The 144179-nt window shown below is 38.5% G+C and overlaps 1 protein-coding gene and 1 long non-coding RNA gene across 2 annotated transcripts; both read right to left on the bottom strand.

Annotated features, from left to right (window-relative positions):
- Window positions 1-366: 366 nt before the first annotated feature.
- SLCO4A1 (solute carrier organic anion transporter family member 4A1) lies at window positions 367-71516 on the bottom strand. The gene is made up of 12 exons (XM_072633346.1): window positions 71429-71516; window positions 35378-36337; window positions 32085-32175; window positions 27760-27881; window positions 26506-26617; window positions 11641-11795; window positions 8612-8807; window positions 6570-6735; window positions 6292-6464; window positions 5697-5761; window positions 4410-4558; window positions 367-820 (listed from the first exon to the last, which is right to left on the bottom strand). Exons 2-12 carry the CDS (start codon window positions 36195-36197, stop codon window positions 656-658), a joined length of 2214 nt encoding a protein of 737 aa, XP_072489447.1. The 5' UTR covers window positions 36198-36337; window positions 71429-71516; the 3' UTR covers window positions 367-655.
- A 67614-nt stretch (window positions 71517-139130) lies between these two features.
- Window positions 139131-140511, bottom strand: LOC140519863 (uncharacterized). The gene is made up of 3 exons (XR_011972307.1): window positions 140256-140511; window positions 139641-139795; window positions 139131-139237 (listed from the first exon to the last, which is right to left on the bottom strand). It is a non-coding gene; the product is annotated as an uncharacterized lncRNA (long non-coding RNA).
- Window positions 140512-144179: the final 3668 nt, after the last annotated feature.

Below are 144179 nucleotides of genomic sequence, written 5' to 3' on the forward strand. Positions count from 1 at the left end.
GGCTTTGGCAGTGACAGAACATAAGGAAGACCAAGGTGAGGTCTGACATTCCTTGTGGTGACCTGGCTGAGCCTTCAGCTCCTAAGATCAATCTAAGTTAATAAGGTCTATCTGCAATAGACGTTGCCACAGCAACGCTTAAGTCATGCGTGGTGATAGTGGTTGTGGATTCAGACAGGCCCCTCCTTCCTTCCTGTGAAGTCCAAGCACTTGTTTCCTTCCTGTCTCCTCTCTATTTAGTCTCTTCTTTCTGTTACCACCTTTCCTTACGAGGAGGCAGAGTTAGAACAGAGAAACTTCATGCTTTCCTCCTATGTTCAGGCCTAGCCTCATTCTTCTCTTTTTTCTCCCTTCATGCTTACATGTGACTAAAATAAGTTTACTTTTCTTTACTGAGGAAATCAAAATTTAATCCATCGGTTTGTCTCAATAATAAGAAGTCTTTCAGTTACTCTCAAATACGAGAGTTCAATATGCTTTTTTAAGGGTAAAGATGGACTGGAGCACATCAGAGTGGTTTATAAGTTCTGTTAAGAAGAACAAGTAAGTGCTTAGTTAGCCCTTCTCAGGCAACTGAGTACAGACATAAGTGATAAAATTAAATGGGGCGTAATACATTGGGATACGGGGCTGAGATGGAGAGACAGTGTGACTTTTAAACGCTGTTCAGGCTTTGTAGGACAGAGCCATGTTCTTGGAGGTCAGTGGTGTTTTCAGAAGCACTTGAACTGCTGGGAGAAGATGCTGCTGGAGAGTCTGGTTTGTCTCTTGGTGGCTTATACAGCAAAAAGGCTGAGCCAAAGAAAACAATCCCAAGCACCTATGGAAAAAAAGAGTTAAGTTTTGGATTTTTTTTTTTACTGATATATCAAGAGATTAAAAGTCTAATAGGGTTTCTCAAAAGACATAGGATACCAGAAGCACAAGTTCAGAATTTACAACTAAAATTTCCATTTTCTCCTAAAGGTAATAATCCCTTTTTCAAATATCCTAGATTTAAATTTCAGTAGGCATAAGATCCCTGACACCTGTCAGTATGCCCAAATAACCTCCTAGAATACCTATACATAGTGTTCTACTGTAGGTCATTCTGGGATCAGGGCTAGAGAATACAGTATGGGGGTAGCCCCATGCTGGGAAATTTATATCTGTGGTGCTGAATATATATTCAGTGATGATGATGACAATCTGTCAATCATTTACCTATCAGCATTCAGATAACTCCGTAAGACTGTAAACTGTATAGTGGGTACCAACTTGCATTGCTAGAGATAGTTTCCTCACCTGTGAGTTCCCTACACCAATAAGATCACACATCTATCTCTCTTCCATATCTGAATGAATGAATTCAATATTTGTTGAATGATCAGTGAGTTCAAATTTAAATATCAATAAGGTCATTCAAAAACTGTTTAAGTTGCATGTGAAGGACTGTATCAGTTATGAAAAGTACAAGGATTAGTTCAGAAGCAAGAAAGCACTCCAAGTTTAGAGACAGGAAGACTTAGGTGTAAATCTGGCCTCATATACATACTATCTGTGTGACTCTAGGCAAGTCACTTAATATCTGTTTGCTTTGGTTTCCTCATCTGTAAAATGGGGATAGTAAGAGTACCTACTTCCCAGAGTTATTGTGAAGGTCAAAAAAGATAATATTGATAAGGTGGTTAGCAAGCTGTCTGGCACATAGCAGGCATAATGTAAACATTAACAATTACTGTTCAGAAGCAATGTCAATGGGTTTACTTCAACGTGCTAATGAACATTAAAACAACCCTGTAAATTGAAGGGTTCTAAAAATAAGCAACCCCAAACTCCAATGAATACTTGAATATTTGCTTAGATTCTGGATAATTTGGAATTGTTATATTTACTTTAAATAGAGGGGGCAATAAGAAGCAGTGTGGTATAGTGGATAGTGCTGGCCTCAAAGCTAGGAAGACCCACTCATATGGGTGGTGTGAGTAAGCACAGTTCTCTATGACAATGAAATGGCACTCTAGAGTCTCTCCTATGAGGGTAAAGTAGCATAATGACTTTTTAAACATTAAGCCAACATGTTGTGTTCTTCTATCCTTCATCTTGTCTTCTTGTGAACATTTATAATAGTGTCGGAAGGCTTCAGTTAATGTAAAAGTCACTGTTCTTCACATCCAATATGGCATGAGGCATAGCTTACCCTACCCATGAAAACTGAAAGGAGCCTTAGCAGCTAGTTCTTGACTTGTTGTAAAACTCTGCAGTTTTACATTTAAAAGTTCATCCCTATTGAACACTACCAGGTTAGGCTAGATTAGGTGTTCTTAACCTTGAAGCTGTGAACTTATTTTTAAAGATATTTTATTTGCTATATTTTAGTATAATTGATTTTCTTTGCAAGTCCCAGGAGTGTAAGTATTGAAGTCAGCTCATACCAGCCCCAGGAGCCAATTGGGAATCTTCAGCACGAGTATTTACACCTCAAAAATGAGCAAATGCTACAAAATCAGGACTTGATTTACCATTTTTTTAAAGTATCTAGACTTAACAAGAGTGGAAAAATGTTAATATGCAGATTAAACTTAAAAGAGGTGGATAAATTTTTCTTCTAGATAGTTGTTAAATATTTGCCAGAATAGCTCTGTTTATAACATTATGCATTTTATTTTGCATATTTAAAAATGTTTTCCTGAGAAGAGGTCCACGGGCTTTACCAGCCTGCAAAATGCCATTAAAAAAAGGCTAAGATATTTAAAAAGGGCTAAGATATTTCCTTCCAGTTTTCATTGTGATCCTAAAATATTGTAATACGCATGTCTAATCTTATGTTAAATAAGCATAGGAATGAAAGAAAACCAAATGATATCACTGGCTAAGTATGAAAATTAAACATTTTCCTATTTGTAGATAAGGATATTATGACCTAAGTAAGGACCGCTGTACTAGGTTAATTCTATGTCAATTGACTTCATGACAAACCTTTCCAGAGATAAGAATGAAATCCAAGTATTTCATATTTTTAATTCCAATTGCTCCTCTTCCTTCTTTCCCAATGAAAAAATATGAGCTGCAATTATCATGGAATCATAGACTTAGCACTGGAAGCTAATCAAGTCTACCTTCCTCAAATGAGGAAGCGGGAAGTGAGAGATTCAATGGTTTTCCCCATCATCACACAGCTACTAAGTGTCTGAGGGAGGATATGAAATCAGGTCTTCTTGCCTCCAAGACCAGTATTCTATCCACTATGCACCCTAGCTATCTTTTTGACATTCTGAGTAAGCAGACCTTTTGGTACCCTTCTAATTCTGCCATAAGGGGCAGCTAGGTGGTGCAATGGATAGAGCACCATTGCAGAAGTCAGGAGGACCTGAGTTCAAATCTCACCTCAGACACTTGACACTCACTAGCTGTGTGACCTTGGGCAAGTTACTTAACCCCAATTGCATCATCCTGGGTCATCTCCAGTCATCCTGATGAATATCTGGTCACTGGATTCAGATGGCTCTGGAGAAGAAGTGAGGCTGGTGACCTGCACAGCCCTCCCTCACTCAAAACAAAGTCAAAGGCAAGTCATGACATTATTTTTCTGATGGCATGGTCTTCTTTGGCAAAGAAGGACAAACACACAATTCTGCCATATGGGATTACAGGGAAGGGGACCTCAGAGGCCATAGTACTCAGCCCCCTAATTATACAGATGAGAAAACTAAGAGCCAGGGAAGTTAAGTGATATATATGCCTAAGGTCACACAGGTGCAGGTCAGGGGCAGGTTTTTGAACCCAGTTTGCATGACTCCAAGTCAGTATTTTTTCCTTTCTTTTTTGAGTTGTACCAAGTATTGAGAAAGTCAATATTCTAAGGAATTCGAATTCATATTTTTCAAGTGTTGTAATTAAAGAGGATCATGATGAAGACTGTCTTGGAATTTAAGAACAAAGGATACCTGACTGATTATCATAGAAAAGACACTAACATCAGCACATCAATCAAAATATTAATACATAGAATTAAATATGCAACTTAGAGATTCCCAGTCTTTTGGTGAGGAAGCACTACTTCTCATTTTCTTGATGCCTTAAGATCACTGAAGAAAAATGATTGTGAAGATTAACAGCTAAACAAAGAACCTAGGTAGACTAAAAAGGGATGTTACTATTGTCTAGGTTCTTTTCCCTGGGAAGAGGGAAGTAGTGAGGTAGAGAATAGGGCATGGCTGCACCAATGAGAATACAGAATCTACCAGTAGAAGACCCTAGTTCCAATTTAAGAGTATATATGATCTGCTGATTTTTGGCAAACCCTCCTATAAGTAAAGTGCAAAAAACATTTTTCAAACTCAAACAGACTCTTGAAATGTTCCCTGCAGGGCTTCTCATTTCTACTAACATGACATGAACTAAGGAAATAAGATATGGTACTAACTCACCTTGTAAACAATTCCAGCAATAAGGATGTAGTGGCTCATGGCAGAGTTCTGATAAATGTAGCAAGATCCCTGTTCTCCACATTGGTCCTGCCAGAGTAAGCAAGCTTTATCAATCACCCAACCAAAGGCAATTGGGCCTGGAATTCCACCTGTAGGGAAAGAAATAGCATTTTACATTTGCAGAGCTCCTATAAGTTGGGTCTTGATGTTAGTCCTATGGTCAGTCAACAAACATTTATGAAGCACTTTCTGTGATACAGGCACTGTTCTAAGTAGTAGAGATACAAAGGAAGGCTAAGAGAAAAGGCCCTGCCCTCAAGGAGCTCCCATTCTAATGGAGGAGACAAGTAATTCACTAGGTATACATAAGATACACAGAATTGGTTAGAGATAATCTCAGGGCAAGGCACAAGCACCTGAGAGGACAGAGAAAGGCTTCTTGTAGAAGGTGAAATATAAACCAAATCTTGAAGGAAGCCAAGGAAGCTAAGAGGGGGAGATGAAGAGAAATCCAGACATAAGGGACAGACAAGGCAAAAGCATAGAGGTGGGTGATGGATTGTGCTGTGCCAGAAATTGCAAGTAGGCCAGTGTAGTTTCATTGCAGAGTGTGCAGAGGAGTGCAAAGTTTAATAAGACTGGAAAAGGAAGAAGGATCAGTGGTAGAAAAGGTTTTAAACACCAAAGAAAGGATTTAAAAAAAGAATTGATTCTGGAGGTAATAAAGAGTTCAATAAGTAGAAGGCTGACATGATCAGATCTGTGCTTTAGGAAAAGCTGTTTGGAAATTGAGTGGAGGATCTGTTGGAGTGGGAAGAGTCTTGAGGTTTGAAGGTAATTGTTCCAGGCAAGAAATGAGAGCCTGCACCAGGGTCAAGGCTGGGTGAATGGAGAAAAGGGGACGTATACAAGGGATGCTATGAAAGTAGAAATGACAAGATTTGGCAATGGACTGGATATGTGGGATGAGAGAGGGCAGGAAGGATAAAACCAAGGTTGCTAGCCTTGGATGACTGGAAGGATGGAAGTGCCTTTGATAGTAACAGGGAAATCTGGAAGAGGGGAAGATTTTGAGAGAAAGACGTTTTGGTATATGAACCAATGTCTTTATGATATGGCACATTAAAACACAGAGGTAGGTTTTTGGAAAAAGTTAAATTTGTCACTTAGAGTTAGTCAAATAACATTCTTGAATTGCACATGGGTCTTTTGACTCCCCCTGATGTTATGAGAAGAAAGCACATGGAAGCTCTCAGATTGCACCTCCTTTAATATACTATACTGTACCTAGAGTGCGTACTACAATCCATTGAATTCCTAGTGCAAAGGATCTCTGCCGGTCAGAGACACACCTACAAGACAAAGTTATCAGAGTTAAAAGTGTATACAAAAATGATATTCTTTAAATACTACAGCCTCAGTTAGACAGTGCCTATTTCAGAACACATCTCAGCAGTGGCAGGTATACTATATTAACATCTTTTTGGCAGGGTTCATGGTATGAATAGCATTCTTAGGGCCATTTGATTCATTCAGTGGTAGTATGGCCCAATGATGAGGACAATGGATTTCAAGTCAGTAGGTCTGGGTTTGAATCATGGCTCTGCTCCATAACAGTATCTAAGTCATTTCCTTTCTTGGAAATGATTTCTGTAAAATGAGGGGTTTGTATTGAGTAATCTCTGAAGTTCCTTCCAGCTTTAAATCTATGATGCTACAACCCACTGAACTGTAACACAAATTTAGACCCTTTAAAGAAAATGATTCAAGAAATCATGGTCAGAATCTGAGCTATCGGTTTGCTGGGCTCATGATGCTCCAGAGCTTAACTTGCTGAAAGCGAGGCTTTAGTACAGATCAAAAACCCGACCCAGTTTCTTACCGTAAAGTTGCAGTTAAAGCAGGAATGCTGCTTAGGAATGTAAATAAAATTACAACGAATACGAAAACCAGAAGAAGGGACTTCCTCTGACAAGATGAAGTGCATTTCCCTGCTGTAGCATGACCCAAACGAGAAGGGAAATGCTGAGGAATACAGCTACAGTCACGGTAAACCTGGGAAGCCCAATAACATTACACCAGTTACCAATTACCCAGTGGAAGGAATGGATCATGTTAAAGTTTCTCATAGAACAAACCAGTGCAGACAGTGTCACCTACCTTCTTGCCCCCTTCTGGGAGTGTGGACACTGTGGAGCACCCAGCATGGCAGGGAGAATAGTACATCACATTATCTGTACCGCACACTGGACTGTAGCTCTCCCTCAGACATCCACATTTCTCATTGCAGGAAGCCAACAGCTGTAGACTGCCTTCTGGCAACATGCTAGAGAAAACAGGAGATCCAATTCAGCAAACATTTATTAAGTAGCTATTATGTGACAGGCACATAAAAATGACATATTCCCTGTCCTCAAGGAATTTATTGCCAACTGGGAGTAGGGAGGAGTATATGACATATAGAGTCATAACTAAAGACTTCTGGCACCTGGAGTGGATTTGGTTGGGGTGAAGAACCTAGAAGAAGAAACCTAGACCTCAAAGCAGCTGCTGGAGAGACTGGCATCACTGCCATTGCCACGGATCCCAAGAATCTCACATGGCACAGATCTCCAGGCCTGGCATCACAATGCAAGCAGTCTACCTGAGGTGGACACATGACTGGTGCTGGGGGGAAGGCAGGAAGACAAGCAGGCTCTGGGAGAGTATATAAGAGCAAAAGCATCATTAGGGGTGGCTGGTCTAGGAAAAGAAGCAAGAAAAGATCCCACTGGGTAATGCAAAGCTATGGAAGAACCATAAAGCATGAAAGCCAACTGTACACCACCTGATTGTTAGCATTCTGGGACAAAGCACTGGTTGTCATGTGCTAATTACAGCTTTGACCTCATTTGTACAGAGAAATACTACCTTATAACAGCAGGCGGTGTGTGTTGGGGGTAAAAGAGAGATTCAGTCAAAATGCATTTAGAAAGAATATTTTCAAAGGAATTCAAAGAAATAAGGGAAGGCTTCAAAGGAAGGTGGCACTTGAGCCAAGCCTTGAGAAAAGAAAAGAATTCTTCAGAGGAGGTTGAGGGATGGATTTGATCCAAGCATGTGGGATGGCTGCACAAGGCAGAAACCAGGAATCGGCATCATAAGGTCAAAGAATAGCTTTGGTTGGGACATAGAAACTATAATGGAGATAGACACTGTAAAATAAGCCTGGTAAGGTAGGTTGGAGCCAAATCATGGGGAGGTAGAGTTAAATACGTGACTAAGGAATTAAAAAAGCCACTGAGAAGAAGATTGGTGGGAAATATTGGGGAAAAAACCCCAAAAATTTCTTTTAAAAGACAGTTATGCTTTAAATTCTCCCAAGTAAAAGAAGTAATCAATTAATCTGCTGTTTCTCTTGTAGAGTACCATCACTTATAATTTTAGAGGAATGGAGACATTCATTTTAAAAATTTTAGGTCTAAGAAAGTCACAGAATCATAAGATTTAGAGCCTAGAGACATATTAGAAATCATATACTCTGATCTAGTTCTTCATAGGAGACAAAGGAGACTTCTCAAGAATAATAGACAAAATGCACATTTACAAAACACTAAAGTCTGCAAAGCACTTTATGTACATTACCTCATTTGAGCCACACAATATCCCTGGTAAGGTAGGTATTACCTGAATTACTATCCCCATTTTAGCATAAGGAAACTGAGGCTCTCAGAATTTAAGTGGCTCGTGCATTGTTACACAGTGTCAGAGGCAGGCATTGAATTCAGTTTTTCCTTCTCCCATGTCTACAAATCCAGTCATTAGACCACTTGTCTCCCTATCCAAGAAGGGAAGCAACTTGCTGCAGTTCACAAAAATAGTAAGGGGCATAGGCAGGGGGTCAATCCTTGGTCTCTGTCTCTAAGTTCAGTGATCTAGCCATTATAATTGACTGTCTTCTCAGCCAACAGTCTGTTCCAAGTACCTATACAACCTGGTATTCCAAGTACCTGTACAACCTGGTAATCCATTTTCCATTTTATGGGAACATTAAAGATCTATTAAAGGCTAGACATTCTAAGTCCACCTGAAGTCCCATCTGCAGCCAGAGCTCTCCTGAAATGCACCACCCCAGTAACCACTTTTGTTTCTCACAGATGTTCTCTCCAATTACCATGTGCCATTCCAACCAAAACATAGGCTCTTGGCTTATGGGTTCTTACCTCTCATTATACTTAAGAGTCACACCAGCCACAGGCATGTTTGGACAGTGCACAAAAAATATGCAGATGGATAACAGGCTTATCAACGTACAAAGAAGGCAGAACTTGATAATCCCTGAGCACCGGAGCTTAAATTTGTTCACGAAGAATCCACCAAGGAATGTACCTCCTCCCCCTGCTGGCACCACTAGGTATCCTACAAGAAAGAGAATTTCATTGATATGAAATTTGAATTTACCCTTCATCACTAGATTGGGGAAGCTTCAGGGTAAAATGAAATAATGCATGTAGAGGGTTCTGAAAAACCTGGAGTGCCTACTCTGAGCCAGTTACCGTGACAAAAGTAAAAAAAAATTTCTGCCCTCCAGATTTCAGAAAAACCTAGAAAGGCTTACATGAACTAATATGAAGTGAAGTAAGCAGAACCAAGAAAGCATTCTATACAGTATTGGCAACACTGTGTGATGAAGAAATGTGAATGACTTGGCTCTTCTCAGTAATACAATGACCCAAGACAACTCCAAAGGACTCATGATGGAAAATGCTATCCATATCCACGGAAAGTCTGATGGAGTCTGAATGGAGATCAAAATATTATTTTTACTTTTTTTGTGTGTGTGTTCATTTTCTTTTGTACTGTTTTTTCTTTTACAATATGACTAATATGAAAATATATTTTATATGATAGCATATACACAAGTTACATCAAATTGCTTAATATCTTAAGGAGGGAAAGGGACAATTTGGAACTCAAAATTTTAAAAAATTAGTGTTAAAAATTCTTTACATGTAATTGGAGAATTAAAATACTATAAAAGAGGATTCCTACCCTCAAGAAGCTTATGTTCTAATTCAAGTGGTAAAATATGAATAATTGTTATTCATATTTCAAGGACTAGAACTTTTCTGGAGCTTAGTGGATATTTCTATACCAAGGGACAGTTAGAAAATATTACTCAGATGAAACGAGGTGTTTAGTCTGTTTCATTCTGAGGGTATTATTTATGAAGGCGCAAAGGCTTATAGATTTAGAACTGGAAGTGATTTTAGAAATAGAAATGTTTAAGTTCCTTGAGGGCAAGCCCTATTTCATTTTTGCTTTTGTAACCCCAGTATACAGCATAGTGCCTGGCACAGAGTAAATACTTAATGAATGTTTGTTGATTGCTCAGGCAGAATGCAGAATTTCAGAAGGAATAAGGCACTTTGCTAATTTGAATGACTAATCTGAATTTGATCCAAGAAAGGTGATTGCAGAACACAAGAAAAATATGAATACTGGGAAAAGGACCCTAAATTTCTGTCTCTTGACTTGAAATCTAACCTATTATTTGAGTCTCGGTGGGATAAGATCTATATGATAAGGTCCCACATAAAACAGCTCAAGCTTCACAGGTATGTATGTGTATGTGTGTATACAGGAAAGCATGGTGCCATGTAGGGAGTGGTGACTTCCAGCCACATGGAATAATCACACAGTTTAATATGGCCCAAATAATAATAATGACAATAATGAAAATCCTTGCATTTATATGTCACTTCAAGTTTGAAAAATGCTTTACGTAACTCATCTGTTCCTCATTACACTCCTGTGAGGTAGGTACTATTATTGTTCCAGTTTTACAGATGAGGAAACTGGGACTGAGACTTGCCCAAGTCAGACAGTTAAGAGTCTGAGGAAGGATTTGAACACAAATCTTTCTAATACTAAGTTCAGAATTACACCAATTTTTCCAACTAGCTGCCAATCAGTCAGTAAGTGTCCTAGGCAGGATTTGAACACAGGTCTAACACTAAGTCCAGTATTCCACCAATTGTGCTCCTAGCTGCCAATCAACTATGGGTCCTGGAGATGAAAGGAAGACACTGTGTGTTTGGTAGAGAAGGAACTTTCACAATGCTCTTGAGAAAATATGCCTGCTGCCAGCAAGACAGACCAAGTGATGCTGTATTTGAAAATTATAGGTTGCCTATTATCTTGTGTCTGTTCTGGCAATAGTGACACACATTTAAGCATCTGGTAACTGAAACAATCAAAGTTGTTGCTACTTAACTTTGAGAACGTGATAGTTTGGAAGAATCATTTTGCCATTACGATTGGGTCCACTCTTATTTTTCTGGAGTTTCTTTTTTGTTTACGTTTTCTTTTACAACATGATGATTACAGACATGTTTTGCAATGATTACACATACATAACCTATATGGAATTGCCTGTCTTCTTAATGAGGGGGAATGGGGAGGATGAGAATTAGAAATTCAAAGTTTTAAAAACAAATGTTAAAAAAATTGTTTTTACATGTAACTGGGGAAAAAAATTAAATACTGAACAAATAAATAAAAAGATTGGCTCCACTCTCCCATTTTAAGGATGCTTAATGCCAAAAAGGAATAGAAAACTTTCTATTTCACCACATGGTGACATAGGGCATGGTAGATGGTGCAGTGAATAGAGTGCTGGGTCTGGAGTCAGGAAGACTCCTCTTCCTGAGTTCAAATCCGGCCTCAGCTATTTCTTAGCTGTGTTACTCTAGGCAAGTCACTTAATCCTGTTTGCCTCAGTTTCCTCATCTATAAAATGAGCTGAAGATAGAAATGGCAAGCCCCTCCAGTATCTGCCAAGAAAACCCCAAATGGCATCATGAAGAGTAGGAAATGACTTGAAAAATGATTAAACAAAAACAATAAGACAAGCAACATGAAAACTTAGGTAGTTTTCCCAAATGGGGGCTAGGATATGTCACATCTGGTGGGGGGAAGGGGAAAGGAGTTAGAGAATTGGGAAAAGGTGAGCATTTGTGTACTAGGGAGATTAGTTAACTGTGATTTTAAACTCAAATCTCCCCAGAGCCTTCAAATTCCTACTGATTAGTGATTATATTCACATTGAGTGAGCCAATCACAGGAGTCACAGTGCACTATGAAAAGAGCTTCCTAAACACTCCTAGAGGCTCATTAGACATCTGGCTGAATTATTCAAAGGCTCTCCCTACAGAGAGATCCCAAGAAAAACTCACACATTGTTTCTTACCGAATAAGGTAGCAGCTTCAGAAGCACTTAAACTGAACTGTGATTCCAGGAACTTGGGTCCAAAAGTTGACATGCCAGCAATAAGGGTGGCCTCCGTTGCCCCAGCTAAGCAGAGGAGGATGAATGTAGGATTCCGCAGCAGCAGCCAGATTGAGCTGGAGAGCAGGAGGTCAGAGTGGACCGGAAATGAAAAATGCAGATCAGAATCAAATTACTAGTCCTGAGCTGTGTTCTTTTTTCCCCAAAAGTCTTACTTGGTTGAAATCATAAGTGACTAAAAATTATGTAATAAAGTGATTGCATCAGATTTCAGCTAAATCCAGGAAGAATTTATTAGGGCCTGCATATTCCAGACACCACTGTACTAGACACCGGTGACACAAAGAAAAAAACTATAGTCCCAGGCCTTAAGGGATCTAATTTACTGAAACAGCGTGTTACAGATAATTAAATACAGAATGGTTTTGTGAGCTGAGGCTTTTGGAGGAAGGTAGGGATTCTAAGAGACAGAAGTTAGGAGAGATAGCATTCAGGCATGAAGAAGAACTGGTGCAAAGACAGAAATGGGACACAGAATATCATATACAGGGCACCAATACATATGCTAATTTGAGTGGAACAGGTAGAACTCTAGGGAGAAAAATTTATAATCAATCTAGAAATTCAACTCAAAGTCAAACAGGGAAAGGCTTTAAATGGCTAAGGGAAGAGTCTGCATTTTATCCTAAAGTCAATAGGGAACAACTGAGATTTCTTGAAAGAGAGTAATGCGATTGAACCTCAACTTTAGAAGTACTAAATTGGCAGCTATGTGGAGGATGGCTTGGAGAAGATAGGGGGTGGGGGTGAGGAATGGGGAATCACAGAGCATTAAAGCCAGAAGGCACTTAAACATCTTTCTAATCCATCTCCCCCCCCCCTTTTTTTTTTTGGTATGGACAGAAAAATCTATCCTGCCCCTGCCCCCACTCTTTTTTGTATAGACAGAGACTGAGGTTCAGAAAGTAATTATTTGCCCAAAGTTGCACAGCAAAGAAGGGTAGATTCCAGGGTCCAATCCAAATCTTTTGATTCCCAAGTCCAGTGCCTCAACTAGGTTTTTGATTCCTGAGATGCTCTACTTTAAGAACGGAGAGAAAGATTCATAAAAAAGCTTTGTTTCCATATTTTCTCCTTGAGATTTGTGATCTGTGGCTTCTCACCTGAGCAAAAGGGAGACTCCTAGAAAGTCAAAGAGACCCCCTCCTTTTCTTATGATTACATAACAAGATCTAGTAAATATATTCCAGGAAAGTCAAAATACTGGCAGAGATAAGGCAAGCTTCTTCCAAGGTTTGCTTTTAATTCCTGATTCGGAGATGATGGCATGTCTGGCTCAGCTGTGCTATACTAACCTATTGCAAAGAGTGATTTGCATTGTCCTGATGTTTCTTTGCCATTTTGAAGATGGAATCAAAGGAAAAATAATTTATTGTTGCTTCACTTGAGACTCAGCAATGGAGCTAGGGTTTACTCTCAAGTCTGTTAATTCCCAGGCCAGCCATTATAATTTCTATCAGCCGATCCCACATATACAGACATTAAGAGAGAACAGAATTAATACTCTTCAGTTTCACAGGCTTGAAAACTGAGGAACTAATTTCTCTTCTGCTGACAAAAGAGAGAACAAAGAAAGAGGCGTACGAGGCAGGAAGACAAGAAAATTTGCTGGTGCTGTGGCTTATCTGGGGGTGCTGAGCAGTGAATTTAGACTCTGGGGAGCATTTGCAAGGTCTAAAGGCAGAAGACCCTGAAGAAGAGTTTCTGGGTCACAGAAGGAGAAAAAAGGTCACATTCCCAAGGCACTCTGTCACAGAGATGACTAGAAAGGGAGCTTGTGAAAGTCATTGACTCGGAAGGAAAGGCGGGCATTTAGCTGGTGGGTCAACAGGCACCGGCTTCCAACAGAGCCCTCTTTGACTAATGCTCCATCACTCATCTTGGATGACACTGCAGGGGGTATAGTTGTAAAGCTGAAAAATGCATTGAGGAGGATGCTACTTCCTCATAATGAGGCAGATCGGGGCAGCCCTGGGAAATAGCCTTCTCAGAGATAAACCACAAGTCAACATGAAAAGCCACTCTCCTTTATTCATTTGAAGCAGTGCCCTGTCTAACCTTAGTGAATGGAACTCTGCTCGCCACTTATGCTGCAGACTCAAAACCTTTTGTTAGATTTTCAAGGGACTGGTTGCTAGGTGGAGGGAAACTGAATGAAGGCATGGCATATGCAAATGTGTGAGGGAAGGAAGTCAATTTTAATAGGGCTCCACCTTACTGAGGAAATAAATATATATTTTTAAATCAGACTATGATTTCATCCCTGTAGGGAATTCCTGGTGAAAACCCCCTCTACCAAGGCAGATCAGTGCCAGTCCTTCAACTTGTAGTTTTAGAGACTCTATACTCTAACATGATGTCTCTCAAATAATTTATATTAAAGTTAAATTATAGAAAGCCAAGTGGTATAAGTGATAGAATGTTAGCCTTTGAGTCAGGAAGCCCTGAGCTCAAATCCTATCTCAAACATTTACTAAACGTATTACCCTAGGCAAATTACTTAACTTCTCTCAGCCTCAGTTTCCTCATCTGTAAGATGGAGTCAATAATAATACCTACTCCAAAAGTGTTGTTGAAAAATAAGATAATTTATGTAAAGTAATTTGCAAACCTTAAAATACTATATCAGTGCTAACTATTATAAAAATAATGTCACTTTTTTGTGGGGGAAGGGGTTTTTCAGGGCTACAACCAGGCAGGGTGACCACAACTTTGTCTCAGGTGCTGAAATTTAGATAGTGACCATTTTTGAACTCCTTCTACAGCTTAGAAACAACTGAGATTAGGACCAAATAAGCAAGAATAATTAAAAAAAGGAAGCTATCATATGGTCACCTTCCTCTATAGACACATCCTTCATAGACACTGAGATCATCCATGGCCCAGCCCTTGCTGATATTTTCCCAGAAACAGTCTTGTGATAGCCAGATTCAGCATTTCCTTACTTCCTCCTCCTCCTCATCAACCAAATTAGTTCAGGTGTCAAAAATGACTAGTTATTGCTATGGGAAGAGAAGGATTCCTATAAACTCCAGAAATAGAAGTCATCCCTGACCCCCGACCCCCACCCCCACCTCACTGCAGTGACGGTGATTTCTCCTCCCTTGAATTTCTCATGGCATTTTGATTGGTTCTCTCCTTTGGATGTATAACAAACTCCTTTGTAACATAGGTACTTAATGTGATTTTCCTTTTACCTTCCCCCATCTACTACTTATGATACAACCTCCTTGAGAAAAGGGCCTGTTTCATATCACTGCATGTATCTCAAACTTGGCATGACACCTTGTTTAACCAGTGATGGATGGTGAAGCAATCAAAATTTGACAACTTGACACAAAGGTTGAAAAGGAAAAGATTTTCAAGTCATAAAGTCTAATTAAGGGATGGTGTAATGCTCAACATAATGACCAGAGTACCAGCCAAGAGTCAGGGTGACCTGGGGGAAGTACTGCCTCTGACATAGGATTGGTTGAGTAACACTGGGCAACGTGCTTAACCTCTTTGTATCCCAAAACAACACTCTAAGACAAAGAATAGTTACTATAGTGAGCTTCTTCCCTACCCAGATAAAGTTACCTCAAAATTAAAGAAGCTCATTCTAGATAAGGCTATATAACTTCTCCTCTGTATCAGGTGATAAGGCACGATTTCCTGTATGCACAATGACATGTTTATATTATATCATTCAATGATAGATGTAGTTTCAAAGACTGAGTCATATTGGTTGAGGAAGAAAAAGAAAATGGGTAGACTGAGAAGCTGGTGGGGAGGGGAGGCAAACTACAATGCCATCACAGAACGTACGCTTGGATAAAGTAATTACAGAACTCATTGGGAGTAACCCCAATAAATAACTAAAGCCTAGACCCAAAGAGTAAGCAAAAGCAAAGATGCCCTTATTAGGAAGCTACATGGGAAGAGTGCTGTGTAATACTGTATCCCCACTCCCAAACTTGACTGAAAAAGGTGGAAATCACCCAGAAATTTTTAATTGCTTAAAATCATAGAATACTAGTTTCCAAACAGGCTTTCTAGATAAAACAGCACAACTCCATGATTATACAGATGGGAAGCTAAAAATAATAATGTTCTAAAATGAACTTAAGTCACTAGGCCGAGATGAAGGAATGACACTCTCAGGTACCAAAAGGACTGGCAAGAGGTGGAGAGTTTTTAGACTGTGGAAATAGCAATGTCCTTATTTCGTAAGAATGGAAAAGGACAGAGTCTGCCAACTATAGGCCAATAAGCTTGACTTAGGACTGGCAAAAATTCTAGAATGTGTTTATGGGATAATTTACAAACATCTAGAAAAGGGAAAATTGTTCATGAAGTGCCAGCCAACCTCATTTCCCTTTTTTCATTTCCTTTTTGCCAGTTTACTGGCAGTCAACCTGGGGAATTAAGGCTATAGGCATAAATTTTCCTAGATTTCAACAAAGAACTTGGCAAAATTTTTCATGGTATTTGACAGACATAAGCTAGGTAAGATCACAGTGAGGTGGCTTTAGAACTATTTTGATGACTGTACCTAAAGAGTAGAAATTAATATGTTAACGTTGACTTAGAATAGTGCCCAATCAATCTGGTTAACACTGTATCAGTACTTCAGACAAAGTCATAGAAAGTATGTCAAATTTGCAAAGGAAATTCAGTTAGTATGGCAAACTAACATGTTGAGTAGCTAAAAGGACACAAAAAGATGGACGTACTCTCATGATGAGATTAACTGAAGATGGACTTCAAAGGAGAGAAATATAAAAATCTTCTCCTTTGGTCAAAAACACCAACTGCACTAGGACAAGATGGGTGAGGCAGGGCTAGAGAACAGTTGGTATGAAAATAGATTTAGTGGTTTCAGTGGATTGCAAATCAGTCAGCTAAAAGTATGACATAGCAGCCAAAAAAAGTTTATGCAATCTTGGGCTATGATGGGAGAAATTTCTTGTGTAGAGCACAGGAAATGAGAGTTCTGTTGTGCTATTCCTTGGCTACACCATACCTGAAATACTGTGGTTAATTCAGGTACCACTTTTTTTTTTTTTAATTTGTTGACCTACTATAGACTACATCAACTGAAGACTGAGCAAACTAGCTTTGCTGTTCCTTACATTCCACATTATCTGATTCCCTTCAGGCTGTCTAGTAGGCAGGCTGTCCATCTCCTTTCCTCTTACAGTCCAGGCTTAGTAAAGGTGCCACCTCTTATAGGAAATATTTCTTAATTCCTGTAGTTGTTGAAGCTCTCTCTATTCTAAAATAAACTTAGGCCAAGTCAATTATAATAAAAATGACAATTCTGCTTAAACTAATTTACTTATTCAGTGCCATAATAATAAACTACCAAACATTGTTTTATAGAGCTAGAAAAAATAACCACAAATTTTTTCTGGAAGAACAAAAGGTCAATAATATAAAGGGATTAATGAAAAAAAAATACAAAGGAAGGAGGCCTAGAAATACTAGATATCAAACTATATAAGCAGTAATCATCAGAACTATCTGGTACTGGCTAAAAAATCGAGTGGTAGACCAGTGGAATACATTAGGTACATAAGACACAGTAGTCAATAACTATAGTAATCCAGTGTTTGATAAATAAAAAGACCACAGCTTTTGGAATAAGAACTCACTATTTGAGAAAAACTGCTGGGAAAATTAGAAAACAATAGGACATAAAGTAAATATAGACTAACATCTCATACTATATAGCAAGAAATGGTCAAAATGGGAGCATGATTTAGACACAAAGAATGACACCATAAGCAAACTAGAAGAGTGAAGAATAGGCTACCTGTCAGATCTATTGGAAGAAGAAGAATTCATGACCAAACAAGAGATAGAGAACATTACAAAATGTAAAATAGATCATTTTGATTATTTTAAATTAAAAAGCTTTTGCACAAACAAAACCAATGCAACCAAGATTAGAAGGAAAGTAGAAAGCTAGGAAATTATCTTTACAGCAAGTGTCTCTGTCAAATGGCATCATTTCTCAAATATATATAGAGCACTGAGTCAAATTTATAAGAATAAAAGTCATTTCACAATTGAAGAATGGCCAAAGGATATAAACAGGCAGTTTTCAGATGGAGAAATCAAAGCTATATATAGGCAGATGAAGAAGTACTCTAAATCACTTTTGATTAGAGAAGTGACAAAACAACTCTGAGATACCACCTGAACCTATCAGACTGGCTAATATGAAAAAAAGGAAAATGATAAATGTTGGACAGGATGTGGGAAAATTGGGACACCCATGCAGTGTTAGTGGAGCTGTTAATTGATCCAACCATGATGGAGAGCAATTTGAAACTATCCCCCAAAGGCAACCAAACTGTGTATACCTTTTGATGCAGCAATACCCCTACTAGCTTTATATCCTGAAGAGATCATAAAAAAGGGAAAAGGATCCACATGTGAAAAAGTATTTATAGCAACCCTTTTCCTGGTGGTAAAATATTGGAAATTGAGGGAATGCCCATCAATTGGGGAATAGCTGAACAAGCTGTGGTGTATGAATGTAATGGAATACTATTGTGCTATAAGAAATGATGAGCAGATGGGTTTCAGAAAAAATCTGAAATTGATGCTGAGAGAAGCAGAACTGGGAATAGAATGTACACAGTATCAACAGCATTGTGTGATGAACAACTATGAATGACCCAGTTCTTCTCAGCAATCCAGTTAGCCAAGGGAAGTACAAAGAACTCATGAAGGAAAATGCAATCCATACCCAGATAAAGAACCAATGGACTCTGGATGTAGATTGAAACATATTATTTCACTTCTTACTCATATTTTTTCCTTTTGTTCTGTTTCTTTTTTCACAATAACTAATACGGAAATTTTTTTTACAAGATAGTACATATATAACCTACATCAAACTGCCTACCATTTTCAGAAGAAGGGAAGGAAGTGAGAAAAATTTGGAATTTAAAATCTTATAAAAATTTCTCTTGACATGTAATTGGGAAAAATGAAATACTTTTAAACTTAAAGTAATCTTTGTGTTTACTTTTTTTGTGTATCATATAATCCAATAGAATGCAAGTTCCTTGAAAACAAGAACTGGTTTTATTTTGTCTTGTGTTTTTGGTTCTGTAGTCCCAGTGCCTACTATAGTGCTTTATACACGCTAGGTGCTTGGGAAACATTTGTTGTACTTAGCTGAAGATTAGTGGACATGAGTGGAGGTGGTTTAGCCTAAAGAGGAAGAGACTTGGTAGGGGGATGAATATGATCACTATCTTCAAATATCTGAAGTGTTTCCATGGAGGATAGGGATGAGATTTGCAGAAGATACATGCTCTCAGAAATTATTCTTGGTTTTCTTCCTAACCACGGGTGACGCTTTTGTTCTGTCATTGAAATGTTTCCATACATAAAATACAAGCATTCCTAGTAATACCATAATTGAGAATGATTGAATCATGGTTAGAAATAAACCTGAACTTCATTCTTAGGTTTGGCCTTGAAGAGTGGGTGGGGGGAAAATGGGGTGAGAGAGAAGAAAGAGAGGGAGGGGAAGAAGAAGAGGTAGAGGAGAGAGAGGGAGAAGAGGTAGAGGAAGAAGAGGGAAAGGGGGAGGGAAGAGCAGATGGAGAGAGAGAAGAAAGAGGAAGGAGAGTGAGAGGAGGGAGAAGAAGGAAGAAAGAGATAGGGAAGAGAGAGAGAGGGAGAGACAGAAGAGAGAGAGACAGAAGAGAGAGAGACAGAAGAGGAAGAGACAGAAGAGGGAGAGATAGGGAGAGAGGGAGAGAAGGAGAGGGAGAGGAAGGAAAGGGAAGAGAGGGACAGGGAGGAGAGGCAAGAGAGGGAGAAGAGAGGAAGGAGAAAGGGGAAAGGAAGGAGAACAAGAGGGAGAGGGAGGAAAGAGAGAGGGAGAGAGAGAGGGTGAGGGAAATGAGGGAGAGAGAGAACCAAAGCTGAGAGATCAAGTAGAGAAATAGAGAGTGTGAGACTGTTCCCTGGAGGGGAAGGCTGTGCATATGTGAGGTTCCTCTAGGGAAATAAAGTGGCCCCAGAGATGGCTACTGCTGGAAGTAGTGACAGAAGAGCATGAAGAGTTCTGGTACCAAGTGGGAGCTTCAAGAACTCCTTGGGGTTAGTGAGGTGTCCCTGACAGAGAAATGGAAGGCCACATCTCCCAGAAAGGAGTTCTTGGACAGCAAAGAGGGCAGAGTGTTATGGCTATGGGCCGAGCACTAGGCCTGTGTCAGGCATCAAGAAGACCTGGGTTGAAACCCACCCTCAGACACTTACTAGCTATGTGACCCTGAGCAAGTCACTTAACCTCTATCCGCCTCAGTTTCCTCAACTGTAAAATAGGGATAATAATACCTACACTTCCCAGGTTTGTTGGTAAGGATTAAAGCACAGTGCCTGGATCACAGTGGATGCTTAATACTTTTTTCTCCTCCCCTATTATTATCTTCTTTCCCCTTGAAATCATCTTATCCAATCTCTCCATTTTACAAAGACACCAAAGCCTAGAGGTGAAAAGTGTCTTGCCCAAGGTCACCCAGCTATTAAGTAGCAGATCCAGGCCTTTGGATTCCAAGCCAAATAATTCTTTCCATTATAGCACACCCAATCTGGAAGTTTGAGCTCGTTTCCATGCCCTGGGCTTTATATCCAGGAGTTCTTGGGCACTAATATTTCTAGGTCTAATGAATTCACATTCCAAAGGAATGAAATAATTGTGTGCATACCAGAACTCTCTTCTTGTATTTGTAGTTTCACTTAGGAATACATGAATAAAGTCATTACTCGTTTGATTCTGAAAAAAAAATTCTCAAGTCCTGGGTCATAGACTAATATATTCATTCTCACGTCCTCAGATGGAAAAAAGCAGTTTTTCATGAGGAAGAAGAATTCTGAGTGCTTTGTGAAATTACAGTTTTCTGCAGCCACGTAATCATGGTCTTTCAAATGACAAATTAATAAACAAATCTGGTATCTGAATTGAGGAGAGGTTTTTTTATGAATCAGGCCAGAATAGGTGGTACATGTTATTGACTTTTACAACAAAAATGAGAGTTTAAGCATGTATGGTGAGTATGGATGGTCACACTATAGATCTCCTTCATCCGTCTACCAGAATTAGCACCTCAGCCTTCAAAGGAGGTTTATGGAATGACTCAGAAGGAGAACGCATGAAAAGGTTGCATGCTATATACTCATACTGGCAACATTCTGGATCCAAAAATACTGAGATATAATTCATAAAGCACTTCACTCACAATAAGCAAGGAGTGTGTGGCAGCTAGGTAACAGTACACAGAGTGCTGGGTTTTGTGTCAGGAAAACCTTAGTTCGAATCTTGCCTATTTACAGGTCATGTGACCCTGGGAAAGTCACCAAGCCTCTCTATGCCTCAGTTCATTCATCTGTAAAAGGAGAATAACAAAAGTAGGTACTTCCCAGGGTGCTTGTGAGGCTCAAATGGGATTAGGTGTGTATATGTGTTACATACATAAAATCACATATATAATCTTTTTTGTTGGTTATTATACATACATATAAAATAAATGAATAGACATAAATACATAATTGATATATACATATGTATATACATGTTATATGTGTATGTGTGTGTCTATATATATATGTATATATATTCCATTTTATTGATAAGGAAATTGAAGCCCAGATAGATAAGCCCAGATAGACATATGTCAAGGAGACACAGATACACAGATACACACACACACACACACACACACGAACAGACTAGAATGATGAGCTGAATTTAAAAGGATCAGAACTCTAGTGTTAAGGCTAACATTTCAACGTGGGTCTCTTATTTCGAGATCCAGGGTTTTGCTCATTGTACAATGCTGCTTTTTCAATTTATATCTCAACTGAGCCATTTGAAATGTCTTGGCCTTCTCTAGGCCTGATACTGGTATGTAAAAATCTCTTTAGCTACTAGATGAGTATCTTATCTCTAACATAATGTTATCACTCTCTCTCCCTCCCCCAAAACCAAACACCAAAACAAACAATCCCATTTAATTATCCTTCTGGAACATCATTTGTAAAACGTACTCGTCACTGAAATAAGAGTCCTAAGAACCAAGCCCTCTAGAGGTGGTATTAGTGGAAGAGCATCTTCTCACTTGGTGATCTAAATTAGCTCTTCAAGATAGTGAGCATCACAGACTTTTAGAGCAAGAAGGAAGTTGTGAGTTTGTCTATTTGGACCCTTTCCTTCTTTTATAGAGGAACAAACTAAGGCCAAAAGAAGGGGGAAAGGACTTGTCCAAGGTCACATGGCTGTTCTTATACATGGACTAAAACAAGAATTGAGGTGCCCTCTATTCTAGGCCAATGTTTTTAATTGCTGGAAACAACATAAGATCTCTTTGCTGCTCCCTATACACGTTAAAATGAACTAACCTAGTTCTTCAGAAGTTTATTTTTGAAATCTAGGATGTTTCCATTCTAGTTAACCACTTGATCTCTCCCTCAATGGAGGAAGGGGGTGGGGAAGTATCCTCTTTCAGTATCAGGAAATGACTTTAATGATCTGTAATTTTGTGAGTGTGCCTCCTCTGGTGTAGATTACAACTCCTCTATAATCTTAGTAGTGAGATAGTCTTTGAAAGTTGCTGTGGCAGAAAAAAATCATCCCAAGGTCTGATTTCAAAGCCCTTCCAACTTGGTAGGGCCAGGCTTGTGCTCTGATAGAACAATATTCAAGGCTTACCTCAGCACCACAAGAAAGCCTTAGAGCAAGACTTCAGGGAAAAGAGGGGTCAGTAACAAATAAATGTTTCATCTGGAGTCATTACTAAGGAAGGGTGATCAGAGCTTTGCCCAAGGGCATAAAAATCTGAAGGATGTGGATAGCACTTGTACTCCTTCAGCATGGGAAGGCAAAGTACCTAGTTAGCAGTAAAAGTTAGAAAAGAAAGATACTAGATGGCATGCATGCTTCCTGTCTCTCACTTCCTCTCCCAGCATCCTTTTGGTGTGCCGAGATCTGTCTCTTCCCTCTTCTCTCTCCCATATGACGTAATGCACAAGTTTTCCCTTCATGTTTCGAGGTCTAAAGTCCCTTCCCACTTAGTCCCCCCAAATGAAGTTTTTAAAATGGCAATATAAGGGTATATTTGAAATGCTTGTGTCAGGCATGTTTTGTGGAACTCTCCCCAGGCAGCCAAAGTTATTATTTGTATATTTTGTATTCCTCAATAGGTTAATAGCTTGTGTTCTGGTAAAAATAGTACCTTCTAGTTTCTATTCCAACGCAATAACAAGGCTCAGCTAATAGCTCTCAAGGTTATGGTCATCTGATAACAGAAAGTTCTTTGAATAAAATGGGCACAGGGCTACAGGAACTCAGGCAATGGGTTTGGAAAACTATACTTCCTTCCACATGACTTTACCTAAACTCTCATGGAAGGAAATAACAGGAGATCTTAGGGAGGGCTCACAAACAAATAACAAGAGATAAGGAGAATGTTTGCGGTGGCATTTAAAGTTTCCTAGGCTTTTATTATTATCTGCTTTTTCTCAGCTATAATTATCAGATTTAATTTCCCTAGAGGATAAGTTATGATCCTGAGAAATGGCATTTTTCTTCTGGAATTAATCTTATTGACAGCAGCTGGTTCAGTGAAGTATTCAGACATTTAACCTTTAATGAAACAAATAATTTATCTCAAGACCAACTAATTGGGAAGACCTGATTAAATTGTGGTTTCATTTTTTTTTTTTTGAGGGGGTGGGTGGAAAGAAAACCAATAAATAATTTCATTAATGTAGGGAGTTACCCAGAGACAAAAAAACAACTCAACAGCCCCCAAAACCTTTACTAAAGCAGATCAATGTATCCTCTGTCACTTAAGAGTCTTGCAGAGTTGTCTGAGGCACTGAGAACCTGAGTTACTTGCCCAGGGTCACACAGCCAGTATGTGACCAGGGTCTGTCCTGAACCTAGATCTTCCTGGCTCTGAGACCAGCTCCTTCTCTTTACTTTCATCCTTATTATTTTCCAAATGTCCAAATATGCTGAGAATTAATTTCATATTTTATCCTTAATTGTAGTAGAAATAATGATGGACTTAGAGCCAGAAGACTGCGATCTAGACTGAACATTTTCTCCAGTCAGGTCTCAGTTTCTTTCTCTCTAAAATGAGAGAGTTGAATATCAATCTCAGACAACTCAAACCTGGCTTTAACAATTGTGATAACAAGAAACTGTTCTTTACTGTCCCAGAGAGAGGACATGCTGACCTTAAGATTTATGAGAGCAACCGATCTTTGACAAGAGTTTGGCAAACTTCATAGAGTCTCAGAGTTAACAGCGACCTTAATGGATTGCTAGATCACCCACCCCATAACAGAACAGAAATTCACTTTCAAAAACCCTTCAAGTAGTCAACCACTCTCTGTATTCAACTTTTGGACAGCTAAACACCCCCAGTTTCTTCTGTTAATCTTTATATGGCAGGATTCTCTTATCATCTTGGCTGTTCTCCACTGCCATCCTCCACCTCTCTTTGGATACTCTTCAGCTTGCCAATATCCTTCCTATAGTGTAGCCCTCAACGAATTGAATAAGGCTCTTCTGTTGCTGTCTGATCTGGGCCAAGTATACAAAAGGGACAGTCACTTTCCTCATTCTGGAAATTTTATATCTATTAGTGCAATCTATGACAGCTTTAGCTTTTTGGCTACTACATCTTTTTTTGGTTCATATTAAACTTGTGGTTCACTAAAAACCTTTAGATTCCCGCACCGTGCCTCTGTCTCCCACCTCCTGCCCACCCCAATGGTTGTTTAGTCATGCTTGCCTTTCTCTAGCTTATACCTGTGTTTTGCTGTTCAGCTGTTTTTTAGTGACGTCTGACTCTTCGTGATCACATTTGAGGTTTTCTAGGCAAAGATACTGGAGTGGTTTGTCATTTTCTACTCCAGCTCATTTTACAAATGGGGAAACTGAAGCCAACAGGGTGAAGCAACTTTCCCAGGGTCACACAGGTAGTAAGTGTCTGAGGCCAAATTTAAACTCATAAAGATGAGAATTCCTGATTCTAAACTCAGCGCTCTATCCCCTGCATTGCCTATGTGTCTTATGTCCCATACTTCTGTGGTTTATAGTTTTAAAATTCAAGTGCAGGACCTTCCATGAGTCCTGTTAAGTCTCATCTCAAGGCAGAGGCCAAGTCAAGCTTTTGTGTTAGGGTGCTCAATGGAACAGTGCTACCAACATGTTCTCAATATTCTAAAATCATTTTTAAAGGTAAAAACAAAAATATGAGACAGGCAAAAAACAGTTAAAAAACTCAATTTTAACAAGAATTTGATGGTCTAAAGCTCTTATATGGCTCATTGGATTTTTTTTCTACTTCTCTTCTGCCTCTTGTCTCAGTCACAGGCAGAACTGAGAAGAAAGGGCATAGGGAGAAAATGAGTGACTTTGCAGAAATACATCACTCTGTACCTGTCACTTATTCTACTCCTCCCTAATAGTGAAAACAGGGCAGTACCCCTAACAACATCCTTTAGCCCCCTGCAGTGGTTGTAATCAATTCCCACAGTGAACAGTGAAAGCCCCCAGTCCTAATGTGGCCAATTAGATTTACTAATGGATTCAGAAAAAAAATGCTTCTCAGAGCTTCCAAACTGTTTCAAACTGAATTCTATCTCCAGAGTGTCTAAAAGGAGGTCAGGTCCACTGGAAATCCCATTCTGAACTACATTGTCATTGTATGAAAGACCAAAGACAATACATTAAGTAATTCTGAAGGAAAAGGACACAGTCAAATTAAACCAAAAGCTGGAGGGAGGGGGAGATGAAATCACTGTGACATGAAACAAAGAAATGAATATTTGGAAATAAAAAACGTAACAAGAAATGTACTTCCTGTCCAACAGATGGGGAGAAAAATGAGAAGGAAATGAGAGGCAGACAATGTTTTCTTGCTCAAATCCTTTAAATGCCCCATGAGATAATGGTATGAGCCTGACACCACCCTGCTGTGCATGGGAAATAGTCAGCATAGAATTCAGCTTGCTGGAATCACTTGAAACTCATAATCATCAGAAATTTTCTTTGTGGGTCAAATTGCATCATCCTGGTGCTGGCAAATCCTGCTGGCATTCCCTGCTTCTGATTTAGAGAAAGCTAATTTGGTAGCAAATTTCCCATGATTCCATATATGTGAGTGAGATCTGATTTGTGAAGATAAAAGACCACTGTGGGATGGGGTGAGGGCTGCCAGATGCCAAGCACATGGCGAGACTATTAACAGTGATAACATTAAGGTTGCTGAGCAGGGCAAGATGCATTTAACTAGCAGTTGGTGCCCAGACTGATTGTAACAAAGATAAGCTGCCCAGGGAGGACCACAGACCTTTCTTTAAGAGCAAAACCCATTTGTTAAGGCAGAGATTCAGAAAAGGGGTGGCTAGCTCTAAAGATCTGTGTATGTTGTTCTTCCACTTCCAAACCAGAGAATCAGTAGAAAGAGACATTTATGTGACATCTGAGCTTTAAGAAAAGGTTTAGAAATTAATCATTTGTTCATTACATAACTTAAAAAAAATTAACCTGTCTCTAATATATCTCTACAATGTAAAAATAAACCCTTTTGCAGGAAGGGAATTATGGGAAATATAATGAAAATTTCAATCCCTGAGGGGTTAGGGGAGTCATGATAGGAAAGACACAGTTTAAGAGAGGTTCATTACAAATATCAAAGTCATCAGCAGCAGTGTTTCCAGAAGGCTGATGAGACAGGTCCTTACAGAGGCAGATCTTTGACTGTTTTCCCAAAGTCTGGATCAGATGCAGTCTTATGGCTCCCATCCTTTAACTGATGAGTTTCAGACACCCTCATTACCACATATCGCTGAGATCCTGGAAGAAGATGAAAAGAAAATTTAAAGGCAAATAGCAAGAATGAGAAAGTATCCTGTAAGTCAGTTTATTGAGAATACCCATAATGATCAGACAGGCAAGCTGCATTTCTAACACCTCCATTTAAAAATTCCACTTGATCATCACCAATGGGCTCTACTCCCTTACGGTGACATTCAGGCCTGTGGTTATAAGATGGCTCAGACTGGGTAACTTGAAGGCACAAGGTCTTGCCAATATTTGTTGATTTAGATTTTTTCACACATCTCATTATGAAATAATGAGACAAGACCGTGGAAATCAAGTTTGCACGAGATTTTTGCAAATTCTAACTTTCCCTCAGTTCACCATCTTTGAAGGCCTACTCAGACTCTGCAGAGACAGCAGTTTTGAGCAATATGTTTTAGGGGCAAAAATGACAGAAAATGTGGAAGTTTTTGGAGGGGGGTGTGTGGGGAAGTAAGAAATTATTCTCATGTATGTCCAACAGCTCCAGAGGGCCTGTCTGATACCTGTCTGATGAATGAGAATAGGAAATGGGCAACTTAAGGATGAGGGCATGGAGGAAAGCAAAACTGTTTAACCAGACACTCGTTGCATGGTCACCACTGTATCTTCTTTCTTATTTGTGTGTACTCATAAATCAGTATACGGTAAATGGAAAGAGCAGAGAGGCAAGGTTTGCTAACTTGGAAAACAGAGACTAACCACAGGCCACAAAGGCTCAGGTTCCCCCACCCTGTGCACAATTAGCAACTGTTGGTCTGAAGTATTCAAGTCTGGTAGCTCAGCTCAGTGTCCTTCACACACTTGACTAATCCAGAACAATCATGTTAGAAATGAGGCTTGAAAGGCTTTCAGAGACCAATTGTTCCAATGTCAAAGGGAAAGGTAAGATGGGAGGTGTGGGCTCCCTGTCCCTGCACAGGATTCTCATTGTTGCCCCTCCAAGATGCCTTATAACAGGTGGTTGTTGTGTTTGTCCTTCATTCTCCAAGAGGACCATGACGTCAAGATGATGACATGACTTGCAGTTGACTTTGATTTGAGTGAGGGAGGGCTGTGCAGGGTCAGCAAGCTCACTTTCTTCTCCTCAGCCATCTGGGTCCACAGGAGAAGGACTGGGAAAAGGAAGTGCCTACCTGGCAGTTGACGAGGGTAGCCAAGGATGGGGATGGAAATGAGGAAGGCAGATGCTCCAGCCCCCAGGAACCCAATCCACCAGGCCCCAACCCACAAAGGATTTTCTGTAGTTAGTTCAGTCCTGAAGGAGGGGGAAAAAAGAAAGTGATGTCTCAAATCACTGTTTATCATAAATCCAGCCAGAAGTGTACACACCTTAGCTCTATGCCCCTTCTTCACATACTTTTCTAATGGGATCTGATTATTCTAAGCAAGTATGTAATATTGATAAATATATTCTTTATTCTGATGCAAAAAATAAAAGCTGCTCCTATTCCCATGATGCCTATGGATCTAGACTAACACTGGAAAGTTTCCCTAGGAGCCATCTAGTCCAACCCTGTCATTTTACTAATATAGAAACTGAGGCTCAGAGTGGTTAAATGACTTTTCTAAGGTCACACTGGTAGAAAGTGACTGAGGTGGAATATGAGCCCAGGTTCACTTACTCCAAATTCATTGCTCTTTCTGAGGCACCCCACTACCTCTTTGTTATAGTACAGTTTGTAAAACTCTTTTCACAATCCTGTGAGGTGGGTTGCATAAGTAATATCATCCCCATTTTATAAATGAGGGAATTCAGATGGGGGGAATATTGATTGGATCAATGTAGGTAAGTGGATAGGTAGGTTAAGTAGATAAATAGGTGGTAGACAAAGAGATAAAGCATCAATTAAGTGCTTCCTATGTTTCAGCCCGGTGCTAAGTGGTCAAAATATCAATACAAGCAAGCGAGATTATCTCTGCCCTCAAGAAGTTTATGTTCTAATGAGGAGAAGACTCTCCATAAAGGAGATGTGGAAAAGAGGGAGGCATGGGCAGTGGCATGGCATGGAGCAGTCCAGGCTTTGCCCAAGGTCACACAGCTATTAAGGGATCTAAGAGCTGTGTTTCAAACTCAATGCTCCAAGGCCTTCTCTCTTTCCACCACACCATGTGGCTTTCAAGCAATTCTAATGATGAATTTGGGCACCATGCTTTCCAGCTAATGTGCCTAGTTCTAAATATTAGTGTGAAGAACTACAGTAATCTGATCTCTCTCCAGAATAATCAAAATGGGGCCCACAGATACCAGGCTTCCTATTTTGAGGTCTAGGATCAGCAGGCGTTCCCTGGATGAGCAAGTGCAGTGTATTTCATCCCCCAGTCATTAAAACTAAAGCAGTTCAAATGAGATGAACAGATTGCATATCTGGGGCCTCATAAAATTTTCTAAGTGGGAGCAGAGAGGCTCAATGAAAACCAGCTGGAAGTTTGCAGCAAAAGACCTTTACAAGTTCAGTTGTAACTCACATGTAAAAATGTTTTGTTCTAACTGAAAATGTAAATAAGAAGAAAACGATTTGGGGGAATTTTACTCTAATTGCCAATTCAGCTCCACTGTGGAAACTGCTCATAATACGATAGAGTTGGGAGGAACTTTAGAAGTCATCTTGTCTAACTCCTTAATTTTACAGATGAAGAAACTGAGGCCCAGAGAGGTGAAACAATTTGCATAGATTTATTGTTGTTGTTTAGTTATTTCAGTCACGTCTGATTCTCTCTGACCCCATTTGGGGTTTTCTTGCCAGAGATGCTGGCATGGTTTTGTCACTTACTTCTCCAGCTCATTTTACTAATAGGTAAACTGAGACAAACAGTTAAGCAACTTGCTAGTTACACAGTTAGTGTCTGAAATAGATTTGAACTCAGGTCTCTCTGACTCTGAATCCAACACTGGATATACTTTACCACATTGCGTCTGTTTCTAGGTTCTGTGCTGGTAAGAATCCTACACCTCTGAGTCTGGTAAGAACCCTAAGAAACTCTGAGTTACCAAATAAGATAGTAGGAGAGCTTTGGGTCTGTTATAGAAGAGGAAAATGAGAGGAATGACTTGTGGCTAGGGAGTCAGATCTTTAGAGCTAGGAAAGACTTTAGAAGTCATTGGCTATGACCTCCTCAAATATCCTAGGCTGCTCACACACACCTTATCTATCTGCTGAATTCCCTAAAAGAGATTCAGGGCAATGGAGCAGACTAGAAAACTGTTGGGGAAGAAGGAAATAGTTCAACATGGACGGGATGAAGGCTTAGTTTTTGCAGGGCTTTTAAGGCCATCTGCAAGCTTTCTAGACCAGGAACATCATTGCAATGCCTCCTATTTTAATGTTTCCAGAAGAATGTGAAAAGGGTAACGGAGAAATGAAATTCCAGTTGTAGCAAGGGTTTTGTGAGGCATCCGCCATACATTTTTTGTGCATCTAACAGCAGCAACATTTGATACACCTCTTGTTCAATATGTAGCAAGATATTGGAATTTGTAACAGCTGTAAAGCTTTAGAAAGACCGAGGAGGGCAAGGAAGTCCCATCTGTGGAAAGATTTCAAGGTGTGGAAATGCCTGAAATGAGGCTCATAAATATAGAATAAATCCAACCAGACAGCTTGGAAAAGGAAGACTAGTAAATATAATGAGGGGAACTATTAGTAGCTCACTGAAAAGGAGTGGAGTGTGGTAATCACAAATAATAAGAAACAACAAAACAGGAAATTTCAATCATTATGAGAAAGGCTTCCTTCTCTCAGGGCCTTCCCCCTTCTCCCACTTTCTGGGTCTTACACTATGAAGAACTCTTGAAGAATTCAACTAATTCTTGTTGACTGACCGATGCTGTTATGTAATTGCCTGTAATCAATGGTCTTAAAAGAGTGGTTTAGGGAACTGAGATGTCAGCAGGTGTCAAAGGCAGGATTTGAATCCAGATCTTCCTGATTCTAAAACTGAGGCCATGCCATGATGCCTCTCATGTTTTCTTCTTCTTCTGGTTAGGATTTCCGAGGTCCTGCCCTTCCCTCCCACTCACCCACCTCTCCATACAGATAAAAACAAGTCAACTAGTCAACAAGAGAAGAATATAAAAGAAAATGAAATTTGAATTTCAAGTAAAATATTGGAATGTCAATTGCCTACTAAAAAAGTGGTTTTATTAGCTGAATCTCTCTTTTCAAAGAACTCAGATTATGTTCCAGTACCACCACTGGGAGGGCATTTAACCCTCTGGCACCCATTCATAATGTCCTACAACAAGTTTTTCTTCCCTGTGAGCACTGGAAAACAGCTTAGTCATCACATGTTTTGTTACTGATAAAAAAAAAGTCTGGCACTCCAGTGCCGCTAGGGGGCACTAGAGTGCTGGACTTGGAGTCAGTTAAGACCTGAGTTAGAACCCTGCTTCTGACACTCAAAACTGTGTCACCCTGGGCAAGTCAATTTACTTCTCTCAGACTCAGTTTCTTCATTTGCAAAATAGAGATCATAATAGGACTTACCACACAAGTTGTTGTAAGGATAAAATAAGAATATATATGTGCATACATACATATTATGCACACACACACATGTGCTATATAAATTCTTGCTATTTTATATTATTGTTTATAATTTTATTATCAATTATGTTAGCAATATGCCAATTGTTAAATTAAAAGAATAAGTAATATTGATAAAATATTAATAATAATATTAAGCATTTATATAAAGGAAAGGGTGGTTATGGCAGTTAGGAGAATTATTATTATTATTATGAATACTAATAATTACTATGACTAATTTTGCCTAAGGTCAAGGATATTAAGTGGCAGGGTAGGGATTAAAACTCAAATCTTAATTCTTCCCACTGTACCCTGCTTCCTCCCTTTGTATGAGGGGCCATGGGAAGAGGACTGGAGGGGCCTTTCTCATGTGCAAAATGTAGCCTTTTATCCCTAGTTCTAGAGAAGCCTTGGGACTCAGGTAGGAGTGGGACCTCTGAAGCCCCTTCTAACTCTGTGTCCTATGATTCCAAGGCTCCTGTGAAGTGTGTGGTCAGAGTTACTACAGATATACTCCTATAAAACCTAAAATTAGGGTTAGAAATCACCTTTAGCAAAGGATATGCAAATAAATCTGGTGCCACATAGAAAAAAACCCACCAGGTTTCTTTCCATTAGCATCAGCCATGGGATCGTGGATAAAGATCTGGTCTCAGAATCAAGGAGTACCTTGGTCCAAATCCTCCTTCTGGCACATACTGTCTGTGTAACCCAGGGCAAGTCACCTAACCTCAAAATGTCCTCATCCAATTTCTACAACTATAAATTACAAAGAAGATGCCACTTTACATTGGCAGAGGAAGTTTCCCCACTCTGGGTTCTTTATAGCAAAGAAGGAACAGGTATAATCCCTCCCAAAAGGCTTCTTCTACATAATTAAGAATCAAGTGTGTCTGAGTCTAAACAGAATAAACCAATTTATATTTACTTACTGTTGGCCAATTTCAGTGTAAATGTTCAGCATTGCTCCTCCAATCAGGTAACCTGCTGCAGGGCCAAGAATTGCAGCTGTATAGAAAATTGCTGTTAACAAACAAACAAAACAGATCAGTTAAATTGGGGGATGGCATACTTTCCTTAAAAAGGGGTTACCCAGTTTGCACTGGATTAGCGTGGCTTTGTTTCCACAACATGACTCCAACTGAGGCTCTCACATTTCTGACACGTCTGAGGTACAGTCTCTTTCTTCCTTTGGGACTAGGAAGGCTTTGGGAGGGGAAGGTGGGGAAAGAGCCTTGATCTACACATGACGTAGTAGAAAGAGAAGAGACCTGGGTTCAAGTTTTGTCTCTGCTGAGTAGGATCACAGAGATTTTTAGAAGAGGAAGGGATCTCAGATCATCCACTGGAGGCAGCTAGGTGGCTCAGTAGATACTGTACTGAGCCTAGACTCAGGAAGACCTGAGTTCAAATGTGACCTCAGACACTTACTAGCTATGTGACTATGGATAAATCACCTAACTTCTGCTTGCCTCAGTTTCCTTATCTATAAAATGGGTATAATAATATCACTTCCCTCCCTGTGTTGTTGTGAGGATCAAATGAGATAATATTTATTAAGTGTCTAGCATAGATGTTTCCTTCTTTCCCTCTTTCCTTCCTCCATTTTATGAATGACAAAAGGTATCTCAACAGTTAGTGGACTCCTTTACTCAAAGTCTTTGGATAAAGGCTGGATAACAATTTGCTGGGTATGAAGTAGAGGGGATTCTGATTTGGACACATTGTAGGCCAGATAGTCTCTGAGGTTTCAGGAAAGCTCTTTATGATACGTGGGTATATTTTCCAAAAATGTTTTTAGTATTGGCTATAATACAAAGAGATCAATTTTGAATTTCATCTGGGATATCCTCCCCATGAAAATACTGTCTTGGTAAGTATGGTTTGGGATTTGAAATTCGATGATGTAAGTTCAAATCTTTGCTTTACCCTATACTCCTTGTATGACCCTGGGCAAGTAACTTAATTTCTCTGGGCTTCTATTTCTTTAACTCAAAAATGAAGGGAGTTGGATTAGATGGCCTCTAAGGCCTCTTCTATCTCTAACTCTATGATCCTCTGAATGCAAAGCTGGGTCACATGTATCTCAACATTTTCCTCACCTGTATAGGTCCAGGAATGGTTTCATAGAGTCAGACTGATGGATGATGGATAGACAGACATATCCTCCAATCAAGTGGGACCATTAAATCACAGGAGACCAATTGAAGTACTTTGATCAGTGATGGGAAGGCATTAACACTTGTCTCTGGTCTTGTGAATTAAACTTACAACTTTTTCTGAATGGAATTATGAATTCTCTACTGGCTCAGCCCTGAAATAAATTTATCTAAGTTCCTCAGTTGAGCATTGTAACTAAAAATCTAACACAAAGGCTAGATTGGAATGACTCAAAACATCTGAAGTGTTTGAAAAATGCAATAATAACACCCCCAGTTTACTCTTGGGAAAGAAATAAAAGTTTCCAAGTTTTTTCAACATTAACAGCGTATGCTGTACTTTCTATGTAAAGTAAAATTACAAAGTTGCTCGGAACATGTGCTCTGTGTTATTTCATTAATGGCAATGGCTTTGTACTACGTTTAGTTCTAGTGACCATGATGTGCTCTCTTCAAATTACACGTTTATGGGGTCTAGAAGGGCAAGTGAGAGAACTGTATAGAGAACTTATTTCCTGGACACACTTCATGCATTTCCTCATGCACCAATTCAGAAAAACCTTTACACCATTGCCCCTGGCCCCCACAAACACACACCACACACACACATGTGCGAGCACATGCACATGCTGATAAACACTGAACTACTGCGTCTCCGTTAAAAAAAGTATGTATGCCACATATTAAAAGTTTAATTTGCATTATTAGCATTTTCTCCATCACTTTCTTAAGTCTAGACAATCAACAAAACAATCAAACCCTGATTTGAAGGTTTTTTGCTAATTTCTGAGACATAAATTAATGCTCACATTAAAAATTTAATAATTGCCTCTCAAGAAGCAGTATAAGCGTGCTCCAGCATATCCGTGTATATGTATCCATATGTTTATGAATATGTATGTCATGCTGTCTCTTCTGTATGTTATACACCAAAAATATACAATTTTATATATAGATAAGAGGCAAGCAAGACATAATGGATAGAGCCAGACTCAGTCAGGATAATGTGAATTCAAGTACTTCCTTTGATATATACATATAGGTTGGTGACCTTCGGCAAGTCTCAGTGCCCCAAGAGGAGAACTCTTTGATGGGAGTTACACCCATGAACTCACAAGTCAGGTCCAAATACATATAGTTCTGACTTGCCTGGGTAGAGAGAGTATCACATTGGAAGTTCCCTACATCAATTAAATCATGGGACTGGAAATAATGTTCTGAGGAAGTCCCAATGCAAAAATTCTCTATACCTATTTAGTTAAATAATTCATCTTGAATGTATGATCTTAAAAAGTTGCCTGGAGCACCAAGAGCATAAAAAGTGACTTGACCATGGTGTCTCAGCTATTATGTGGCAGAGAAAGGACTTGAACCCAGAGGCAGTGACTCTCAGGTTAGTGGTTCTTAACCTGAGGTTCATAGACCTTCAAAGAGTCTGTGCATAGATTTCAGGAGATCCACAAACTTGAATAAGAAAAATAATTATATCTTTACCTTCACTCACCTCTAACCAACATTGAGTGTTTCCTTTAATTATTTAAAAACATTATTCTGAAAAGGGGTCTAAAGTTTTCACCAGACTGTGTCCGGGGTCCCTGATATAAAAAGATTAAGAACCTCTGCACTTTGCAACCACAGACAGATCTTATAAAGGACACAACCCTCTTTTAAGCTGACTACATTTTTTCTATTATATAAGAAACTTAGATAATGAATCTCTTTTAGAATTTCATTCTTACCCATTCCCCTCAATACACACATACACCTTAAATTTTTTTTAAACACAATATGTCACTTGTTTATCTCTTTTTTCCTCTCATTGGTAAATTCCCTTGCTATAGGATCAACTTGATACTTAACTGAATCAAAATGATGACTTGTTAGCAGGCCTTGTCTCTGCAAAGCACAACATTTTGCTAGTTGCACACACACACACACACACATATTTTCATAGCACCCCATTTGGAGATAGATCATTTTTCATTCTAATACACACCATTAATTACACACCATGTGTATTTAATATCCAAAAAGAAAGATTTTCATGGATAGGCTATTCCACTTACCAATATAGACTGGAGAGTAGTTGGACTTGACATTTTCATCGAGATAGGTCACTCCCAGAGTGTACAGTGGTGTTGCACCAATCCCATGAAGGAATTGCCCAAGCATGAAGACAAACCTGTAGTTGGAGAGACTTGAGGTACTTTCTATACAGGATATATTTTGATTTGAGCCACATGTTCCAAACTCTTCTGAGAAGTTCACTTCATAATGACCAGTGGTAAACTGAGGCAAAGCAAACACAAGGGAGCCAAGCCCCATTACCAAGATACCCCACCCAAGCCACCGAGGTTTGTGTCCAGTGCCTCCAAAGTAGCTGACAAAGGTCAGACAGACACAAGCTGCTATGTCATATGAACTGGCAATAAGTCCACTCTGGTAACTGTGGAGATCATAGCGACGTTCAATGGAGGTGATGACAGTGTTGATGAATCCATTCACTGTCATCCCCTGCAGAAAGGAGGCCAGGCAGAGGAAAAAGAGTATTCCTTTGGGTGTATTAAAAAACTGTAAACAATCAGGGGTGAAAGCCCCCCAGCCACAGGCAATGTTTTCTCCCTCTGCAGACACATATTTGACTTCTTCACTACAGGGGCTGGATTTGCCAGATGTGGCATTGCAGAGGGGCTGCATGCAAGAGTCTAAAGGACCGTTAGCATTTGAAAGTACAGTGCCATTGCTCAAGGGTATGTGACACAGATCTTTGGTGCCCGGAGTGTTGATGTCAAATCCATTCTCAACTGGAGTGGGTACGCTGGAAAACACAAATGACTGGGTTGAAATGAAGGTGTTTTCTCCCCTTGGATTTTGTGGCATTTCCATCAACAAGGGGATCCAGCTTTCAGGGTTCACACAGTGCAAATGATTTGATTTCCAGAGGTTCAAGTAAAAAAAAAAGTGATGAGAATAGGAATGGTTAAGCTTTAAGTCTCTGTTCTGTGTCCTTCTGAATATGCTTCATCCTGTAATAAGAATATTAAATTAGTGGATTCCAAACTTATCTTTGTGTGGATCTGTATTTCAGTCATTCCCCATCCCCAGACTAAGGGAAGCCCAAATCCCTAACTAATGAGCCTTCTTGCTAAAGTGCTACAATTGGTGGCCAAGTTGAATGGCTTTCATCATGATGAAAGATGGATGATGATACTGAGATCTTAAAGGCTACATTCTCCAGCAAGTCCTATCAAACTAAAAGGTCTTTAGATGCAGGCCCAGTGACAGACTGTGCATATGTGTTATCCAAGGACCAACTAGCAAGTTGAAGAGAAACTGGCTACAGTCAGTCAATCGATCAACAAGCATTTATGAAGCATCTACTGTAAGCCAAGCTCTGTGCTAGGTCTGGGGATACAAAATTTAAAAAAATAAACACCTGTAGCATCAAGGGATCTACATTCTACTGAAGAGAGAGAGTGTACATATATGTCTATTAAAATATGCACAAAATAAATAGAAGATCACAGGTTTGTCACCGGCTGATGAGCCGGGGTATGTAGGAGGTAGTGAGACAATAGCAGCTGGAGGTCTCAGAAAAGCCTTCAGATAGGCCTCAAGCTTTAGAGAGAGTTAGGATTCAGGACAAGGGCAAGAGAGGAGAGCACTGGAGGTATGGGGCCAAGTGGTGAAGGGGGGCATGTGGGGATCATGCAAAAGAGGAAAGGATATGGGAGATGGAATGTTTCATGTGACGAATAGCAAGAATGTCAGTTTTACTACACAGCAGAATATAAGGGCGGAGGGTAAGTTATGATAAGCCAATTTTGCTTAGCAACTTTAAAACCTATCTATCTCCTTAGGTATGGAGACATAAAGATCTGAATAGATGAAAGGATTTCCCTTACGCATGAAAATCAGATCTCTGAAATATCAAAGCATCCAAGAGATCACAGAACCCAAGATCACAGAGGTAGAAAGTTTGGAATAGATTTCTCTATGTGTGGTCATCTTTTGACAAATTATGTCAATGAGCTAGACTGCCAGATCAGCTCATTCTACTCGGGTGCAGCAGAAGTTTACTAACAGACCCCAAATTATTCACTTAGTAATGAAAGTGACTTATCTGTGCTAAGGAAATCACTTCTGCTGATGCAGAATTGGCCTCAATATACGATGAATTTCCACACAGTTAAAAAGATCCAAACAACTTCTTCTAAAAACAACTTCATGAATAAATTCAAGAGTGGGGAGAGTCTAAAATACTCCATCATCCGGATAATTTTTCCATAACCCCACCTCTACTTACTAATTCCCCTTTTTGCCCCACCCCTGTGACTTCAGCCTTCATGAGACAATTGCTACACTCTTATGCTTATATTTTCCACTCAAAAACCAAAGATGACAAATGGGGAAAGCTTTATCTTAGGATGACGCACAGAATTAAAAAGCAGTGTGAGAGTGGCAGATTCCTTCCTGCCTTATGTACGTTTAACATTGGGAAAGTTCAACAACTATTGAGATATTTCTGATATTTCAGAGATCTGATTTTCATGCGTAAGGGAAATCCTTTCATCTATTCAGATCTTTATGTCTCCATACCTAAGGAGATAGATAGGTTTTAAAGTTGCTAAGCAAAATTGGCTTATCATAACTTACCCTCCGCCCTTATATTCTGCTGTGTAGTAAAACTGACATTCTTGCTATTCGTCACATGAAACATTCCATCTCCCATATCCTTTCCTCTTCTGCATGATCCCCACATGCCCCCCTTCACCACTTGGCCCCATACCTCCAGTGCTCTCCTCTCTTGCCCTTGTCCTGAATCCTAACTCTCTCTAAAGCTTGAGATATACTACAAAAATAATGTGTGTGTGTATATTGGTATATATAATATTAATGCATATGTAACTAGTGTATATTTATTATATACTATATCTGTATACACACACATATAGTATATACACATATATTCACATATTTACACAAATATACATATATACACACATATGTATATGTATATACATGACGAACCACTAGTTCATCTACATAGGCAATACCTGGTGTCAAATTCTCTCCACCAATGCAAATCAGAAACACTTTGTAATTTAGAAAATTGCTCAGACACTGAGAAGCATCTTGGAGGTGGGATTTAAACCCAGGTTTTCCTGAATCCCAAGTCAGTCCTTAGCTTGTTACACTGCCTTTCTCATTCATATGTATTATATGTGAATATATGTATATATGTGTGTATATGCATATATACACACATGTATGTACATATAGACACACATATATATGCTTCTGCACTCACACTCATATAGGTATGAAGATAAACATATGAGTAGTTAATCTGTCTGTGGGATAAGGAATTTCTATACTGGGAGGTCCCTGCACTAAAGACATTCATTTTGTACTACCCACCCCTCCAAACGTGTGTGTGTATTTTGTCTGATCTTAAAGAGAGATGCAACTTAAAACACTGATGTTTCAGGAAGCATGATGTCATGGAAAGAACATTCAAAAAGGAGGCAAAAAACAGGTTCAAATCTCAGCTCTTGTATTTAATGGCCTTACGACCTGGGGCCAGTGACAACCTTGCAGCATCTCAGTTACCTCATCCTTAAACAAGGGAAAGTACTTAACACTACCTACCTCACAGGGTTGTGTGGAAGGTCCATTGTAACCTTAACACATGTTTTAAAAATTTTGGATTGCCTTGTGAACTTAAAGTGCTGTTAAATGTTATTGTTAATGGTAATTATACAGAATGAATGACCAGCTAATTCTCTCATAATAGGATTGAAGAGTTTAGAGCTCAGTCATTGAGTCCAACTAGCTGTTAAAACTGAGGCCTAGACAGATGAAGTAACTTATACAAAGTTACACAAGGAACAAGTAGAATTGGGATTTTGACATAAATCTTCTGACCTTGAACCAATTCATCTGTTCTACTTTATCATAGAGAAATACATTGTCCAGTGATGTCTGGAGACTCACAATAGAAGCATTTTTAAAAAGCAGTAGCTGTTTAAGCAATTAATAAGGCATGAAATACTAAGAGGCAACTCTTTTGAAAACCTTTAAACACTTAATATAGGTGAAATAAATGAACAAATGTATATTGTGTGCAGAGCATTGTGCTGGGTATTCAGGGAGAGGCAAAGTTTAGATAAGGTCCTTGCCCTCATGGAGTTTCTAGTCTACCAGGGAAGATAAAACCCAAACATTTAGATTTGCAGTCAGAAACCCTGGCTTTGGATCCTGGTCTTCTTGCTTACTCTTATGACCCTAATGAAATCCCCCCTCCTCTCTCTCATTTTATTCAACTAGAAGATGAAGATTTTGAACTAGATAATCTCTAAGGTAATTTCTGGCCAAATTCCCTCATCCTAATATGCAAGATATTTTAAATAAATTAGAAAATTGTAAAAACAAAAGTGAAATTTGAGGGAAATCATGTTTGCTTTTGGAGGGGAAAAAGGAGACAATGCGTATTATATGTTTATTGGTTAAACATTTCAAGACTGGTTGAGTCTTTCCATAGTCCTTTAATATGGCTTCAGGGTTTTGAGAATGCATTTACTCTAACTCATTTCCTTATTCTCAAATGCCTTCTTTTTCATCAAGTCATTCCGCAGCTAAAGATGCTCCAAATGGCTCCTCTTAACCTCTACGATAAAATGCAAGCTCTTCTTCTCATCTATTTTCCTAGGCTTCCCAGAGCCCACCCACACTAGCCTTCTTGCTTTCCTTTCTGTATTATCAATATACCTCCCACCTCTGTAGTTTGCTCAGGTCATGGCTATTATGCAGGCCTGCAATGCCCTCCCTCCTCTATTCCATGTCTTAGAATCTCTAGGCTCTTTCAAAACCAAGCTTAAGTGCTGCCTTTTCTATGAGCACCCCTCTCATAGCCACTAGCCTCCCCCACAAAATTACCTTCTATTTTAAAAATATATTTATATGTTCACGTGATTTCCCCTGCTATTTCTGTCTTCTTAGGGGCTTACACAGCATCCATCTTTGTAGACCCCAGGACCAAGTACAGCAGCTGGTCCATTGTACCGACTTAATAAATGCTTATTAATTGACACAAGAGTCTAAATGTGCATGTACATGTACATTTTTTTAATCAGTTTAAAATTCTGATGTCTTTATTATAATATCTATTCTAAATGGTCCGTTCAACTCAAACACACATTTAATGACTATTATAGGCACTTAACCAGGTAGTGGGAATACAGAGATTAAAAAAAAACAAAACCAAAACACTGTTGTCATGGAATTTATGTTCTATAGGGGATTGAGACAAGCACAGAAAAAAAAAGATCACTGGTAACAGATATGACAACTAAGTACAAACAGAGTCACATACCTTTCAAATTTCTAGTGACCTCAGAGGTCATCCAGTCTAAGTTGTAATCAGTTACATCTTCCCTACAACATGGCCAAATGTGGTCGGCCACCTTTCCTTAATGAGATGCTCTTCCAATGAGTAAGAGCCTGTTATGCCCCAAAACAGCCCATTCCTCTTTGGGACAGCAAATTGTTAGGAAAGTTTTCTTCACCTCTTTAATAACTTTCTCCTGTTGCTCCTAGCTCTACCCACTGGTGCCAAACAACAAATCTAATCCTTTTTCTACACATTAGGCCTTCAGATATTTGAAGAGGGCTGTCCTGATCCCCACCTCTGCTCTTCTGGCTAAGCATTCATTTCCTTCAACCCAGTCTCCCTACTAACATGAATACCAGCTCTATCACCATCCTAAGTGCTTTCCTCTGGACACTTTACAGTTTAGCAGCATTGTTCCTAAAATGTTCTGGCCATAATAATAAGAATAATTCCCATTTATATAGCACTTTAAGATTTTCAAAGTGCATTACATCATATGTATTAATTGGCTTAGTTGATCCTCAAAACAACTATTCAAGGTAGATATTATTATCCCCATTTTATAGATGGAGCAACTGAAGTTCAGAGAAGTTAAATGACTTTTCCAAGGTCACACAACTAGTAAGCATGAGTCAGAATTAGAACCAATGTCTTTCCTAACTCTGAATTCAGTAGTCTGTAACGTAATGCTGCCTTCTCCAGATATAAAGTGTAGACACAGTTGGACCAAGATGGAGAACAGTGGAACTAGCAACTCCTTTCTCACTATCCCATACAAAGCCCACAAGTCCATCAGTCTTTCCCTAGATTACGTTGTGGTCCTCCAGTTGGTCAGTGTTTGACTCATATGAAGCTTGTGATTTGGATCCAGCCATTCAGTCAGCTTCATATCCATCTAAATTGTCCTATGATCTGGTCTACGTCTCCCAGTCTTTTATACAGGAATAGAAAGAAATTTGTCAAATGATTTGCAAAAAAACCCAAACCAAAACAAAAAACCCCAGCAAAATATAACTACACTATTCCCCTGATCTCTGAGTTTATTAATCCCATCAAAGAAGGAAAGAGAGTTAATCTAGCATCTCTGTATTGTTGATGGACTGGATTCATGTCATCATTGTTTCCTTTTCTAGATACTCACAATCCCTTTAATAATGCATTCTAGAATTTTTCTAGGAATCAAAGTTCAGCTCACTGGCCTACAGTTTCTCAATTCTACACTCTTTCCTTTTTTGAAGACTGGAAAACATTTGACCTTCTCTTAGTCTTGTGGTGCCTCTTGCGCTCTCCATAATGTTCCACTTAGAAAAGCATTTTATTGATATCTCTGGTTTTCATTTCGTCATCATTTCTGAATATATCTCTCCCTCACCTCACCTGATGAGCTTTCCCTTGTAAAAATAAAAAGAAAGATTGACAGATTGACAATCATTCAAAGATGCTGAATGGTGGCTCAGCAAACAGATCACAGCCTTAGAGAATTAAAGTAGGAAGGAATAAAACACTTTGGACAAGCTTCTTACTGAGTATTAATGGAGCACCTGGAGAAAAAAAAAGTACATTTATACCTAGAGCTAATTTATCTTGTGAAGTTTTACTTTCCAGCTTGTAAATAACTGTAACCAAACTATGAACTAGTATGCTAACCAAGGTGGATGAGACCTTGAAAAACCATATGGTTTAACAGAAAGGAGTGTCATTTCTTCGCAGTGTGGCAACCCTAATTTTAGCCCTTTAGGAAATTTGGCAGAACATTTTCTCTTCTGATAATGTCTGAGGTTCAAAAACAGATTCAAGTCCTCACAAGAAGTTTTCCCTTTTGAATTGATTAAATTGCAGAGTCTCAGAGCTATTCTCAGGTAGTCAGTAAAACCCCTTCATTCTAACTAATTAGGTTGATTGGGTGAGACCATTTCCCAGAGACAGCTGGAGGACAGAGACAGATGGGTCCAATTTTAATGGCGCTACTTGGCAAGGAATTCTCATTGGACCTTTGAGTTATCTATTTCTTCATCAGCTGTCTGCTCCTTTACCTGTGTATGGTAGCTGGCCTGGAGCCTACAGAAACCATACAGGCTACAGCAGCTGGCTACAGAGTAATGAAAAGAATATAGGGAGGAGAAGAGAGGAAACTGTCTTATCGCTTATTAAAGGGAATTTTTTAGCATCATGGTTTTACACAATATTTGTCGATAGGTAGGCTTAGCATTCTAAACATGCAGAATCATGTATAAGCCAATATATTTTTGTATCTCTGTGCTTCCAGACTTGGTGCTATAGAGTCGAAAGCCAAGAATAAAGACCCAGTCAATTAGGTTTATGTAATGTTCCATAAGTTCTTCTCTGAAAGACAAATCTCCCAAATTACCTTTGTTTCCAGAGTATTATGGAGATGGGCTTGTCACCAGGTTCTAAACTAATGCCAATTAACGGGTGTGGGGAAGCCCACCCATTCTTCACCTTCCCATTCTGATAGGAGATGGGATTCACGCTCAACCCCTAAAAAGAAAAGACCATGTCTTTGTGAGCTGAACCCCAAAGCCCCTGAATCCAGATCTCTGGCATTTGCCTGAGGTACCTGACACTTTCCAGTCCGTAATCCTTTTAACTGCCCTCTCTTTGTGGCCCTCGTTGTCTGCAACTGGCCCCACCCCAGGCGACTTGTCTTTCTTTAATATCATCCAGATCTTCCCACAGTCTTTCTGTATAAAATTGTCTATCTTGCCCCATTAAATTGCTCAAATGCTTAAAATCCCACCTGCTTCTACTGGCAACATAATAAACCTTGTCTGACTGAAAGAAGGCTTGAGTGGTTGAATTCCTTCCAGGCAGTCCCGTACCCTTTGCCCTGTCATTTCAGTGTTCTTAGCACCCCTAGACCACAACAATTCCACTTTATTAAACTTATTCCACTTATGGAGGAAGCCTTTTCCTCCCCCAACCAAATGGTCAAATGGAATAATCAATCAATAAATATTTATTAAGTCTCCACTGTATGTTAGGTACTAGGGATATAAACACAAAGAATGAAATCATTTCTAACATCAAGTACTTTATACACTATAAGGGAAACATCATACATGTAAATGGATACATGTGGAATAAGTAAGTTTAATATAAGATAGTAGTAGTTTAAGATAAGATAGGCATTACTAGCAGTTGGGAGAGATCAGAACAGGCTTCAAATTGGGAGTGTTTATGTGTTTGTCCTTCTTTGCCAAAGAAGACCATGCCATCAGAGAAATGATGACATGACTTGCACTTGACTTTGTTTTGAGTGAAGGAGGGCTGTGCAGGTCACCAGCCTCACTTCTTCTCCAGAACCATCTGAATCCAGTGACCAGATATTCATCAGGATGACTGGAGATGACCCAGGATGGGGTTAAGTGACTTGCCCAAGGTCACACAGCTGGTGAGTGTCAAGTATCTGAGGTGAGACTTGAACTCAGGTCCTCCTGACTCCTGCACTAGTGCTCTATCCACTGCACCACTGAGCTTCCCCTCACTGGTAGTGTTCTGAAGGACAAGAGGGATCCTATGAAGTACAGGTGAGAAGGCAAGGCATTACAGACATCAGGGACGGCCAATGCAAAGGCACAGAGATGCCTTTGGGAATGAGAAACAAAGAGAAAGCCCATTTGTCTGGACTACAGAGTTCAGGGTCAGGCAATGAACCAGCATTCCTAGGTGCTTACTATGTACCAGGTCCTGTGTTAAATGCTGGGACTACAAATATAAGTGGGATGGAGTGGCAGGGGGGTGGGGAGGGGAAGAGAAAGATGGTCCCTGGTCACAAGGAGAATACATTCTAATGGAGTAAGATAGCCCTCAAACAGAAGCTGAAAAGAGAGGCCTGGTTCTGAAGGGCTTTAAAAGGTACAGAAAGTGTTTTAAAGCAAGTAAATGTGGCCCATTATTCTATTCTTACATGATGAAATCCTTTCAGTTCCATTCATTATTTCTAGCTCTGTTTCTGGGACCAAGCACAGCAAAATTTCTCGTGTCCATGGGTGCCCTTCAGATATGTGAAGGCAGTTATCTCCCCACCCCTCAGTCTATATAATCCCTCTCTCTACTATGCTGAAGAGCCTCATTTTTTTCTTCTTAACAATCAACCTTAAGGAATGACTTTCAGTCCATTCATTCATCATCCTGATTGACAAACCAGAGCATACAGAATGAAGGCAAAGTCTTTTTGTGGACAATGGAACCCAGAACTAAACACACTAGGTTGGAGTACAGTGAGCCTGTCATCTCCACTCTAAATATTAAATCTCTACTAGTAGTAGCCTGCTACTGCATTAGCTTCTTTTGTCAGCCTTGTCACCCTGTTAACTCACATTGCAGTAATGGTCCACTAAATCCAACAAATATTTTCCACGTGAAATTTTCTAGCCACGCTTCTCTCATATTATTCTTGTACTGTTGATTACAAAAACAAACAATCCAGGTATAGGACTTCACATTTAGCCCACTTAAAATGTTAAAAATAAAAAATTTTTAGATTTCATTTTTAATCACTTACATCTCTCAGCATACTTCTCTACACTATCCCTTTCAGAAAACCATCCCTTCAAACAAATAATAAAGAGAGAGAAAACTCAAATAATTCATCAAAATTAGCCAATGTTAGAAAAAAGCATGATACTGTATGCGGTACTGCACGCCCACAGTTTGCCACACCTGCAAAGAAGGTGGGCGAAATTCCTTTTCATATCTCTTGTTTGGATCTAATCTTGGTTAACTTTATTAAACTTGATCTTTCTTCACAAAAAAAAAAAAATGTTCTAATACCTCATTATGGAATGGAGGGACCCAGTGGAGCACAGGCTTTAATAAATTCTACCAAATTAAGAAAAGCGGTTAGCAACCTATTCCTGTTCTCTAAGGATAAACTTGGTTCAGTTAGAAAGACTTATTACCAAATTAACCACAGGATAAGAGTTGCTGTTGCAAAAACAAAAAACAAAACCAAAAAACTAAGACTAAAAACCCACCAAAGATCATCTCCTAAATAATATAGGAGATGTGGTCTGTGTGATCCTTAAAAAAAATTACCCCTCCTCACCTTTTCTATTGCTTGCTTCAATCAATTGTCTATAACTTCATTTACCCTCCAGGCCACTTCTCAGACCAAAACCAAACCTTGGCTGACAACCATTTACATGAGACTACATAAGCACTCTCAAGGGCAAAAACTATCTTGTTCTTGTTTCTGTATCCACAGCACGTAGCAAACTCCTTGGCACATAGTAAGCCCTTAATAAATGCTTTTCATTCATTCAAGCAAATTTCAACTTATTAGATCAGGTACAGATCATATTATTCAAAGCGTTAATTATCCTGCCCAGTTTTTTTAAATCACTTGCAGATTTGACAGACATGCATCTGTGCCTTCATTTAATCATAACTTAGAGCTCTGTATTGCAAGCAGCCTATATTTTTAACCCAGTGCCCAGTTTAATGCCTTACACATCAAATCAAATATGTAATGAAGCTTTCTTGTCAAATCAAATATATAATGAAACATCAGAAAATATTTTTTTGAGGAAAGGTCCAATTTTTACATTCTGTGCTATTAGTAATAACCCAAGCTTTTTGGGGGGGAGGGGGAATAAGGTGAATATCCTAAAGTAAGCCCTAAGTTTATACAATTAGTTTTTCCATTAAATAGTAAAAATATTTTTTAAATGACATTATACAAGTTCTAAAATTGTCCTGAAAGAAAGCTGAAGCCTGTTTCATTCACACTATGAAGCTGGGTCCCTACATGTGAGTAAATTGGATAAAGAGCTCAGAGAGAATATGCTATTATTAGACGTAACCCTCCCATTGAAATATAAGCTTCTTTAGAGTTGGAATTGTTTCATCCTTTGTATTTGTAATGACCAGTGCCTACATAGTGCCTGGCACACAACAGGCATTTCGTAAATGCTTGGCAGATTAGTAACTACTTTATCTGCTGGCTAGAGAATCAGACTAGGTTCAAACCCTGCTTCTGATATACACTAAGTGGGTGAACCTGGGCAAATCACTTATCCTCCCTGGGCCAAAATGTTGTCATCTGTAAACTGATGGAATTGGAATAGATGCCCTTCTGTCTCTAAGTCTGTGCTCTGATTTATGCTTCATAGTGGTGAACATCATCTAAACATCACATGGGAAGAATATTTATATATTGCCTTTTTAAGAGCTTTTTTCCTAAAAAGTACTTATGGGAATAGAAAACCCCTTGAAAGTTAAAGATCATTCTATTTAAATGAGCAGGAGTTAAGGACTTTTGCTTCAATTATGTATAGATTCGCCACATACATAATTACACATGTAAGCTATCTTATTAGGCAAACCCTGGCCTTTAAGAATTAAGCTAGAGCGTTTTGAAAGAGTTCTTTAACTTGAAAATACGGTCATTCTAATAAGCACATTTATTTAACACTTAGACATTTAACATGGGAAGGCTTTTTTAGTTGATCATGTAATCAAAAACTACCGTCTATATCTAAATGGAGTCAGCACGGCTTTGTGATTTGGATCTCCTTCAATGTTATTTGATTCATATACCTTCTGAACATTTGCCAAACCATTGCAGCATGACATCAATTATATAAATGCTAGCCTTGGAAAATCAAACAGCTACCAATTTGACATTGTTTTGAGTGGTCAAGATTACTTCTAAAGTAAGTCCAATTATGATTAACCATCACTCTTCAGGAGAAACTTGCTTCTGTGATCTCTTCTAATGTAATTTATTGTTTTTTGCTTGGCATGAAATGAGATCACACATCATATGGGATATAATTCTTAAAAACATCCAAACACACAAAACAAGAACCTTTTAGGGGTTTATTTCAGTTGAATTTAAGGAAAAGCTTCATAATTAGAACTGTCCAGAAATGGAAGAGGCTGCTCACCAAAGTCATTGGGTTTCCTGTCACTGGAAGCTTTCAAAGTAGAGAGGGCTGCATTCATTTCAGGTTGGACTAGATGACCTCTGAAAATCCCTTTCAGCTCGGAGATTCTGTGAGTTTACTATTGTCTTACTGTGTTGAAAAAGCAAAGTTCTCTCTGTGTGTTTTCAATTTGTTTCAAACTCTCAAATGCCTACTTCATGCAAGGTCTTGGTTCTACAAAGGTGCTTACAAAGGTCAGCTCAGGGAGTTTACCGTCTGGTAGAGAAATAAAACAAGTATGCAAAATAGTATAGACTACTGTGTAAATTAACCTCTTATCTACCATAGAATAAATATCCCCATTTCATGGTACTTTTAGAATCTACGAGGTTGGCGTGTCAGACAGCAAACATGCCAAATGTGCAAACAATGCAAAAAGTATTAATTAGCTGGAGTCTGTAGTCCCATCAGCCTAGCTTCAGAAGCCACTACTTTGGTCACCAGAGTATTGTTTCATGTAGAAGACCCTGGAATGTTTTAAACATAATAGGATAGTTCTCTGGGTTTTTAAAATAATATGTTTCCTACTTTGTATCCAGATGCTAAAGTAGATTTTTCCCATGAACATTTAGATACATTTTGGTCTACATTTTACTGCAACAACAAACCAAAGAATAGTTTTTTAAAGATATATTTTAAGCTATAAACTAATGGAGCACAAACTATTAGATAGAAGACAATGGAAAAAAGGATCTAATCTCAACTCTTCATTTTACAGTTGAGGAAACCAAGGTCTAGAGAGCAAGGACCGGGCAGAATCAAATCTGGAACTCAGAACTTCTGCATCTTTGACCAATGCATTTACTAGTATCCTTATGCTGCCTGGTTAAAAGACTATGAAATGTAGTGACTTCAGAAGGTAGCAAGAAAATAACAAAAAGTCTAGCTACACAATAATAATAATAGCTCATATTTATAAAGCACTTGAAGACTTGCAAAACACCTTACATAAATTATCTCATTTCATACAGAAAGAGGAGTCTAATGACTATGATGCAAAAGTTACGTCCCAGGATAGGACAGTTTATAATTAATACTGACATTGCATTTACATGTAATTTACATAAACAAGCTACATTTTTAAAGTTGTATTTTTTTATTTTGAACTTATCAAACATTACCTCCCCGCCTCTAAACATTTCCACATATGAAACAGAAAAACAGATTGTATGAGAAACCATTAGTCTCTTGCATATGGATGCTTTAATATATACATATATAATATTTAATATTTTTATATTAATTTGTTTAAATATTTAAATTATTTTAAATTTAATAATAATTTAAGTATTTATATAAAATGAATTTGACAGGCTACTTTCAAAGCTCTTCTACCTGTGTTTCTTCTGAACTTTCTTTTGTTCTAACAAAACTTTTCACTGGCACTCTTTTTTGGGGAGGACAACACTATTGTTAGCTTCCCTCTTCAAGGTAATTTTTTGGGGGAAACAGTAACAGCTGCTGGGGGAGAGAGAGAAGTATCAGGAGAGGTTTCATGAGCTGAGCTTTGAAGGAAAATAAGAATTCTAAGAGGCAGAGGTAAGGGCCAACACTGCAGATATGGTAAAAGGCAGAGAAAAGGGGGCTGGAGTGTCTTCTGTGAGGAAAAGCGAGAAGGCCTATTTAGCTGGACTTGTCATTTGGGCAAAGGTATCTCAAAACACAGGTCTGCCTTACTACACCAACAATATAAAAACAGTCCAGCAAAGTCCACAACACTCAGATATAAACACCTGATATAAGACCAGGCAATAATAGATATCTTTTTCTTATTCTTTTAGCCCTTAATTCTCCTGAAGCTGATGGCCCACAGGAAACTGCACCAAAATACATCAGTTCAGTTATCAGTTCTCTCATACATAGTAATTTGATTATATGAAATGAGTCATTGCCTTCCTAATCATAACTGATATGTGTTAATGTTTGGAATAGCTAGGAGATTATTCATAAGTCGGTTAGCTATAGGGCAAGGTGTCTTTCACTTCTAGGTCACAGGACTAAATTCAGGCAAACTGGTATAGACTGGGACATGGCACATAGGAAGATCTGCCCCCCTCAGTGGGAGTTGATCACAGAATCACAGCATAATGGTGCTGGAAAGGACCTCAGGGGCTATTCTAACACAAGAATCACCTGTTGATTGATTGGGGCATTGGGAAGACTATGAGACCATGACTAATATTCCTTACTTGGAATACACCAGATGATCACTTTTTAGTCTTGCAAAACACCTTTCATAAATGATCTCATCAAAGAGGAGTCTAATGACTGTGATGCAAAAGTTATTTCTCAGGATATATATACACACACACATACATATATAATAAATTTGGCAGGCTACTTTCAAAACTCTCCTATTTGTGTTTCCTTTTGAATTTTCTTTTGTTTTATGTCTAACAATTGTTTCAGAGGTTCTCATTTTTGAGGGGACAGTACTATTGCTAACTCCCCTCTTCAAGGTAATTTTTTTGAGGGAGAAATAGTAGCAGTTTTGCATCAACTCTTATAATGTACTTAGAATCCCTGCTGGAAGGAATCCAGGGAGGAAAAACTCACTACTTCAGCTGAAGGCAATCTATTCTACTATTAGACAGTACTAATCATTAAGAATTTTCTTTTCTTTTTTCTTTTTCCCTTGCAAAGGAACAGAAATCTGCTTCTCTGTGATTTCAACCTACTGCTCTTAGTTCTGCCTTTTGGAGTCCAACAAAGCAAATCAAACTTTCTTCCACATGGGGGCTTTTGGTGTACTTTGGGACACCTATCAGGTCCCTAAGACTTTTCTTCTCCAGGCTAAACAACTCATCCCCTTAACTTCCCAGTTGCCCTCCTCTGGATCTACTTCAGCTTGTCAATATCCTTTCTAAAATTCACTGCCCAGAAATAAGCAAAATACTTCAGAAGGTATGTGGCCAGGATAGAAAGCAGTCAAAATATAATTTCCCTCCTTCTGGGAACTAAGTTTCAATCATTATCACATTGGCTTCTGTGGCTGACATGTCACATCATTGACTCATGTTGAATTTGCCTTAATATATCACATTTCCTCCTCCTCCTCCCTCTCCCCCAACCTCTGCGTTTTTTTCCACAGGAAATGTTGTATAGCCATAGCTTCTCCAACTTGTTGACTTTTAAATTCAAATGTAGAACTTTACATTAATCCCTTTAAATTCATTTACATTCTAACAGAATAATTTTTCTTTATCAAAGGTTCTCTATCCTCAGACATTCTCACAAGAGAAACTGAGGAAATGCTAGATAGCATGGTAGAGTCTGAAGTCTTTCCTTATCTACACATCTTAAAAAACCACTTTCTAAATTTAATTTAGCCACATGGCAGTTTCTCTCTAGTTCAGATCTGTTTTTAAGCAAGTTGATGCCTATAAACTCTTGTCCAAGCACAGAATCCATATTCTGATCATTTTGGCATTAAGTCTTTACCCTTATCTGCTTATTATGCCTGAATACAAGACTATTCTCTCCTCAGGAGATGAGTAAATGTGTTATAATTGCTATTAAAAGAGAGGATGCTTGTAAAGACTACATCTTGTTTCAGGAAGCACCTTATAAGAGTTGATGCTTTAAAGACTGAGAAGCAACTATCTCATTTATTCCAGATGACTAATACCAGTCAGGGATAGCTAAGAGGCACAGTGGATAGAGTGCTTGAACTCAGGAAGAATCATGTTCCTGAGTTCAAACCTAGCCTTGGACTTCCTAGTGGTGTGTGACCCGGGGCAGGTCACTTATCCCTGGTTGCCTCAGTTTCTCACATGAGAAATGAATGGGAGAGGGAATGGCAAACCACTCTAATATCTCTGCCAAGAAAACCCCAAATGGGGTCATGAAAAGTCAGACACAATTGAAAAGTGACTGAACGATAATATGAGTCATGGTCTCATAACCTTTTAATGTCCCAATCAATCATTTGACAGGGATTTATAAAATGAATATACTTAAAAGCATTCCTTTCCTACATTGCTATGCAAGGCTTATTTAGGAAAAATCTCTGATTGGTCTACCTCATCTGTGTCAGTGATGAAAGCTATGTGACTGAGCCCAATTATACACTAATCTATCTGGCTTTTCTTCCTCAGTCAAGCAGTCTTATTAAAAGCATTTACAATAAATACTTGGTTAATGCTCATAGAATCTCAGACTGTCAGACACAAAAAGGACCTTAGAACTCTGTTAAGTCTAACTGCCTCATTTTGCAGCTAAGGAAACGAAGTTAAACCTTGAGGTGAAGAATTTACCACTGCATCAAGTAAGGACAATATTGCCACACTTTCATTTATTCTAAATGTCTACAAATGAAAGTGAGGTCAGATATTTTATTTTAAACAACTATAATAAATGGACTAGTCTTTCATGCTAAGGTTAGATAAGAGCCATTTTCCTTTTATGTATGAATTGGACTAGCTGGCTACTGAGATCCCTCTTTCAATACTAGGACTCTCTGGTACTTTGTCATCATGGTCTTAGATTCTACCATAGCAGACACACTGAACTGTGTCTTCTCTAGTGACTTTGAAGCAACTTCTCATGAGTTAAAGTCACAGACAGTGGCAGCCTGCTCCACTGGAATCTTTAGTCACAAACAGTGGTAGCCCACTCCCCTGAAATCTTTAGCCACTAAACAGTAGTAGTCCACTCCACTAGAATCTTTAGCTTTTCTAGGTCACAGAGATGCCATGGAGAAAGGGAAACTGGTCGCATATCAGACACATGTTGAAATATGTCAAAAGCAACACCATTGGCATCAATGACATGACTTTATTCAGGGTTGTGTTTCTTCCTACAGGGCTTCATACATAGTGAATTCTTAATAAACGCTTCCACCTCCCCATTCATTAACTTTTGGCATCTAAAATAGCAAGAGCCTATTGGGTTCAAGAGGGACATACTTTGCTCCCCTAGATACAGCCAGTGTTGAAGGTACTTTGTGTACCCTGATAGAGCCTTTTAGGGGGCTACAGTAGACAATGAAAATGTGCCTCTCTTGTTTAATCTATTGGGAAGTCCTGTGGGTTATCCATAATAATGTTATTCTGTTTGAATAGATCACCTGAACACACTTTTGCTCTCCCATCTAAAGCTATGGTACTCTTTGATAAGGAAGAAAACTGGAGCCCCTGGAAGTAGATCCAAGCACCTATGAGAGAATAGTATCTGATATTAGTGTGAACAACAACAAAAAACCCTTCATATTCCCCTGACCACTATCTTGTGCTAAATAATGAGGAAAAAAATCAAATCATTCTGAGAGAAAAAAAAAGAACAGATTATTAGCTTTCATTTACAAGAAGTCTGCTTTCCTTTTCTCATCTTCCCTCTTCCTCTACGAATACATGGGTTTACTTATACAATTATAAAATACATAAAGATAGAAACCATTTTTAATTGTTAAATGACAACAAGTGGCCCAGTTCCCTAAGGGTCATACATTGTACTTGAGTTTTGTGACATTTTTTCCCATTCCCATTCTTGAGAAGATGCTTTCATTGACCTAATCCCCTCCTCCCTCCCTTCTCAACTTACCAAAATTCCACTGATTCAGTCGTTGTTAAATATCTCCTGTGTGTCAGGCTCTAAGTATACAAAGATAAAAATGAAAAAGTCCTTGCCTTCAAGAAGTTTAAATTCTGCCAAAGAGAAACAACACATATACAGAAAACAGATACAAAATATATACAAAGTAATGGGGGAGGGGAGGCACTGGCAAAAGTAATGATCCAGATGTTTACTTCAGCAGGAGGCATTTTAGCTGTTCTTTGAATAAAGTTAGGGATTCTAAGTGGTAGAGGTGAGGAAGGATTGTCCTCTAGGCATGGGAGACAGCCTATACTAAGGCACTAAGATGTAATGTACATGGGGAACAGGTAAAACAGTTTGGCTGGAATACAGAATGTGTAAAGGGAAAGCATTTGTGATAAGTCTAGAAAGGTAGTTTGGAGCCAGATAACAAAAGCCTTTAAGTATAAAGAGAATTCAGTTTTATATTTTGTCCTAGAGGCAAGAGAAAACTATTGAAATTTCATGTGCAGGGAAATGATACACTATTGCTTCTGCTTTAGGAATGTCTATTTGGTTATAGATATAGATAGATATACACATATATACATATTTGTGCATATATATATATACATACATGCTTTCCCCCCAACATAATTGGTTTCTTTTATAGTCTTGTGTATTTTATTTTGTGAATTTAAAAACATTATTCTGAAAAGGGGTCCATAGCCTTCACCAGAGTTGCAAAAGGGTCCATACACAAAGTTTTAAGAATCCCTGTCCTAGAAACAGAAAAGTCACTTGAGCATCTATTACAATCATTCAGGTGAGCTGGGATTTGGAAAAGGATGAATGGCAATGGGACAGTGGGTTAAAGGGCAATGTAAAGTTGGACTGATTAACTACAAGGTCAGAATTTTGGAGGAAATAAAGTGAAGTCAGAGCAAGGGTTATAGTCAGGAAAAGAAGGGAGGATGTAGTGACTGGACATTGTATATGAGGCCAAAAATAGGTTTAGGAGAATTGAAATATATAGGGTAAGAAGGAAGAAAAGGAGGCTTTAGAAAAGACAGAGTAACTTAAGAGTTAGGGTCATTGGAGGTGGAACTCTTATAAGCAATGATTAAATTGAAGATCTTGTCATCCCTGTGAGTTGCAGAGGTAGAATGAAGGTGCAGATCACTTAAATTGAGGAAATTTGATAAATTGGTAGACAAGTGTTCTTGAGGGGTCATATGCATGTAATTGAAGTTCTCAATTATAAGATTGAAGTTACAAAGAAGAGAACAACTGAATCAGGTACTGAAAGCCTTGAGAAAGGAGGAAGAATGCTCTGGCACTTGGTAGATAATAACCACCAGGGTCCAGATAGTGTGCTATATTATTAAGATGGAGTTTACCTCAAAGAAAGTGAGGTTGATGAATAAAAGTGAGGAGAGACTATGAAAGAGGAAGTGAGGAGTAAGAAGCATACTTACACCTCCTGGCTCAAAACACGTGTGTGTGCGTGCGCGTGCGTGGGTGGGGCAGGGAGAGGGGATGGAAGAATCTACATCTACAGTTAGGAAGATATCATGTCTTCTGGGAAGGTCCAGGTTTCTGTGACTGCAAAGAGATGAGTGGAACATGAGAGGAACAAGCTTAACATGAAGAAAATTGTTACCAGTAGAATGGGGGCTCCATAGGGGCCAATGGAAGGGAGTTGGTTAGGGCCACAGCAGGAACTGGACTGACATTGATGGGTATGAGAGAACAAGGAGTGGTACCCATGGAAAGAAGCTTCTATCCAGACAGCCTGCAACTGAGTCACAAGGATTCTGAATGGAGCCATAGGACAGTAGAATGCTATGACTTTTTTTAACTATTCATTTGATTATCACATCCCTGGGCAAGGTAGGGGGAGGAAGGAGGTGAATGGGTAGCAAGGCAGATGGGGAGTCTTCAGGATACTCAAAGACAGAGGTCAGTCAACAGCTGGGTCTTAAAAGACTCAGTTCATATATCATGATAGACCTTTGGACAAGTTCATTAACCTCTCTAGCCTCCAGTTTCCTCACCTCTAAAATGAAGGTGCACTAGATGACATTTAAGGTTTCTTCCAGATCAACCTATGACCTTCCGTGAGACTTCTTGATCTTGCCATTCAGAAATGACTTTCCCTCCTCAGACCTCATGCAACACTTTGACTGTACTTTCAAACACTTCTTGTTCTGCATTATGTCTATCAGTATATTAGTCTTGTCCTCCTACCTAAACTTCAAGGGCAGAAAGGGCAGGATCTTAATTATCTTTCTATTCCTCCTAGCACAGTGCTCTGCACACTGTAGATACTTTATATCTCTATTTTTTCTTTCATTCTCTAACTTAAAGACCTATTAGAAAATGTTATTTTGAGAGTCTGTGACTAGTAAAGTATAAGCCACAGGCCAGGCCTTGAAGCCCAGCTGTTTTTAGGACAGAACCACAATAATTTTTTTTTAAGACTTATCATACTATGCCTGTTATTAGAGTTTATTTTTGTCCTTGTCTTTATTTCCTCTATGAGATGGTTAGCCCCCTGCTATATCTTCCCCACTGCGTAGTCTAAACATGGACCCAGCAAATATTAGGCACTTAACTCTGAGAATCTTCAGTATTTCAAAAGAATCTCATGATGCAGACACAAGGTTCTCCACAACTTAGTAGACAGTTTCATGAATTACTGGGGCCAAAAATATTCATCACCTGAAAGCCAGAATGCACACTCTCCTTCATTTGGTCCATGTCTGAAGCCTTTTTAGCTTGGGAGGGTCAGCCAGAGCCTATATACTTTATTAGCACAGCCTTCAAGACCCCAAGGACACTCCTATACTATGATGAAGCACTGAAGTAAGGCCTTGGTAGAAGGGTAGAAGGTCTTCCAATAAAATCTTTCTTTTTGGGGACCCTATTTTATAAGCTCTGGGAGGCTTTCCCCAAGCTGGAAAGTATTCTATTCATCTAGTGTCATGGACCAGTAAATTCAACTGATGGTTACCTACTAAGTGATTACTTTTATTCTCCTCTCTCTCTCTCTCTCTCTCTCTCTCTCTCTCTCTCTCTCTCTCTCTCTCTCTCTCTCTCTGTTGTGTATGTGTGTGAGATAGAGAGATACAGACACACACACAGAGACAGAGACAGAAAGACAGACAGACACAGAAAGACAGCAACAGACAGAGAGAGAGGCAGGTAGCAGCAGCCCATGAAGCTTTTTATTAAGGCATAGAGAGGTTGTGATATGAAACAGGCAGAATCTCAAGAGTTGAAAGAGGGTTTGGAGATCTTATCCATATTTGAACAAGAATCCTTCATAATACTGGACAAGTGGTCATTCATCCTGAAGAAAAAGAGAGGGATCCCAATCTTTTGTCCTCTTTTGGACAGCTCTCATTGTTAGGATGGTTTCTGCCTCCCTACCCCTTACACTGAATCCTTTCTAGCTTGGTAAGGCCAACCAAAGTCTATAGTGATCCAATACAGATTTTATATAAGCTAGGACTGGGCATCACAAGGAATAAAGGCTAAGAGAAGATGAGATGCAAATAGGGAATATAAAAACATTAAATTTTTTAATGTCTTGAAAACCTATTCATTGTTTCTGAGAAAGGATTATAAATCAGACTCTAGAATAAGTTAAAACTATCTATAGTCATATGAAAAAATGCTCTAAATCACTATTGATTAGAGAAATGCAAATCAAAACAACTCTGAGGTTCCATATCACACCCATCAGATTGGCTAACATGACAAAATAGAAAAATGACAAATGTTGGAGAAGATGTGGGAAAACTGGAACACTAATGCACTGCTGGTGGAGTTCTGAACTGATCCATTCATTTTGGAGAGCAATTTGGAACTATGCCCAAAGGGTCATAAAATTGTGCATACCCTTTGACTTAGCATCAGGTCTGTATCCCAAAGAGATCACAAAAAACAGGAAAATGATTCACATGTACAACAATATTTATAGTAGCTCTTTTTGTGGTGGCAAAGAAATGGAAATTGAGGGGACGTCCATCTATTGGGGAATGGCTGAACAAACAGTGATATATAAATGTAATGGAATACTATTGTACTATAAGAAACAACGAGCAGGCAAACTTCAGAAAAACATGGAAAGATTTATATGAACTGATGCTGAGTGAAGTGAGCAGAACCAGGAGAACACTGTACACAGTAACAGTCACATTATGTGATGACTGACTTTGATAGACTTATCTCTTCTCAGCAATGCAAGGACCTAAGAGAACTCCAAAACACTCACGATGGAAAATGCTATCCACATCCAGAGAAAGAATTTTGGAGTCTGAATGCAGATGGAAGCAGATTTGTTCTCCTTTTCTTTTGTTGTTTTGTTTTGTTTCTTCTTTCCTGTGGTTCCTCCCATTAGTTCTGATGCTTCTTTACATCATGACTAATGTGAAAATATGTTTAATATGAATATGTAACTAGAGCCTATATCAGATTGCATGCTGTCTTGGGGAGTGGGGAAGGAAAGGGAGAAAATTAAAACTTCAAAATCTTATGGAAGTGAATGTTGAAAACCAAAATAAATTAATTATATTAAAAAGACAAAAAATAGTCTCTAAATCAAGCGTTCTTAACCTTTTTGTGTGTGTCATGGATTTGGTTCCTTAGGGAACTGTTCCTGAAACGTCCTCAAATGCACACAAAATAAAATAGACGAGATTACAAAGAAAACCAAATATATTGAAGTAAAAATGTATTTTTTCCCATCTAAGTTTACAGACCCCCTGAAATTTATCCACAGACCACTCAAGAGTCTGTAGACTCCAGATTAAGAACCCTTGTCTGGTAGTTTACCAGTTTAGGGCATAATATACTTGTACTTTAAGATTTTTGTGTTCACAGAGTTAACCTTGCAATGTTGCCACTTAGTATGAGGCCAAGATTATCACAGAATAACATTTTAATCCTTCAGCTACCCAGCTCATTCGTCCACATTCTCATTCAGCTGTGAGCTGGGACAGCCTAGGCATGACTGAGGCAAAATGTCCTCTCTTAGAAGCAAAGGCTAATTCCCCAGGGGAGAAACAGAGCTAGAACTGACCAGTAGCAGTCCAAATGCAATTTTTAGCAAGGCTGGGAGGAGATCCTCACTTAACTATAATATCAGGAAGTGGAAACTCAGAATTGTCAGTTGTATTTCTCCTATGTTTTTTAATCAAGATGTTTAGTCTATAAAACCCATTGGTCTTGCTTTTGTTCTGCCTTTTGGACCCGATTGCCATCAACATGTCTAAGATAAGCTGGCTCACTCATTCTCTCCCCATCACCTCTGGTTTCCTGGCACTCTCTTGAATTTTGTCCCTTCAGAATCTTATTTCACAATGAAGTCACTCAGGTACACTTCTGTTTTTTCTCCTCATGCTGCTACCAAATGCTCTCATTTGGGCTGTTTCTCTTCCCCCACTCTTTATAAATTTTGACTCATCTGTATTTCTATAGTGCTACTTTTTACTTCTTTTCCCCTTTACAAAAGCAATAAAACAGAAACCATGGGCTACCCAAAGTTTTGGGGATGAACACTTAGAAGGAAAGTCATGGGGGCTCCCAATTTGCATATATAGTTACCATGTGTAAGAGAGCATTTCTACAAGCAGGCTGAGTTAGTTTTCTATGGAGTGGCAATAATGCAAGTTTTGCTTGGAGGCTAACAATAAAAGATCAGGGAGAAAGACTTTTGAAGAGATAATGAGCAAAACTAAATAATTGCCTTTTTGGACAAAACGTCATATTTCACTTGATAATCTTCTTTGAGGAGGTAGTTGCCCAGAATTCTGTAGTCTATAAAGGGGGATCCATGCTGACACTTTTCTAACCTATAGGGGAAAGAGTACTAAGTGTGAATCACTCTCAGTTTCTATACTGTGATACTGATACAGATTTGCATTTGGGCAGAGAACTATTTGAAGATGACAGGGTAAGCCAGCATGACCCATTGCTGCCTTCCCTATTTTTTGACTCAGTACATTTGTGTGTGTATAATATGTGTGCACATATGTGCACATGTACACACGTACATATATGTATGTATATTTGAAATTTTGTATATTTGTTCATATATATATTTACTAGCTTTGTGGGTCTGGACAAGCCATTTACCCTCTTTTTATCTCAGTCTCCTTATATGTAAAATGTTGGAGTGGCATTCAACTATCTCTAAGGTCTCTTCCAGATCTAAATGATATATAATTCTACTTAAAAAAAAACTCTCATCACATTTCAAAGTTGGTATGAGAGCCAAGAACTCTTCTTCAAATATTTCTCAATAGTTCTAAATAATGATATAATCATTAATGTCACTAGCTGTCATTTATGAAGTGTTTTAAGACTGACAAAGCATTTTACAAACATTATTCTCATTTGACTCTCAAAACAACCCCATGAGGCAGTGCTCTAAATATTATCCCTATTTAACAAATGAGGAAACAAAGGCACATAAAGATTAAGTGACTTGTCCAAGGTCATAGGGCTATCTGACAGAAGGACCAAGACTCAAAGCCTGGTCTTCTGATTCCACTTGCTCATGCCACTATGTTTGTCTCAGCCAACAATAACAATGAGACTTAGCAAAGAAGAAGTTGTAAATCATTTTTGGTGGTAGGATTTTTTTCCCTGATGGAATGGATAGGACTGATAAAATTGACTCCACTTTGTTTTACCTTTTAGCAATTAAAGGGGAAGAAAAAGAGCACTGTTTCTGTCTCTTCTTCAAAGAGAATAAACAGAAAGGGCCAGCCAGACAACAGAGAACCAATATGAAGGAATACAATTAATCAAGGAAAGAAGAAAATGGGCATAAATGGGGATGACCCAGTGGTCCCCAGTCTCTTGGTCTGTGTAGATTGCTTTGTGTAGAACATGTGGTTACACATGCTATATTTTTACCCCATAGAAGGGTAAGCCTCTGAGCCTAAGGAGGAAGTGGGGGTGAGTCAGGCCTACTCTTTCATTTAACCATAGAGTGGGACTCCTGAGTGCTTGTGGTTGCAGTGGCAGATAACTGACAGGAGAGGTCCTGAATGGGAGCCTGGCAGTGACGTTTAAGCTCCTTCAAGGAACTATATGAGTGAGAGAGCCACGGAACAAAAAGCTCAGGGAAGATAACAGCAAGGTATATGTGGGGGAATGTCAAGCTCTATATGCTTTCCTATCATTATCCATCTGTTCCCAGACCAAAGTCTTGGTAAAACAGAGAGGGCACTTGCTGAAACCATGCCCCCAACCTCCGTAGAGTACAAATCTGGTAATGTCTCTTATTAAGCATTCAATGATGCTGCCTAGCTCCGTTAGGGCTTTGCCTTTGGAATCTAGCCAAACAACGGCAAATGTGAAACACTAGAGATCACTCTCAATGAGAACTCTGAAATGAGCCATTTGGCAAACTTTCCAATTGATGTTGTAACTTTAAAACTTCTGTCCTATGTGCCAAGTTCTCTGGCTTTAAATGGAGCTGCCACAATTCTCCAAGAAGCAAAAACTGATAAGATGACTACATTTGAGAATGTGGTTCTTTTAAAAATCATATTACCAGGGAAATCATGTTGAGAATTATCTATACCTAATGCACAATGCATAAAAGAAAACAAACTCAAGAAACAAAATGAGGGTCATCCTTGAAATTCCTTGTTTTTCCAAAATTTAGCTCACATTCCTCCTTATACACCAAACTCTTTCTGATTCTGCCCCTCTTCCCCCACTTAATTAGTTAGTACTTTCCCTTAACCACCTACCTTGTATCTACACATATAGTAGGAAGCTAGGTGAAGCAGTACTTAGAGCATTAGGCCTAGAGTCAGGAAGATCTGAGTTCAAATCCTGGCCCAAATACCTACTGTGTGACCCTAGGTAGGTTTGTCTTGATTTCAACTGTAAAACAAGGAGAATAAGAGCACCTGCCTCCCAATGTTATAAATTGCTTAGCATAGTATCTGGCATGTAGTAGGTACTTAATAAATGTTTCTTTTCTTGTATACGTACAATGCTATTTCCAACAAAAGAATGAACGTTCTTTGAGGGTTTTATCTGTCTTTGTCTCCCTAGAACAATGTTTAGAATGTGGGTTCAGTCAAGTCTGATGTTTCAGAGTTCTTTTAGGGTTTTCTTGGCAAAGATGCTGGAAGCGATTTGCCATTTCCTTCTTTAACTCATTTTTACAACTGAGGAAATGAAGCAAACAGGATAAGTAACTTGTTTAGGGTCACACAGCTTGTTGTGTCATCCTTCATTCTCAAAGAGGACCATGACATCTGGATGATGACATGACTTGCAGTTGATTTTGATCTGAGTGAGGGAGGGCTGTGCAAGGTCACCAGTCTCACTTTCTCCTCTAGAGCCATCTGGGTCCAGTGACCTGATATTCATCAGGATTACTGAAGATGGCCCAGGATGCAATGTGGGACCTTGGCCATTTTAGTCACATAGCTACTCAGTGTCTGAAGCCAGATTTGAACTCACAAAGAAGAGTTCTGGGGTTCTATCTACTGTGCCACCTTACTTCCTGAAGCTGAACATAGTCAGCACTTAATAGACATTGACCTAATCCCTTTCTGATTCTTCAAGTCTAAGACATTATGAATAATCAGTTGTCTCCTCAACTTCACCCTAAGGACAAATAGTGAATCAAAATGCCCGGAAACAAATGCAGTGATGGTAGAAGATAGAGACGTGAGGAAAAAGGTTTGTGTGGTCCAGGGATTCCTGAGGCCCTTTCAGGGAGTCTGCAAAGTCAAAAGTATTTTCATAATAATACTAAGACATTTTAATTTCTAATTTGGTAAAGATCAATAGATATAGCTTACACAAGCAAACATAAACAGGGAAGGGGAGTCAATATTCAAGAGTCAAAAGGGATCATGAGACCAAAAAGGTTGAGAACTTTCTGCTCTGAAGGTTCTATGCTTCTGCGGATATCGATAGGTGACCATCCCCTGAGTGTTCTGTAGGTTGATTGAGAATTTGGTGATCTACTTTTATTGCTGGATGGGCTTAGATACTGAGGGACTCTTACATCAAAGTGTCAGTATCTGCACAAAATGTTTCCACCTCATTGGAAAATATGGTTTGATCATTGCACTGGTATGCAGTCCATTTGCTGGGTAGTCTGGCCAATAAATGCCACGGGTTGTGGCCCACCAGGAAGAAATGAGTTTTAGGAAGAACTATACAGCTAGGTGGCACAACAGAGGAAGCACTGGGTCTAGTGTCAGGAGGACCTGAGTTCAAATTCGGCCTCAGACACTTGACTGACTGTGTGACTCTAGGCAAGTCATTAATCCTGATTGCCTTGAAAACACACACACACACACACACACACACACACACACACACACACACAAAGTAGATGAGAGAGAAAGCATTTTTGAGTTACTATGGGAGCCAAGTGAAATAGGAATCCAAAAAACCAATACCAAAGTATGACTATATGTTCTCCTTTCAAATCTCATTCTAGAAACTTGAATCTAAGTTCCCCAATGCAACTCACTCCCATTCTTATCCCCTCCTCAACTGATATTGTATATGTCAAGCTAGAAAGACTAAAATTTCTTTCAGATCCAAATGATAATTAGTCTACTCTATAAAGGTAACTAGATGGTACAATAGAGTTAGGAAGACCTGAATATAAATTTTGCCTCATTTACTGGCTGTGTCACTCTAGGCAAGTCACATAACCTCTGCTTGTCCCAGTTATATCATCAATAAAATGGGGACAAAAATCTCCCAGGGTTGTTGTGATGGCAAATGAGATAATGAAATTGGCACATGTGATATCCTGAGTCATAGCATCTAATAATCTTTGACAACTGATACTAGCTACAGAGTCCATGCTAATAACATTGTAAAGGGATTTTTTTCATATCTAGTTGGAAGAGTCATCATCTTTTCCAAAGAAATCCTGAAGCAACCAACTCACCAGAAATCTGGTCATCTGTAGAAGAAACTTCGCATGTGACTGATGCTTCCCCACAGTTTAATGTGAATGCAGAGAACCAGAAGGTAAAATGGTCCCGACCTCCAGAGAGATAAGGTTTTTCTAAAGAGCTTAAGGAATCCTGACTTCTTGATCTCCAAACTAAATATTGACAGAATAGCATTTTTTAAAAAATTATTTTGGAGTAGTACAGCCCAGAATAGAAACCTACACAAATAGATTTGGTCATAATTCCCCCCCGCCCTAAACAACAAAGGTTTCTGAAACCCATAAAACCAACTGATTCTCAACCTTTGCTTTTACATACTCTCTCAGTGAGAGAAGGCACTGACCAAGTCTATAACTTACACCAGTGCCAGACACTCATGTTCTAACTATCAGTTCTGGGGTTTCTGAGAGATGGAGGACTAAAGGGGCTATAGCATCTGCCCACTGCCCCTGAAATCAAACATCTGCCAGAATTTGAATATTTTGCCCAGATACACTCCCAGGCCCAGAGTTCTCTCTGCTCTGATCTCCCACATTCAGCAAGAATGACAACGCCTGCCCAGCAGCTGTTGAAAGATAGATTTACTTCTCAATCCTAAAGTCCGTCAAGCATCTCACTTGCTCTAAAACAATAGCATGCTTCTCATTTTTGATATTTTTTCCATTTCCCCTCCTTTGGAGAACAATATGTTCTTTTCCATGCTTGAGAATTTTCAGATCACATGGATCCAGATGGAATATTTTGGGGACCTCCCCATTCTGATTCTTGGCATAAGCACACAGGATAGGGCAAACAAGGAAAGAAGACAAGGTTATGATTTGCATAGCTTTCACACCCCCTCATTTTTTTCTGCCCCCCCACATGTGAAATGCCCCACAAAAATGATTTGTTTTTTTGTTTACTTTCCTACCAATAGGTCTTTAACAACAATAAAAGATTATCTTCAAAATGACCTTTATGTGCAAGGACAGGCTTGCTATGGAAGCCCTTTTAGTATCTGGCAATTTAATTTGGGAGAAGAGAGTTGAGCTCCTTTAGTGTATCAAGAATCAAAGAATCTCAGAGCTGTTAGAGAACTGAAAGCCCCAGAATCCAACCCACAGTTGAATAGGAATGCTCCTGTATGATATTCCAGTGGTCATCCAGTCTCTGCTCAAAAAGATAGTGAACCTACCACCTGCTGAAGAAGTTATACCTCTATTTATGAGGAGCAACAGCAGCTGGGTGGTTCAATAGATAGAAGTCAGAAAGACCTGAGTTCAAAATCAGCTAGCTGCGTGACCCTGGGCAAGTCACTTAATCCTGTTTCCCTCAGTTTCTCATATGTAAAAAAGAGCAGGAGAAGGAAATGGCAAACCATTCCAGTATCTTTTGCCAAGAAAACCCCAAATGGGGCCACGAAGAGTTGGAAACTGAACAGCGTCAACAATACCTGGACTATTTCCTCCTCATTGATCTCCCTGTCTTCAGTCTCTTCCCTCTCTGCTACAATCACCACATAGAAGTAATTTTCCTAAGCACAGATCAGGTCACTCCCCTACCCAATACACTCCAGTGACTCCCTATTAACTCTAGGAGAAAATATAATTCTGCTTGCATTTAAAGCCCTTATCAGACTAGCTATAATCCATTTTTCCCCAGCACTTAGCACAGTACCTAGCACAGAGTAGGAATTCAACAAATGTTCATTGAATTTTCCACTCTTAATGGACATTATTCTCCTTCAGTAACAAATGATGAAGTCAAACTGCCTTTCTTGCTATTGCACATGTAAGGTATTGCATCTCCCAGCTTTGTGCCTACTACCTATCAGACTTTTCCATCTCCTTTGCTAGGTCTTCATCTATATCATGCTCACTAACAGTGGGAGTTCCCCAGGGCTCTCTCCAAGGTCCTCTTTTCTTCTTCCTCTATCCTATGTGATCTTTGGTGATCTTATTAACTCTCAAAGATTCAATTATTATTTCTATGAAGATGACGCCCAAATCACTTTGTCCATCCCTAACCTCACTCCTAGTCTCCTATCTGGAAGATCCAATTGCCTAACATCTTAAATTAGATGTCTCACATTTTAAACTCAAATCCATAACCAAAATGGAACTCATTATCTTTCCCCACCAAACTTTACCCTCTTCTCAACTTCCCTATTATGGCCAAGAATACTACGATCCTCCTAGTTACCTAGGTTCACAACCTAGGTGTCATACTAGATTCCTCACTCTTTCTCATACCACATCCCCCATATCCAATCTGTTGCCATGTCCTGTTGATTTTACCTTCAAAACATTTCTCATATAGGTTTCTTTTTCTCTGACGCTGCAACTAGCATGTTATAGACTCATCACTTAAAGCCTGATCAGTTTCTGATTGGTCTCCCTGCATCAAGTCTCTCCTCATTCTAATCCATCCTCTGTGCAGCTATTAAATTGATTTCTTAAAACTCAGGTCTGATCATATCACTCCCCTTTTAAATAAAATCCGGTGGCTCCCTATGGCCTCCTAGATCAAATATAAAATCTGTTTTACTTTCAAAATCCTCTATAACCCCCATAACCTGGCCCCTTTCTCCTTTCCAGTCTTTCTACACCTTGTTCTCCTCCACTTACTTTGCAATTCAGTGCCCCTGTCCTTCCTGTCATTCATGACACTTCATCTCCTGACTCCAAGAATTTAACTGGCTGTCCCCCATTCCTGGCATTTTCTCCCTCATCATCAGTTGTTTTCAGTTGTGTCTGACTCTTCATGATCCCATCTGGGGTTTTTGTGACAAAGATACTGGAGTGGTTTTCCCATTTCCTTCTCCAGCTCATTTTACAGATGAGGAAACTGAGGCAAACAGAGTTAAGTGACTTGCCTAGGGTCACACAGCTAGTATGGGTCTGAGGCCAGATTTGAACTCCAGATGATGTATCTTCTTTACTCCAGGCACTGCCCTCTTATTAACTGTGCCACCTAGCTATCCCCCTCTTCATCTCTGCTTTCTGGCTTCCCTGGCCTCCATCAAGTCTCAGCTGAAGTCCCACTTTCTTCAAGAAGCCTTTCCAAGGATTTCTTAATTTTAGTGCTTTCCCTCTGATATTATCCTTAACTTATCTTTTGCAGTTGTTGATATGTCATCTTTCCCTTTAGACCACTGTTTTGTTTTACCTTTCCTTGCATCTACATTGCTTAGCATCATGTCTGACACAGAGGAGGTGGTGGTTCATAAATTCAATTAACTGACTGACACATTTTTAAAAAAATTAAATTTCAACTAAAAAATAATTGCCACCTATTGAGAAGTGTAGATATTTTCTATTTAGTGAGCTATAACACAACAAATCTTTCAAATCTGATTTCACGGTAACTAAGAAGGAAACCCAAAAGTTATGGTTATTTTTTCTGATATAGTTAGCGTTAAAGCTAAACTGATGAATGTCAATGGGTCTAGATCATTTGGGGACCTACTGGAAACTGGACATTTTACAAATGCCCTCTAGCCAGGGTATACACTCCAAGAGCCCTTTCTAAGGGCATGGAAGACAGTAGCACAGAAACAGCACCTCCCTCCCCAGGTCTGCATATGCCCTATTCTTTTTATCACTAGGACTTTTGTCTGTGAGGTTAGGGTGTGGGCAAACAAATGACTTCTGGACTGAGAAACTGGACTTCACCCTGAGCTGGGTGCTTTACTCTCATCAAATTACCAAACTCAACGTAAATCACCCGAGATAAACAATATGAACAATGCCAGTAAAAGCAAGCACTTCCAGGATAGCATCTATCAGTCTTAACTGTCAGGAAGGTACTAAGGTCACTTTCTTAGACATTATTGATGCCAATTAACATCCAAACTCTCTGGAGGACGGTCACTATTACCTAGAGGTAGATGGCTCGACAAAGAGCCTCTCTAGATTTTTCCTCGATTTTATCACTAATTTCCAACAGACTTAGAAAGTTAGGACTGCTTGATCCATCACTGAACAGAAAACAAAATGGGTATTGCAAGGTTGATTAATTAATTAGACAGAGAAATGAGTCATTGGAGTTTGTTTTTTTAACAACATGACCTTACAACAGCATCTTTGTTTATAAGAATTTTCCACATGTGTTTCTAAAACAAAGTAAAATACAAGATAGATCTGTGGTTTTGGTCATACAGAGCTCCCAGTGTAGAAATTCATTCTACTGAGGGACAATTAGAACCCATTATGACCTAATATAAATCTTAAGGAGTTCCTTAATCGACAGAGAATTCAAGTGACTAGCTCAGGGTCATACAACTGGTATCAGAGGCAAGATGTGAACCCAGGCCTTATTACCTAAGCTGAGTACACTCTCCATTGACCCACCTTTCCATTATTATTTTGCCTAAATATCCTATATTTAGGTATTCTCTGTAGCATAGAGTCAGAAAAACCTGGTTTCAAGTCATGCCTCTTACACATACAGACTGAGGGATTCTGCACAAATCACCCATGTAACCTCTCAATGTACCCAAATAACTCTAAATTATAGTGCTTGTGCTGACTTGCACTGGTAGAGGGAGCTCCCTCACCTCACCTCATTGGTACAGAATAGCGACCTATACCAATTAAATCACAATTTTCCCCCCCTCCCCCACCCAACCCACACAAACCAAGAAAAATCCTAAACAAAATTTTTCTGTATCCTATCAGTGAGCCAAAAAAATCTCAGAAATCGTTCTTGTTCTTATTTAATTGGGTATCTTTATTTTTGGAATACAGTTATGTAAGAAATGGTTTATTTAATAAAAATAGATGAATGAATTGTACTAGTTAAATGTGTTTGGACAATGGATTTTTATTTCTTTTCTTCTTAAACTATCTATTCCAATTTTAGTTATAACAAGTTTATTTGTATATTCTCACTAGTAACAGCTGGGCAATAACCCCTTTAAAAAAAAGAGCCAGATCCTGCATGTGGGTAAGCTACTCCCTGTGAATACCAGAACATTAAGCTCTCTGGGAAGGGTATTATGCCATTTGAGCTGCAGAATGGAAGGGGTAGAGTCCAAAGGGTAATTTATTGAGTTGTACCCTAGTGGCCTGAAAGAGGCAGTGCTGTTTTCAAAGATGCTTCCTGGAGCAATTTGGACACTGAAAAAATTAAGTACAATAACTGTGGAAAAATACTGCTATTCCTAGCCTCTCTTCAGATACAATGTTCACATCTGCTCATTAATTCAGATGTTTCAAAACCAGATAAAATTATTAATCATCTGCCTACCTATATGAAAGCATGTGAAAAATATCACTCCAAATGAGAGGATTAACAAATGAATGCTTAGATTGAGATTTTGACAGAGGGAATTAAGGTGCTACTGGAGATAATCATCATTTAGAAATCTGAGGCACCTGCTCAAAATGTTAGAACCAAATAGTCCAGCCTTTCTGAGGCCCTCAAATACATTAAGTATTTATTAATATACACGGTGTAGGGGAATGAGTGGATTTAAAAATACTATGCTTCTCTAACTTCATTATCATATTCTTCTATATAGGTCTATATAGGTCTTCTATAGGTCCTCCCCCTTTCCCCACACATACATAATGCATTTGTTCTTTGAACTTTTTGTTAACCCTGTCTTAAGTTCTTGTACCTCTTAATTGCCTGCAAGGGAAAAGCAAACAATTTTACTTGGTACCCCAGGATTCAAGGACAGCCAGATTTCTCCCTGCCCAACTTGAAAGAAACCCTCCTTATCTCATAATAGAGAAATCAATCATCAGTCCTTTATTAAGTGCTTACTATATGCCAGACACAGTGAACACTAAGGGAAAACATGGTTCTGGGCTTTGGGGACCATGGGGATTCCACAATCTATAGTTATCTTTTGTGAAGGAAAATGTTTTTGTCTTGTTTTTTTAAAGTACCAAGTGCAAACAGATGAATAATGAGGTTATAACTTAACTTCAAACTTGATAATTAGTTAAATGACACATTTTGATATGGGAACAATTCTAAAATAGGAGTTCCAAGCATTTTTGTCCTCTCCACACTACATACCCTTAAAAATGTCAGGGGGAGAGTGTGGTCTCTTTAAACAACACAATCCCATAGCTGTTTCGAGAGACAGATAAAGTAGGTTCCAGTTCCAATCAAACCAGGAAAGAGAGCTCAAAGTCACTTGGATTTTAACTACTGGCCATTTAACTACTGTTTAAGAGTGAAATAAGGACACCAAATTAGGGTCTTCAGAGTACAGTATGTAATTTATGGGATTGAAAGGAAGTGACCTCAGAAATACTTTTTGAACACAGGTATAAGGTTTGCAGTAGATTCATGTTGGATCACAGCACTGGAAAAGACTTCAGAGTTCATCTAGCCCCTTTATTTTACAGATGAGGAAACTGAGGCTCCAAAGGTTGTGACTTATCCAAGCTCACAAAATAGTTACCACCTGAGGTAAAATTTGAATTTTAGCCTCTGACTCAGTAACTGGCCCTCTTTCCACCAAGATGCCTCCTTCAATCATCTAGTCCAACAGCCTCATTGGACTCTGGGCACCAGGGCTCTGAGAAATGAAGAGGCTTGCCCAAGGTTACACAAGTAGTAAGTGGCAGCAGGTTCCCTGGTAGGCCATTCACCAAAACAAATCAGGGCCTCTAGTGAAGAGAGCATTAAGCCAGGGTCAAGGAGAGATAGAAAGTTGAGAAAATCACCTTCATTGTGGCATGATTGGAGTCCTACACAAAAGAGCCAAGTAATATTGTGAATTCTAGTTAAGCGGGCTGGGTATGTGTTGCTGAGAACCTTTCCCATTGGTCGGAAAAGGCAAAGGCCATCTCCATTAAGCTGAAAGCCCTGAGGGCCCGAAAAACCGAGGGGCGGGACTGGGCAGAGCAGCCAGCTGGCCAGGAAAGGTCTTTATGGGTCCTTTGCGTGGGGACGTGTAGTCTCTTTGCCTCCTCCCTCTGTTCTCCGACAAATGAGGGAGTGACTCATAGGGTCTTTCTTTAAGGAGAGGAGATTTCCAGTGTAAAACGATTGGACCATGAGATGGAAATCATGAAACTTTTTTTCTCTTTCTTTCCTTTGGTAAACGTTGATTTCCTGACTGAATCAGCAGCACCAGCCACTCAGCCTCTCCTGGCAGGTGGATGACCGAGAGTAACCTCAGCGTTGCTTCAGTCATCAGTAACCACCCTCCCGCCTCCTTAGCACAAAAGACAGCCAGCCGCTCAGCGCAGCCTGAAGCTCTGTAAAAGCAATGGCCCTGGTTCGTGACCCCAGACCCCTCAGTTCTCGCCAAGATCTGGAAAGGGAGCAGACGCAAGGAACTAGAGCTGCAATCAGGTTCGTGGTTCTTATAGCAACCCACTTCAGAAAGGCGGGGGATAAGAAAGTGAATAATCTAAATGACTGCAGTTCGGTCACAGCACACCCCTGGTTTAGCTCCTTTCAGTCGATGCCCCCCACTCCTTCCCGATGCCTGTTCAGATACACCAGAAATCTCTTGTACCAGAAACCTCAGCTGCCCCCAAGGAAGGGCGAGCTTCTTCTCTACTCTACCCCTCTGTCTCCAGCTCCCACGCAAGACTGTCAGGAAGCCTCCAGCCTTAGCAGCAAACCAATATCCTCCAGCTTCTCCCATCATTGGAAAGCTTCCTCCCTTCCCATCTCCTTATATATCGCTGATGTTTCCTGAGCTCAGCCTCATCTTCTAAGGCTGCTTCTCCCACGTAGCTTATTTCTAGGTCCACCTCCAAACCCAGCAAACCTACCCTTGGAAATGGGCAGTAAACTCAGGTCAGTTTCCAGCAATCCTTCTAGCTCCTCATTCCTCTCCGCAGTCCCCCCACCCCACCCCCAGCCTCCCTAAAGACAGAAGGATAGAATCGACACATAGAAAGCCTCCAGAGTTGAGGCATATGAAGGAAATAAGAGACACTGCACTTCACACTTTTTTGTGGACGGAGGTGAGAAAACTGTATGGTAAGAGTTGGGTATTTCCCCCTAGAAGTCCCTAGAGTTGAGACACCCTTCCCCTGAACCAGAAGGAAGATTTGCACATGTCCTGGTCTCAGATGCTCTCTTCATTTCACGTGGCACTCCAATCCCTGGCAGAAACGCTGTCCCTGTCTCTCCTTCCCTCACAATTAGGGCTGTTCTGTGCTCGGGATAATCTCGGATGGCGGTCGTGCCCCCTTTCTCAGTCTGCGACCTATTTCAGGTGGTTCACCTGCTCAAGTTCATTATAAGCGGGGGACTAGATTAGCCCAAATTAATCTGAAAGACCCTACCCTCTGGGCGTGATCCTCCCCAATCAGGATCCCCAGAGTCCTCCCCACTTACCGCATCTGTCGCCTGTTTCTTCAGCCACCGGCTGCCGGCTGATACTACACGTTCTGACCGCCTCCCCTTTCCCCACTTTGACTTCATTCATCCCCTTTCATAAAGACTCCGCCCCTATTTTCGAGTGGCTGGCGCAGCCTCCAATCGGACGAGGGCACAAGTCTATGGCCTTACTGACAGTAGCCAATTGCAGCGCTGGTTCAGGATCCTCTGTTTCTCTTCCCCCCCCCCACGCCAACCCCCCCCAAGTTGGCCCCGGTTTGAGCACCTGAAATTGACAGTTGTGTAGAGAGCTTGTAGTAGGGAGACTGGCGGATATGGGTGAAGGAAAGTCTGTGGGACAGAATGGGTCTTCGAGGAGGCGGGTAATAAGGGTGGCGAGGAGAAAAGGGAAACATTAATTAATTCTTCCGATAATCAGAACCAGCTGGGTGTAGATCGAAATAAAGCAGGAAAAGAAGTTATAAAGACAAAGGGGAGGTTCGTTCTGGATGTTGAAATAGCTTCATAAAATTGAGCAGGAAGGGATCTAAAAGATCATTCTAGGTCAACCTTCTCATTTTACTGATGAGGAAACAACGAGGGCTTGCCGGGTCATCATCCAGTAAATGGAGGGGCCGAAGTCGGATAGTTACCACATGAATATTTGTTTTGGGGGGAAAAATGAGGGGGAGAGAAAAACTGGGTGTGGAGGAAGTGAAATTAAACAACCATTTCCTGCCCTAACCCAAAAAATAACTGCCACAGGGTATCAACCATGTTGAGGGGTGAACCCTTCCAGGTTTTTCACTTCGTTATTGAAGGGGAAAGGAGGGTCACAAAAGAGAGAGAGGAAAGGTATTATCAGAATAATAGGGAAATGGGACAAACTGGAAGAAATGACAGTCAAAGGGAAGGAAGGTAAATTTGAGGACTACGCCCTGGTGCCAATGTCCCTAGAGCTCTGCTAACAGGTTCTCCCAAGTGGGACTGAACTGTTTTATTTTAATTGCAGGAACCCTTGCCAAATTAAAAGCTTACCACATCTATGTGGAGATCTCTTTTCATGAATATTTGCTTAAATCAATAAACTCCAAAAAAATTATAAGAAAATTTCAACACAGTCAGGCATTTTATGGCCCTTCATCATTTGCCTCCAGCCTACCTTTCCAGTCTTACTTTATACCACTCTCCTATATTCTGGGTTCTAATCCAATTTCACTCAGCTGCTCCCTAATGTGGTCTTTTCCTCTCCACTATCCCCCTTCTCCCTTCTAGTGACTGTTCTCAATTCTTGGAAGTACCTTAGCCTTTCAAAATCCATCTCTTCAAGTGAAAGGAGCAGAACCAGGAGAACTTTGTGCACAGAAACAACCATAGTGTGTGAGAAATTTTTCTGGTAGACTTAATCCTTCAGAGCAATGCAAGGACCTAAAAAATTCCCAATGGATTTTTGAGGCAAAACCAGAGAAAGAATTATGGAATTGGATTGCAGAATGAAGCAGACCATTTTGTTTTGTATTATGTTCTGTTTTATTTTGTTTCATGGTTTTTCCCATTCCTTTTAATTCTTATATTCAACATGACTAAGGTGAAAATGAATTTAATAGAAATGTATGTGTAGAACCTATATAATAAGACTGCACACCATCTCAGGGAGGGAGTAGGGAGGAAGTGAGGAAAGAGGGGGAAGGAGGGGAAACAAATCTAAGATATATGAAAATGATTGTAGAACACTGAAAACAAATAAAAACAAATAACCAACCCCCCCCCCCCCCACAAAATCCATCTCTTCCTTCAAGGTTCTACTTACTTTCTCTTTGCAACTTATTCTTGAAAACGATCTTCCCCTTTTCTGAGTTTTCTGGGAGCAACTTGTCCAGGTTTCACCTTTATCCTGTCACATTATATTATACTTAATTATGTCCTATCTCTCTCATTAAATTGCTGATTCCTTAAAGGCAGGGATTGTGTTGTTGTTTTCATCTCTGTGTATCTAGCACTTAGTACAATGCCTTGTATATAATTGTTTAAGGATTATCTATGTTTTATTCAAAAAAGGACAGACTTTGTCATAAAGTGCCAATGGCCTATCCAAGGAGGCAGAGCAACTGATTTCAATGTAATTTATAACAGACATTTATAAAATGCTTACTATGTACAAGACATCATACTGGGTAATGAAAATATGAAGACAAAAATGGAACTATTCATGCCCTCCAAGTAGCTTACATTTATACCTTGGCAGAAGGTATAAAGTACTCACAAAGTAATTTCAAGAAGGAAAAAACATTGATAACTGGAGGAGGAGCAGAAAAGGATCCATGACCTGTGATTTGAAGGATGCAAAGGAATCTAAGAGATGTAAGGAGAGAGGCAACACATTCAAGATATGGAGAACTCTTTCACTTAAGATAGAGAGGTGAGAGGTGGAAGGTCATCTCTGGCCAAAATCAGTAGGAGTGTGCAAGTATTAGAAGGCTGAAATTATCTTTTTCTCTGGTAGAAGCCCATCCTACTTCTTCAATCTAACATTTATCCTGATACCTGCTCCAGGTAAAGCATGCATGTATAATTGTATATGGGCTTCTTCATATGATTTCACTTGGCATGTGGTTTTGACCCTTTTACTGCATGGTGATATTCTGGAGAATGAAATTCCTACAGGAATTATAGGCTACAAGAAGACATTTTTAGTGGGTAATATGTCTCTATCAAAATCTGTCATGAACCACTGAAATCCAGTAAGGAAGTTCAGTAAAAGAAATGAAAAAAAAATGATAAGAAAAGAGTATGGTTATTGATGGGGAAGAGGAGAGTATGTACTCTGGTGTTAGGGCTCCATGGCAGGAAAAAGGAAGTGAGATTAAGGAAAACAAATCATGGGGAATGGGGACTCTAATCACTGTGTGATGAATGAAAAGTCTAAGAGACATAATTTCTGGTTAATTAATCATTTTTATTAATTATGACTAACAAATAATTACTAAAAAGACAGTCATTTGGCTTTCTCTCATAAACCAAAGATGAATCATGGAGGCTACTCACCCTTATGTATCCTGGAAAAGTGAGTGTTCCCAGCAGACAGAAATCAACTCTGATTGGGTAACAGTTAATGAGAGAATGAATACTATGTATTATAATGAGAGGTGGTCTTATTCTAATGAGGGGCTGGGAAATGTGACTTTGATTTATGTCACTCTTAAGTTAGACCACTCAACCTCAGGCAAGCCATACCAAAGGACCTATACTCCACCAAGTTAATGAACGATGAAAGATGCTAGAGCAATGAAAGAAAGATGAAAGAATTCCACGTAGATAAGATGGTCTGGGTGGGGTAGATTTGGGGGCACAGTCAGAAATGTCCTTGAGAGTGAGGGCTTTGAGTGAGGAAATAGAAAGGAAAAACCTTAATCCTAATTTAATAATTGATTATTAACATTAAGAGAGAAACAGTCCTTTTTCTCAACTGGGATGCATCTAAGTGAGTTTCCCAAAAGCGTTTGGTTCCCTGAAACAAGGAAATGGTTCAGATAGAGGAAAAGCATAGGATTATAGATATAGAAGGTACCTTGAAGATAATCTAGTCATCATTTTACAGATGAGGAAACTGAGACTAAGAGCAGTTGAACTCAGGCGTACTCATATGTTGTCCACTGTTTATTGATGTTGCTTCTTTGTCAGACCTGTGTGTTTCAAGAGTCAGGGAATAAAAGATATTGCAATTCTCTTGGCATCAAAGTTAATTCATATTTACTCATTGGCCTTGGTAAAAGTAAAACTGTGTCCAAGGCCCATAGTCGTAGTAACTCCACAATACCTGTGGAGTATGCCTCTCTGTGGTCACACTTCACCTGTATGACCTGAGCCAAGGGTGAGAATGCAAGCTTCAGCCAAAGGGCCAAACTTGAGGATCTAGAGGGCCCCATGTGGCCTCCAGGCCATGGGTTCCCCACCCATGAGTCCTGAGCAATCACTTCAATTCACCCATTACCTTTAGTGATCTAGACCTCATCCAGAGAGTTACCAGACTGTTTTAAAAACCTCATATAACAATCAAATGGGGAGCCCCTGAATAAATGTTTCAGTCATTCCAGCCATTTAATTTAATTTAATTTAATTTGAAAACTGCCCAAACTCAACCCTCAGTTTTATTCTTTGGAACTTGTACAATGCTGTTCACAAAAGTATTCTTTATGCCATGCTTTTGGTGGGCCTTCAGATCTCCCCTGAAACACCAAGTGGGAGGCAAACTCTGTCATTTCAGTACATTGTGTAATGCCATGGCATATTCTAAAGGCTAACTCTTCCACAGTGTCAAGCAAGTCATTCAGGCAATACAGAAATGCAGGTCAGAGGGAACATAGCACCACAATTGTGGTAAACCAGAGTCTGGTAGCATTATGGAACAAGGAGTTTGTTTGCCCTGTATTCTAAAACAGCATGTAGAAGAGAAAAATAATAGAGGAAGAGACGGAAGATCAAGGTTCAATTTGCCCCCAGTACAGCCATGAAGGGAAATTCTTTCATGTTCAGGCATTGAAACAGGACTTGCTACCTACTAGTAGTTTGACAGCTTAAGAACAATTTCATTTTTCCCTCTGCTGTCACATTTGGAGGAGCCTCAAGGAAAGAAGCAAGATTGTGTTTGGTAGTTCTCTCCTCTCAGTAGACTGTGTGGATTTTTATCTATTTGGGTGTAACAGTAAGCACCCCAACATACACAGGAAGCTTGCTATCACAGGCTTAGATCTGCATTCATGAAAGGAAAGGCAACTTTTCAGGGGTCAGCAATCACTTTAATCAAGCACTTAGTTCAGGGGGAAAAGTCATCATCCTGAACTTCAGAGAAAATAAAGAGAAATCAAAGGTCAACAGACATGCTTCCAAATGTCTAACATAAGCAATACACACATCCTAGATCAACAGACTGATCCAGCTGTCTGACCATAGTTACCAGAGAGAGCACCAACATTTGGATCTTCAAAGCCGGGGGGCCCCCATCCAGCTTCCCAGAGTCTCCTATAGCCAAACAGTTCTAGTCAGTGAGTCAGCCCAAAGTAAAGTTTCACCTTCAGAGTAGTTATACGTTTGTTTAGAGCCAGAGAGTATCATAACCCCTGAGAGCCCAGTGCCTCATTAGAAACTTCTTCTCAGGCCTATTAATGAGTGAGGGAGATCTTTAATCACATTAAAATAATTAACAATACAAATACATATACTGTTTCTAGTTAAAGAAACTCCTAGTTCTGTACTTTACTCCTAGTAAAGACTCTTGGTTAATAAAGGCAAGATTCAATCAGAGGCACTTGATTATACTAAAACAAAAGCAGCAAAAGATCTCACTTTGCTTGTCATAATACTGGGGAATTTTTATTTTCTTTTACAGCTAGGAAAAGAAACTTGGGCTAAGTAGCTTTCTCATAGTCATAAAACAAGCTAAGGTCAAAACCAGGAATGGGATACAATTCTTTGAAATCCCAATCTGCTGGCCTAGCTACAAAAAGATGAATGATAGTGCTTCTGAGGACTTAAGACAAAAAAGCAAGTTTCACAGGAGGGCGTATATGCCCTTGAGATCCATCCAGCCTGCCTTCCTCTAGGCTCTCCTCTCTAGCATGTTCACTTGTCACAAGGACCCAGGTGTTCTGTCTTCTTATCTGGGCCTTAGTTATTTCCTTCTGAACCCCTCTGAATTTCCCTCTGAATCTCATCCTCCTTCCCTAACTTCCAGGACTTAGAGGGACAAGTTCTCTGTGAATGTTTCATCCTGGTTAGAATAGGAGATAGTGAGTTCCTCATTGCTGGAAGTTAATTATTTTTAACATTATCTTTATTTTCTTTAAAAAAAAAAGGAACAGGTAAGATGCCTTCCCTCTTTCCCACCCCACCCCCGGGCAGTTGAGGGGTTGGGGATCATTTTGTCCACTTCCCATCCTTTCCTGGACTGGAAACAACCTCCTCAGGAGGATCAAAAAGCCATACTCATGAAGAATGTCTCTGAGGAAATGATCTAGTATCCAGGAGTCTACCTACATTGGGGTGTAAGTGCTGAATGTTTTCTATGGGATTGTGATAGCCCTTTATGTGCTGGATGAAGGGATGATTACACCAGAGCCCCCCATTGCTTGGGCTAAATCCCTCTATAGGTATAACCTTTTCAGTTCAGATTCACTCTTGGGAATGTTCTCAAAGTATCTTCGGTTATAGGTTGTTACCTACTTATGGTCAGGCTCTGAGAAACTTCAGACATAGTCACCATTGTTGTTATAAAATCCAGAGAGCTCCTTAGCCCCCACAGACTCCTGTCCCTGAATGCCTTTGTTGATCTGAAGTGTTCATTGTGTGCCCTAGAACTGACAGTGCTCATATGCTGGTTTCAGTGATTGGATGGGGAAAGGCAATCAGCTGGGTCTGAGAGGACAAATGCAAGCAAATGCATGAGAAAGATATCCTACTTAATAGTAGGAGGTGAGAGGCAGAGAGAAAAAAAAAGAGGCAGGAGAAAGGAGGGATGAGGCAGGAAAGGGACAAGGAGAGGGAATAGGAAAGATAGACTGGGGAGGAGAAACAGAGGAGGAAGTAGGTAGGTGAGGGACAAAAGGAAGGGAGAGAGGATGGGAAAGAGAATGACAGGGAAAGAGGTCAGAGAGATAGGTGAGGGGAGAGAAAAGCCTAGAGGTCTTTGGATGACTTTTGGATAACACTTTTCAGGTCTATTTCAAGAGGAGTATCCTACTCAAGTACTCGACATAGACCACATGTCCTATGTGATCCTTTCCAACTCCAAGATTCTACCTTTCTATGAAAATAAAGTGCAAGATCACCTTTGAAATAAAATTATTTCAGAGATTGATAGCCTTTACAAGTTTTCTTTAAAATAATGTAGATTATGTATTAAGGTGATATTTCATGGATATTACTGACTTAGTGGAATTGTACAAATATATCAATAACATCCATAGACTAGGAAATGCCTTTGCTGGTAAACATACCTGGAAGAAAATGACAGCCATTCTTATTTTCAGTGTGTGGTCATTTCAGACACTACAGGGGACAATTATTAAACGATCTCATTCTAGCTGTTATGAAATTGAAGGGGATTGGGACTAAACACTGAGTTCATTAATATAGGAAACTTCCACATGAGGAAACTCCCTTATTTAATGCAAATATACACATTCTATGCACCCTGTAGTCTTAGAAGGTTACCCAGAGCACTGAGAAGTTAAGTGACCTCCCAGGGTCACACAGCCAGTATGTTAGAGGTGGCACTTGAAGTTATATCTTTCTTGAACGCAGAAAAGAAAGTTCTCACTACCAAAGTCCTTGGCACTGTCAAATAGTTCAGTCAGAAAAGTTGAATAATGGTTTTTATTAATGTATGTAAAGTTAAAGAAAAAGCATTGCCATCTACTTTACTACTTCAACATAAGGACCATCATACCTTTCCTTCTGACTTGCAACAGAAACATACAGTTATCTACCCTTATTAGAACATGACAGGAGGGGCTTCTTGACAGGAGGGGCTTTTTGCTTCTCCAACTGTATCCTCACTGCTTATTACAATGCTTTGCATGTAGTGCATAATAAATAATTTTTTCGTTATTCATTTCTGGCTTTGAAGTTAGCTCTCTATCCACAATATCATATTGCTCTTTGCATAGACCATAAATGACTCAACAACATGAAATAAAGTGGAATTTGGACTGGATATAGTACAAAGGTAGAAGGCATATAAGATTAAGGTTGTAAATGCAATTAAAAAAGTGAAAGTCCATGTAGTTATTGATGAGTAAACAGTGCACAGGTGGCCAAATAAGAGAAATGTCGGTTGAGAATTAGCCCTTATGAATGATTGATTCAATCAGGAATCATTCAAATCTCTCAATCAACAGAGACCTGGTTGCTTGGTTGTTGTCCTTCATTCTTGAAGAGGACCAAAATGACTTCACCATGATAAAGTGAAATTTCAGTGTGTCTGACTGTGGCTGATCAGACTGATACGAGCTCAGAATGTTCTACCACAGGTTGGGCACAGATACTCCATGTGAATATTTGGGGTGGATACCCTGAATTTATGCATCTTACGATTACTTTGTGCTGTATCAATTCAGCTTTGCTCATAGAGAACAGCACCCTTTCTGATGTGGGCATACTATGCTGAGCAGTCCTGTGCCAGTGTCTGCCATGTTGCACAGTCAAATCCAAAGTTTTTGAGAGAGACCTTGAGAGTGTCCTTGTATTGCTTCCTCTGGCCATCATGTGATCACCTTTCCCCATGCGAGGTCTCCATAAAATAGTCTTTTTGGCAAACGTACATTTTGCATTTGAACAATGTGGCCAGCCCATCAGAGTAGCACTCTCTGAGGCATAGTTTGAATGCTTGGCAGTTCAGTTCAAGTAAAGACTTCAGTGTCCAGTACCTCATCCTGCCAGGTGATCCTCAGAGTCTTCCTAAGATGGTTCAAATGGAAGCGATTCAGTTTCCTGGCATGGTGCTGGTAGACTGACCATGTTTCACAGGCATACAGCAATGAAGTCAGCACAATGACTCTGTAGACCTTCACTTTGTTAGTCAGTCTACTACCTCTTCTCTCCCAAACTTTTCTTTGGAGCCTCCCAAACACTGAGCTAACTCTGGCAATGCGTGCGTCAACTTCATTGTCAACGTGTACATACCTGGAAAGTATACTACCAAGGTAAGTGAACTTATCCACAGCATTCAAAACTTCTCCATTTGTTGTAACTGATGATTCCACGTATGGATGGTATGGTGGTGGCTGATGGAGCACCTGTGTTTTCTTAGTGTTAATTATTAGGCCAAATTAGCACAGGCAGCAGAGAATTGATCCATGCTTTGTTGCATCTCAGTTTCAGAGGCTGCACTGAGTGCATCATCTCCAAACAGAAAATCATGCACCAACACTCTCTCCATTTTGATCTTGGCTTATAGCCTTTCCAAATTGAAGAACTTACCATCAGTATAGTAGTTGACCTTAATGCCATGTTCATTCTCATTGAAAGCATTTGACAACATGGCTGAAAACATTATACTAAAAAGCATGGCAGCAAGCACATAGCCCTGTTTCACTTCACCATTGGTGACTGGGAAGCCACGAGAGCATTGTAAACCATCCAGAACCCAGGCAAATATGCCATCCTGAAATTGACGTACAAAACTGTTGAACTTCTCCAGGCAACCAAATTTTGACATAATTTTCCAAAAACCCTCATGACTAACAGTGTCAAAGGCCTTGGTCAGATCTACAAACACTATGTACAGACCTCTGTTCTGCTCCTGGCATTTCTCCTGCAGTTGTCGGGCAGCAAACACCATATTGATTGTTCCTCAACCCTTTCTAAAAACAACACTGGCTCTCAGGTATATGACCATCTTCCAAGTGAAGGATCAGCCTATTAAGGAGCACTCTAGCAAGAATTTTGCCAGCAATGACTAAGTTTACCTCAGGTTAAAGTCAGTCCCTCCTTAGCTGAACTTCCAACTGAAGAAGAGGTTTTGAGGGCCATTAGGCTCCCCTGCTGTGGCAAAGCACCTGGTGCTGATTGTATTACAGCTGAGATTTACAAGGTAGGGGGACCATTGCTCATACAAAAGCTGACTGAAATTTTCCAGGTTATATTGCAAGAGGAGGTTATCCCCCAGGAGTTCAAGGATGCCCCATTGTCCATCTCTATAAAGGTAAAGGGAATAGATTGTCCTGCGACAATCACGGGTAGGGTGGTGGTGGGGGGGAGAAGAGAAGTAGGGAGGGGAATTTCTCAGTCAATTAGAGACCTAGCAGCTGTCAGATGTGTAAGAAATTAAGGCCTGGTGTTCTGGAACTGGCTCATACTGGCTCCCAAGAGCCAATTGTTAAATTTTCAGCATATTTACACCTTGGGAATTGTCAAATGCTACAAATTGGGCTTAATTTAATTTTTTTTGATTGGCCAGACTTAATAAAATGATGCAGAAAATTTGAATAGTATAGATTAAATGTAAAAGTGTGTCCAGGTCAGTATATATCCCCTCCTACCCTATGATCAAGTTGTTAAGCATTTACCAACTACCCTTGAATGAGATGATATTGAGTATCAAAAATTCAAGGGAAGACAAATAATATTTTCTTCCCATAATGCAGCATTTCCATTCTTAAGACAACAGCAACCATTCTCATCACTAAGTCCTTTAGCTGATATTTAAGGCCCTCTTTTGGATCCAATATACTTTCCCAACCTTATCTCATATTGCTATTTTTTTGCAGATGATTCTCTGATCCTATCTTTTATGAGTCAACTTTTGATCTAACCCTAGTCCCTAACCTGAGTTCCAGTCATGTAGTACGCAACTGCCTATTGGACATTTCAAACTGGATTCCTTATAGGCATCTCAAACTCAGCATGTCCAAAACTGAACTCATTATCTTTCCCTCCAAACCCATACCCTTTCTTCGTTCTTCCTTTACTTTTGAGAGCACTACCATTCTTCCAATGACTGTGGTTCTCATTCTTCACTCTGCACTCTGACTCAATCCACCTTTCCAGTTCTTTTTGAAGTCTTATCATTTGCTATAACATTTCTCACATGGTTCTCCTCTCTCCATTCACATTTTCTACCTTCATTCAGGCTCTTATCGCCTTCTACTTGGACTGTCATTAATATTTGGTCTTTCCATCTTAAATCTCTACACATTCCAATCATGCTCATTACAATCTTAAATACCAAAGTTATTTTCCTAAAGTGTAAACTGGCCCTGTGTGACAGAAGGGTGAAATTTCTGAAATTGGACTCAGAAAGACATGGATTTGAATTCCATCTGAGGCATTTATTAGCTTTGACCTCAAGCAAGTCATTTAACATCTCTGAGCCTCTGTTTCCTCATTTGTTAATCGCCAGGTTTAAACTCAATGACCTCACAAGTCCCTTATACCTTTAAATTTATAATCCCATGATCCCCACTCAACAAACACTACTGTATCTCTATTACTTCTAGAAACAAGTAAGATAACAAGCATTATTAAAAGCTTACTATATGCCAAGTACTGTCTGCTTGGAATCAACAATAAACTCCTCTGTTTGACATTTCAAACTCTTATCAACCTGCTTCCTTCCTACCTTTCCAGTCTTTTTTTACACTCTCTTCCATATATTCTTCATTCTGGTCTAATCATACTCTCCTTTTTGCTGTTCCTAAGATGTGACATGTTCCTAACACATTCTATCTCCTAACTCCATGCATTTGCATTGGCTGTGCTTAGATGCTTAGTTGGCTTAAGCTTAGATGCACCCCCTCCTCTCCTTTGCTTCCTGGAATACCTGGTTTCCTTCCAAATTTGTCTTAAGTGCCACTTTTTATGGGAAGTCTTTTCTGATTTCCTTCAGCTACTAGTGCCCTCCCTCCCAAAAGTACTTCATATTCCTTATGTAAGTAGTATTTACAAACCACCACACATATACATGCATGTATAAATATGCATATGCACACATTTATCACATATGTACATTGATGGCATGGTCTTCTTCGGCAATGAAGGACAAACACACACACGGTATACACAAGCATATATACATTTATGTGTTGTGTGTATATATATATGTATTATACACACATATATGTTAGTATCCCTTCATATATGTCTGTCTAAATATGTAAGAATATAAGGTCCTCAAAGGCAAGGACTGTTTCACTTTTGCCTTTGTTATCTCCAGTCCTTAGTGCCATGCTTGGCATGTAGTAGCTCTTAATAAATGCTTGTTGATTGATTACTAATACTCCCTTCCACAAACTCTGGTCTTTAGCTAAACTAGACTACTATGTCCCATAAATATACCTATGTTCATGGCTTCATTCAGTTGTCAGAGAAGCAACCTGACACAAGAGGTAGATGAATGAGTTTTGAATCAGAAATATCTCAGTTTGAATCCTTCCTCTTAAATCAACTAGCTGTGTGAACATGGGCAACTAATTAACTTCTCCAAATTCCAATTCTCCTGTCTATAAGATGGGGATAATAATCTCTGGAATACCTATCTCACAAGCTTTTTGTGAGACTCCAGTGAAAAACATGAATGTAAAAGTCATTTCAAAAGTTAAATTGCTATACAAATATTAGTTATTTTTGCTAGTCACTATATCTCTATTGCCCTCCCTCGATCTTTTCTTTGTCTGTTGAATTCTTACCTGTTTTTAAAAGCTTAGCTTAAAGGTCACCTACTCCACAAATCCTCCCTAACACCCTTTGGTAATATTCTTACCCCTAAATGTTACAAAATCATTATCCTGAACTTCTTTAATGTGATTGCCATATGGCATTATGTATTCTATTATCTACATTTGTGTCTTTTTGTCCCATTGGGCTGTCAGCTCTGTAAGAGCGGGTACTAGATCTTATCTGTGTGTTCGTCCTTTGTTGCTGAAGAAGACCATGCCATCAGAGAAATGATGACATGACTTGCACTTCACTTTGATTTGAGTGAGGGAGGGCTGTGCAGGTCACCAGCCTCACTTCTCCTCCAGAGCCATCTAAATCCAGTGATCAGATACTCATCAGGATGACTAGAGATGACCCAGGATGAGGCATTGGGATTAAGGGACTTACCCAAGGTCACACAGCTAGTGAGTGTCAAGTGTCTGAGGTGAGATCTGAACTCAGGTCGTCCTGACTTCTGCACTGGTGCTCTATCCACTACACCACCTAGCTGCCCAGGTCTTATCTAATAAATAACAAGAATAGGATATATATGTATATCTGAATCTCTATCTATCTATCTATCTATCTATCTATCTATCTATCTATCTATCTATCTATCTATCTATCTGTCTGTCTATCCATCTATCTATCTATCTATCTATCTATCTATCTATCTATCTATCTATCTATCTATCTATCTGTCTGTCTGTCTGTCTGTCTATCTATCTAATTGCCTTAAAAAAAACCAAAGTGTTTCCCCCCAATTACCCTGTAAGGAGTTGGTACAAGTATTATTTCTGTATTACACAAGAAAAAACCAAGGCCTAAGAAAGTGAAATAATTTACTCATAGTCACACAACAATAAAATGTTAAAGCCCAAATTTACTGAACTCAGATGTCCTATGTCAGGACACCAAGAACTCAGGTGTCCTAATTTAAAATCTAGCACCTTTTCCATTAAACAAGGTCACGATGATGAGTTGAGTTGTTCAAGGTCATACATACAGTGTCAGAGTGTAGATTTGAATCTAGTTCTCAATGCAAGTTCAGAACTCTTTGTAGATGACAGGCAAATAAACAATTCCCAAGCAAACAAACACAAACCTTATTCTCTCTACCTAATTCCTTGTATTCATGAAATAACCTATTGGCTTTCGGGGAAAAGAGTCCACCATTTGATGTTAATCAGAGTGTTTGTGTCCTTTTTAAATGAAATGGCCAGAGAATTTTGTTATAGGAAAGTGGGCCCTTTTTTTGATACAGCTGTGCAGGAGAAACTATCAATTGCTCAAGTTAAGGTTTTGAAAGTGATCATGTAAGTCTCACTATGGGCCAATAGTAACCAGAGAGGCAGTGAGTGAATACAAACCTCAATTCGCTGAAAATCCAGGCATGACAGATAAATCTGTGAGCCATTCCATGGAGGACATCTCAGAATTCAGTTAAGAAGGGAGCAGGATTGTCTTCCCTTTGGAATCGCTGTGAGACTAAATCCCCAATATCAAGAACCTGATGAGGGAGATAAGGCTTTTAAATAGAAAAAGAAAGCTTAATTATTCATATTTCCCCCTCTATTCACTTGTCTCTTGACACTATGCTGTGACTTAACCAGAAGCACATAGACTTTCCATAAGTTGGTAGCTGTGGTTTACTCAACAGGGTGTGACATATTTCACACTATTGTATATTTTACATTATTCTCTAACTGGCATATCCAGACATGCTGTTTTCCTCATCATATCACAAGTATATAATACTTATTTCTACTTAACTCTGTTTCTGGAAATGCCTTTCTCATTCCTGCTAGTCCCAAATTTACTTTAATTTTATGTAAGCTTTAAATAAGCTTTAAGACCCAGCTCATGTCCCATTCGTTCTTGAAGGCTTCTCTTTGAGAAAACCCTAGCTTATCCTGTTCTCTTCTGTACTTTTCTGGTATTTTCTGTATTATAATCAAATATGTACCCTGCACTACAGCTCTGGGATCTATGATTTAACCTGAAGCATGGTAGAATTTACTGTATAGCAGAAGGCTTTACATTGTGCAAGACCCTCACTATATTTGGAATTGAAATACTTAAAAAATACCATCTGGTCTCCTTTCCTCAAACCTTTTGCCACTCAAATCCATTTTTCACATAGCTGACAAAGTAATTTTCCTAAAGTCTAAGTCTAATCATATTGATCTCTCTTGTGAAAGAAACTCTAGTGGCTCCCCATTGTCTTGAGGGTTAAACATAAACTCCCATTTGTTATTTAAAGCTCTTCACAATCTGTCCTCTTTTTTTCCAGTTTTCTTATACATTAACTTCCTTCTGAAATGAAATGATCACATTTCATTTAAATTTCAGTTTTCGTTTGTCCATTTACTCTTTTTAATGTTCTCCTGCCTTTGTGGCAGCTACCTCAGAGCTTTGATTTTAGTAAGAGGGAAGTAACATCACTAGTGACAGGGTTTCCAACTTTGCCCAAATACCTGTTCTGCCTTCCTAGCAAATCTCTGAGTGCCACCAGGTTCCAGGACAGCTCTGTGTAACTTTTTTCTGGTCCCTGCCTCCGTACTCTCCTACTCCACAAGGTTTCTGCTCCAAAGATTAGCTTCTTATGCTGCAGTAAAGAAAACAAACACACAAAAGGAGTAAGAGGAACCTAGGAAGAGAAAGAAATACTGAAAAGATGAGATAATAACTGAGTGAGTGAACAATAGATATGAAGATTTTAACTGCAAAAAGAGCTTTTCAGGTTGGATCAGTGTTTGGGAGTGGGAAACGTTTCAAATATGGTTTCCTAAAGGTGTTGGAGAGTTCCCTCAAATCAACCCTGCCTGTTACCTGAAAGACTACTTCAGTATTTCAAAAGCCTTGTGATTTCATGAGTATAGGCACTCTGCCAATGCAGATCTAAATTGCTCCTAAACTTCATGGATACTTTAATGAATTACTGTAAACAAAATAGATAGAGAGATATAAATAGACAGATTTATAGATGTACAGATAAATATAGATATAGTCATCAGGTTTTTATAGTCACCAAGTCTCAGGTGATGGACCTCTCTGAATTTAGTTAAGCTTGTTCTCCCACAATAGATACACATTCTGTTGTTGATCCCATACTTGAAGACTTTCCAATTTGGTAGTACCTACCAGAGTCTGGATTCCACTAGCATAACCAGAATCAGTTCCACAAGATGGTGAGCTATGACAAGAAGAAATTAGTGACATCATAGAGTTAGAGCTGGAAGGGACTTTAAAAGCTATTGAGTTGAATCCCCTCCCATTAGAGATGAGGATGAGGCCTTGAGAGGCTCAGTGACTTGCCCAGAATCACACAGCTAATACATGGCTCAGGTGGGATTTAAACCTGGGTCTCTTGGACTCTAAGTCCAGTGCCTTATCAACTAGTAGGATAACTTTTATTTCCTAAAAGACTGCTTTTTATCATATCACTCTCCAACTAAAACCAAACCAAACCAAGTCAAAAAACCTTTGGTGTCTTCCCATTGTTTTTCAGATGTCTGAAACTGACATTTAATGCCTTCAACAATTTGTCTAAGTTTAATTCTATCAAAGTTCATTTCCTCATATTCCCTAACTTAAATCCTCACTACTGCCATGCTGGTTTTCTGCTGCACCACAGAAAATCTCAGTTTAACTAACTAACAAACTAATTAACTGACTGGATGATGAATAAATAAAATTTTGGTCACTTCTATGTCTTTGTTCATGTCATTTTCCATTTTTGAAATGTCCTCTCCTTCCCCACCCTCCACTCCCATTTCCTATCTAGTCAAAATCTGCCTATCCAAACCCTTCCTTAAGAGGCACAAATGTATGCTTTCTTTGGGAACTGAAACACCCAAGGATCTTGATAGGAAATGATGTCCAAAATGAACTCTCATTGAAAAGGTACATTTTTCATGCATCTGGTTAGAAACAAACAAACAAAATAAGCAAAAAGGATGGGACAGATAAAGAGACTGTGATAGCAGACCTGAATAAAGAGAAAAGAAAATGGAGCTGTATGTAGTTTATACTACCTATTAAAAACCAGTGACCAGGTACCCTGGTAGAAGGAACTACAAGAGGCTTCTCTTGCTGCATTTCCCAAGAAAACAAGGCTCTACCATTGAGCACTGAAATGCTCCACTATTCCATGATAATATACACATATCAAGGCATTGAGACTTCAACATTTCCATCCTAGGAAGTAGGGCCTTCCAGATACAGGGGCTTCAGAGCTTAGCCATTCATTAACCTGTAGCACTATGCTGAGAAGTCATTGCAAGAACAAAGGGAGAAATGCACTCCCCGATGCTCACTTAAAAAGGTAGATGTGAACGGAAGCGCTTGTGCCCCTCTCTCCTTGTGCCAAAGACATCAAGAAGTAGAGGGTGAATGGACTTTCACCTTCCAACCCCTGGAGTTGTGGGAGATAGGCAGCCTTCAGAAATGGGTAGTGAGAGTTCTTGAAGCTTAATTTAATTACTCATTATTTACCTTCTCTTCACTTTAAGTAAATATCCTTTGATTTAGTGAGGCATTTTTCCTTCTGGTTTTGCTGGAGAAATTCAATGGAAATAGAATTTTATGAGTTGTCTATTGATGCTGTCAGCTAGCATTTATCAATCACTACATACAAGGTACTGTGCTTAGCTCTGAGGATACAAGGAAAGGCAAAAGACAGTTCATACCCTAAAAAACCTCACAGTATAAGGGCAGCATACAAACAGAATACAGGGTAAGTTGCACATTATCTTAGAGGGAAGATATTAAGATTAAGGGGCATTGAGAAAGGCTTCTTAAAGAAGATAGAACTTTAGCTGAGACTTTAAGGAAAAGCTAGGAGGCAGAGATAAGGAGGAAGAGAGTTCCAAACATTAGAGAGAGTGAAAATTCCTAGAGTTGGGAGTATCATGTGTGAGGAACATCAAGGAGGTCGGTTCCCTGGGATAGTAGAGTATATGGAGGGGAGTAAGGTAGAAGAAGGCTTGAAAGGTAGGAGGGGGTTGGGTTATGGAGAGCTTTGGAAGTAAAACAGGGATTTAACATTTAATTTTAGAGGCAAAAGTGAAACACTGGGGTTTATTGAATGGAATGGGGTGAAGCAATATGGTCATATTTGTGATTTAAAAAAATCACAGCTGAGTGGAGGATGGATTGTAGTGGGAGATTTATGGCAAGGACATCACCCAGAAGACAATAGTAGACCTTATACCAGAGTGGTCAGGGGTTATATACAAGGGATGTTATGATGGTAGAAAAAACAGAACTTGGCAAACTGACTAGATTTGGAGGGGGAGCCACAGAGGGCAAGAGTGCCACAGATTTAGGAGTATTCATCAAGGGTTGATATTAGGCAGATCCCAAAGTGGTCGCATTTTGGGGAATCCCCAACTATACTTTTAATTGTCAGAGATTTTTTTTTTAATGAGGCTACATGGGGTATTTAGTCAGGCTGAGGTTATGTGTTCTAGTATTTCAAGGACTCATTATATCTTTTCCAAAGCGATTTTATAGAAACATGTTCCTGCAGAAATTCTGACCATGTCAATATTAGTTAATACAAAAAGGCTTTACAGACTAGGCCAAGTTACACTGACTTCTTTCCTTTCAGTTCCTATAGCACTCTGTATCACTCTTTGGGAAGTGAATAATAAATTATCCTTTATGAATATTTAGCCATTTTGGGCTTGTTAGACAATAAGCATTTATTATGTAGTCACTATGTATCAGAAAGTGGGATACAAAGAAAGGCAAAAACAATCCTTGTTTTTAAGTAACTCTTATTCTATAGGGAAGACAAGATGAAAAAAATGTACATGTAAGATATATACAATGTTAAGTGCAAAGTGATCTCAGAAGCAAGGTTATTAGCAGCATGGAGAATGGGGAAAAGCCTCTTGCAGCAGTGGGGACAGAGCAGTTCTGAAAGAGGCCAGTAAAGTCAGGAGGCTGAGGTGAAGAAGGAGAATCTGCTGGGGACGAGGAACAGCCATGGAGATAGTAGGTTGTATGTAGAACCTGTGAGGGGAACAACATAGAAGACTGGAAAGGTAGAAGGGATTCAGATTGTAAAGGACTTTAAAAGTGATCCTGAATTTAACAGAGAGTCATCAAAGTTAACTGAAAAGCAGTAACATAGTCAGATCCATGCTTTAGGAAGTTTACTTGGGCAGTTAATTGGAGGAAGAATTTAATGGGGAGATCCTTGAGGGATCCATGAGGGATCCTTGAGGGATAGAAGTCTATTTCATAGTCTTATTTTCTCAGCTACACTGTAAAACATCAGTGACTGAGTCTTATAAACTTAAGGGGAAGGGTCTTACAACTCCTCACCCAGAGTCCCCTACATCTTTGGCTCTCAATATGTGCTTTATTGACATAAATTGAGTTGATGAGGCCCACATTTCTGACTGGATCCCAGAAGGCACAGAAGCGGGTAGAACTTGTATCTGAACATCATTTAAAACAGAGTTTTAGCCTTTTATATCTTTCAGTCATAAAAAAGGCCTTGCCAAAAGCCCAGTCCTTTTTCTTTTTTGGAGCAATGTCCCATTTTTCTTCTTTGCTCTCTTGTAGAGTTGGCTTCCCGCAGTCGCAGAGGTTTATCTGCATTCCTGCCTGGGGAAGGTGCCAGTACCCACAAGCTAAACTAATGTGTTTTGGCAAGATACTTTTCTTTGGAAATCTAGATGAATTTTCTGTTGCTCTTGCATTTTTCTTCTGAGAAAAGTTATCGAGTTCCATTGTACCTTATTACTGCCTATGGAGAGCTGGCAAATTTCAAATGTTGTCCTCAAGTAAATTGTTTTCATTTAACAAATTTTAAAAACAAGTGGTAGACCCTATAAATGGTAATGCTTCTGTCAACACTACAGTCAAGAGAAGGTGTGTTACACAGATGTTTTTGTTTTGGTCCAAACTGGTTTCATTGCTGTGAGAATCTCCCATTGAGGAAACCCCCTCTACTAATGTAAAACTGCAACTTATAGTTGGGGGCACTGAGATATTGAATAGGTTAAATGACTTGCCTAGAGTCACAACAGTCAGTATGTCAAAGGCCAGACTTAAATACAGATCTTTTGGACTTTGAGATCAGTATTCCATCCACTACACACTACTTCCTTTTATATTACAGGGATCTGATGAGCAAATAAGAGGCCTGCTAGTTCGAGAGTCAGGAAGGCCTGGGTTCAGATCTTCCCTCTGCGGCTTACTGCCACTGTACTGTAACCTTGAATAAAGTCACTTAATTTTCTTGGGCCTCAGTCTTCTCACTTATAAAATGAAAAGGTTGCATTAGAGGGTTTCTGAGGACCTTTTCAGTTACATATATATATGAATCAAATGTTTATTATAATTCATACAAGACCTTGTGCCAAATATTTGGTGGGGAAAGAGGCATGTGTAATCTAGTAGAAGAGATAAGACACCCATAGAGGTAACTAATATAAGGCAGAATGGACTGGGTAACATATGAATGGTAGGGCTTCAAAGGAAGGAGAAATCCCTTCTAGAAAATTCACTTTCAAACAAAGCTGAAAGTTCACATGTAGCACTGGTTTATAATTAGTTGTTGTTATTGTTTTTAAAAACTATGTTTTAATCATGGAAATAACCAAACCCATATCATGAATAATGTTGAAATGAATCAGGAACTAACCCCAGACTCTAACTCAGAGCACAATATTTCATTCCCACTGGTATTCTCTCATGAGAAATCTCTAGCATTTCTACCTGCTTGAATGAGATATATTCATCCAGAACTTTACAGAATCATATACTTTAGAAATGGAAGGAACTTTAGAGCTAGGCCATCTAGTCCAACTCCCTCATTTTACAGATGAGAAAACAGGCCCATACACAACAAGTGGCAAAGCTGGGTCACAGGATCACAGGTTTAAGGAATCCTAGTTGTCATCAAATCCAATCCCCTTATTTTATATATAAGGAAACTGAGACTCAGAGAGGTTGTGACTTGCCCAGGTTCACCCATTAGCAAATGTCTGAGGTCTTCCTGATTTCAAGTCCAATACACTAGCAATTAAACCACATTGTCTCAATGCTCTCTTCTTGTTTAATTCCCATTTCCTCTCTTCTCTGTTTATCTCTTTTTCTTTTCTTTTCTTTTTTGGAAATTAGGTCTTCTTATTTCACCCAGGTCAGAGGTGCAATAACTAGTTGGGGTCCATGCCACTGCTGAGTGGTATGGAAGCTTTGATTTGTTCTTTCTTTGACTGGTCTGGTTTGCCCCACTTTCGGCAGCCTGATGGTGCCCTGCCCTGGGGAACTAACTATGTGAGTACTCTATTAGTGTGGACATGGATTGGTTTTAGCCCTGTTTTAGCTCAGAATTCTAGGGTTCAAAGGAACCACCTATCTCAGCCTCCTTTGTAGGTGGAATTACAGGTATGCACCAACACTCCTGGTTCATTCTGGTCTATTCTTGAAACATGTCTAAATATTTTTACTGATTCAACAGCTTCAAATAAGAATTATATTTTCTAGAAAATATAAATACATTCAACTAACTCTAGAGTTCCTTCTGATTCTGCAATTCTATGAGTTTGAATTTACTGGCTAGAAGCTACTAAATGAAAAGAAAATTGTAAAACATTTCTGTACAATTGGCCCATCTGAACTCAACTTTTCGCCCTTCAGTGTTATCAGGGATCTCTCTGTCCTGTAGAAGAACCAGGAGCCAGATACCCTCAAGCCTACAGATCTTTTTAAAATTCTTTCTAAGCTTCTCCCCCATAAACTTGATGCTCTTGCCTTAAGAAAAAGGTCATGGAAACTTCTATTTAAAAAACAGAAACACAGAGGCCTAAAAAAGGATTTGTGTAACAATTTTAATTTTCTGGTCATATGATTAACTTTTTAAAAAATCTGTAGAAAATATTAAAATTTTCTTCTTCTGTCCCTTCCCTTAGAAGAGGAAATGCTTGTCAGACCGTTTCCTTGTTCCTAAGCTTCATATGGACTAAAAGAAAGAGACCAGATCTCTAGCTGGATGTCCAAAGCCCTCCTCCATTGAAGAAGCACAGTGAATTGGATGCTGGGCATGGAGTCAAGAAGTCCCAACTTCAACAGTCCCAGACACTTTCTAGATGTGTGAACCTTGGGGCAAATCACTTAGCTTCTCCATGCCTCAATTTCCTCATCTGTAAAATTAGGCTATAATAGTACCTTCCTATCAGGGTTGTTGTGAAGATCAAATGAGATAGCATTTGTAAAGCACCTATCAGGGGGTCTACAGAGTATTGATGCAGCTTTAAGTCATTGAAGCTGTATAAATGCTGACTGTTATTGTTGCCCACACCCTCTGCATCCAGCTACATCTCTCAGTGCTTCCTCTCTTCAAGCAAGACTTTGTCCCCTCACACTCTTGCTTTTTCTCAACTCTATGCTTTTTTCTCATTCTGCTTCCTTTCCTGGTTAATGCAGTTCCCTATTCTGTCCACTTACTAGAACCTTCTATTTCCTTTCTTCTGGACTTCTGGTCAGATTAACTTTTGTCCAGGAAGCATGCTCTGACTCATCTTTCATCAGGCCAGTTTTCTTTTTAATTCAAAATCCCCTATCTCATACGTCATGTCATCTGCTCCACTTGCACACTCATTTACTACTTTGGGATTCTTCTGCAGCTGTTTTGGGTGTATGTCATGTCTCCCTACACTGTAAGATTTCATAGACTGGGACCATGTTATAAGGCCATAGGTTTGAAGCCAGCAGAAAGAGACTACAGAGATCATATAGTCCAGCCCTCTCCTTTATTGGATAATGACACTGGGGACCAGAGTGGTCAAGTGACTTCCCCTAAGATCATTTGGCATATCTGGGATTCAAATCTAGGCCCTTTATTTCTGAATCCAGAGCACCTACCACTTCTCCACACTGTTTCAGTGTCTTACACTTCTTTTGTATGACCCGTAGCATTCAATAGTGCTACAAACCCAGTAAAGTGCATGATTTGTTCCTGTTAAACGCATGGATGAATGCATGAATATATTTTGGCATTTATGGGCTTCCAAGATGTTAATCCACTTAACAATGAGAGATGCTAAATGTGATGTTTTGAACATTTTGTTTCTCTGTACTGTGTAAATACTACCCTGTCTGGAATATTATATCAGGAATAGTTTGTGTACTTAAGAAAGTTTAATACATGACTGAGCATAGTAGTGGACTCAAACTGGTGAGTATTGGTTAACACAACACAAAATGACTAATGAGTCACATCCGGCCTTATTAGGGCCAGGAAATGGAAAAACCCCTAAGAGCATTAATATATTTCATCATGAACTTCTTTAGTTATTTCCTAAATGCATCAGGAGGAGCTAATTCTCCTTTATACTGTATTTATCCCATTTGTCTCACAATCCTGTTTAGTCGTTTTGCTTACTGTCTTATGAAATAATCTTCTTCCTCTATTTCATATGTGCTAGTCATATTAAGTGGCCAGATCACAAATAATGGAATTATACTATTCAAATGGACCTTTAAGTTCAAAGGAGACCTGACTAAGAATCAGCTATGCTTTCAGCTGACCAAGAGTCAGTTCTGGCTCAACAGCAATTTAGTTATATGACCTCAAGCAAGGTTATTCTAACTCTCTTGGTCTCAGTTTCCTCAATCTGTAATATGAAAAGGTTGCACCAGATAAGTTGAGGACTCTTCATGTTCTAAAATTCTGATATTTTTGCCTTTATAAAATAATTCTCAAGCATTTATTTATTTTTTTTTTGTCCCTTTCACTTCTATCCCCACTGGTAGAGGTTGCGGGGAGAAAAGAAAACAACACTTCTCCACCAAAACCTCATAGCCAGATTACAGAGCTCATGGATCAAGGAGAAAGCATTGCAAGCAGTCAAAAAGAAACACTTCAAATACCATAGAGTCACAGTCAGGATTACACAGGATTATCCCATTTGTCTATTATTGTCTAATATTCCTCATTAAAGAACTATGACTTGGAAAGCAAAGGAATTAGGATTAAAACAAAGAATTACCTCCCCAGAAAAACTGAATAAAATATTTCAAGGGGAAAATGGGTATTTAACAAAATAGAGGACTTTCAGGTATTTCTATTTAAAAGATTAGGTCTCAGTGACAACATTTGACCTCCAAATACAAGACTCAATGGAAACATGAAAAGGTAAAAAAGAAACAAAGAAAACCTAAGAAATTCTGTAAGATTAAATTGTTTCTATTTCTATATGGCAAGAACATATTTGTAACTCTTAACAACTCTATTACTATAGGAATAGTGAGAAAGAGTATACGAAGACAGAGAGAGTGGATATAAGGTGGCTTTGATGGGATGATGCTGCAAAAAAAGGGATGAGAAAGAAAATTACATTGGAAAAAGATGGGGAGAGATTGAATGGAGTAAATGATCTCACATGAAAGAGTCAGGAAGGAGCTATTATAATGGTGGGGAAGATGGAGGTGGTGGTGTCAGGTAAAGCTTAAAGCTTATTCTCTTCAAAATTGGCTTCAAAAGGGAATAACTCACACACTCAATTGGATATAGATATCTATCTTATCCAATAAGGAAGTAATAAGGGAAGGGGATAATAGAAGGGGGATAAAAGGGAGGGTATATTGGAGGAGGCAGTGATCAGAAATAAAACACTTGTGAGGAGTGAAAGGGTGGGGGTAAAAGAGAGAGGGGGATAAACAAGCAAAAAAAAATACCATAGAGAGAAATACACAGTTATCATAACTATAAATGTGAATGGGATGAACTCACCCATAAAACAGAACTGAATAGCAGAGTGGATTAAAAACTAGAATCCTACAATATAGTGTTTACAAGAAACACATTTAAAGCAGAAAGTTACATACAGGGTAAAGGTAAGGGACTGGAGCAGAACCTATTATGCTTCAGCTGAAGCAAAAAAAGCAGAGGTAGCAATCCTGATATCAGACAAAGCAAAAGTAAAAATAGATCAAATTAAAATAAATAAAGAAGGAAACTGTATCTTGTTGGAAGGTACTATAGATAATGAAATCCCATCACTACTAAACATGTATGCACCAAACGGTAAAGCATCTAGATTTTTGAAGGAGAAGTTGAACGAATTTCAGGAGGAAATAGATAATAAAATGATATTAATGGGGGACCTCAACTTTCCTCTCTCAGAACCAGATAAATCTAACAAACCCCCCCCCCAAATAAGTTAAGGAAGTGAATAAAATTCTGAAAAGTTAGATATAATACATATCTGGAGAAAATTGAATGGGAATAGAAAGGAATATACCTTCTTCTCAGCAGTACAAGGCACATACACAAAAATTGACCATGTATTAGGACATTAAAACCTTACAACCAAGTGCAGAAAAGTAGAAATAGTAAACGCATCCTTTTCACATCATAATGCAATAATAATTACATTGGAAAGAGAGATTAAAAATTTATTGGAAATTGCACAATAGAATCCTGAAAAACAACTTAGTGGTCAAAAAACAAATAATAGAAACAACTGATAATTTCAATAAAGAAAATGACAATGAAATAACACACCAAAATTTAAGGGATGCAGTCAAAGTAATACTTACGGGAAATTTTATCTCTAATTGTTTATAGCAATAAAACAGAGAAAACACAAATCAATGAATTGGGCACGCAATTAAAAAACTACAAAAAGAACAAATTGAAAATCTCTAATTAAACAGCAAATAGGAAAATCAAAGGAGAGATTAATAAAATTGAAAGTAAGAAAACCATTGAACAAATAGATAAAACTAGAAGCTTTTTTTTGAGGAAAAAACAATAAAATAGATAAACCTTTGGTTAATTTGATTTTAAAAAGGAATGAAGAAAATCAAGTTACTAGTATCAAAAATTAAAGGGATGAATTCACCACCAGTGAAGAAGAAATTAAGATAATTGTTAAGAGACATTTTATCCAATTTTATATTAATAAATTTGACTAAATGAAAGAGTAAATGGAAACTAATGACTTTATGAGCCAACAACAAACAATATAACAAAAACAAAAGTATGAAAAAATAGGAGACAATGTGAAATATCTCTTTGGAAAAACAACTGACCTGGAAGACAGATCCAGGAGAGATAATTAAAAAATTATGGGACTACCTGAAAGCTATGCTCAATAAACTCCTGGGACTATTATAGCCAAATTCCAGGTCTTTATTCCCAGGTCAAGGAGAAAATATTGTAAGCAGCCAGAAAGAAACAATTCAAATATCATGGAGCTACACTCAGGATAGCACAAGATTTAGGAGCTTCTAAACTAAGGGACCAGAGGGCTTGGTCTATGATATTCTGGAGGGCAAAGGAGCTAGGATTACAACCAATAACCATCTACCTAGAAAAACTGAGTATAACCCTTCATAGGGAAAAATGGATATTCAATTAGATAGAAGACTTTCAAGCATTCTCAATGAAAAGACTAGAGGTGAATAGAAAATTTGACTTTCCAATACAAGAATCAAGAGAAGCATAAAAAAAGTAAATAGGAAAGGGAAATGATAAGGCACTAAATAAGGTTAAACCATTTACATTCCCATGTGGGAAGATGATATTTGTAACTCCTAAGACCTTTCTCACTATTAGGGTAGTTAGAAGGAGTACATGTAGACAGAGGGTACAGGTGTGAGTTGAATATGAATGCATGACATTTAGAAAATAAAATTAAGGGATGAGAGAGGAATGTACTTGGAGAAAGAGAAAAGGAGAAGTAGAATGGGGTAAATTATCTCACAGAAAAGAGGCAAGATAAGGCTTTTACAGTGGAGAGAAAGAGGGGAGAAGTGAGGAGGAGTGAGTAAACCCTACTCTCATCAGAATTGACTCAAAGAGGAAATAACATACTCACTTGATTGGATATGGAAATCTATCTTATAGGAAAGAAGGAGGGGAAGGGGATAAGAGAAGGGGGGCATTTTTACAAGAGAGGACTGGTTAAGGGAGGAGGTAGTCAGAAGGAAACAATTTTGAAGGACAGGGTGAAAGAAAAGAGAGAATAGACTTACCATGGGCAGGGGGGAATAGGATAGAGAGAAACACAGTTAGTAATAGTAACTGTGAAAAAAAATTGAAGCAAGTTTCTCTAATAAAGACCTCATTTCTCAAAGATATAGGGAAATGAGTCAAATTTATAAAAATAAGAACCATTCCCCAACTGATAAATGATCAAAAGATATGATCAGTTTTCAGATGAAGTAATGAAAGCTATCTATAGCCATATGAAAAATGCTCTCATTTACCCTTGTTATGAGAAATGCAAATTAAAACAATTCTGAGGTACTACCTCATACCTGATTAGCTAATCAGATGGAAAAGGCAAATGACAAGTGTTGGAAGGGATTTGGGGAAAATAAGACATTAATGCACTGTTGGTGGAGTTGTGAACTGATTCAACCAAGCAATTTGGAACTATTCCTAAAGGGCTATAAAACCATGCATACCCTTTGACCTAGCAATACCACTATAAGGTCTGTATCCCAAAAGAAATAAAAGCAAAAAAATTATCTATATGCAAAAATTATTTATAGTAGCTCATTTCTGGGGGCAAAGAATTAGAAATTGAGGGGATGCCCATCATTTGGGGAATGACTGGACAAGTGGTGGTATGTGATTATGATGGAATACTATTGTGTAAGCAGGATGCTTTCAGAAAAACCTGAAAAGACTTGCATGAGCTGATGCGAAATGATATGTACTATGTACAAAGTAACAGCAGTCTTGTAAGATAATCAGCTGTGAATGTCAGTTATTCTCAGCAATACAATGATCCAAGACAACTCTGAAGGACTTATGATGAAGCATACTATCCACCTCCAAAGAAAAACTGATATTGACTGAATACAGACTGAAGCATGCTGTTTTTCATTTTCTTTCTTTTTTCTCTTTTATTCTAGTCATCTGGTACAAAATGACTAATATGGAAATCTTTTACATAATTGCATATGTATAATCTAAATCTGATTGCTTATCATCTCAGGAAGGGAAAGAAGGGATAGAATTTGAAACTCGAAACTTTAAATCAAAATGTTTTAAAATTGGGAGAAAATTCTTTGTCTTTTACCATGTTGATTTTATAATGTAAATTATTTTCCTGGTTTAAGTTACTTCCCTCTGTATCAGTCCATAACAAGTCTTTCAAGGTTTCTCTTTGTTCTTAAGTTCTCATTGCACAATAATACTGTAAGTACAGTATCCTGATATATTTATAACATAATTTGTTAGCCATTCCCCATTGGATGGGGGAACCACCTTAAGTTCCCATTCTTCACCTCCACAAAAAGAGCTGCTCTAAGTATTTTTGGTATGCCTAGGACCTTTTACTCTTTCTTTGATCTCTTTGGGGTATAGGACTAGTCATTATATTGTGGGGTCAAAGGGTATGCTTGGTTTAGTAACTAGGGGCATTGTTCCAAATTGCTTTCCAGAATGACCATACCCATTTATAGCTCCACCAACAGTGCCTCAATGTGTCTGTTTTCCTGAAGCCCCTCCAACATTTCTTATTTTCTATTTTCATCAGCTTTGCCAGTCTGACAGGTATGAGGTGGAACCTTGGTATTGCTTTTTTTTTTTTTTTTTGGCATTTCCCCAATTATTAACGATGATGTAGGTCATTTCCTTCCCATGTGGCTGTAGAAAGCTTGTATTTCCTCTTTCCTTGAAAACTGCATGTACATATACTTTGAACATAACATCTATTGGGGAATGTCTCACCTATAGTTTTATTCCATCACCATGTCTCTGAAGCACTGCAACTGTTCCTGCATCTAAAAGGGATACCTTGAAGCTAATATCATCTGAAGGCCAAGCACTGAATTGCCTAGGTTCCTTTTGGTTTTTTTTTGTTGTTTTGATTTATCATTATGCAAAAAGAATCTTTGGTGGGAAAACAAGTGAGTAAATGGAATGCAGTGGAGGAAGAGGTTAAGACAGTTACAAATAACTGTACTGGGACTTAACTAGGAGAGCTGAGGCAAATAGGAATATCAGGTAAGGGAACTGGGCAATATAAAGACAGAGTTGGAAACTGCCAATAGTGACGAAATTTGCCTCTGTGTGTTGGCTTTGCGATCTCCAGTTAGAATTTTAGGTAAGCAGTGGCTACATATATGCATTGTGAAATAGACACTACTAGTGCACATTAAAATTATATTGATTGGACTTTGCCCTTTGGCAATGGCACAGTGGATCCATAATTAATTAGATCCATAGTGACTAAGATCAGGGCATGTTAAAAAATCCAACAATGCTGGAAAAGGCAGGGAGGGGTGCACTACTGGTGTAGTATAGGACTTGATTTGATGCAAAAGACTCTTGCCATAACTACGAGATGAGAACGGTTAGGAGCATGTGAACTTTGCCCTCAGCTATAGGTAGAATTGAATCATTCAAACCACAGCTCATGTATAGATACATGACTAATGGAGCATGATATTTACTGTTGATAGGATGATATTAAAAACCAAATGTTATAAAACTGTTGGGCCCTATAATGATTGACTTATTTTTCTTATCTTTTTTAAAATTCTTATGACTATCTAGTGTCTCAAAACCCAAACTGCTTCATTTAAAAATCAGCCTGTGAATATTTTTTCCTCCTTAGTTTTCTGGGACTAATACCAGGCTGTTACAACCACACCCCTGGCACAGGTTTGAACTATGATGATAATGATATTTCTGTGATTCCGAGGAGTGCAGCTTGTAACTGTTGGAAGCCTGCCAACCTCGGAATGTTCTCTGTCTTTGGTTTTGGTTGATATTAAACAGATCAAAGGAAAATATTCTTTGAGAATGCTGATTGTACACAGTGTAGATTCTTTCTCTATGGCTGCTGAGGAAATGTTTGCACCAACTACTTGTCCAAATTATTGACCATTCAACATAGAACTGAATTTCTCATGGAGCTGAAGATTGCAGTTATGTATATATAAGGAGAGTTAAGTTTTGTGATGTTTACAAAGTTCCAGAGATATAATTTCTGGGTAATTTAATCATTTTATTAATAATGCCAGTCAATTTATTAATAAAAAGATGGTCATTTTGCCATCTCTCTCAGACCAAAGACCCCTCATGGCAGTGGGAAGAAGAGAAGGTGTTCCTGAGGGTGTCAGTCAACTCTGATTGGTCAAAAATTAATGAGAGAATGAATATTACAATGAGAGGGTGGGTTATATTACAATGAAGATCTTAGGATATGAGACTTAGATCACCCAAATCTTTGTCAAAGAAACTTATCAATCTCTATATCACCTGTCTGACAAAAGGGAGGATCAATATTTCCCCAGATTTGAGAAACACAACGATCTGGAATCCTCTCATTGGCCCAAACTTACAATTTGTTTTACTGTCTAATTAGGTCTTGTCATGGGTAAATCTTTGAGAGTCCCCACATTGGTTGATATCTGAACGAGGAAGCAGAAAAGAGGGAAAGCCTTGATCTTAATTCAATAATTTGTTATTAACACAAGAGAGAAATAACCATTTCTCTCAGTTTATTTTCTAAAGTATTTATATTTTAAAAAAATTAAGGTTTACCCTTTTTTTTAGACAGCAAAGATCTTCCTTCTCTCTCACATATCTCAAACTTCCTGGTGGATCTGTTTACTGCATGTAAGTATCTTAAACTCAATATGTCTAAAACATAACTCATTACCCTCTGCCCTAAATCCATTCCTCCAAAATTTCCTCTTTGAGACCATTAACATCTATCAACACAGGTTCACAAATTTGGCATCATAGTCTATTCTTCCCTCTCACCTTCCTTATCCAATCCAAGTCCTTGCTATCACTTCTCAGTTCAATTCCACAATATCACTCATATCTGTCTATCCCCCTTCTTTCCACTTCCACAGCAACCAGCCTTACCTTTATCTCCTTTCTCTCAAACTGTTATAATAGTGTCATAACTGGTTTTCTTGCTTCTAGTTTCTTCCCTATCTTCCAAACAACTTTCAAAATAATCTTCTTAATGTACAGATCTGATCATGTCATTCTCCCTTCAGAATCTTTGGTGGCTTCTATCTCCTCTAAGATAAGGAATTCTGCTTTGCATTCAGAACTTTTTATAATCTAACTGCATTTTAAGGACCATGAGACCTTTCCATTTGACTTGAAGCAGAATCCTTGTGTATGTGGTGTGGTGTGTGTATGTGTGTGTATATGTGTATATGTGTGAGTGTGTGCACACGGGGAACTAGATGGCACGGTGAATAGAGTTCTGGGCCTGGAGTCAGAAGGACCCATCTTTCTGAGTTCAAATCTGGCCTCAGACACTTCTTAGATCTGTTTGCCTCAGTTTTCTTACATGTAAAATGAGCTGAAGAAAGAAATGACAAACCACTCTGGTATCTTTGCCAACAAAACCCTAAATGGGGTCATGAAGACATGATTAAATGAAACAACAACTACCCATATACATACATGAACATGTACATATGTGTGTATGTCATCTCTTGCATTAGAATGTGAATTCTTCAGGAGCAGTGATGATCTTGTTCATTTTGTGTGTCCTCCTCCATCAGAGTGCAAGCCTCCTGAGGCAGGGCTTGTCTTTCCTTTTATTTGTACTTGTATTCCCTTTAATGAGGCAAAAAAGGAAAGACATCATCAGGCTGGGAGGGAAACAAAGGAGCCATACCCTGACTATTTCTTAAACAGGCCTATTCAATGAATGGCTGTTGCCTTACCCTAAGTGAGTACCTGCATAGACCTTGGACTAAAGGGGCCAAGATCCCCCAGTGCATCCTGGGTCATCTCCAATCATCCTGATGAATATCTGGTCACTGGATTCAGATGGGTCTGGAGGAGAAGTAAGGCTGGTGACCTGCACAGCCCTCCCTCACTCAAAACCAAGTCAAGTGCAAGTCATGTCATCATTTCTTTGATGGCATGGTCTTCTTTGGCAATGAAGGATGAACACAACAATTTGTATTCCCACTATTTGGCCAGTGCCTGATAAATATTAAATGTTTAATAAATGCTTATTGACCAGCTTTTGACTGAGCCCCTGAAAGAGTTTTAGGAACTCCCAGGGATTCCTGGACCACTCTTTGAGAACTGCTGGCATAGGAAAATCCCAGATGGTGAAACTTCCCCTACTAATAAAAGTCAGTACTTTCTTTTCAACTTATAGTCTTAAAAAATGGCCCAGGGCAGTGAGAGGTAAAGTGACTTGTCCAGGATTGGCCAGTCATGTCAGAGGTTAGACTTCAAACCAGGTCTTTTTGTCTGGCTTCCTATTCACTGCGTAACACTGCCTCTGTGATTAAATAATACAAATGTCATTATTCCTATTTTACAGATGGGACGGAGGCTCAGAAAGGCTAACGTCATAGTAATGCAACTGGTAACATAATGAGACAGCAATTCAGGTCTTCTTAGTTCCTGTCTATTACTTTTTCTGCTGTGAAATGCTGCCTCTCAGTATTCAGTAGCAAATTACAATGGGTTGGTAGTGACTGTTGGCCCAACAGAAGGGCTTACGGTTGAGCTGGCACACCTAAGATATATTACTCATACCACTCAGAGAGGGAAATTCTGCTTTGGAAAATTACAAAATCAAGAAATAAATAAAATTTCTATCCTACCATGAAGCATATTCCTCATACCACTCAGAGAAGGAAGTTCTGCTTTGGAAAATTACAAAATCAAGAAGTAAATAAAATTTCTGTCCTTAGGTATAATAAACATGAAATTTCCTGGCCTATTGTAAGGCCTTGGGAGGGAATTTTGAGCTTACAAAGATGATTATTTAAATCATTCTCTTCTATCTCCCCTACTCTAAAATCCTGTGTACTGGGGTCTGTTCTAGTGTACGCACCATCATTGTGGAGGTGAACTTCATGCTGTTTTCTGGTCATCTATTCTTCTCCAAGAAAACTCTAAATGAAATGACTGAAATGACTCAACAAAAAAATCAATTTTCCTCCAAAAAACATTGCTACAACAACAACTAGGCAGCAAACATTAACAACAAATAAACAACAGAACACAATAACAAGACATTTATAAGACGGTTTAAGTTTTGCAAAGTGCGGTATGTACTCTAGGAGCAAACAATGGCTCTGGAGACAGAGGATCTGGGTCCTAATCCCTCCTTGGATGCCTACTGTGTGAGATTAAACAATTCACTTAACCCTGGACTTCAGTTTCCTCAACAATAAAGTGAAAGAGTTAGACTAACTTTGTGAGGTAGGTGCTATCATCATCACAATTTTACAGAGGAGAAAACTGAACTCTAAAAGGATAATGTGATGTGCAGGTGATACTGGACAAGACCATTTATGAATTAAGAATTCAGTTTTATTCAAACATTTTTAAATGCTGCTGGTATGGTGATGCAAAAAAGGATAATGGCATGGCTTTGGACCTCAAATTTACAATCTAAGAGAAAGGTAAGATGTATACTTGAATATCTGTAATGCAAGTTGAAAGTGATTAGGTGTAAGAGTGGTCAGGCTGAAGGATTGAAAGGAACAGATCTCACTTTTAGATGGCATATTCAGGAAAGATATCATTGAGGAGATTGCTCTTGTGTTGGGCCTTAAGGAGTGGGAAGAAAGCAAAATAGGCAGAGACTGGAAAGTCAGAGTGCATCCCAAATATGCAGGATATCCCCTAGAAACAAAATGAAGGATCATGACGTATTCCCCTTTATCTGGATGTTAGAATATCAGGTGAGTGGGCCCTGAAAAGTAAGTGGAAACCAGATTGTACAGAGGTTTGATTGCTAAGCTAAAGATTTGTACTTTTTCCTATAGGTAAGGGAGAGCCACTGAAGTTTTGTTTTGTTTTTGAATAGGTGGGTGATATGATTAAATGTGTGAAATAGGAAGACTGCTTTTGAAGCCCATGTCTGGTATGAGAGGCAAATGCACAGTAACCAAAACCACTTTAGAAAAAGACATTTTCATAATTAAGTAATTTTCATTAAGTACCCCCATTCAAGTTAAGCATTCTTTTAAGAAAGAAATCCAAGAAAGAAGAAAACCTCTTATATGCACAAAAATATTTATGCCAGTTCTCTTTGTAGTGACAAAGAACTGGAAATTAAGGGCATGCGCATAAATTGGGGAATGACTGAACGAATTGTAATGTTGATGTAATGGAATAATATTGTACTGTAAGAAATGCTGAAAGAGATGGGTTCAGAGAAACTTGGGAAGACTTGTTTGAATGGATGCAGAGTGAAATGAGCAGGACCAGGTGGATAATTTATATTCTAATATTGTGAAAATGAGCAATTTTTGAAGACTTAAGAACTCTGATCAACCTAGTGATCATCTAGGATTCTATGAGACCAATGATGAAAAATGCTACTTACCTCCTGACAGAGAGGTGGTAGAATAAATATGAATAAGACATCCTTTTTTTGAAATGCCTAATATGAGAATTTATTTGCTTGACTACGCATATTTGTTTTCTTGGGGAGGGGAAGGTAAATAGCAAATGTGGGCAGGAGAAAAATAAATGCTTGATAATTGAAAAATATAAAATTTAATTGAAAATTAGAAAAAAAATTCTACTAAGAAACATTGAAATCAAAGTGGTAAAATAGACAACAATGCAGCCTGAATCCAATTCTTTGTTTGACTACTTAATTTCCTTAATCTTGGCATCCTCATCCTGACTATGGAAAGTGGGTTCAAATACTACTGTATGTATTAACAAAATTGCTAGTTTGGAAACTCTCAATATTAACATTAACAAGCATACACAGAGATACTTTTACATATCATTAGTACCTGGAAAGGTCAGGCAATGTTTCAACAGAGAAATCATTCAGAAAATCACACACAGTTCTGTACTGTATAAAATGCCTAAAACTTAATTGGTGGAACAAAGAACAACCCAAACCAGCTTAACTGGCCTGCACTGGCAGAAGAGAGAAGTCCAAGGGTAAATGTTTACAAAATTGGAAGCCAGTAGATGTTCAGTTTTTCATGTTTGTGATTTAGAAAGAAAATACTTTTTTAAAAAAAATTCAGAAGTGCGTATAGAAGTTTTATTTTTAAATATTTTATAGGTTTAATGTCATGGGATAATAATAAACAGTAATAACAAAAAATACAATTGTGTAATGCTTTAAGGATTGCTAAGTGCTGTATATAGATGGCAGAGAGAACTAACTGGATTTTTTTGGATTTCAATACTGAGACTGCTTCCTACCTGTGTGAACTTGGAAAAATAACCTAACCAAAGTGGGCCTTCATTTTCTCATTTGTAAACAGATGGGAACTCTATGATATGCAGAGTCTTGTTTATTTCTAGATCTATGATCTTATGGAAAATACAAATGGCAATCCAATAACAATTTCTTGTGTCTATGGAAAACTTTATAGTTTATGAAATATTATATCTATTATTTTATTTGGTCCTCATACCAAATCTGAGAGGTGAAACAAATGTTATTATCCTTACTTTTCAGATGAAGAAACTGAAGCTAATAGAGGCTAATGTATGAATTGGATTGGATGATCTCTGGGAGCCCTTCCAACTTTGAGATCTGATGGTTCTCTGACTTGTCCAATGTTCCTAATGATTTATCCAATTTTACCTAATAATGCCAGTGTTTTCTTGATTAGTTTTTATTATATCTTTGTTTAAGGATAGAGTTTGTTATGTTAGCTGGTTATTGATCTGATAGCAGTCATTTATTAACCCAACTTGGCTATGAATACTATATAGGTGAAGGCAGCACCTTATCCAAAATTTTTATCTCTCCCTGGGCCTGATCACAGGTCTCCCTTAATAAATGTTTGTTAAATTAAAAAAAAAAATCAAGCATTTATGATGTGCCTACTATGTGCCGGGTAGTTAGGTACTAGGAATACAAAAACAAAGGTGAAAGAATCCTTGCCCTCAAAGTGCTTACATTCTCATCAACATGTGTAGATATACACAAAACATAAATACAAGGTGACCTCATGGGAAATTGTGGGAAATGTACTAACAGCTGGGGGAGTGGGGAGGGAGGAGAGATCAGAAAAAACTTCAAAGTGTCTACTATAGTGGTGACAACCAGCAATCAAAGTCAAATTTTCATGTCAGAGGTCTTTAAAACATAACATTTCTAAAGTTAAAAAGATATCTTAAATTTTTTTTGCTAATAATTTATAGAGTAGCATGTGACAAAAAATTCTATAATAATAATAACTGAAATAATAATTCATTTATATATTGCTTTAAGGCTTGCAAAGTGTTTTATATACATTAAGAAAGAGCTGGATTTGGTGGCAGCAGACCTGAATTTGAATTTTGCTTCTGCCCAAATCAGTAAACACTATTAAAGGCCTACTATGTGCCAGTCCTGAAGAAAGGTAAAAAACAAAACCAAACCAAACAAAAAACAGTCCTTGTTCTTGAGGACCTCATAGTCTAATGGGGGAGATAACATACAAACAATGATGTGACAAACAAGATAAATACGGAATAAATTAGAAAAAATCAACAAAGAAAGGACATTAGAATTAAGAAAGATTTGGCAAAGCTTATTGTAGAAGGTGGGACTGTAGCTCGGACTTGAAGGAAGACAGCAAGTAGAGGTGAGGGGAGAAAACATTCCTGGCACCAGGGACATCCAGAGAAAATACTCAAAGTCAGGAGATGGAGTGTTTTGTTTGATGAACATCAAAAGGGCCATTGTCACTGAATCAAAAAGTATATGGAGGGATATAAGAAATAAGAAGACTGGAAAGGTAGGTGGATGGGTATGCTACATTATTAAGGACTTTGAATGCTAGACAAAGAATTTTCTCTTTGATCCTGGAGGTGATAAGGATTCCTGGAATTAAGTAGGAAGGTGATATGGTCAGACTGTGCTTTAGACAGATCACTTTACAGTTGAGTGGAAGGCCAAGTGGAGTAGGGAGAGACTTGAAGCTATTACAATAGTCTAGGTATGAGGTGATGAGGGCCTGCACCAGGGTGGTGACTAAGATATCTAAGGAGAGAAAAGGATATATTTGAGAGATGTTACAAAGATAAAAATGTCAGGAGTTGACAACAAATTGGATGTGGAGGTGTGGGAAAGAGAGAGAGTAAGGCATTGAGGATACACTTACGTTGTGATCCTATAGGACTGGGAGGATGGTGGTGCACTCAACAGTAATGTTGTTTCTTTCATTCTCAAAGAGGACCATGACATCAGGAAGTTGATGCCATGACTTGGAAGTGAATTGGATTTAAGTGAGGCAGGGCTGTGCAAAGTCACCAGCCTGACTTTCTCCTCTGGAGCCATCTGGGTCCAATAGCAAGATATAGATCAGGATCACTGGAGATGCCTCCTCTGCCCCCAACTGTAATAAGGAAGTTTAGAAGGAAGGAGGATTTGGGAGGAGAGAATAATGAGTTTGGTTTTGGATATATTATGTTTAAAATATCTGTAGGGCATTGAGTTTGAGATGGCTAATAGGCAGTTGGAGATGAGAGGTTAGAGACTGATTGAGAGGTTATGTCTGGATAAATCATTCTGGAAATCATCAGCACAGAGATGAGAATTGAATCCATGGTTGCAGAAGAGATTACCAAGTGAAATAATAAAAAACGGAGAAGAGAAGAGGGCCCAGGACAGAGCCTCATGAGATAGCCATAGTTAAGGAGTGTAACCTGGTTGAAAATCTAGCCAGAGACCCTGAGAAATGGTCAGTTAGGTAGGAGGATAATTCAAAACCAGGAGAATTATAAAAACCTAGAGAGAATGAAACTAATTGTGGGAAATTAGAGCAATCACAGTAGTTAGGTTTTGTTTTTTTGTTTTTTTGGTTTTTTTACTGTTTTTATTGTTTGTTAGTTATAAAGCCAAGTCCTTATTTAATAACTGCAGAGTCTCCAGTTATTTGATTTATCATTTTGTAAGCATCATTCTCTCAAGTCTTAATAACAGTTACATGCAAATGAGCTAAGGAACCAAATGCTTTGTGGACAGCTCTTTCTCAATTCTTAAACAGGTCTTCTTAACAATATGGGCCTCTGAAAATTGGTTTTCTTCAGACTTGCATTTTATGCTGTTAGTATATAAAAAGTCTTTTTTTCTGCCCATTTTTAGCCTCCAAATTTTTCACATTCAAAGGGGACTTTACATTTTTTACAAGATGATTTAAGCCATCTTATTTATGCAAAAGCTCGTTTTCTGCCTCTTTTGGAACTGTTCATATCTTATCTGAAAACTATGTTTATACATGGATTTTAGCAGTGTTTATTAAAGTTTCTTTGCCCCTTTTAGCAACCAAACTACTCACATGTTAAAGGGCTAGAGAGAGTCAGTACTTTACAAAGTGACTAGAAAATTGCAACTTTCCACAGAATAAAAAATTGTGTTTGGACAAGAAAAAGTAAAATCATTGTGGACACAATGTCCTTAGCACTAATATCCTTAGCACACAGCAGAGTGTGTCGCTAGGTTAACATGTTTGTGGAATTGAATCAAGCATTATATGACCTTGCAACACAAACTTAACATGAAGTAACAATGCTTAAAAATTATAGCTATCCTGAAATAGTATGAGTTGTCTCAAGTGAATTTTTAGTTACAGAAGATCTTTGATCAAAGGTTGAAATATTATGTCAGGTGTGTTACAAAAGCATAACTCTAAAACTAAAAGGAACCTCAGAAGCCTTGGTTTTACAGAGGGGGTGATGAAAGCCTAGAGAAGTTGTGTGACTTGTCCAAGGTCATGTGGGTAGTGGAAGCAGTGGGAGTTGGCTCCAGAGCCATGACTTTTTCTATTGTACTCTGTTCAGGTTGGATTAGACAGTCTCTGAGCTCCCTTCTTGCTTTCTGCAGTGCTATGTTTCCATAGATTGTAAAGCTTTTATCTTCTCATTCTGATTTTGGTTAAACCAACATCCTCTTTCAGCTCTTACTGAAACAGGAGCAGCTGTTTACTTGGACAGTGTAGCTCACTGCATTGTCATAGTGAAAGATCCTCCAGCTTTTTGCCAGCAAATACATGGGTTCATTTAAACTCAACTGCTTTAGCACATTTCAAGCCAGAGGGCATCAAGTAGGGAAACTGTAGTGTAGATTTTCTCACTGAGTGAATAAACTGAATATATGAGAGGCGAACTTGACCTCAGAGGATGGATCTTTGATTTTAGAGTGCAGGCAGGACCTCAGGCACGGCTGCAGTCAAAGAATCACTTCTATTCAGCTACAGACCATTCAATTACGTAGCTTCCCCTTCCTCCCTCCCTCCCTCCCCCCATGACTCTGACTTTAATTTTCTTGCTGCAGCTGTCTTTGAGTCACCATACTTCCACTGATAAAAATCATTCTTCTAAAAGTTTTTGTCTATTCATACTAACCATAATGCCTGCAAAATGTGTACAGATTATCAAGAAAACTTGGGTCACTCAACTCTAGGAGTTGAGTGAATTCTTTCAGAACTCTTTGTTGCAACAGTGTATGACAATTACAGATAGAAAGAGCCTGGTTAGTCTGTCGGTTCTTATAAGTTAATCAAACTCATGTAGAGGAATAGCACAACTCTCCTGGAAAGTACGGGAAAGTGGAGAGAAGATTTTTGGAATGAATGACAGTACAATCATGGCATCTCCATTTTGTTTTCTGGATATATAGATCATTTTCCCTTCCTGCAATAGCTTTCCTATGTTGTCCTCTTATCTCTGTACAGCTACTTACACTGTTCTCTTAGAGTGGAATATCTTTCCCCATCCCTATCTCTACCTGTTGAAATCCTGCCCAACCTTCAAGATCCAGGTTAATGTAGACTTCCTTGATGCCCCTGGCACCATCTCCCTTTTTGGATCTCCTGTAGCACAATGTTCTCTTCTTATGGCACTTTTCCTAGTTTACCTTGTACTAGAGTTATTTGTGTATCTTCTTCCTATACAACAAACTCCATGGGGGTAGAGACCATATCTTTTTATTTGATCATAGGATTGAAAGCACCTTAAAATTCCATCCCTCTCATTTTATAAATGAAGGAACAGAAACTCACAGAAGTCAACTGGTTTTGACCAAGGTAAAACAGGGTCAAGATCCAAACTAGTTTTTCTACCAATCAATTCAATGATATTCTCAGTATGCCACATGGCCTCAGTTTTCCTGAAAGATATCGCAAATAGTAGCAAACCAGTTTGTTTTTAAAAAAGGATTAGACTTTTTCTTCTTGGCCTCAAAAAGCAGAATTAGAAACAATGGGTAGATTTTGGGACAAAGGTAGATTTTGGCTAAATATATATTTTTAAAAAATTCCTAGTGAGTAGAGTTATTCAAGGATAGAATAGGTATTTGAAAAGGTAGTGATTACTCCATTACTAAAAATCTTCAAGTGGAAGCTTGCTTCTCATTGATTATGGATGTTATAGAGAAGACACATGTTGACACACAAGATGGAATAAGTTGACCTCTGAGGGCCTTTTCTTGTACTGTTTGAAGACTTTCAGTGTCAGGGCAACTAATTGCTTCTTGAGGCATTCTCCTTTCAGATAGCTCTAATTATAAGAAATCCGTTCCTTATATAAAGCCAAAAAATGCTAATCTGCAATTTCCACCAAGGATTCCTGGTCCTCCTTTCTGTGGAGGACCAAATCTTATTCATCTTGGACAGTGATAGCCCTTCAGATGTTTGAAGATGAGAGCTGGCATGTCTCCCTTGACTCCTCTTTTCCCAGATAAAACGTTGCCAAAGTTCTTTAAACAAGTCTTCATTTGGTTTGAACTCCAAGCCATTTACAAAGTTGGTTATCCTCCTCTGACAACTCTAGAGTTTGCTAAAGGAGTCCTTCCTAAAATACGGTTCCTAGATCTGAATGCAAGGCTTCAGACACAACATAAGTACGGTAGAACAATCTGAAGTCATGTGGATAGTATAGGTGTAGGGAGGAAGATGGGACACACCAGAAAAGAATGTTCCTGATGACTTCTAGAAAAAAGAGGAGAATTTTGTTGAAGGCCTAAGGACTTGCATATGAACCCACTCCACATTCTTTGGCAGGTTCAATGAAAGTCTATCCTATACTCATTCTCTTTTTATCCTGAGCAAGGTAGCTAATATCTCCTTTTAGAACTGCAAACAAGCAAACACTGTTAAGTGTCTACTATGGGCCAGGAACTGTGCTAAACATTTTGAAGTATCTTATTTAACTCCCATAAGAAACTTGGTAGGTCAATACTATTATCTCTAGTTTACAGTTGAGGAAACTGAGGTTAAATGACTTAACTCAGAATCTAACAACCAATAAGTATCTGTATCTGGCTTTGAATTCAGGTCATTTTGACTCCAGGCTCAGTGCTCTATTCTCTATGCCATCTAATTGTCCATAAGCACATACTGGCGCTCCCTTATTTTCCCTGGGTGAAATGGGAGTTAGGAAGTATTTGTGAGGATTTGTCCCTCAAAAAAATGAACTTAAGTGCCTCTTGTTAGGACTCAGAGCCCAAATGACACAGGATAACATGACTGTCACTTCCTTCCTTCTGGAAACAATGTTTCTATTAATGTAGCCCACTGTCATTAATTTTTTCAGCTGCCAACTCACACAATTGATTCATTTAGCTTACAGTTCATCAAAAATCCCAAGTCTTCTCCACGAAAGCTGCTAGCATTTATCCTTTCTCTTTAATCCTGGACTTTTGCAATTGGCTTATTAAAACAAGCTGCAGAACCACATGGTCATGCCTATTAAATTCTATCTTAACTAAATACAGCTCATCATTCTAACCTGCCCATATTTTTTTTTGATCTTTATCTTATTAACAAAACCAGTTAGATGTTTCTGCCAGTTTTGTGTCATCCACAAACTTAAAAGGTATTCTTCCTATTGCAACATATAAAACGTTCAAGAAACATAATTTCTGGGTAATTAATCATTTTATTGATTATGGTTAGTGAATGATTAATACAAGGATGGTCATTTGATTGTCCCTTGTAAACCAAAGACTACTCATGGGGGCCTCTTGACGTTTTATATGGGACCATGAAAACTCAGACACTGAAACAACTGAACAACAACAAAGAACAAATTATATAAGTAAGTAATAGTGAGACAGTTTATTTTGAGAATACCTACCAACATTTATGGGAGGTAATTAAACAGTAATAGGATCACAGATTAAGAGGCTGAAGGGATTTTAGAGGCTATCTAAGCAAACCTCTTTATTTTAAAGGTGAGAAAACTGAAGCTCATGGAGTTTAAGCCACTTGCCTAGTCATACAGTATAAGTCAGAGGCAAGATTTGAACCAAGTTTCTCCTCTTTCCAAGTACCATACTCTCTCCACATTGCTGTACTGCATCTCAATGTTCATGGAGAAAATATAGATATATAGATAGATAGTTAAATAGAAGTGTACATAATATATTTATGAAATAATATTAACCAACTAAAAAAAGAACTAATCTCAGTTTGCAGTCTAAAAAAATTAGAAAATTAATAAGCCCATATAAAGTGACTACCTTGACTCCCATTATCTGAAAGTCAAGGGTGCTACATTGCAATTGCACCAATCCCTCAGGATGTCTAGTATCCTTATTACTTGGGGATATATAGTCTCTGCCATTTACTAGGGCCCACTCCAATTATATTCCCCCAATTTTAGGGATTTCCTGTACTCCAGTTCCAAAATTTAACAGTCAGATTCATGTTTTCACATCAAAGGTATAGAAAGAACAAACATAGAGACACTTGCCTCAAGATGGAGGCAATCCACCCCTGTCCTCTCTCCATCCAACCTCAGTCTCTGGACAGGGGAGGTGCTTAGGTTCATGGTTTAACTCAGTTCCCATATCACCTAGTTCTACCAAGTCTCAAGTCCTCCTTGGGCTTGAATCCTATCTGTCTGTCTATCTATCTATCTATCTATCTATCTATCTATCTATCTATCTATCTATCTATCTATCTATCTATCTATCTATCCATCTATCCTAGATCCTTAGGACTTCCCTCTTGGGCTGCCTTCCACAGCTTTCCTGGAATGCTTTCTCCAAGGTCACCATGGTCTGAGTCTGGAAACACACTGTTTGTACCTAGAATTGAAAAGGACAAACTAAATAGAATAAAACTTCCATACTATTTCTCAGGGTCATAGAGCCTAAAAAGGAAAAAAAAGTTACTCCTTACCTAACTAGGTGAGGATCTATTTTGTGGGTGAATAGCTCCTTCACTTTTTGGATTCCAGTGGAGAGACAGATTGTCTCAGCCTGGTTATTTTCAAGATAGAGTCAATGGAAAAAGATTGTTCATACCTACATGGTAGGAGAATGCAAAATGTCTTCTCCCAGAAACAGTATGGCATCTCCCACATGAGAGAAATGTGTGTGTATGTGTGGGTGTGCAGGGGGTGACATTTATCCCCTATTAGGTGGTAATAGCAACCATTTATATAATGTTTCCTATGTACCTGCCACTATGCTAAGCACTTTACAATTATTCTTTTATTTGATACTCAAAATAATCCTGGGAGGTAGGTGCCATTATTGTTCCCATTTTACAGATGAAGAAATAGACAGAGGTTAAGTGACTTGCCCCCAAGTCACACAGCTTGTGTCTGAAGTAAGATTTTTAACTCAGGTTTTCCAGACTCCAGACCTGGTGCTTTATCCATTGTATGCCCTAGTCACCCATAATAGACTACCACATAGCTGGGCATATGAACAGTGTAACTCAAATTAGGGGAGAAATAGATAAAGTGGTAAACAAACTATCTACTGTAAAAATAAAAAATGAACAAAAAATAAAGTCATTGACTCCTACTCTCACCATTTAAAAACAGTTAACCAATTCAACACAACTGAAAAGAATGAGGAAACCAGAAGAACCAAGAAAATATTTCAGGTAACAAACACTTGATGTGACATAGAGAAAGAGAGAGAGACAGAGAGAGAGAGAGAGAGAGAGAGAGAGAGAGAGAGAGAGAGAGAGAGAGAAAGAGAGAGAGAGACAGAGAGACAGAGAGAGACAGAGAGAGACAGAGACAGAGAGAGACAGAGACAGAGACAGAGAGACAGAGAGGGAGAGAGGGAGAGAGAGAGAAACTTGATAGTTAAGAGTAACATTATTTTAGAGTAGAGGCTCAGAAGGTCATAAATATTATAAAATAGTGAAAAGCAGTGGAAGGAAAGACAAAACTGAAGAAAACTTGACATGAGACCCAACTAAGTCAGATCATCCAAAGATTTTTTTTTTAATTAAAAGCTGACAACCAATAGAAATGAGATGTAAAAGATCTAGTATTGCCTGTATGGTAACCTATTATCATCAGAGTCAGAACCACTTAAAACAATCATCTAAGTATCCAATGACTGTGTGAGGAAATAATGAATAATAGTACTTATGGAGATTAATCCTAGAAGAAAGACTGGATTTGAACAAGTATATATACGGTAGAACAAATCCAGAGGAGAAGTGTTACAATTTTAAAGACTCTCAGGGATTGATTTTCAAGGAATTTCAAAGAGAGGAAGATTCCAAAAGAATGGGACAAAACCATTGATGGCATTATTACCAAAAATAGTTTTATTCAGAAAATATTAGCAAATATTAAACTAAATCATTACTTTATAGTCTCCATAACATTTTTACATGCATGATCTATTCACATTATTAATATGATGATTGGGTTGTGTTCGTCCTTCGTTGCTGAAGAAGACCACGCCATCGGAGAAATAATGACATGACTTGCACTTGACTTTGTTTTGAGTGAGGGAGGGCTGTGCGGGTCATTAGCCTCACTTCTCCTCCAGAGTCATGTGAATCCAGTGATCTGATATTTCTCAGGATGACTGGAGATAACCCAGGATGCACTGGGAGACCTTAGCCCTTTTAGGCCAAGGTCTATGCAAGTACTCACTTAGGGTGAGGTAACACCCATTCATTGAATAGCCTCTTTAAGAAGTAGTCAGGGCTAAGATGGCAGAGTGAGAGCAATGACTCACCTAAGCTCTTAGACAAACTCCTTCAGATACCTCTAAAAAGAGAATCTGACCAAATTTTGGAGGTGCTGAATCCAATAGGAGACAGACTATGGCAGATTCACAACCTAGGACAGACTGGAAGATTGATGGGAAGAATCTGTTCCATGGAGGTGGAGGAGCACACAGCACACCATGCAGCAGGTCCTGGGCCATGGCAGGGCTGAGCAGGAAAGCTCTGGGGTGGTCTGAGGCAGCAGCAACAGGGTGGTGAGACAGTAGCTCAGGGCCAGAGTCCAGTGGAGCGGAGCAAGTGAGAGCCATGGAAGAAGCCCAGGAAGCAGCAGCAGCTGTGCCTGAGATGTTCAGCCTGCAGATTAAATATCTGTGAGTCACCTACTTGAACTTCTGGAAACTAAAATGGTGGAGTGATTAGTAAATGCTCTCTTTCCCCTCTACATGTTGACCTTGAAAGAACCATAAAATATTTTCCTAGAAAAATCCTGGATCAGTGGGACCAGCAGAAAGGCCAAACAGTCTTATACCACCTGAGGCTAGGAAAATTGCTAAAGAGTATTCCTCTTACTGCGGCAGAGGACTGAAGCTCCATTGGGGTGGAGCCTCGAAATCAACACCAGGAACCAGGTGCCTCAGCACTCCAGAGGAAACAGGAAGACACTATGGCATCCAGGATCACCAAGCCCTGAGCTTGCCTTTGCTCTAGCTTAGCTGAGGAGATCTCCAGTGACCAGACCACCCCTCCCCCACACTTAACAAGCTATATCCAGGGCTAATCTAGGGAAACACAAACAGAATTCATCTGCCTTTGCTTTCTCACACCAGCCCACTCAGCACCAGGTTCTTTAGCTTCTAGCTGAAAGAACCATAGGCCACAACACACAAAGCCTTACCATCATGAGTAAGAAGCAAAGGAGGAAGGAAAAAGACCATACAATCTTTCTATGGGGACAAGGACCAAAACACAAATACCAAAGAGGTCAATATTGAGACTGTACTCCCATCTGAAACTTCAGAAGGGACTATGAACTGCTCACATGCACAAAGAGCACTCTTGGAAGAACTGAAGAAGGAAATAGAAGAAAAAATGGCCAATGATTTTAAAAGTATGAAAAAAGAATTTGCTGAAGGGAACAGCTCTTTAAAAAGGAAAATTGAGCAAAGGGAAAAGAAAGCACAAAACCTAACTGGAAAATTGGACAAATGGAAAAGGAAGCACAAAAATTAACTGGAGAAAATAATTCCTTAAAGATAATTGGACAGATGGAAAAGGAGATGCAAAAGTTAACGGAAGAAAACAATTGGAGAAAAATTAGAATTGGGCAAGTAGAAGCTAATGACTCTCAGAGACATCAGAATCAGTCAAACAAAATCTAGAGAATGAAAAGATAGAAGAAAATGTAATATACTAATTGGAAAAACAACTGACCTGGAAAATAGATCCAGGAGAGAAAATTTAAGAATTACTGGCCTACCAGAAAACTATGATGAAAAAAGGGCTTGGAAAATATCTTTCAAGAAATCATCAAAGAAAAATGTCCAGAAGTGCTAGATCCAGAGGGCAAAATAGTCGTTGAAAGAATCTACTGTTCACCTACTGAAAGGGATCCCAAACTAAAAACACCAAGAAATATTATTGCCAAATTCCAGAACTATCACATGAAGGAGAAAATACTGCAGGAAGCCATAAAGAAACCATTCAAATATCGAGGAGCTACAGTCAGGATCACACAGGACCTTGCAGCTTCTACATTAAAAGATCAAAGGAATTGGAATATGATATTCTGTAAGGCAAAGGAACTGGGACTACAACCAAGGATCAATTATGCAGAAAAGTTCAACATAACATTTCAGGCAAGGAGATGGACGTTCAATGAAATAAGGGATTTCCAGATCTTTCTGATAAAAAGGCCAGAACTCAATAGAGAATTTGGTCTTCAAACATAGGTGTCAAGAGAGGCATAAAAAGGTAAACGGGGAAAAGGACTTTGTGCATAGTTCCAAATTGCTCTCCAGAATGGTTGGATCAGGTCACAGCTCCACCAACAATGAATTAGTACTCCAGCTCTCACACATCTTCTCCAACATTTATCATCTTCCTGTTTTGTCATGTTAACCAATCTGATAGGTGTGATGTGGTATCTCAGAGTTGTTTTGACTTGCATCTCTCTAATCAATAGTGATTTAGAGCATTTTTTTCATATGACTATAGATATCTTTAATTTCTTCTTCTGAAAACTGCCTGTTCATATCCTCTGACCACTTATCAGTTGGGGAATTACTTGTATTCTTGTACATTTGACACAGTTCTCTATATATTTTAGAAATGAGGCCTTTATCACAGACACCAGTTGCAAAAATTCTTTCCCAGTTTTCCGCTTCCCTCCTAATCTTGGTTGCATTGGGTTTGGTTGTGCAAAAACTTTTTGGTTTAATGTAATCAAAATTATCCATTTTGTGCTTCATAATGCTTTCTATCTCTTCTTTAGTCAAAAATTCTTCCCTTCTCCATAAATCTGACAAAGACACTTCTTTTTCTTCTCTTATTGCTATAGTTAGTATTTCTAGGATAATATTAAATAACAGTGGTGATATTGAATATATTTGATTCATCTCTGATTTTACTGGAATGGTTTCTAGTTTATCCCCATTAGAGATACTGGTTGCTCTTGGTTTCAAAGATATAACTCATCATTTTAAAAAAAGTTTCGTTAAAAAAGTTCTATTTATTCCCATGCTTTCTAGTATTTTTAATAGGAATGCGTCTTTTGTCAAAAGCTTTCTCTGCATCTATTGATAAAATCATGTTGTTTTTGTTGTTTCTGTTATTGATGTGGTCAGTTATACTTATGGTTTTCCTAATGTTGGATCAGTCTTGCATTCCTGGTATAAATCCAACCTGGTTATAGTCCATGATCTTTATGATATATTGCTGTATGATCTTGCTAGTATTTCATTAAAATTTTTTCTATCAATATTCATTAGGGAAATTGGTCTACAATTTTCTTTTTCTAATTTTGCTCTCCCTGGGTTACATATCAAAACCATAATTATGTCACAGAAGAAATTTGGTAGGATTATGTGTGTGTTTGTGTATGTGTATGTGTGTTTAGTATTGGAATTCATTGTCCTTTAGATATTTGGTAGAATTTGATCTTAAATCCATATGGTTCTGGGTTCCTCCCCCCACCCTAGGAGCTCATTTATGGCTTGTTCAATTTATTTTACTAAGCTACGGTTGTTTCTCTTTTGACAATCTAGGCAGTTTGTATTTCTGTCAATATTTATCCTTTTCATTTAGATTGCTCTAGTGGTAATTTAAATGAGAACTTCTTTCCCATTCATTATTAGGCCCAGGTGACCTGCTTAAGTCACATGGAAGCCTAAGTCATGTGTGGTGGGAGGAGCTTGATGTACAAGTAGAATAGGAGCGGGGAGCAGAACTGGGAGGAAATTGGTGAGAGCGGTTAAGAGTAGGGGAGAGAGGGCACAGACAGGTACATCTAGTCTTGTGAATGTTTGTGGGAAGGCCCCAGTGGGAAGTGAGGGATGGTGAAAGGCTTGGGAATGACTTTGTCCCCTGCAATGATAATGTGTATTAACTTCTTGGTTGCTATGATGAATTTGATTTTCTGGTGTTGGGATTTGGCTTTCTGGTGTCTGAATAAATGTTTTTCTTCTGCCTTCTATATGAAGAGTCTGTTATACTTTACAATTCAGAACCACACTAGCATATTCACATTTGTCCTCGATTCTGTGAATATTACCTTGGTGATACAATTGCCTGTTTTACTGGCATATAATTGGGCAAGATAGCTCCTAATAATTACTTTAATTTTATCTTAATTGGTTATGCATTTGCCCTTTTTCATATCTGATGCTGGCAATTTGGTTTTCTTTTTCTTAAAAATCAAATTAAGCAATGGTTTATCATATTTTATTACTTTTTCATAAACTAGCTCTTAGTTTTATTTATTAATTCACTTTTTTAACTTTCAATTTTATTAATCACTCCTTTGACATTCAGGGTTTCATTTTGGTGTTTGATTGGAGATTTTTAATTTTTTCTTTTTCTATTTTTTTAGCTGAATGATTAATTGAAGTTCTCTCTCTGTTTCTCTCTCCGTCTATCTGTCTTTCTCCTTATCTCTTGACATAAGCATTTAGAGATATGAATTTCCCCCAATATTATTTTGGCTGCATCCTACAAATTTTGGCATGTTGTCTCATTGCTGCCATTATCTTTAATAAAGTTAGTGATTGTTTCTATCATTTGTTCTTTGATCCACTCATTCTTTAGGATTAAGTTATTTAGTTTCCAATTAATTTTTAACCTATACTTTAAAAGTCTTCATTGAATATTAATTTTATTGTATTTGGTCCAAAAGGATGTATTTAATATTTCTGCTCTTCTTCATTTGTTTGTGAGGTTTTTATGCACTAATATATGGTCATTTTTGGGGAGGAAGGTTCCATATGCAACTGAGAAAAGGCATATTTCTTTCTGTTCTCATGCAATATTCTCCAGAGATCTAACTTTTCCAAATTTCTATTTATTTCCTTAATTTCTTTCTTGTTTATTTTGTGGTTAGATTTTTCTAGCTCTGAGATGAGTAAATTGATGTCCTCCACTCGTATAATTTTACTCTCTATTTCATCCTGTAATTCATTTAACTTTTTCTTCAATAATTTGGATGATATGCCATTCGGTGCATATATGTTTAATATTGATACTAATAAATTATCTGTAGTACCTCATTACAAAATATAGTTTTTGTAATTATCTCTTTTACTTAGATCTACTTTTGCCTTTGCTTCTTCTGAGATCATAGTTGCCACACTTGCCATTTTTTACTTCAGCTGAAGCATAATAGATTCTACTCTAGCTCCTTATTTTAATTCTGTATGTATCTTTCTGTTTCAAGTGGATTTGTTGTAGACAACATATTATAGGATTGTGGTTTCTAATCCATTCTGCTATCCTCTTCCATTTTATGGGTGAGGATTTCATTCCATTCCTACTCACAGTTGTTATTGCTAACTGTGTATTTTCCTCCATCCTACTCTTTTCTATTTATCCTTCTCTTTTTTTTATCCCATTCCGTCCCCAAGTCTGTTTTGCTTCTGACCATTGACTCCTTTAATCTATGCTCCCTTTATCATCTCCCTTTCTCTTAGCCCCTTCCTCTCCTACTTCCTTATTGAGTAAGATGAATTTTTAAACCCAACTGTTTGTGTGAATATATTGTCTTCCATCTTTGAACTAGTTCAGATGAGAATGAGGCTCAAGTATTGCCCACTTTCCCATTTTTTCCTCCACTGCAAAATTCTTCCATGAATGCCTCTTTTATGAGATACAATTTCCCCCATTCTTCTTCTCCTTCCCCCTTCTCCCAGTGCATCTCTCTTTCTCACCCTTACATTTTTCTTTTGATATCATTCCAACATAATAGAGTCATACCCATGGCCTCTGTCTAAATAAACTTCTTCTAACTTCCTTAATGATGATAAGGTTGTCAGAGTGTGCACATATCATCTTCCCAATTGGGAATATAAATAGTTTAATTGATTAAGATATATATGATTTCTCACTCATGCTTACCTTTTAATGTTTCTCTTCAGTCCTGTGTTTGAATGTCAAATTTTCTATTCTCTGATCTTTCCATCAAGAATGTTTGGAAATCTTCTATTTCATTAGATTTCTAGTTTTCTCCCTTTAGGATTATATCCAGCTTTGCTGAATCGGTTGCTCTTGGTTGTAATCTTAGTTTCTGTGTTATCTAGAATATCACATTCCAAACCCTCTTCTAGCAGTGGTAGATGGTAAGTTTTGTGTGATCCTGACTGGCTCCAAGATATTTAGAATTACTTTGTTCTGGTTGTTTGCAGCATTTTCTCCTTGACCTGACACTCTTGAATCTGACCATAATATTCCTTGGAATTTTCATTTTGGTAACTCTTTCCAGAGATGATTGGTGGAATCTTTCAATTTTTACTTTGCCCTCTGGTTCTATGATATCTAGGTATTTTCCTTCATAATGCCTTGAAATATGTCAACTCCTTTTTTTTTTTTTTTTTAAATCATGGCTTTTAGATAGTCCAATAACCCTTACATTGTTTCTCCTTGATCTCTTTTCTAGGACAATTGACTTTCCTATGAGACATTTTACATTTTCTTCTATTTTTTCATTCTTTTGACTTTTTAAAAAAATCATTTCTTGATGTCTCATGGAACCATTAATTTCCAGTAATTCTACCAAATCTAATTTTAAGGAATGATTTTCTTCAGTGAAGTTTTGTGCCTCTTTTTCCATTTGGCCAATTCTGATTTTTAAGGAGTTACTTTCTTCAGGGTGTGTGTGTGTGAGTGTGTGTGTGTGTGTGTTTATTTAATCAAGCTATTAATTCTCTTTTCATATTTTTCTTGCATTGCTCTCGTTTCTTTTCCCAATTTTTTCTCTACTCTAATTTGATTTTTAAAATATTTTTTGGTCATTTAAAAATCTTTTTCTTTAGCTTTTCTGGGAATTCCTGTGGACTTACATTCAATATACATTTTGCATACAACCTGTGGTTGTTTTCAAGTCATTGTCTTCTTATGAATTTGTATCTTGAGCTTCCTTATCACCATAGAAGTTTTTTATGGTCATATTATCTTTCTGTTTACTCATTTTCCCAGACTGTTTATTGACTTTGGTTGTTAGACTAGAGTTGAACTCTACTCACTTTGGGAAATGAAGTGGAGATGTCTGGCCTTCTCTTCTGATTTTTGTATTTTCCTGCTTTCTGAGCTTGATCTGATGGCCTGCAAATTTTTGATGCTTCCAAAGTGCTGTGATTGAGGAAAGGATTGATCACTGGCCTCTTGGTCTGAACTTTGATACTTACCCAGGTAGGGCCCCTGTTTCCTTTGGACCGCCACATTCCTTTTCACCTTGGAACTGGGTAATGGGCAATGCAGTTGCCAAATGGTACCTGGTCCTATGCTCAGTGCTCTGTGCTAGCACAAGGGTCCCCTGTAATCTCATTTTGACCAGGTAATTTGATCCCTTTACTGTCCCTGGGTGTCAAGCACTCCTGGTGTTGCTGCTATCTCCATTACCATTTCCAGAGCTCAGCCTCTACCCCAGTGACTGCTGACCTCCCTTTCGGTATTCTAAATTGCCCTGGACTGGAAAAAATAACTTATTTTGACTTTTTGCTAATTATCCCATTTAGAATTCAGTTTGACATGTTTTTTAAAGTTGTTTAGAGGGATATGTTGATAGAACTTGATAAAAATGCTCACTTTACCCCACCATCTTGGTTCTACTTTGTCATGCCATTTCTAAAGTGAAGCATCCCTATTAAGGGAGAACCACAAGAAAGAAGAAGAAAACATATGTATAGGAACCAAATTATATATGACTTACAAAACATACTTTATGAAGCAAAGAGACAGTATGGTGTGGTGTTGTAGTATATACAGAGTCAACTTTAGAGCCTCTCCTCTTGCACATACAGTACTGGTGCTATATCTCTTTGCCTCTTATTACTCCATAGACACTTTCTAAGATTATAAGATGTGAAAAATATGCTCATTTGCATTTATAGAGTGACTGCCTCACTACAAGCTTTCTACACTGATGGAAACATAGGTCCAGTAAAAAAAAAAAGTCAGGGGAAAAGATAATGAAAAAAGCACTGGAGGCCAAGATGGTGGAGTAGAAAGACACACATACTCTAGCTCTTTCCCCACAGCCTAGAAAATAAACTGTAAAAAATGACTTTAAACAAATTCTAGAGCAGCAGAAGCCACAAAATGACAGAGTGAAAGAGATTTTCAGCCCAAGGTAGCCTGGAAAGCCAACAGGAAAGATCTATCACAGGGGGCATGGAGCAGAGCACAGCCTACAGAGCCCAGCCTAGTCCTGGACATGAGGCACTCACAGGAACAGGACCTGAACAGGACTTGGGGGTGGAATCCCCAGCAGCAGCAGCAGTTCTCAGATCCTTCAACCCACAAGTGCCAAAGAAAGCTTCAAAGGTCAGTGAGAAAGCTTTTACAATTGGGTGAGAAGGGAGCAGGGTCCTTCCCTAGACCCAGCCCCAGGCAGCTGCAGCTGTGGAGGACAAGGAGGCACTGCTGGTGCAGTGGCAGCAGCAGCAGTATCCATTTATGGAGCCCTCTGTCTAAAGACCCGGGGGCAATTGAGCTGCTGATCTGAGTCTCAGCCCTGAGTAGAGCTGGTGGAGGCTCTGAAAAGGGAATTCTACTTGCAGATCCTGGGCAGAAAAGCTTTGGTAGCTTCCAAACCAGTGCACAGGCCAAGAGAGGAGTAAACTCCTCTCCTGTGATTGTTTCACCTTGGAGGAACTGAGAACTTACAGGTTTCTAGAGTATACCCCCTCTTCACAAAGAACTCAAAAGTCAAGTAACTGACTGGGAAAATGCCCAAAAAAGGGAAAAAAGGTTACTTTCTTGGTGAACAGGTATTTCCTTCCATCCTTTCAGATGAGGAAGGACAATGCTTACCATTAAAGGCCTCTAAAATAAATATGCAATGGTCTCAGGCTATGGAAGAGCTCAAAAAGTATTTTGAAAATCAAGTAAGAGAGGTGGAGGAAAAATTGGGAAGGGAAATGAGAGCGATGCAAGAAAATCTTGAAAAGTGAGTCAACAACAGCCTGCTAAAGGAGACCCAAAAAATGCTGAAGAAAATAAAACCTTTAAAAATAGACCATCTCAATTGGAAAAAGAGGTCCAAAAAGCCAATGAGGAAAAGAATGCTTTAAAAAGCAAAATTAGCCAAATGGGAAAGGAGGTTCAAAAGCTCACTAAAAAAATAGTTCTTTAAAAATTAGAATGGAACATATGGAAGCTAATGACTTTATGAGAAACCAAGAAATTACAAAACAATACCAAAAGAATGAAAAAATAGAAGATAATGTGAAATATCTCATTGGAAAAACAACTGACCTGGAAAATAGATCCAGGAGAGACCATTTAAAAATTATGGGACTACCTGAAAGCCATGATAAAAAAAAAAACAAAACCTAGATATCATCTTTCATGAAATTATCAAGGAAAACTGCCCTGATATTCTAGAACCAGAGGGCAAAATAAATGTTGAAAGAATCCACCAATCACCTCCTGAAAGAGATCCAAAAAGAGAAACTCCTAGGAATATTACAGTCAAATTTCAGAGTTCCCAAGTCAAGGAGAAAATATAGCAAATACCTAGAAACAAAAGTTTGAGTATTGTGGAAATACAATCAGGATAACATAGGATCTATGTTAAGCGACTGAAGGGCTTGGAATAGGATATTCCAGAACTCAAAGGAACTAGAATTAAAACCAAGAATCATCTACCCAGCAAAACTGAGTATAATACTTCAGGGAAAAAAAATGGTCATTCAATGATATAGAGGGCTTTCAAATATTTTTGATGAAAAGAGCAGAAGTGAATAGAAAATTTGACTTTCAAACACAGGAATCAAAAGAAGCATGAAAAGGTAAATAGGAAAGAGAAATCATAAAGGACTTTCTAAAGTTGAACTGTTTATATTCCTACGTGGAAAGATAATATTTGTAACTCTTGAGACTTTTCTCAGTATTTGGGTAGTGGGAGGGATTATACACACACACACACACACACACACACACACACACACAGGGTGTGTTGAATAAGAAGTGATGATATCTAAAAAAAATTAAGGGGCAAGAGAGGAATATATTGGAAAGAGAAAGGGAGAAATGGAATGTGGCAAATTATCTCTCATAAAAGAGGCAAGAAAAAGTTTTTTTCAATGGACGGTGAAAAGAGAGAAGGTGAGAGGGAAAAGGTGAAGCCTACTCTCTTCACATTTGGCTTAAGGAGGGATAGCATGCTGACACAATTTGATATGAAAATCTATCTTCCACTACAGGAAAGTAGGGAAGAAGGGGACAAGTGGGGTCGGGGGATGATAGAAGGGAAGGCAAATGAGAGGAGGGAGTAATTAGAAATAAACACTCTTGGGGAGGGACAAGGTCAAAAGAAAGAATAGAATAAATTGGGGGTAGGACAGGATGGAGGGAAACATAATTAGTCTTACACAACATGACTATTATGGAAGTCTTTTGCAACACTACACATATGTAGCCTATATTGAATTGCTTGCTTTCTCAGTGGGGATGGGGTGGGAGGGAGGAAGGGAGAGAAGTTGGAACTCAAAGTTTTAGGAACGAATGTTGAGAGTTGTTTTTGCATATGACTGAAAAATAACACACACAGGTAATGGGGTATAGAAATCAATCTCGTCCTACAAGAAAAGGGAGAAGATGGGAATAAGGGAAGGAGGGGTGCAATAGAAGGGAGGGCATATTGAGGGAAGGGATAATCAGAATGCAAGATGTTATGGGGTGGGGGGAGGGGAGAGATGGGGAGAAAATTTGGAACTCAAAATTTTGTGGAAACGAATGTTGAAAACTAAAAATAAATAAATAAATAAATAAATAAACATTAACACAAAAATAAAAAAGAAAAGAAAAAGGCACTAGAGCTAGAGTCAGAAAACCTAGGTCCCAATCCTAGCCCCTTCATTTTCTATTTCCCTCAGGCAAGTCACTTATCTTTTCTGATAAGTGAAGGCTTCTGAGCAGTGTCTTAAGTATTTCTTAAGTGTTCACTTTGTTTGAGGCACTGTACTAAGTGCTCAGGATACAAATACAAACAAAAAGAAACAACCCCATGTTCTCAAGGAGCTCAAGGAAAAGACAATATATTTTTTAAAGAAAGCTAAGAAATGGAATAGGAAGAGATGGTAATAATATCAACCCCAGGGGCATGGTAGAGAATTCCTAAGTCTAGCTTGGTGAGAAATGATGACTTGGCTGGTCTGAGCACCCCTTTATATGGTGCTCTTTATATGGAAGCTCCTAGGAGAACCATCCAAACATAGGGAGGGGGCTGAAGGACGAGAGGGTACTTTGCTCTGAATTCCAGGGTTCTGGGGCATGAAAGAGAGAAGTCTAGAGGTACACAAGTTGGTGAGAAATCTTAATGAAGGATGTTGGGCCTCGATGGAATACAATACCTTTAATAGCCATTTAAATTTTTTTTCAAGTGGTAGATACTTTCTGAGATGGGTTGACTAACTGCCATGCTATTTTGAGGGAAGAAATTGGACTATATGATTCCTAGGCTTGTATCAGCCATACGAATCTGTGATTCCTTGTGTAAGGGGTTATGCAACTACATATATGCATATGCATATTCACACATATATATCATGCAATATCTGTAAACATAGTACAATACATATGTATACGTATATACATATATATATGAATAATCTTATAACCCTTTACATAAAGAATCACAAATTTATTTAGCTAATAGCCCAGAAATTATATGGTACAAGACCCTTCCTCAAAGTAACATGTATGAGTGTATATATGTACACATATGCATATATATACTGTATGTATATATGTACATACATACACACACATATATATAAATGTGTATGTATATGTGTTTGTATCTTTCTATAGGTTTGATAACACCACCTAGTGGAGTTGAAAGTAAATATGAGATTAACCCACATAAGGAGATTTTTCCAATCAGCTCCAGAAAGAATATTTCTGATGTAATTTTAAGTTCAAGTTCGTAGTAAAATAAAAAAAGCAAAAGAGCTCGGTCAGTAAATGTCATGTTTGGCTTACTCATAGTTTACTCATTTCCTTGTTTAGTATTTTTTTCAAAATACAAATGTCATTTTTAAAAGATGTGAAGGAAATTCAGGTCTGACAGTTCCTAACATCCCACTTTACACATAGTAAGTAGTTAACAAATATTTGTTTAATTTATTGAATGGATGCTCTTTTTGGGGAGAAAGTATTGATTAGATAGAAATTGGAGTGGGTCTATGACTTCATTGGTATAGGGAAGTCCCAGATGAAGAAACTATCTCCCAAAGCATATTGGCACCTTCTCTACAGCTTAGAGTTCTCTAGAATTGCTTATTGTACTGTGAGGTTAAGTGACTCATGTAGGATTACATAGTCAGTATCTGTTTGAGGCAATCATTGAACTCAAGTTTTCTTGACTTCTGAGTCCAGTTCTCTGTTATGCTGCCCTTCTCATAACCAGTTCTGCCTATCAAGCTATAGAAGAGCAGGAAACAGATCATTTCTGCTCTTCTGCTCTTCAAATGGAAAAGACTTATAGTTGCCTTTGTGTTTTGTAGGCCAACCCTGTGAGTATGATATTGAGGAAAAAAGCCAGTGTCACGCTCATGAGAAAGTGAGGAGACATGAACCTAAGCCTGTCTCTTTGTATTTCCAGGTTATATAGGCCTTCACTGAGACTGTGACTTCACACCTGGGTGTAAGCATTGCCACTGTCCCTAGTCCTGAGTGGACACTCATGTGGGGTCTTAAAGATAGTGCTTGCTCCATGGTGTTCTGGTACCCCCAGAACACACTCTGCACATGGCCTCTTCTAGCTTCATAATGCATTAACTAAGTCAATGGTCTCAAAGTATCAGGAGGAATTTTGGCACGGAAAATTGAACAATGCTTCTCACTTGGAGAACTTTGGTATATTGTATTGTTGGAGCCTAGCACAGTAACTGATACACAGGAGGCACTTCATAAATTCTTGTTGACTGATTTCTGTTAGTCAAATTGAATGAATTAGAAATAAAATCATTATTAGAAATGAAACTAGAACTATGGCATACTAAGTCAGAGCCATAACTAGAGCAGGGGAATTGGAGCTTTGACCTAGTGTGCTAAATTTAGGCATTTTGATGATACTGATGGTGCTTACAATCCTTTTTTGGCCTAGAAATAGTACAGACTAATTTATTCAGAAGGCACCTAGGTGGCACAATGGATAGAATGTTAGGCCTGGAGTCAGGAAGCCTTGAGTTCAAATCTGACCTGAGACACTTACTAGCTGTGTGACCATAAATAAGTCATTTCACCCTTTTGCCTGAGTTTCCTCATCTGTAAAATGAGTTGGAGAAAAAAAGGCAAATATCTCCAGTATCTTTGCCAAGAAAACACCAAATAGGGTCACAAAGATGTAACTGAAATGACTGAACAACGAAAGTTATTCAAAATAGGAAATATATTATCAAAAAAGAGGCTACCACATGGTGAGATAGAGTAAGCTGTTTCTCTGCCTTACCTTCTTCTCTCCCCCAATTCACTTCATATTGCTTGATTTGGATACAAGTTGTGATACTTGTCCCAGGCATAGAGGTTCCTAGAGAAGAATACTATAGTGGATGTCAAAAACCTCTAAATGCTTTAAATGATTTTTAAATGCTTCATTTCTTGACCTTTGACAGTGATTTTTCTGTCTATTGGACCACTTCCCTAATATGTTAGAACATTTCTGAGGTCCTATTTGTAAAGAACTTTGGCTCCTTTAGAAGCACCTAGATGTTTCAGTGGATAAAGCACTGGGCCTGGAGCCTGGAAAATCTGAGATCTCAGATACTACTGTGTAACCTTGGGCAAGTCACTTAACTTCCGTTTGTCTTAATCTACTGGAGAAGGAAATGGCAAACCATTCCAGTATCTTTTACGAGGAAAAAATAAACAACCAATGGACAATATGGTCCATGGGGTAATAAAGAGTCAGACACAACTGGACAACAACAACTAGCTTCTTTACTTTAAAAGGTGCTGTGTGCAGTTATTTCCTTCTCTAATCTTACTTCACCAAGTATTGCAACCTCATTATCTCAGGCTCTTCTTTGCATCACATTATTGTTCCAGATCTTACTTAATCTGGAACACTATTCATTCAAACAGTCTGTAACCACAGGTTTTTTTTTATTTCCAGTAAATTAAAGGTCAACTCTGGGTCACCCATGTTTTACAGAGATCCAGCAATTTCCACACAGTGGAAACTTTCTTATACCACCACCACCCCCTTTTTAAAGTAGAACACTGGGTTGGCTTCCATGTTTGTGTTGTGGCTCAATCATAATAGGTCTTTACTTTAACAGGATTTCAGTGAATCAGGACCTGAAGTGGCTTTGGGTGGGGAAGATATCCAAGAAGAGAGACTGGTATAAGCTATGGTTTTTAAAAGTTCTTTCTAGCTTTAATATTCTGTTACTTTCTTTGTCTTATGGAGAAGTTTATAGAAAGGCCCCTGTGGGCCAGCAGGACTTTTTCATATACTGAAGTCAGAAGAGCATAGCAGAAAGTTTTCTATGATGCCTGCTGAATTTTCATAATAGACAGGAAATATGTCCTGCAGTTGAACTATCATTTTCATATTGTTCTCGTTGAGTACCTTAGTGGAAATATACTGCACTAGGGATTAAAGGAAGAATCACCACCATTTTTTCCTATTTGATCAATCCTTCACAATGTACTTCTCCATCTTCTCCATGCTTGATGGTGGAAACAATGGCGAACCTGACAATGTGGAATTTACAAAGCTGAAAACTCCACGGTGAAATGGGGAATTTTTTTTTCTGTATTAGTAATGAGGTCTGAGTCACGTCAGAGAAAGGCCTTTGTGGAAAATTACCATTATTGGTGCAATTGTTTTCAAAGTATAACAGTCACAAGATAGAACAAATCCAAGACCACAGTGAGCAAACTAGAAAAATTCATCTTTATTTATTTATTTTTGACTTGTTTCATTTATGGTCATGAGGGGACAGATTATTTAGAAAGACCACATAAAATATTAGAGATGAATAAGACATCTGAGATCATCTAGTTATAGGATCCTATATTCACAGATTTAGAGCTGAAAAAAGACTGTTGAAGTCATGTGCTTGGCCAAGCACAAAGCCCTCTGGATGTTACTTTCCTCATTTGTAAAATAAGGAGTGGTTGTATATGGTCAAGGTCACATAGGTAAGTAGGGACAGAGCTAGGATTGAAGATAGGTCTTCTGACCCCAAACTAAAGCCCTTTCTACTGCAATATGACCCATTCATTTTTATCTTTTATAGATAAAGTTTTATTGACATTTTCTGGGTTTTTTGTATTATCTTCCACCCAAAATACTGGTAGCGATTGTCTGTAGATCTCCAGGATACTCTACTTCCTTTCTCAATGAGTTTGGAACCCAGCTCACAATCTTTCTCTCTTCCTCAATCCCTGCCTTCATACAAGTGGACTTCAGCATATAAACTGATAATTCCTCAAACACTCTAACCACTCAGTTCATCATCTCACTCATTTCCTACTTCTCCATGCCACCTCAGCCACACAGATATGGTTGATCTTGCTACCACAAAGAGCCACTTCCATCTTCATGAACTCTGAAATTCCCTTTTCTGATCATACTCTATTGTCATTTTATTCCTCCCTTGGCCTTCCAACCTCAAACCCTGCTCTTCATTCACATCATAACCCAATAATACCTTGACTCTTCAGTTTCTCTTTCAGGCTGTCACTTCTGTACTAGCTTCATTATCCTTATTTCTTGATCTTAACCTTTTGGTGAGCCATTTTCACTCTATACCCTCCTATTCTCTTGGAACACTCCCACTATCTGTTGCTTTCATTCCTATGTTTGTGCTGACTAGATCTAGTACAAATTTATGTCATAAAGCCTCAACTGGGCCCTCACTGCTGCTAGGCATCTTTCTATACCTCCCCAAGTGACTTGTTAGCCCACTCATTGCAATGGCACTTCCAAATTTTTTTCATCTCTTCTTAAAGTTTTCAGGACTCATTATTGTCTGACTTACTCAGCTGAAAACTTAGTCTCATATTTTAACCAAAAACATTGAAGCCATTTGCCAAGAGCTCCATTGTCTCCCCTCATCCTCCCCTCGTACCCCCCAGGTGACTTCTGCCACTACATTCTCCTTTACCCCTGTCTCATGATGATATGACATCCTTGTCAAGATAAACACATCTACCTTCACAAGTGATACCATTCCATCCTGTCTCCTTCATCAGATTGCTCCCTCTATCATCCACACTCTTATTTATCTTCAATGTCTCTCTGTCTATTGTCTGCTTACCTACCGATCATGTCTATTTCATCCTAAAAAAAATCTTCACTTGGTTCATCCATCTCCTGTATGATGATCCTCATCATCCTATATCTCTCCTGCCTTTTGAGGATACATGTGAGAAGGCACCTACAGTAGATGCTTTTACTTCTCTCACTATCTTCTTAACTCCACATTCTGGCTTCTGACTTCATCATTCAATGGAAACTGCTCTTTCCAATGTTATCAATGATCTCTTAGTGGTCAAATCCAATGACCTTTTCTCAGTCCTCATTCTTCTTGCCTTCTCTGCAACCTTTGACATTGTTGATCACCATCTACTCTTGGTTATCTCTAGGATTTTAGGACACAGTTCTCTCCTGCTTCTCCTCTTACTTTTCTGATGAGTCCTTCTCATTCTCCTTTGCACAATCTTCTTTCAGGTTACTCGTGCTAGGTACACTTTTCCTGGACCTTCTCTTTTCCCTTTATGTTAATTCACTTAGTGATCCCATCAGCTCCCAAGGGTTCAGTTATCATTTCTATATTCATGATTCTTCAATCTACTTATCCAAGCCTAACTTCTCTGCCGACATCCAGTCTCACATCTCCAAATGTCTATTTGACATCTCAAACTTGATGTTGACTATATAGCATAAACTTAACATGTTCAAAATTGAATTTATCATTCCCCTAAAGCTCTTCCCTCTTCCAATTTTTCCATTAATTTTGAGGACACCACCCTCTCAGTTCCCCAGACTCACAAACTAGGTGTCATCTTTAACTCTTCAGTCTCTTTCCCCCCACCCATATCCAGTCTCTTACCAAGACCTTTTGATTTTTCTTTTATAGCATCTCTTGAATATGTCTCCTCTCCTCTGAAACCATCACTACCTTGGTGCATGCCCTCATTTCTTCATGCCTAGACTATTGCAATATAGCCTGCTGGTCAATCTCCTTTTCACAAGTCTCTCCCCATTCCAGTTAATCCTCCACTGTAGCCAAAGTAATTTTCTCAAAGGGCAGGTCTGACTATGTTGTCCCCATATAGGAACAAAACAAATAAACAAACAAACAAAAACTGCAGAGATTCCCTGTCACCTCCAGGATCAAATATAAATTCCTCTTCAAATCATTCCATAGTGTAGCCTCCTCACCTTTTCAGTCTTTTTATATCTTACACCACATCCTGCCCCTTGTACTCTTTGATCCAGTAATATTGGCCATAGTCCTGTTTCTCGAGCAAGATTCTGGCTCCAGGTATTTTTACTGACTGTCCCTCGTGCATGGAGTGATCTCCCTTCTCATCTCTGCCTCCTAGCTTTCCTGGCTTCCTTCAAGTCTCAGATAACCTTCCAGTTTCTACAGGAAGGTTTCCCAATGCCCTTTAAATGCCTTAAAGGAATTAAACCTTGCTTCTTTGGATTATTTCCTATTTATCCTGCCTACATCTTATTTGTACATAGTTGTTTGCATGTTATCTCCTCTATTATATCTTTAAACCCTCAAGATCAGGAACTGTCTTTTAACTTTTTGTATCATTAGTACTTAGCAGAGTGCAAAAAATATAGCAGGTACCTAATATATGTTAATTGACTGCATTAATTTTAGGCACACACCCATTTGTATATATAATATATATGTGTGTATACATATGTACATATATGTATGTATTGGATGTTGGACCATTTGATGCAAAGATTCTACCATCACCCACCCTCACAAACTAATAACATTTCTTTTTATTCTAGTCACACTGACTTTGTTTGTGCAAAATTTTTTCTTTTAATTTCATGTAATCAAAGTTATTTATTTTAGGTTTTTTCATAGTCATTTTTCCTCTGGTTAAGAATGATCTCTCTTGTCAAATTTGTGAAAGTTACATTACCTAATACTCTATTGGTTTTTAAAAATAGTATGACTTTTAATATGCAGGTCAAATATCTCTTTGGGATTTATTATGGCATATGCTATAAAATGTTGATTTCATGCATTAGGTTTTTACTTTTTACTTATATTCTTTCAATTTTCTCCCACTTGAGCATTTTTGTGTTTCAAATCTACTACTCTTTATTTCAGAGCTCTAGATCTTTTGGAGAGATTCTTTACGATAAATTTACTTTTTCCTACTTTTCTATTTATGATTTTCAACTCTGTATTGAGAGCTCTGATTTATGTTCAAAATTTATTGTTAATTTCTCATTTGAAACATTCTGGAGTTTCTTGCTACTGTCCCATGAAATTTAAGAAGTCCACAGGATTTTCTTTTACATTGGATAATATTGGTTCACAGATTAAAGTAAGTGTTCAAAGACCTTTGTTTTCTCTTTGAGATTTTACTCATTTTTTGCCCTTGGGCTTTTGAGATCATTCCCATTGTCCTTCAAACTGTGTTGCCTCTAGCATGGACTATTCTTTCCACTTTTTCTCCCTTAGTTCCAATTGTTCAGTATTTATTAATTTCTCGGTATGTACTAAGCATTGTGCTAGGTCCTGGGGATCCAAAGACAAAAACAAAACAGTCCTTACCCTCAATAGATTAATGCAGCATACTGGGGGGCTGTGATGTTAGAGTTCAAATATGGTGTTTCTCTTCTCATTGATGGAGTTTATTTCAGAAATCTTTACAGATATTTTCCAAGTTTCTCTCTGGTGTTCTAGTTGATCCTTAAGTATGATCTGACTTAATGGGTCTTCCAAAAACTTTTCTGCACTCTTGTTTGTTCCTGAATTGCTTCTTGCTGTCTTATGAGGTACTTCTACTAGTAACCCTTCTTTCATCATCTCCTTCCATAAAATTTTGCAAATGAATTTATATTTTGAACTGTTGTTTCCCTTGGCTGACGTATCTCTCTAGTTGGCAAAAAGATCAAGTAATCACCGGCTTAAGTGGTTTCTTGATTCTCTTGGCCTCTGAGGCAACTGATTTACACTGGTGAAATCCTTAGGAGTAGGCTTGGACTCAAGAAGATTAAATAAACTCTGATATATGCTGGTTGTGTTGTAACCATAAGAAACTCAGTCTTTCAGTGTCCAGGCAACTCTCTATGCTTATAGGTTGCTGAACACTTGTTGATGTTCATTAGCAGAGTTTGCTCAATAGGAGTACCCTACACCCATGAAGTCACAGAAAAAGAAAAAAAAATTTTCTTTCAATCCAAGGAGCCTCATTTTAAAATAACTCCAAATAGACTGGCAAAAATTCTCTTATTACTATTGCCAGAAGGCATTTTAAAAATGTTATACTATTTACCATGTTCTATTTGATTCAGAATTGTACTAATATCTTGATCATACTCAGGTCTCTTACAGTAGTATAATTTATTAACGATCAAACAATTTGACTATGTATCTAAAAATAACTCTGAATGGCTTCCCATCTAAGGGTTGGTATAATATTGCTTTTCATAGAGGTGTAGAAAAATGTAATTGATATTTGTGATGTTCAACAGTTCATGAAATAGATCCTGTAAATATTGTGATAATGACTTCTTGAAAATGTAATGACTGGTAATCATTCATGATGCCTATACGTTCTTTCTGTTAGCTGCCATTGCTAATGATGACAGATGAAGGAAACAGATGAGAGCTTAATTTTTCTAAAGTAAGTGGAATCTTTAAATTTGAAAGAAGGCCCATTTGTATCAAAGGAAGTGGAGAATCATGACATGAAAGTCATAAAGTGTACAGACAGGGTAGACAGAGATGTAATGCATAACTAGTTTCTAATTCTCATTTTTAGAAAATGAATTGAAATTGTAAACTATGGGAAAGAAACTTTCACCTGAATAAGCCTGATTTGAGGCTACTGTGGAATTTACAGATAGGAGGTACAAAGGATCAGAGATTTGGAGTTGGAAGGGCCAATAAAGGTCATCTGAACCAAGCCCTTCATTTTATAAATGAAAATAATGAGGTCCAGAGAGGTTCAGTAATATGCCTAATGTCACAGAATTAGAGGTGGGTTTCAAAACAAAGTATTTTGATTTTAATCTGACAGTACTCTTTCCATTGTGTGATAAGAACCCCACTTCCCTCACCAGGAAAATTCCATTTGCTGCTAACTGAATGTTATCTTCAGGTGAAATAGAGTTGTTTTAATGGTAAAACCACAAAATCATTTGTACTTGAAATGGGACAATCCACAATGATTTATGAACTCATAAAAAGACAACCATTCAAGAGTTTAAAGTTTGAGGTATAAGGTCAAGATAGATCCTGATTTCTGTCAAAAGTCAATTGTAGAAATTGAATTCTGGGGAACTCCAGTAATTCCCAGCCTGGGAATCAATGTTGTTTTAGTAAAATGATAAACAAATGTAGAAAGTCTAATAATATAGAACAAAGGCTTACTTTTGTCAGAAAGAGGAAGAGGGCATGGCAAAGAAAAATAAAGGCATCCTGGAGGGTTTATATCTTCAATATATATGTATAAAATGCTAATCTTTTTAAATTACAAAATTTCAAATAATTTTTATGGTCTAGACCACCCCTTTCAAGTAATATACCCTGTATTGTTGTTTGAGTACTAGATTTGGGTCCGACAACAAGCTAGCAGACTTGAATTCATATCCCAGTTCAGATACCTAATGTGTGCCCATGAGAAAGTTTTTCACCATTCAGTGCAAAACTATTTCTTCATCTGTAAAATGGGGAAAATTAAACTTTCACTATATTAAACCCATAATGTTGATTTGGGAAAGTACTAAAAGTAGGAGTCATTATTGCATGTGAGTTCTTAGAAGCATCGTTATCTTTTGATCTTAGAATTGGTGCTGGAAGGGATCTCTCATGCTATGTCTTCCCTCTCCCTGTGACTACTCTCAGCTTTGCCCAAATGAGAGGGATCATTTAGATCCATCAAACTCATCAACCACCTGGATTTTTTTGAGAACCATGAACACTACATAGAACTCAAGTTCATTGACAAGTGACTCAGATCATATAGGAATATATTGTTTTGCCAGCAACAGCGTACTTACCTTTGTGCAACTCAGTGTTTTCCCTGTAGACAGGATCTTAGGTAGGGCAGAAAGGTAGCACAGTGGTAGAATGCCAGGCTTGGAGTCAGGAAGACTGTTCTTCATGGCCTCAGATACTTCCTATGTGACTCTCTGCAAGTCACTTAACCCTGTTTGCCTCTGTTTCCTCATTTATAAAATGTGTTGAAGGGGGAAAAAAATGGCAAACTATTCCAGGATCTTTGCCAAGAAAGCTCTAAACAGTCACAAAGAGTCATGAATGAATAACAAAAAGATCTTATCTTTGTCTCTAAATATCCCATTGCTATTTTTTCTCTCATTACTCTTGTAGTATAATTTTGTACTTTATTGTAACTTCATAAAAGCAACTTGACAGAGATCTTTAAAAAACAAGCAAACAAAAAATAACCCTGAACTTAACCCACATCAAATGAGATGAGAACTTAACCATGTCAAATTTCCATATTCAGAGTAGAACAGAAAAAGCGGGCTCTATGAAGTCACAAATTTGTGTTAAAATAGCTTGCTTTTCTCTTTAAGTAGATAAAACATAAACTATTTCCAAAGCTGTTCTACTTTTATTTTCCTACTGATCTTCATATGAATCTGTATTTCTTTTACATGTTTAAAAATATCTCACTGATCCTTTTCTCTCTTTTTTTTTCATTTTGACAACTCCAGCACTAGTCCTTCTTTCCCTCTACAACTCCCCCCACCCCTCTCCATCAAATGAAATAAATAAAAAGTAAAACCCTTGTATCAGATATGCAGTCAAGCAGAACAAATCCCCACATGGGTCATGTCCAAAAATGTTCATCTCATTCTACTCCTTACTTTGGTTGGTTGTTGATGAGATCTTAATTCAGTCCCTCTTCTTTCTTAGCTTCCTCTTTAAAATAAGGACTTTAGTCTTATATGACAAAACTAGGGAAAATGGCTCAAATTTGCAGAGGCAGATGCCTGCCCTATGTAAGAAAAACCACTCTAACAACTAAAGTGGTCCAAAAATGGTATGGGCTGCCTTAGGAGGTAGTGAGTTACCTCTTACTGGAGGTCCTTAAGCAAAGGTTGAATGATCATTTGGCAGAAATGTTGTTGAGAGAATCCTTTTTCACATTGGACAAGATGATCTTTTCCAGCTTTGATATGCTGTGACTTGGGGACTGGATCATCTCTAAGGGCCCTTCTGGATCTGACTGATTCTGAATTTTTAAGCTACCTTTTTGTTGTTATTGTTGAAAGAAGAAGCTCTTAGAAAATATTTAATTAGAATTTAATCTATAGCTTTATTATATCCTGTTGGATCTCCTGACCCTAAGGTCAATTGGGCATCTAACTTTCATAAACTTGGATGCCATTTAGGGGTATGGGTTTTATAGTGGATGAGTCATCCATCTATAGTGACTCTACTTGTTAGAAAATTCAGAAGTGTAACTGGTGGATAGTTCTCTCTAGCTTGCTTTCTCCATCTGTCTGTCTGTCTATCTATCTGTCTGTCTGTCTGTCTGTCTTTATATATAACTATATAGAGATATATACCTATATAGATATGCATATGCACACATATATAGATATACAAATATATGTGTGTATGTATATATACATATATACACATACATACATACCCACGTGTGTGTGTGTGTGTATGTGCGTTTGTTTGTATTTAAGAAAAAGAAATACAGTCATCTAGATATACTAGATTGTGCCAGGAGAGGGCAACAGTGACCATGGATGGCAGCATTTGTTACTAGAAAGACTAAATCCTTTTAAGGGCATTCGGAGTAAAGGCATGATTAAAAACAAGTGCAATCTCTGTGCTTCCAAAGGAAATTGTTCCCATGGAAGTGATCTTTTTACAAACAGATAAAGTGAGCCTTTCAACTAAAATGGAGAGTTCTATTGTCGTCCTTAAATCAGATAGAACTGGTGAAAGAGCCTTGGATTTGGAGTCAAAGCATCTGGGTTTGAATCCCCTCTCTGCTACTTAAGAGTTCTATGACTAGGGAAGAAAAGTTAATTTGCCTCTGGACTTGTTTCTTCATCTGTAAAAAATGGGGGTATTGGACTAGGTAATCTCTAAAGTCTCCTCTAGTTCTAAATTCTATAGTCCTAAGAAAAACGGATTTCCATGGATTGCATGTGGATATCCAACCTATAGCCACCATAGAAACTTATGAAGGGTACGTGAAATAGTACTAATTATTTCATTAATGAGCATAATTGGCTTGATTAAAATCCATGAAGTCTTTAATTAGTCTATCTGATATTTTGATTAACTGATTTTAACCTTTTCATTTTCCCCAAATGTTCAATTTTACTTTCTCTCCATTTACCCCTTATAGAATACCAGGCTTCCAAAGTTGGAAGGTACTTTGAAGATCATCCACCCATCATTTTACAGATGAGGAAACAGAGGCCTTAAAGTTGAAATGATTTGTTTAATGTCACAGTTAGTTAGGTCTTCTTACTCCTAGTAGTCCATTGCTGTTTTCCCTAGACCTTTCTTCTAAATACCTTTGGTAGCTTCCTTCTTTTGGTTAACATATTAACTTAAATCAAGTTCACAGAATTAATTCACTATCAACAGCTAGTTGGAGGGTTCTTTATTTACAATAAGACCCTTTTGTTTTATTTTACTCTTTGCCCTATGTTATTTTATTCTAAGTGAATAGGAATCTCTAGAGTCTTGGATATTTGTTTTCAGAGCTGTTTTCATATTGAACCATCATTTATTAGACCTGTAGAATAGAGACTTTGTCTTGGTCAGGCTACCAGTCCTACTGGTCATGGATGTGGTCTGCTAACATGTTTGTGTCCTGAAATAGAGGATAAAAATTTTATCAATAACAGACCTTCAGTCTATCTCCTCTCCCCTCTTCACCCTTCCCTTTCTTCACTTATGTCCTTCTTTTTCCCTCCTCCCCTCCCCTGCTTATTCTGTCCCATCCTCTCCTCTTTCCTCTCTTTCCCTCTCCTTCCCTCCACTCTCTTCCCTTCCTCTCCCCACCCCTCTTCTCTTCTCCCCCTTTCTCCCCTCCCATCCTTTCTCCTTCTCTCTTCTCCACTCCTCTCCTCTTTCCTCCCTTCCACTCTCCTTACCTACCCTCTCATCCCTTTCTCTCCCCACCCATTTTCCTTCCCTATCTCTCTTCTCCCCTCCCCTCTACTTTTTCCTGCTGCCCTTCTTGTGGATGTAATTTCTAGAATGAAGGGGGCTACCTATGAACATTTCCTGGTCAGGGATCAGGCTTATTCAGGGAGAAACAGGATTCCAGCAGTCAGGCAGGTAGACAAGCTCTTTTCCTCTCAGGTTGTTGAGGCCAGGTAGACCATGTGCTTTGTTTCTATTTGAGTATCAACATGATCTTAGCATTCTGTAATGGAGAATGTGCTGAACTTGGAGTCAGGAAGACCTAGGGTCAAATCTCCCTTCACACTTTACTGATGTGACCTCCCTCTGGTCACTTAACTTTACTAAGCCTTGGTGTCTTCATCTATAAAATAATGAGGTTGAATTTGATAGTATCCAAGGTAATTTCCATATCTAAATCTATAATTCGATGATTCATTCTGATGTTTTCCACTTTTCTGGAATTTATGCTTCCTAGGAAACATATTTAGGAGTCAACTCATTCCTTATTTACATGGCTGTGACAAAGTAAACTTGTAGAAGAAAGGACATTTTGTTTGTTTTACACTGATTTTTTCCCCCTTCCCACAAATGTTGATGGATTAATTTTCCACTCAGGAAGAGAGAAAATCTGTGTAGGACAATTCATTCCCTTGTATTGACCACAACGTTTTTTTAACCTCAGAAGAAATAACATCTCAAACCTGTTTATTCCTCCATGACCTCAAGCTTCCTCTTGTTGGTTCCCCTTCCCTAACTCTTTTACCACTATTTCTCTAAATTCCAATTCCTCAGAAAAAGCTGCATAGCAAACACAGACACACACACACAGAGACAGAGAGACAGAGAGAGAGAGACAAAGAGAGACAGAGAGAAAGAGAGAGAGAGAGAGAGAGATGTTTGGTTGTTTGTTCATGGTCTGACTCATTGTGATCTCATTTGGGGTTTTCTTGGCAGAGATACTACAGTGGTTTGCTATTTCTTTCTCCAGCTCATTTTATACATGAGAAAACTGAGGCAAACAAGGTTAAGACTCATCGGAGTTCAAATCTGGCCTCAGACTTTACAGAGCTGTATGACCCTGGGCAAGTCACTTAATATCTATTTACCTCAGTTTACTCACCTGTAAAGTGAGGATGTTAATATCATCTACCCCCAAGGGTTGTAATGAGGATCAAATGAGATAATAATTACAAAATGCTTAGCACGGTGTCCGGCACATAATAAGAGCTATATAAATGTAAGCTATCATCATCATGATTGATTATTAGCTATTAAAGTTTAACACTGCACTAAGATTTTTGAGATCCATCCTTCCTCCCCCACCTACCCAAACCACTACTTACTTTAGCTGTATCACTGGGGTATTGTGGGGAAAGAATTCTCATACCCATATGAGTCTACAGAAATGTGAGATATTACAATCAGTGCTCTCAAGTCCAGTGCTTACATGGCCTTAATACATTCTTGGGGGCTATTGGAGCCAGATCAGACCAGCTCACAGAATCAATTGTGAAACTTTCAGTGGGAGCATTTACAGCTCAGAAATTGGCAAACACTAAAAATCATAGCTTGATTTATTGTTTTGTTTATTTCTAGACCTAAGGAAGCAAGAGAGAAAATGTCAATGCAGATTAAACTTATAAGTGTGATGTGTATGCTTTTTTTTTCTCCAGGGGAGCCAGTTGTTAAACTTTTACTAGCACACCACTGAGGGATACTTACCAAATCATTTCTTTCTTTGTCCATTTCATTTTGTTCCCATTTAGAGATGCCCCTGAGAAATCTCAAAATGTAGATCAAGTATAGGTAGGAGGTTGAGATATGAGTAAAGCAACCAATTCTCATGCAGTTACTGGAGATGTCAATGAGTATCCATTTCACTCTATAGAAAATGCACAAACTACATAGAAGACTCACAGTAATTCACAAGTAGCTAGTACAATTCCTCTCTCTTTCCAATGTATCCTTTCTCTCTAGGACCTGGAATATTCCCCAGACTCATCCTTTTTTTTAAAGTTAATTTATTTATTTTTAGTTTTCAACATTCACTTCCAGTAAATTTTAAATTATTTTCCCTTCCCTCTCTTCTTCCTTTCCCAAAACAGCATGTAATCTGATACAGTCTGTGTATATACGTTCCTATTAAATATATTTTCACAGAAAATTGTCTGCTTCACTCTGTATTCAGACTCCATAGTTCTTTCTCTGGATGTGGATGACATTTTCCATCATGAGTCTCTTGGAATTGTTTTAGGACCTTGCATTGCTGAGATGGGCTAAGTCCATCAAAGTCAGTCATCCCATGATGTGGCTGTTACTGTGTACAATTTTCTTCTGGCTCTGCTCACTTCACTAAGCATCAGTTCGTATAAATTTTTCCAGGTATTTCTAAAGTCTTCCTGTTTATCATTTCTTATAGCATAATAGTATTCCATTACATTCATATACCACAACTTGGTCAGCCATTTCCCAACTGATGGATATTTCCTCAATTTTCAGTTCTTGGCCACTACAAAAAGAGCTACTATAAATATTTTTGTACATGCGGGCCCTTTTCCCATTTGTATGATCTCTTTGGAATACAGCCCTAGAATTGCTGGGTCAAAGGGTATGCACATTTTTATAGCCCTTTGGGCATAGTTCCAAATTGCTCTCCAGAATGGTTGAATCAGCTCACAACATCACCAACAATGAATTAGTGTTCCAACTTTCCCACGTCTTCTCCAACATTTACCATTTTCCTGTTTTGTCATGTTAGCCAGTCTGATAGGTGTGATGTCGTACTTCAGAGTTATTTTTATTTGTATCTCTCTAATCAATAGTGATTTAGAGCATTTTCATATAACTATAGATAGCTTTAATTTCTTCCTCTGGAAACTGCCTGTTCATATCCCTTGACCATTTATCAATTGTGGAATGACATATTCTTGTAAATTTGATTCAGTTCTCTATATATCTTAGAAATGAAGCCTTTATCAGACACACTAGTTGTAAAAATTCTTTCCCAGTTTTCTGCTTCCCTCACCTAGACTCACTCTTGGCACCATCCTGTGGTTTGTGCTCTATTGAACTTGCTGTTGCAAGAGAGGCAATTTCCTTCCCACTGGACTTGCACTGTGTGAATAACTGATGGATGGAGTGGAGGCTAAATTCCAAGTCTTTTTTATTTCCTGTGTCATAGCTTACATCCTCCCGCTGCTCCTTCAGCTTCAGGGACCATACATACAATTTTATTTTTCATAGGAGACTAATACAAACATGAAATGCTGCTCCTCCTAAGTCTGGATCCCCAAGTCCTCAAATTTGGAGTTATTATGGAAGCAAACCCCAGTTGGCACTAATCAGAAACTCCTCTCCTCCCCTCTAGAAGACTTGAGTTTAAGAACTCCTTGGTTATATGCTTCCTCCCTTTTGGAGTTGTATGGTTGAATGTGTCTCATTATATGTCATTGCCACTCCAAGACTAGCAGTGCCCAGGAACGAGAGGTCCAGGAGTTCTTGTTGCTGTCCAGCTGCTGAGCTCCAGATATTGTTATCTCTGGAGCTGAGAGTGAGAGTCATTCCACTGGAGTTTTGTGGGGGTGAAATAGGCCTCTCTTGTGCCCAGTATGTGAATTGTTACCTTCATTGTTTGCACAGGAACTGGGGACATTTTGATCCATATCTACAGAGTCCCTCAGGGGACTTTACCCAGAACTCAGGTCTACCTGGACCACTTCGAAAAGAGGAAGAAATATGACAAAAGGAGTGAGGGAGAGGCCTTGACATCCTTTTAGAGGCCAGCACAATGAGAGTGTTTCTGGCTCACAAGAATCTGAACAAATCAATTCTTCTCTAAATGAGGATGATAATAGCAATAAGAAACAATAATAATAACTAATATTTACAGGGTGCTTTTGTATAGGGGCAGCTAGATGGTACAGCAAATAGAGTACCAGGCTTGGAGTCAGGGAGAAGTGTATTAAAATCTAGCCTCAGACACTTATGCACTGTCACCCTGATCAAGTCTCTTAACCCCTGTTTACCTCAGTTCTTCCATCTGTAAAATGAACTAGAGAAGGAAATGGCAAACCATTCCAGTAGCTTTGCCAACAAAACCCCAAATGAGGCCTTGAAAAGTCAGACACTACAGAAAAATGATTGGACATATTGGTGCTTTATGATTTACAAAATCCTTTACATGAGTTACTTCTTTTGATTCTTTTGATGTAGGTTTTTTTTTGTAGAGGAGAAAACTGAGACTGAAGGAGGTTATGTGACTTGTCCAGGGTCATATGTCTAATAAATATATGAGATATTATTTAAATCCAAGTCTTTCTGATTCTAAGTCCCAAACAAAGGTTTACCACCTTACAATTTTATCCAGTTGATCAGAGAACTCTTCTTATTTTACTACAACTACCTAACTAACATTATATTAACTAATTCCTTCTATTACTATTCTGGGATAATGACATGTTCATGATCTAGCAAATGAACTTCTGACACACATCCATATTCATGGATAGGGGAGGGTGGAGGATGGCTCTGTGCCTTGTTACTTTACTGACAGATTGCCGTCCTTCAGTTCAGCTAGGTGAGCTTGTCCATTTATCACTGAGTATAGGTGTAACCCTTTCAAAAGA

Source organism: Notamacropus eugenii, chromosome 1 (genome assembly GCF_028372415.1).
Source record: "Notamacropus eugenii isolate mMacEug1 chromosome 1, mMacEug1.pri_v2, whole genome shotgun sequence".
Classification (NCBI taxonomy): Eukaryota; Metazoa; Chordata; class Mammalia; order Diprotodontia; family Macropodidae; genus Notamacropus; species Notamacropus eugenii.

What these genes read in the sequence shown, in the direction of transcription:
- SLCO4A1 (XM_072633346.1), bottom strand. Translation starts at nt 36,197, where the DNA reads ATGGAAATGCCACAAAATCCAAGGGGAGAAAACACCTTCATTTCAACC. An exon ending in TACACTGAAATTGGCCAACA is followed by an intron (nt 27,882 to 32,084) that starts GTAAGTAAATAT and finishes CCCCTCCTTCAG; the next exon opens with GACTGAACTAACTACAGAAA. An exon ending in GATTGTAGTACGCACTCTAG is followed by an intron (nt 4,559 to 5,696) that starts GTACAGTATAGT and finishes CTTTCCCTACAG; the next exon opens with GTGGAATTCCAGGCCCAATT.